Consider the following 139,168-nt stretch of genomic DNA (forward strand, 5'->3'; position numbering starts at 1 on the left):
AAAGTGGTTTCTGGAGCTGAACTTAATTCATATGTGTAACTAGGTTTGGTGTTTGGAAGGTGCCATACAATCATTACTTATTAATAGCAGGACCTGCAGAAGCAATGCATTATTTATATTATGTTATCTGTGGAAGACTTGCAACTGTTTTCTTGTGTTTGGACTAAAAATGTTCAAAAGTGTGGTCAGCTGACTTAATTATTTCTTTTTGTGCTATACCATCAAACACATTATTGGGGATTATTTTTAAAGTGGCATTTTGTCCTTAGTCACCTTCCTTAAATCAATGTGTAAAATAGTGGGAAAACAGGATGTGCCTATGGTTTCAGTGGGAAGGCTGGATACTATCTGTTGACCAGGACAAGACCTGGAGTAATGCGCTTAGCCAGGATAGAGATGAAAAACCAAGTTGTTCCCTAAGAGAGTATTTCCAGGTGTGGGGCTAGAAACTCTTCAAAGCTAGAGTATATAAAGTTTCTCCCTGATAATTCATTCAAGCATTGGGATTTCTTCCACTGCAGAACACTCTTAAGGCTTGGCCCACTAAACTCCTAGGAAAACTGTTAGGATGTCTATGGAAGCCAAGGTCACCCTCAGAGAGATTTAATGCTGCTCTGCTGTGTGCCAGTCCCCATGGCCCTTTCAGAGAGCTCTGTTCCCGTGGTGCCTTTTTGCTGCAGCCACCTCAACTCCCCTAAAGGGGGTTTCAAATGATGGAGGGGAAAAAAAACCCACACGGCACATTGTAAATTAATGCTGACAATGTCAACATTAATTTATGCCAGAAAGTCATGAGGAATAGATGGTGGAAAGAGTGGTAGTGAAGAACACAGTATTTCCTGTGTCCTGTTCTCCTAGAGCACCTGGGGAAGGGCTGCCACAGCTGTGGTGGATCACAGCACAGAGCCAGCACTCTCTCCCTCTCTGAAATGGCCACTTTGTGGCCTCCTGCACAGACAGGATTGCTGCTCACAAAGCTGGCTTAGTTCAGCACAGTTGCCATTAGAATGTATTGCAAAAATAAGTAAGGAGGTCTGGCATTGCAAGTCCTGCAGTGAAGAAAGTTCTGGTGCTAGTCCCAGGCATGTCAAAATTGAGGTTTGTGAGCAACAGTGGAGAATGCCTCTGATATTTTTGGTTATCACTACTAACATGGTGGAAATCACCAAAACCAGTATAAACTGGAGAACTGAGTGAAAAGACAGGACCTAAATCTTCTGAGGGAATCCTGTCTCTGGTACTCTTGGTCATGAGTAAGTGTAAGGCAGCTGTTTGGACTCATCTCTACCTCCAAAATCTCTAGTACTGACAGTTACCCACTTTGGTTTTACCTCTGGATTAAAAATAAATTAATCTCTCCATGAAAATGAAGTATTTTAGCTGTGTTGTGAAATTATAAACCACCTGAAGCCAGGAGGAATTTGTTTTGTTTCAATAGATGTGTACCCTCTGCATGTGGTTTCGAAACTCAGAATTGCACAGGCATGGTAGTGAACCTGAGATTGTCATGTGTGTAATCTTTTAAATACTATTTAGATTTCTTTTTCCTTCTGAAAGGCTCAGTGTGGCTGTAAAATGAGTGTAAGATTATGTGAAACCATTCTGAATTGAGGTGATTAGGAGTTTAACTTTACTGTTTAAAAATATTTAGGTTGCAGATTTGGTGTTTTGTGTTTTCCTAGGCAGCTGTTTATTTTTAAGAAATTGAAGTTAGGATGAAAAATAGTGTGATAAAATGATGAGTCAGGTTGTCAAAAGCCAAAAAATTCCAACAGGTATACATGCTATAATAATGCGTATTTTTATTTTTGCAACATCTGACTCACAATCTTGATTATGTATTCTGCTAAGTTCAAAGTTTTCTTACACAAAGAGAGAGCTATATGAAACAACTATGCTTCAAATAATTTTACTTCAATTGTTGTAACAGGTTTTGGAGTTTAAATCATTAACAACCTCTGTGTGAACTTTTATCCAAATGACTGCAAGTCACAAAGAGAGCACTTCTCTTTCACGGAGTACCTTTTGTGCTTTAGTGAGACCCAATCCCTCTTCTATTTTTTTTCTCCACCTTCATGTCTGTCTTTGAAGAAAGATGTGTGATTTGTGAAGTAATGAGAGTATGTATCAGTTAATGAAAGCTGCTATCCTGGCTTCATAATGCACACTGGAATTGCTTCAGGATCAAGCTTCATATACCTGCATTACAGCAGGGAAAAAAAAAAAGTAAATTTCAGAAGTCCAGATTGCTGTGTGCACTGTAGACGTATCATGTAGCAGTTAAATCAACCATTAGGGGTGACCTAATCTTGATTTCCTCCCCCCTCCACACACACACACACACCCCCCTCTCAAGGAGTTGTGATTTTCATGCTCCTTGTATTCTTTCCACTTTTTAAAACCTGCACTGAAGTTGTCAGGATACCAACCTGCCCACCTTTCTTTCTGGCTTATTTTGGATGCTTGTTTTGGCCTGGAGGGAGTTGTGTATAAAGCAGCCTCTCCCTCCCACACCGAAGTTTGGCTGCATAAACCCCTTCGGCCCCTGTGCTTTGTGAAGGGATAGCTGAGCCCATCCGAAAAATTCTATGGGGTTAGCTGTGCACCACAATTTTGCTTTTCTAACACAGGAAGACAAAACGCCGTAATTAAAAAAAAAAAAAAAAAGGTTGATGCTATTATTTTCCTTCTCACCACAAACGAGGGGATTACAGTGCCAATGGTCAAGACCCACAAATTCACACACACACCTTTTTTGGTTTTTAATTTTAATTTTTTAAAATTTTTTTAATTTTTTTTAAGAGCGGATTGGCAGCGGGTGCAGGACCGGGGCAGCGCATCCTCCGCCGCCGCGCAGCGCCGCGCCCGGAGCCCGCGGGGAGCGGGGGCACCGTCCCCTGTGCTCCAGCGGGGCGCGCGTGTGTCTGTGCGTGTGTCCGTGCGTGTGCCCGCCCGCCGGGGCTGTGCGGGGGTGTGTGCGGTGTCCCTGCCCGCCCGCGGGCGCGCCGGGAGCGCCGCCGCCGCCGCTGCCCTTTGATCCCGGCGTTAGTGTTAGTTAGGGGCCGGCAGGAGCGCGGGGCGCAGCCCTCGGCACCGCCGCGCCAGCCCTCGCCCCGGCACGGCGCCCGGCGCCCGCCCGCCCGCCGGGAACACATCCCCGGCCGCTGAGGGATACTGCGACCGGGGACAAGCCAGGTGCACGACCGGGTTGCGGGGGGGTGGGGGGGTGGGGGGTGGGGGGGAGAGGAAAAGAAAGAGAGAGGGGGAGAGGGAGCCCTTCGCGGTGGCTCCGAGAAAACCGGCTTCAAGCCCCCTTTCCCCCGGCGAAGAGGGAAAACCCGCCCCGGTTAGCGGCTCCCCCGGGGGCCCCGGCTTTGTGCCTGTCCGTGCCCCCCCCTCCCGGTCTTATTTGATCTCCCGTTAAACCAAGGAGGAGAATGTGAAAAAAGGGGGAAAATGCCCAGGAGGAAGCAGGAGCAGCCCAAGCGCCTCTCTTCACGTAAGTGCCCCCTCTTTTTGCCATTTTCTCCTTCCTCCTCTCCCCGTCTCCTTCCCCTCTGCAGCCGCCTCCGTCGTTTCGTGCATTAGTTTAGGGTTACAGAGGTGAAACTGACAAAGACACAGCCTGGGTTATTCCTCTTTTAGGTCTGAGCTAAGGCAGCCATGTTGGTGATGAACAGCCTTGTGCCCTTTTAATTTTTCCTCTCTCTCCTTTCCCCCCTTCTTTCTTCGCGTCTCTCGCCCTTTCCTCCCTCTCCCTCCCCTCGCCCGTGATTGTGCATTTGTGCTAAGGGGGGGGTGGAGGGGGGGGCGGTGTGGGTTTCTCTTTGGGGCCGGAGGGAGGGGGGTCTGTTTTATTGGGGTGGGGAGGGGGGCTAAGCACGGGAGGGGAGGGCGGCGAGAGGGGAAGCGGCTGCTGGCGTCTTGTGCGGAACCAGCCGAGAGGTCTGTCCCCGGCTAAAGGTTGCGGAGGGGCTGGGCGGCCCGGGAGCGGGGGGTAGGCGGGCAGCGGCAGCGGAGGGGGCCGGCGGGGCACCCCACGCCGACCCCGGGGCCACCCCGGAGGGGGCCGCGGCCGCCGCCGGCGGCGTGGGAGGGGGCGGCGGGGAGGCAGACCGTGGCAGGCGAGGTCCCTGCAGAGCAGGGAGAGGAGGCGGCGGCGGGCTCCGGGCTCCTCCTGGCCGCAGTGAAATGAAGGGTCAGGCGAGCCAGGCGAGACTCAGGCTTCGGCGGCGCTGCCCCAGACGAGAGCAGCAGAGCACAGGGCTAAAGTGCATCCGATCCTCCGCCCGCGGGCACCCACTGCGCTCGCACACACACACGCACACACACATCCCCTGACACTGCTCACCCTGCCCTGCTCCCGATCGCTCCCTCCCCCTCCCTGCCTGTTTCTCCCCTCTTTGCAAAACAGTTAACTTTTCTCCCGCTCCCTCTCCCCCCGTCTCCTTGTATTCAGCGCTCGGCAGCTATTGAGAGGGAGGCGGAGAGGAGGGGAAGGGACCTAAAAATACCCTGCCCCTGCACGGCCCCAGGGCTGCTTTAAGGAGAGCGTGGGGTGGATGGAGGGGTCATTTGTCTGTCCCCGGCACATCTGCTCGGAGCGTGCCTGCAGCCCCTCCGCGCCGAGCTCGGGGCAGGGCGAGAGCTGAGCCGCCGGTGCCGGAGCCGGGCTCGGTCACCGGGAGTTCACCGGGGCGGCTCCTGCCCCTGCCCGCGGGGCGCTGCTGCGGGCGGAGCGCGGCCCGGCCCCCGCTCCGCTCTGCGGGCAGAGGGGCTGGGGCAGCGCTCCCCGCGCCCTTCCCGCACCGGCACACGGGCCGGCATGGGAGATGTGGGCGCGGGGGGCGGCAGGCTGGGGGCGAGGGGGAAGCGCTTTCAGCCCCGCAAGATTTGTCTCCCCTTTTCCTTTCCTGCCGCCTCGAGGCAAGGGCATGAGTTGTGGTGGGCTTTGCTTCGGGGGGGGTTGATGTTCGAGGTTGGTTTTGGGGGTTCCCCCCCCCCCCCCCCTTCTCCCTTCCTCTTGCCGTTTGCCCCCGCACAGCCCTTTGGGGTCCGCTCGCCGGAGAGCTGAGCCAGCAGCCCCCGTTCCTCCCGCAGAGCATGGCCGGGCTCGGCTCGGCCGGGCTCGGCTCGTGGGGAGCGGCGGGAGCGCGGCGCCCGCCTCTGCAGCGCCCCGGCCCCGGCGCGGCGGGCGGGGGCAGGGGCCAAGCCCGGGCGCTCAGGGGCGTTCCGGGGGGCGGCCGCGGGTGGCCCGGCTCGGCAGGAGCGCCGCGGGGCTCCCGGGGCGGGCGGAGGCGGCGGGGCCGCGCCGGGCTGGCGGCTGACCTTGCCCTCGCCCCCGCCCCGGCGCTGCCCTCCGCCCGCCCCTGGGGCTGACATCAAACCTGGGCTCCATCTTAGCTCGGCCGGGCGCTGCCGAGCGCGGCGGCGGGGGCTCGGCTCGGCTCGGCTCCGCGGGCCCGGCCCTGCGCTGCCCCCGCCTCCGGGTTGCGGCTGAGGCCGCCCGCGGCCCCGACCTCCTGACCGCCGCGCCGGGGGAAGTCACGGCTTTTTCTGGGCCGAGGAACAATTGCCTTCATTGTGCACATAGAGTTCGGCGTGTGTTATTATTTTGATTATTTTTTTTTTTTTAATACGGCCTAATTTGTACTTCTTTCGGATTAATTTTTTAGTTCAGTTCATGGGAGGAGGGATTTTTTTTCCTGGTGTGTGAAAGGCGCACCCACCTTAGTCCCACTCAAATGCTACCTTTTAGTGGGATTTATTTATTTTAATTTCTTTTGCAACTAGATTGCACTGGATCAAGAGCTATTATCTGACAATAGTAGTAATACTTTGGATAACTCAGAATAATAGTGTTCTAGATTAAGAAAATATCTTGGAATTCAGTGTGCAGATGGTGTAAATAGTGATTTGGTTTGGATGGTTTTTTTGTTTGATATTTTTGTTGTTGTTTTGGGGGTTTTTTTAAGCAACATGTTGCTTTGATGGGTACTCAGTGTAAAATACGTTTTATTCTCTGATTCTCGCTGGTTTCAGCAATACATTTCTTAGCGGGACAGAGGGTGTATTTCATGTTGAAGTATCAATGGTGGCAGAAGAATGTAAAGTGCCCCATGCGCATCCCAGAAGGAGCTGTCAGCTGCTGTGCTCAACCTTGACTCTGCCCCACTGCGGGCACCGCGCTGTGATTCACTCCCAAGTCATGTTGCAGGTTGCTGCTGGTGCCCGAATGCTCTCCAGGACACCTAAGTGATGTAGCATCCTACCAAACCTCCCTGGGATAGTTGGGCTTCTGTTGCAGTTGTTTGGGAATAAATAGTCACATGTCGATACACAGAATCATTTGTGAGCGTTACAGTGTAACTGAGCAAATGTGACTTAGCCTGGCAAGTCCTTGTTGGCTCTAGTGCAGCTTGGGTAGCAAGAACCCTGTTCTCAGGGTTGCTGGGCCTTCATTAGTCCCTCATGCATTGTTACATACCCTGCAGAGCACCTGAGGATTGCTGTCACTGCTGACTAGCACCCTGATTTTGTACTTCTGCCCACTGACTCCACTGGACAGCCCTCACCTACATTTGCAGGTAGTTTCACTTGAGGAGACTGCCCTGCCAAAAAACATGTGATGGTGAAGAAGTGCTCTGGACAAGACTTTGCTGGAGATGTACCAGGCTGCTGCAAGAGTTTAATTCAGTTCCAAGGGAGCTGCTAGATACTGACATATCAGTGTTTGAGGGAAGAGAGGGGTTGATATTATTAGATACAATAATAATGTGTTTGGGTGGCATCTGCTTAAAATGGCAGAGTTAAGGTTGAGCTTTCAGTGACTGGAGTTGTTCACAACATAATTTAGTTTGGAAAGGTCCTTTGGAGGTTGTCTGGCCTAGCCCCCTGCTCAAAGCAGGATGAACCTCAGGGTTCACTCAGATGGATGGGCCCTTTGAGGCTCCAGTATATTTAGATGTATTGTAAAGTGGAGTTTTTGTGTCCAAAGAAGTCAAGTTTGGGGAACTGTTGAGTTGCAGATGCCAGCAGAATGTCTTCAATCATACTCTGTGAAACAAAGAGAAAGTGCATCCTTCTTAATTTAAGATACAAATGAATGAGGAAAGGATTTTAGATGTTCCTTGACAGACCATGGCTTGTTCATACCCAGCCAAAACACTGCAGCTGTGTGGACTTAGTTTACAATGGCAGAATTAAGTCTATAACTTAAATTTTTGCCCAGTTCATGTGTGTCTTATGATTACATTTGGATGTGGCTACCTTGGCAAGTCAATTTACTTCCACTGGAATGTTTTAAGGAATTTTGCTCATTTCTGTGTGTATGTGCATTAGGAGGGTTTTTTCCCAGCTACTTTAGCAGTTCGATATTTGTTTCTCACTTATTCAGCATAAGAATCTTTAAAAATGTATATATAAACACAACCCTGTCTTTCTTCTTGTTGCCTCGCTTCCCATTCTACCTCAGGCTGTTGTTTTCTTTACTGAGGATTCCTGAAAGTCTGCTACCTCTGAACTTCTCATGTGACTCGGAAGAGCTCAGCCTGAAAAGTAAAAGTTTTGGGAAGTCTTCAGGCACTCGAGTAAATGTTTAAGATCTAGAGCACCACGTTGCCTTAAGTGCAGCAATCGATACTCCTTGGGGTTTGGTTCTGTCTCGGAGGCTTGTCAGCAATGCAATTTGCGAATGAATGCCACAATTCCATTTATTCAAAGCTTGCATTTATTACTGTCTCAGGCAGAATTAAATGCTACATTGAGAAGTTTGAACTGCTGCTAGTTTCTGAGGAATGTTTTCAATGCAGGACAAACTGCAGTGGCAGTTTCTTCTGGAGTTGTTTTGTTAAAGGAGGAGATGCAGAATTGATACAGTACTAGTTTCCATATCAAAAGTTGGATATCTGACTATGAGCAGGTCTAACTCTTCTTCCTTTCATAGTCAGGTACAGTGTTGGATATTCCAGATACTGTGTTGAAGTGTTCAGCTGTTTCCATACAGTAAAAAACACTTGAGCTCTGTGAAGCTTTTTATTATATTGTGTCTTTATTGCTTGATTATATCATCACAGGAAAAAAAATGCTGTCAAACAAGTAAATTAACCATGATTTAGAGCTTCCTTCATTTTTTATTTCTGCAGCTTGCTTCATCTGATACTTTCTGATAGCAAGACAGGATGCATTGGATGGGTTTGTCAAAAGACTTCCCAATGTCAGGAGTGCTTTTGCTGTTATTTGGTAGTTAAGAGTTGCTGCCAAAACAAAACACTTTTGCTGGGAGCAGCAATCTTTCTCTTTCAGATGAATGTTTTACTTTACTAGCACACATGGCATGTATAAGGGGAACCTTTTATTTATTCTTCTAACATGTTTTATTTATTCTTCTAACATGCTTACTATTTTTGACCTCTTACCACTGCAGGGATCTTGATATGGCACATAGTTCACAAGAGAATCCACATAGGGAAAATTATTATTTTTGATGAGGTTAATAATTTCAATGCTCTCATTATGGTTGTGCTGGTGGTGCTGTAATGCACCTCTCAAATAAACAGCAGCCTTTTGGTGGATTGAGTAACAACCCCATTACTCCATCTGAAAACACTTCTCTCATTTTGTCCATCTTGTGCTAATGAAGTCCTCACAGATTTTTCAAAAATACCTTTTCCCTTTATGGGGACCCTTTCTGACATGTAAAATCTGTCTCTTTAAATTTGTATGCTTATTATTTTGTTTGTTTGTTTGTTACTAAGTCACATTTACATGATCATTCAGTGATAAACGTCTAAAGCACATCAATGGTAGGCTATGTCTTAGTGTTGTCTGATGGTACAAAATATGGATAAATCACACTGGAGTATAGGTTGGGCTACCAAAGAGTCAGTGTTGTGCTCATTAAGTTAATTAAGTCTTTAGGATCTTATGAGTGAGATTTTAGAGGGGGTAGGGGTGCCAAAGATTTAGAACAAAACCACAAACCTTAGAGTTGGCCAAACAGCAAACCAGCAGGGAGAGCAGTGGAATGGGAAATGTAAGAGCATGCAGAAAGAATGCATTTTTACTTTTAAAATGGATGAAGAATGAGTATGACTTAATCTTTCTAGCAGAGTGATTGTTGTCTTTCTCAAATGTAAGAAGGCAGGAGTAGGAGGAATTAAGTTTAGAAAAAAAAGAAGGAAGAAGAGGAGCCAGGAGGAGCTGGCTGTTCAAAGTGAAGTATTAGTAATTTCCTATAATTTAATCAGACCAGATCCCAGAGCAAGATAATGAGAGCATGACCTACAAAAGAGGACTTTTTGGAAGTTAAAAGGGTTTCTAACATGAAGCTTCACAAGGCATGTGATTTGTCATGAAGCACTGTATAGAGGACTTTTTTTTTCCCTTTCACATTGCAAAGAAATCATAATATAGACAAGAGTTCAGATGGTTAAGGAGAGCTGATATGTCTTGTGTCCAGAATCCTTTTACTATTGCAGCTTTTCAAGCATGACTCTGGAGCATATACTCTTTAAGAGTATATCTTCTAAATAAAAATTGGGGTTTTTTCCCTAGTTTTTTGTTGCCTAGTTTGCTGTTCATGGTACATGATTTGTATCATTTGGGTTTACGCATACAAATCCCTCCAGGATGTTTGGAAGCTAAAGTACCATATGCCTTTCAAAAATAATAATAATAATAATAATAATAATAATAATATACAAAATACCTGGACTACAAAGTAGCCACCAGTATATAATAGAATCCAGTTTTCATGGGGATGGGGGGAGTTTTCTTCCTCTCTCTTTTTGCCCCCCAAAGTAAAACTTTTTTTTTGTTCTACCTTATATGTTTTCTCTGAACAGTACATGTTATGTATTGATATGGGCATGAAGAATAATAAATTATATTTGGGTAAAGGAAAAAACCCCAAACTTTCAAAAAGGTGGATGATACCCCTTTCTCCAGGGATTTTCCTTTTTAAATGTAGTTGAATAAAAAACCTCAGACCAATACTTCATTTGAAGGGATACATGCTCTAGGGTACAGACAGCATCAATGCTGCACTTATACACTGCATTGTGGCTACTACAGTGGAGGATTCAGCAGCTTGTACCCATAAGCTCACTTGAAAGCTTGTCTTTTAGGTTTTCTTTTTTGCAGACTTACAGTCACCTTTATGGTACTGTTATTCTCCCAAAGACAGTTTCTCTTTTCCTTGCTTGGTATCCTTCTTGGTCTAGACACCAAATATTTTGAATGTCCAGTTTGAATGTCCTGTCTAAACCTGACAGTTTAGGAGTTAGCTCTATTCCTTGAAATTTCTTCTGCCTTTCAAGGGATTTCTTTGTTTGGGGCATAATTATACTGAGTATTGGAGTTCCAAGTTAAGCCTAACACTAAGATAAGGCTGTTCCATTTTGCAGGTTAAGAATTCACACAGAGTCTGAGTTAGGGTAATTTGGAATAACATGAAGTCATGTTTGGGGTTTTCTTCTGAGAAATTTAGTGAAGAGAGAAAAACTGGGCTGCATAAACAGTCCTTTTCCTCATTCTTTTCAGTACTTGGACGACAGGATTGGGAGCAGAGGGGAAAGAGTGACTAGTGCTGATAGCACAGCAGACCAGGAGAGGGAAGGTTGCATGCGAGACTGATGATTTAGTTGCTGTTTAGAATAAATCCCATTAAAAATTAAAGGGTTACCAAGTGGTAGCAGTCTTTTAATGAGTGGTATAATCAGCAGTTTCAGCAAATGAAATTAAGTTCCAAACATCTGCACTGTTTTTTTTTCTTTTATTTGGGGTGCTCTCGCTAGGGTAGAAATAACATTTTTGAAGAAATTCAAAGCTGAGCTACTGTCCTTATCTCTTTGAATTCTGCATGGCCCTACTCTAAGAACTCCCTCCCTCAAGAAGGGTTTGTAGCTCTGCTGACCCTCATCTGGGGTTTGCAGCTTGGATGTGGTTTTCCTCTGTTGCAGGGCCTTCTATGCAGGTGCAAATAATTCTTTCCAGCTTGGTCTCAAGTTTTATCTGAAAGTTTCTGAAAGGGAAAAGACTTGGCACAAGCTTGCTTTAAAGTTACAACTTCTCATTTTGGACATGTCCTGAATCTTGGTGCTTGTTACATTGTGTATCAGGGCAAGTAACTTTTAGAAAAACGCATTAAAAGAACTGCTGGTTTTACTGTGTGTCTTTAGCTTAATGAAAAATCCCCATGTGTGACTTTAATGAACACAAATTCTTTGCAAGCTTCTAGACTTCACTTTGATTTGTGTAGTAGGACAAATAATTACTCATCTCAAAAATTAAAATACGAACAGATCTTCCTCAACTAGATGATCATTATCTGGAGTGCAGAGTAAGAAACAGAGAGGGTGGCAGACAAGTGTATTTAGACAGCAGCTGGTGGTGTAGCTGTGTTTGTGTGCTTTCTTGAAGCACAGCCAGAGTCTCTCCCTTTATAAACCACTGTGCCAAATCTAGACCTGGCAACTAATGACTGAGGACCCATTTCTTTATGTGTTTGGAGCAGAACTTCCTCTTACCTACCTCTGTTTCCGGCACTTTGAGCTGATGAGGAGCCCTTCTCAGGCACCAGAGTAAGCATAACAGCCTAGAGCTGCTCCAATTTCTGCTGCCCCCAGGCTCTCACCCTGCTCCTCTTCTGGAAAGGAAAGGCTGACATAATCCTTTTGTCAATTCTGCATTGCCAAAGGGAGTTCTTTGCACAGTGAATAACTCTGAAGGGAGCTCTTCTGCCCACCTTGAGGTACTTGAACATTGCCCATAAGACCTAAATATGCTTCATCATAATTGTTTATATTGTCTTCCTGCACAGTGCTGTGCCACACTGAGATAACAAAGCAAGCTCTAAATAAGCTGCCTTGTGTACAGGAGGCTGTTATCACAGCAGTGTGCCCAGGTTAATTCAGCTCTACTACTTGTGGGTATATTCCAGTTGGCTCAGATATCACCACATAGCACTGTGTTATTTAGTATGGACACACTCTCAGGAGAATCAAAGTTGTTGTCTTTGAAGGCTTTTACTGGCCTTCATAAAAGTTCTTGGTAAAGCCCACAGAGTTCTCAGCCAAGAAACGCACTTTGGAAAAGTAAAATCAAATTCCACTACCACTGTCACACTTGTTTGCTCAGCAGAAAAAGCTGGGACTGGATTGGACATGAACATGAATCTTCCTCTTCACTTCTAGCTATTCCCCTTGATTGAAATTTTAGGTGGATTTTACACAGAATGTCAAAACACGTTGCTCTCATTTCTGCTGTGCCTGTGTCCTAAGTAGCCATAGTAGTGGCTTCTTGTCCTTGGAGCTTGGCACAGAACCCTAACTTTCTTTAAAATAAGATAAGGTTTGAGGAATGTCCACTTCTAATTGAGTGCTTGATTATGTGACCTCTGAGTTAAGGTTGAAGGCTGAGGTGTAGTGCATAAAACCATGTGTCTGGGAGTGGGCAGTGCCTGTTCCACGTGGTCTGCTGCTGTGTGCTCTCCTACCACTATGAGTAGCTTTCTAATCCTCTCCTCTTTGGCTTTGCTTGTTAACCCCAAGCAATCCTCTCAGGGACAGAGAAAGCAGCTGTCTTTGGTAGCAAACACAGCACGACAAAACAAACACTTCCTGAAACTTCTCTTAGATACCTTACCATAATGTCATCCTTGGGGGAGGAATTAGAAACTCAGGGAATATAATTTGCCATGTTTTAATCTGACTTTGGGAGAGAGGAAAAGATGAAATTATAGGCAACTAGATTCCTGTGACAGGCACAAGAGGGAATAATTTCAGTATATGAAATCTAAACTTTTTGTTTCTGAACCAGTTGGAAGGTTAATGAGAACAAAACACCTTGGGTGAGTAATGGGGCAGAGTAAAATGGTAAATGAGGAGCCCATTATTTACCAGAAATCGAGCAGGAGAAGTTGCTTATAGCAAAAATAAACAGAAACTAGTTAAAACAAAAAGGGATTTTTGTTAAAGCAGGTGCTGTGATTGTTGCCACCTGCTGTGGTTGAATATTGCCATCCACACAGTTTGTGAGCTCCTCCCTTTGCTTTGTGACCCCTTGATGGGGGTTGTGAGCACAGTAGGGATAATTACAGGCACTGTAGCACCTTGATCTGAGGCTTCCCATGTTCTGTTTATTGCCACCTGCATATTAAGATGACTGGGATTTCTAGTTGGCTTTGTTGTTTCTTTTACTTTGTTGATCCCTGGAACATCTTTAATAAATGTGTTCTAAAGCAACAATTTCATGTATTTTAAAAGTCCTTTTCCAAGAGTTAATGTTTTGAGTGCTTAATGTGGCCTTTTCTGTTTCTGTATGTTAGTAAAAGTGAAAGAAAGTTCTCAGTGTTTGTTGTTGCTGCCTTTCTGACTTCCATATTTAGAATAATTTAAGATGACTTCAGTGAATTCCCTTAACATTATTTTTTAAATTGTACTAAATGTCTATTACCAGGAACGGGCCATCTTTGCAGCCTTCTTCTGATCTTCCTTATAGTGCTAGGGTGATGCAAATGCTATGGAAGTTGCATTGGTCCCCAGATGGGGATTCTTATTGCATGGGGATGTTTCTAGGAGAGGAATAATCCTATTATTTCATACATCTTCATATCACTGCATCTTGGAATAGGCTGTGCATCAGAGATGGGAAGGGTTAGAAATGAAACCACAGCTGGAATGCATTCTGATCTACTTACTGCTTGTTAAGAGCCATTTCCAGCTGCTGCTGCTAAGCTGATCTCCAGGCTGAGGCTGGGTTAGAAAACAGAAGGGACAATCTGAGCTCCTGCTGCATTCCTCCTTTGCCACATACCCACGTATGTCACAGGAGAGAACCTGGCCCTGCCTGGAAATCAGGCAGAAGTGTTGGCATTATTGAATATGTAGTGGTAACTGTTCTTCTGAATTTAGTGGAATGAGCTGCTTTTGCCAGGATGCCACAGGGATTGCTGGGAAATTGAGATGTCTTATTCATGCTCAGAGAAGGAAATAATGAGCTAGCCAAAAAAGTCAAATAGGCATAGTCAGGATGTACAACAGCACATCATCTTATCAAGATAGGCAAACACAACCAGTTCTTTGACAGTTTTTCAAATTCCAGTATGTCCTTTCTGTGAAGAGCAGCCAGCCAGACACCTGCAGCAATACAGAGACAGAGAGAGTGTGTTCTTCTGCCTTCTCCAGAAGCTACCTGGGTTAACCTTGTGCCTGGGAGATGAAAACCTCCCTTCATAAGCAAGATTTTTTTCTCTTGCTATTTTTTCTGGTGCTGTAAGCTATAACTGTGTTCCTTAAACAGCTTTGGGTCCGAGAGTTCTAGATTGCAATGCCAGAGCTGTTGGGGTATGTGATCATTTTGGGCATGTTTGGAGGCTCAGCAGGATAGTATACAGACATCAGATCTCTCTTTTTGTCTGCTTGTTTGGTTGGGGTTTTTTAACTTGTGGCTCAACAGGAAGTTTTCTTTAGAGAATCTTCACACCTATGGGCAGAGCTTCACACATGGCTTTTTTCAGCTTTAATCCTTGTATAGCAATAGTGCACTCATGAGATTTTTTTCTTTTTCTCTTTCTTCAAAAACACTTGTGGTGTAATCACTGCTTTTATTGCTGATAATTCTTCTCCTTTTCACCCTTTGCCAGTCAGTATTTATGATAAGCTTTCTATGCCATCTGAAGTAGATTGGTCAGAAAAAGGTAGGAAAGTAGAGAAAGAAATAGCCATTTTTCATTTTGGCAATAGCAGTACTTTATCAGTGTCACACCCTGAGTGCTATTGGTGGTTTCAGAAGTTAATAGAAAGAGAAGTTATTTGGAACTGGTTCAAGAGAAGATACAACATGCCTTTAAGCATTGGAGAGGAGAAGTAAAGGTTGCCATTTGTATCATCCCTGACATTTTTGGCCTGCCTTAGGAAATTAGCAACAGTAGTTGTGGAGAAGGCAGATCAGAAGTACCATGTTCTTCTGTAGGACTTCTGATTACTCTTTCAGACAAATGTCTCCTGAATTTCTATTTCCTGTGGTAGCAGTAAGACATCAGAAAGTGCTCTCAAAGATTACCTTGTGCATGAGAGACAAGGAAATTCTGTTTCCTCCACCTTTGTTGGTTGTGTACAGTGCATAGGAGTACAAGCCAGGGAGTTAACCTGCTGTCCTAGGCACCTATGGCCAAACAAAAATAATTTCAGCCTAAATGACAGCCTGTTTTCTAGTTAGGTCCTGTAGGAAAGATACACTTAGTAGTTTCTTGGGCAAGCTGAGCTAAGCCATTGAGGTTGTGCATCTGTAGAGTAGCTATCCCTCAGAAGAGCAGTGGGGAAAAAGTTGGAAAACATGCTTCTTTAAATGACTAGATGTCTTCTGGATGCTGCTGTGTGTTTTGCAGCACTGCTGAAAATTTCTAACAGAGTTTTCCTCGAGTATCACAGCTGTGCTAGGCTACATCAGTCTGTCACTGTACAAACCCTGGTCACAGTTTGTCACCTCTCAATTTCCAAACTTGACTATGCCTTTGAAGAGATACAGCAAACCAGTTCTATTGCACAGTCTGTTGTGTTTAATAACTTCTGTGTGTAGAGGAAGAAGGATGATACATATAATTATTCTTTTGGTTTCAGCATCTGTGCATTAGCTATTTTCTGTTCTGGGAATCTCTTGCTATTGCCAGTGAGAGAGGAGGTATGAAAGGGAAATTTTTCCTGAAATCATGTGCATCTACCTTGCCATAAGTTTAACATTCAATTTTTAGCCCAAATTAGCTCACTGGCAAGGACCGTGGCCTGTAGATTTTCAACACTCTTCTGCCACTGGGGACTGTTCTTTAGATTCCCACTAGGGGCACTGAAGCAGCTCTGCCTTGAAGATGAAATCAATAATTGCAGTGTTTCAGTAGTGTTTGTTTGTCTTTACCTTCCTCTGTAGGTTCAAGATTTCTCCCTGTTTTATAGACATGAGGGGAGTGCATGGCCTGGGGAGGAAGGTGATTTAGACCTTATAGGAGGAGTTGAGGGATTGGGAACCTCCTGCCCTATGTTTGTGCTCAGCCAGGCAAGGAGTAGTGATGGAGAGACAGCAGCTGCTCCTGCTGTGGTGTTCAGGTGGGCTGAGGCAGCTCTGAGGGTCCTACACAGAGCCAGAGTTAATGTGGAACCTGCAGCCTCAAATAATGACAGCAAGGGAGCTTCATTTTCTGGAGCTATCACTTTGGTATTTAGAAACCTTTTTTTAAACAAGCCTGTTGTAATCTTGTTTATAGTAATTAAGGATTTGCTAGTAATTTAAATAGTTGGTTTTGGCAATGTGTGGGTCATCTTCTTATAGGTATTGCTAATGTCAGGTTGAAAACATTTACACAAGAGTAAAAGCCAAGGAAGCAGGTAATTGACTGATTTATCAACCTTAGCAGACAATTTTTTCTGATACATGGTGATGGCTATGGTAAATTTACTCTGGATTGCTTAAGGGCATGATCTATATGGTGTGTACAACACACGAGGGCAACTCCTTGGAATGAATGGGTGAAGGAGCAGGTAATCAGCCAGCCTGGTTTTGGTGCCTCAATTAGCCTTTTGGTCAATGGCTTGTCTCCTAAGAAAGTTGGGAATTGCTATGCACAGCTCAGAACATAGGTGATTTACAGTTGTTTTTTTTTTTTTTTTTTTGGTGGAGATTTTAGATCAATTTTAGTCTTTCAGGTAACTTGAGAACTTTTGTAAACTTATGGCCATTCCCAGACCATGATGCCAAGTTGCAGTTGTGATCAGGGAATTATTTATTTTCATTGCAAATTGTCTGTATGCAACAAAGTGATATGTTTGAACACTTTTTTGACTTCTTTTGCCAGCTGCATTGATGCTTGCAACTTCTCTGCTTCCTTTCTACCTGTAAGGGTGACAAAAATCATATTGCTGTGGTGACCCTGTCAGTTTTAGATGACAGGCCACACTAAAATGGGTCACAGCTATTGATGGTTAATCAGCAGTGCAATAATCTGTAGCACAAATGGATCACTTTGTTCTTGGCTGCTGTAAATTGCAAGGAATATTTGAGAATTCCCGTGCCTCCTTTTTTATCTGTTGGGGTTGTGAGTGCTGAAGTTTGCAGTGCATTTCAGGCAATGAAGATGCATTTTGTCACAGTAAAGAGTTGAGACAGCTGTCACTGCACCCAGGTCTGGGGAGGTGGCAGGTCAGGGGCAGGCTTTAATGAAGATGAATTGTTGGCTGATGAGTAAGAGCACTCAGTAAGAGCAGGCAGTTTGCAGATGTAGCTCAAGACCAGAGAACACAGCTATGCAAAATACAGCAGACCACCAATTTTCTTTGTTACCAGGTTAAATGAAGATTAGAAAGCAAAGCTTTCCTTTGTTTTTTTGTGGGGGTTTGGTTTTGTTTTGTTTTTTGGCACCTAGAGGATACAAAATGTGACCCAAGAAACTGTAGAATTCATAATTACTTCAGCTTTGATGTGGAGGCTCCTGTGACCCAGGACTGAACTACCAGAAAGCACGTAGCCATTTGGAAATGAGTAACTGAGCCTTTGCTTTGCAGCTAGACTATGTTTAAGATAAGGTAGTTTTGTGTTTCTGCTTAGAATTTCCTAATAGAGACACCAGTTCTGTGTTTCACAAGCAACTTAAAGAAGGTTTCATTAATGACCTGCCAAAGGATATAAACTCTTATTCATGGAGTTACATGCTGTTGAAGGATGACTTTAAAATATTATGGATTACTATATTGAATATTTGGCATTCATGTGATTCTCCCACAATAATTTGACCTAGAGTGGAAACTAAAATTCCTCCTTTAGGGACTTTTCTCGTTGTAGCCAGCTTTTGCAAATTGTTTGAGGTTTCATTTTCATTGAAGGCCCATGTTATGAAATTTTGGAATATTTCCCCTCCTTTATGAGGTAGGCTGACATGACAGGTCTTGTCTCTGCATGCTAAAGATAAGAGAAGTCTTGAGAATAATCTTTAGCTCTTCTTATTTTGGAGGTGCCAGCATCCCTATTATCATATGGTAGTTGATATTTTCTCACTGCAGCAGTCTATTGAGTTAGACATCTCTCTAGAGCAAAACAAACGAGCAATCAAAGTGAATTTTGGCAAAATAGAAACAATTTTAAGGAGATTTAAAGCTTCTTTATAACTAACAAAAGGTAGAATTTTTAATTGCTGTGCTGAACTTTATGTGTAGGTGGCAAGTGTTCACTGATGTCAAGAATACACTGCCATTCCAGGTGCAGGGAATCTCTCTGCATAGACTTGCACATGAACCATTTATACCACCACAGATTGTTAATACTGCTTCCCATTTCCAGCTGAGCTGTGGGAATAACAGTGGAACTCCTGTTCATACAGTTTTTTCTCTACTTTATAATAATATATCAGAGTCAAAAACTGATATCATAGCTGGTTTTAAAAGACACAGGGAAGCCTGAAATTCTGATAAGGAACTTTAATCTGGCTCAGAAGTTGCTGCCTAAAAATTGCTTGGTTTTATAGGAAATGGTTTATCATCTTCTCTGTTTACATCAGGAAGAAGAGGTGTATTCCTTGGATATGTTAATGTACTGACTCCAGGTTTTAGGTTGGCCATATTCCTGTAGTGTCTAAGTCAGTCTGATCAGTATCTTGTGCTCTATGAAATGTGTGCCCAGCCTCAACTACAGGTTATTACAGGATGCTTGTAAGGGCCTGTGGAAGAAACTTTCAGTAAGTCTGGTTGTGGTATTTTGCTCAGCCTCCATAAAACTGTTGCAAGCACATTGGTAACATAAAATAGGTTTTGCAAGGAACATGATTTTCTATTGTTTTACTGACACTTCATGTGTTTTATGAACCTGTCTTGGGGCTACTAGGCAGCCTTTGCAGCATAAGCTGACCTCAGAAATATTTGTTTCTTCTGAAAACCTCCATCACAAAAACCAACTGTCTTTGTATACCTTCTCTCCAGTTATTCTGTGTGTTGATCACAGAACCACAGAATGGGTCAAGTTGGAGGGGACCACGGTGGGTCATCTGTTCCAAGCTCCTGCCCAAGCAGGGTCATCCCAGAGCACAGGATGGCACTGGATTGTGTCCAGATGGTTCTTGAGTATCTCCAGCAGGGGAGACTCCACAGCTTCTCTGGGCTATAAGTTCCAGTGTGTGGTCACTGCACAGTACAGAAGTTCTTCCTCATATTCAGGTGGAACTTCCTGGGCATCAGTTTCTGCTGTGCCTCTTGTCCTATTGCCCAGCACCACTGAGCAGAGCCTGGTCCATCCTCTTGACCTCCCCTCCTTGGGATACTTTTATACACTGATGGTCCCTTCTCAGTTGTCTCTACTCAAGGCTGAATGGGCCTGAGTTTCTTAGCCAATTCCTGTAAGAAGGATGCTCCAGTCCCTTAAATGTCTTTGTAGCTGGGCCAGAGGCCCATGTCTGTCTTGTACTAAGGAGTTCAGAACTGGACACAACCTTCCAGATTTGCCTCACCAGGGCTGAGTAGAGAAGTCAGGACCACCTCCCTGGTGATGAAGCTGGGCCAAGTCAGCTGATGGCAGCTTTTTGTGCAGGCTGTTCTTTTGTAGTGCACCTCTTGAGAGATGGTCTTCAAAAACATTCCCCTCTCTAAGGCTGTGTCTATTTTGTTCTGTTTTGCATGCACACCTCAAGTTCTTCAGCTCACTGGGCCTGAAATACTGGCAAAATCCAGCTAGGATCAACTAATTCTAAATTATAGTAAGCAAATATCATACATATATAGTAAGCAAATATCAAATATCATCATGCATTATTATACATGTGTGCTATTTATATGTAACATGTAATGTACATATTGTACAATATATAATATGTTGTTATTGATTACTTTATAAGACATACTGCTCTGCCCTCCTACTTTCATGGTTGTTGGTTACTGTGCCTGACTGTTAAGATATTATTTCTGGGTCTTTAGAACTCTTCTTCTCTCATAAAGATGCTGCCTACCAGTTTTAGAGAAGGTTTTTTAATTAGGATCAGAGAGGTTTTTTAATTAGGATCAGAGTTTAGGGCCAAGCCAGATACAGATGTCCCAGATTAGGCTTCTGGAGAAGTCTACAAGATACTGACTGCTGTGGCCATTCTGACTGCACAGGTCAGCTCTTCCCTGAGAGGTGTGGTATGTTGTGGAGGTTTGGGATGGGACAGAGAATCCTCAGCTTGTTTTCCACTGACAAGTCATGATGTACTTTGTACCCCACAAGACTAGAGGAGATAGGTGCCTCAGATTGTTGATTCCACCTGTTTTCTCATTCCTGTCTCCTTTCATCAATTTTTTTTTTTTTTTGTTGATTTCTTGACAGAATGAGTGGTTTTCTGCCAAATTGGTGAGTTGAAATTGGCTCATGAAGCAGTCAAAGAACAGAGCAAGTCTAAGGGAGGGCACAGGACCACCACTTCTGTTGGCCTTGAGCTTTTATCACCTCACTGCACTGTAAGGTGATGCCCGTTTCTCTGTAGCTTTAAACATCCATGTCCCAGTGGAAGTAACCCTCCTCAAACACTAATCCCACAGCTACTCACTATAACCTCCTGCCTAGAACAGAAGAATAGCTAATCTTTCTTGGAGGCAAGATGTCAAACAGCCATCATTCAAGCAGTTCTCTTTTGAACTTGCTTTTGGGGGAGATCGGACTTGTCTTTGTAAGGTCCTATCTTGTGGTCTGTCAACCATCCCATAGAACCTTCCACACGTAGTGACAGCTCTTTTCAGGAGAAAATCCATGTGTTTCTGTTCTCTTCAATGGATGCTAGCTAGTAAAAGGTGGATCTTTTTGGCAGTTGGTGAACCACACTTGGCACAATCATTCTGGGGCTTGTGGCTGACAATAGAAGGCTACTGCCTCTGTTTTCCATCTACCACAACTTCTCTCTCCTCTGAGGGACAGGAAATAAAGGCAGTTTTATGTTGTCTGTGACAAGTTTTTTCAGTAATTTTTCCTGATTCCTTTTTTCCTTGGGAGAGTCCATCACACCTGGATTCTGCCTTTGAGAGAAAACTGAGATATTGTACATGCATTTTGATAATCTATGGCTGTCTAGCAGTTGGCAAACCCGAATGTGCTCAATATTACAATATTTGGGCACATTCAGTTGTTTGTGTGTATAGGCAAAGCATCTTGAAGAGTTCTAGTTCCTGCAAAATAACTAACATTCTCTAATCTTTTTTGGCTCCAAGTCCTTTTTCAGAAAAGCAGTACTAGAGAAATTGTTAGGTGAATATTCTGGGGTTTCCTTGCATGTTGATTTTTTTCAAAGTCACTTTAAGTTAGGGATAAAAGTAGGGAATGTATGCCCTGTCTTTAAAAGCTGTGCCTTCCTTTTTCCCCTTTCCTCCTTCCCTCCAGTTAGGAAAATCATTATCTTGGAAGATGTGGAGATGAAATAGAGAGTCCTACCTAGGGCTTCTTTCCCTGTCTAATTGTGTGAGTATTTTCACATAACCTAAACACAGGGGAGAAGGACAGAACAGAAGAGCTGTGGCTTTTTGGCAGATCCTTCTTGCAGCTGTGCTGCTCTCTTTAGGTCAGCCTGCAGTAGAGAAATTTGGTTCAAGCACCGGCAACGCTACTAAACCATTTTGTGACGAGGTCAAGAGTTGAATAATCATCCCGTTGATAAGGAGAGAGCCAGAAATTCCATTCAAAGAGGAGGTGACTTCCTGTGCTGCTTACCTATTATAGGTCACAGAAATCATGAAGGGGAAAATGGGGGACCTAGGCCACTCCAGCACATGACTATTTATGCAACTGTGACTTTTAAGTCTTAGTTGCTGCTGTAGATATATTAAAAGGAGTTAAGGCAGGCCTTTGTGTTTTTATTAAAATCATGATTTTCTAGCAAGCATCCCTATGGGAAAATCAACATACCTGCTGCTCTGGATATACAGCCTCATCAGATGTGGCTGTAATTGCTTTTTAGAGGTGGAAACTGTGGGGTGTGGGTGCACAGTGTGCCCCACTTCTTGGAGGTAGTTTTACAGCACACACATCTGTGTGGTTTGGTGAGTGTGGGAACCCATAAAAGTTGTTCAGCCCAAAGATATTACATTCACCTTTTTTTTTTTTTAATTTAATTTGAAATACTTAAAAATCAGCCTGAATGCCAAAAGAGTAGTTTGTAGGCAGGCAGCTAGACTGAGTAATTTATGTAGGATACCACAGAATAGACTTTCCAGATATGACTGTCATTTTTAGGTTTGTGCCTTCTGATTTCTGTACTACCTGACTGTGAAATAAGCAAGGGCTTATGTGAAGCTGACACTCAGAGAAAATGAGAACTAGAAAGTGATGTAATGTTAGCAAGTGGTCTCTTGCAATTATTCTTTACCCTTGCTAAAGTGATACACAGTTTACCTAGTTTGCTTAAAGGTATCCATTGTATTTGAACTTTAGCTCCTTCAATCTTTTCTCCTCCATATTATCTGTCTGCAGAGGTAAGATGGGGACAAGAAGAGCCTGCACTCATCTTGAATTAACAGCCACCACGTGATGGGAAAACATGTCTTGTTTGGATATGATGGTGATGACAAGTCATGATGGAACCTGGGTTACAGCAGGAGAGGGTATCCTGAACTGGACTGCCAGGACAGCAAATTCTGGCCTGTGGCCTGATTCCCTAGTCCTCCTTTGAGGGTTCTAAGAAAAAAATCAGGAAGGACTAGAATGAGAGACCCCTTCCTGGAGGCCAGATATGAGCATTCCAGTTCACTACTTGTCCATGACTGGTTAAATCCTTTACAGTTATCTTTGCCTTCTTAGTTGTCAGCTGTCTCTCCTCTTCGCTCATTCCACTTTTCTTGCTGTCACTGGTAAAAGTCACCCAAGGCTAAATCCTGGCTTGCTCAGGTATTGTCTCTGCCTTATTTTTGATGCATCTGCCTATTTACTTGGTCTTAAACTGATTGCTCAACCGAGCCAGTCAGTGTTTCTGCAGCACTCCTCTTGGATGGCTTCCTGCTTCATTTAAGTTTAATGCATTCTTTTAAATTCTTTAGGTATCTTTGCAGAGCTCCTCAGTTCCCTGGTGTAAAGCTATCACTTAATCCCAGCTCTTTCAGTAGGCCTACAGGGTTCAGTGTAAAATAATCTAAAGGATGGTTTATGGTAGGTGCTAGAGATGAAATGATAGAGTTGTTGGGGCAGCAAATTAGGAAGATGATCTGGGTGTCAAATGGACAGCAAATGTAATTGTAACTTTATTAGATTGATGCAAACTTGAATGATCATATCTGAAATCCTTATGCAAATCAGGGTAATTGATATCAAGATAATAAAGATGAGGTTTGGCTCTCCTATATCTTTAAATCTTGGTTCTGTAGGTTCCCGGTTCTTCCTTTAAATGAAAGTGCTGAAAAATGGGCAATTTTGATTAATTTATCTCATGAGCAATTTTCCTGTATGCATTTATTTGAAATTATTTTACTTCTACCTACTTTTGCATTTGCTTTTATTTTCATTCTGTAATCCCATCATTACAATTTCCGTATGTTTCCTATCACTGCAGCATATGGATTTCTATATTGAAGTTCTGTAATTTACTAATTTCAGTGAATGATTAAAGTAGAATTTTGTCCTGCTTAGCATGAAAAATCATTCTCTGGGGTGAGTTCCTTAGCTGTAGCCTCTTCTCAGATAATTTCTAGTGTTTCAAATGGTGTTCTTTCCATCGTGTTTTTGCTGCCCATGTCTGTTGCTCAGTAACACAACTTTGAGACTCTTCCCTTTCCTGGAGATCCAACTCACTACATTGATATATCTCCCCTCCAAGTCCTACAAAGCAAAGCTGTGGATCATCTCACACTTGCCACTTTCTGGAATGGCATGTGTACATTGCAGTGGGTACAGTTAAAGTTTCCAGCATTTGAACTGAGTGACTCAGTGTATAAATCAACAAACATGTTTGTCTTTTTCAGTTTTCAGATATAAGTAGTTTGAGCAAGTTAATATTTACATTTCTATTGGTACCAGGGTCAGATTCTAATCAGCACTCTAAATAAAAGGGCAGATGGTCACAAAGTGAAATAACACACTTTGGGATCAATAAGATTTGTCTGTCAAACTGATCTCTTGAAGAGGAAAATGAACTTCTCTGTATTTGAAAGCAAGCAGATGAGTTGGCGAGCAAGGGAAACTGGCACTTCTTCAAACAGTGCTTTCTGCACACATTTGTGGCTTTGCCAGAGATGGATACATGGGCTAAGCAGTGGCAGCAGTCACCCAGCAGTACTTTGGTGCCTTTTGTCATTGCTGACAAGAGTGGAAAATATTTTTTTGAGGCTCCTGGGTGGTGTGCAATGTGATAGTCCTGAAACATGCAGGCTGTCTGTAATTCCCAACTGGCCTCTGCCAGTGGCAAAGGGCTTGGGAAGCAGTTTCAGAATTGCTCTGGAAATCAGGAAGAAGCAGTAATGACAGGTCTTGACTCTTGAATCATGATGAGAACAGCTCCATAACTGTGTTGTGAGAGAAAGGAAAAACACGTCATGCAGATTTCTGCCACAGATGTGAAATACAGCTGAAATTTCTTGACAGACATGTGGAGGTTGGGTCCTGCTTCAGAAAAACCTGATCTGGGTGACCCATGAACCCCCTGGGTTCTGAGGGAAGCTTTTATATAATTTGAAATCATAAAGAAGTCATTGGGTTGATTTCTCCTGGAGTGCTCAAGCTTGTTCAAACTCACAGGCTCACAAGTTAATGTGAATTAAAATTCTGCCCTGAAGGCCTTGAAAGGCAACTTTGCTTAGCAATGAAATTGCCAGGCTTCACTGTTCTGTTCCTAAACCAATTCACTGGTGTTTAAAGGGAGGCTTGACTGAGCTCATGATAAGACACTGATGCTGGCTTTTTCAGCATTAACCTTACAGCCTTCAAATACAGTGAGCTTGATGCTGCAGCAACTGGGAATTACTGAGAAGAGGAAAATTAGAACAGTGTCAGCAGTTAGAGGTCTGATTTCTGGCTACAGAAAGAAACTGCACTGGTGGAAAAAAAAAGTGTCCTGCTGGCTTTTGGGATAGTGAGACTGGAGAGAAAATTTGCCCTTTATTATAGAAACTGCACGGAGCTTTGAGAGGCCTTGAGTGGTCACAGGTAGATTAGCAACAGGAGAGGGAGCTCTCAGTGTGTTACCTAAAGAGGAGGGAAATCCTGAGCTTGGGAGCAAGCCTTTAAATGAAGAATCCTGCTCTCCTGCTGCTCCCTGTCAATAACATGGTGGTGGCTGCCCTTTTGTGTAGGCAAGACCAATGGGGAATGTGCATGTCTGGAAAAAGAAATTGAGGTACACGGCAAGGAACAGAGAAGTTTGGGGGTTTAGTAAGCTGTAGATTTCTCTAAAACAAAAGCCCACTTCTTCTTAGATTCATTTACACTTAAATGTGCCTCAGACTGTAATGTTTGAGTGGCTTTCTGGGTGAAGGGAAATGCAATTCTCCTTTGCTATGAATGGATGGGAAGTACAGAGCCAGAGAGAGTGGGGTGAGGAGGGGTGAGGAGAGATTGTTTCACCAGACAGATGAGTGGTAGGGAGCAGGCTGGCTCTGGCTCCAGAGCTGTGTAGTGGGGTGAGCTCCAGGCTGTGTCCCAGAGGATGTGCCCTGCACTTGGTGTATGAGTTCAGACAAAGTGCCAGTAAGATGCTTTTTTGGCTTCCAAACTTGTTTGCATCTGGGATGAGTGAATGGATCTCTCATGTGAGTGCACCCAGCTGTACAGACATGCTCAAGTTACTTTTTTAATGTTCATGGGGTGAAGAGGGAATACATTCAGTTCTCCTTCAACCTACATAAGTGCTGGTTCAACTGATTAGCATCTCTCTCCTTTATTTGAATGTGCATGGTACTTGGCCTTTATGTGCATTATTGCTGAGCCTGTGTTGTTAACTTTGACAATACCAAAGTAATTCTAGCTAAGAGCTTGGATGTTTGTTTGGCTTTTGCTTGTTTTGAAAAGGGAATATGCTATAACCCTCTTCTGCTTGAAGTACAAACCTAAGGTAACTGAGTTTATTGCCAACTTCTAAAATATTGGTGACATTTTTCCAAAGGGTTTTGAATAAAACAAACTTTTTGTGAGAGACTGTGCCTCATATTCTATATAACATAAAAAACTCCAAAGACTTTGCTTTCACAGTGTGCATTTGTGTCCCTATACTCATGATACATTTGTCTGAGGTTTTCCTCCTTAAATTCTTTGGATCAAAGCAATAATAGAAATCTAAGTTTTATTCATTAACTTCTCTCCAAGTTTTGTAATTTGCTGGAATTAAATTGGGAATCTGGGAATAATACATGATCATAGACACAATGCATATCATGCAGGCTTATTTCCAGAATGTCAGTGGAGGGTTGTATTAAATACTTTTGTCTTGCTGTAGTGTGATTACAAAGATGCTTCTGCAGCTTGGGACATTTTGTCTAAAAGCAAGAAATGTGGGATATATCTGGCAAGAGGAGATAATATGAATTTAATTCTAGCATTGCTGTTGTTCTTTACTGTGTTCTGATTGGGCAGGAAGATCTGCCAAAAAAAAAAGTCTCAGTCACATCTGTATGACTTTGAATACCTGTCAGGAAGAGGAGCAATCCAGGGTCACAGTGCTTTAAACACTGCCAGGTCTCAGGAGAGACTCAGGTGTTTTGCAGTTACCAGAAAGGAGAAAATGTAACTTAACTGCAGTGGAACCAACACTTTTCCTTTTTTTTCCCTTTTCAGCTAAACTAAGTTCAGTTTAGGATGATCTTTAAAACTTTATTAAACAGTGACAAATAAATAAGAGTAGCTAGAGTCTGTATATGACAACACTGTGTGTATGATACTTCTTTCCCAAGTAGTTGGAGAGATGAGAGGTTTAGCCTGATTTGTGTATTAGTCATTGCAGCTATTCAGGAATGAATTGTGAATTATTAGTACTAATTTATTTTATTTTATTTTATTTTAGATAGGGGTCACTGCAGGATTGGTCTGAGATTCAAGTAGCTATACACCTGATCTGCCTTTGATGGCACACCTGTGCTGGCTGTACAAATACAGAAGTATCCAGTAATTTCTGATCTGTTGAATCCCTGCCTTATACCAGAGAGTTCATAGTATTTGGCAGGATGTACAGACTATGCCAATAAAGAATTGTTTGCAATATACTAATATATATTATGTTTATATGTATTGTTGCAGTTTTAGCCACTTTAGTTATGCAGACTGAAAGATGACAGGTTTGTCATCATTATGTCTTCTAAGAAAGATTTATTCATTTTGAAAAGGTCTTTTTTCTGGTCATTGAATCCAGGCTGATTCCAAGCCTGTGCATTTTAGGGGGCTGTGCTAGAGGACTATTCAGGAGGGTCATGCAGAGGTCAGGCATGCTTCATGCTAAGAAACTGCTTTACACAGATTTGGGAATAATGCTGTTGTTCATGGTTCCACACAGATGGTACCAGACAGGAAGAAGCGGAAGGTGAGCTCAGTGAAGAAGAACGCTGGTTTGGGAATTCTTCAGAAACTCCTTCGGAAGCATCATATGGAGAAGTCCAGGAGAACTTTAAGTTGTCTCTTGAGGACAGAATTCAAGAGCAGTCAACCTCCCCCGACACCTCTTTGGGAAGTGCAACGCCGAGCAGCAACACAGCGGAGCTGGGGTCCATTGAAAATGAGGCACTAAGAGACACACTGCAGAGCAAGGAGCACCTTTCTCCAGATGTGTCCTCTCTGGGTGAAGAGGAACCTCCTGGTCCAAACAAGCCACTGAGCAGTAACCTGAGGCGGCTTCTGGAGGCTGGCTCCCTCAAGCTGGATGCTGCTGTTACAGTCAATGGCAGAGTTGAGTCCCCCGCAAATCTTGGCTCAAACATCTCTTTCTCTCCACCTGCTCACCATGCCCAGCAGCTAAGTGTGCTTGCCAGAAAGCTTGCTGAGAAACAGGAACAAAGTGACCAATACAATGCAGGCGGTCACTTTATATGGAATCAAGGTAAGTGGTTGCCAAACTCAACCACCACCTGTGGTTTGTCCCCTGATTCAGCTATCCTGAAGCTGAAAGCCGCAGCCAATGCCGTTCTGCAGGACAAATCTTTTTCCAGGACTGAGGACACGATACGATTCGAATCCTTTTCCTCACCCTTTAGCTCTCAGTCAGCCAGCTCCACATTAGCAGCTTTATCTAAGAAAGTGAGCGAGAGAAGCATGACTCCTGGGCAGGAGCACCCGCCTCCAGCCAGCTCTTTCCTTTCCCTGGCTTCCATGACCTCTTCAGCTGCCCTTCTCAAGGAGGTTGCTGCAAGGGCTGCAGGCACCCTCCTGGCTGAGAAGAAGAAATCGCTGGTTCCTGAGGATCCTCTGCAGCTTTCAGAGATGAAACAAGAGAAAGCAACTCCACCGCAGTCTTTGGAATTACTGTTACTACCAGTCCCGAAGGGAAGAGCATCCAAACCCACCAGTACAGGTATGGATACAATTTGAACCACTAAATAGAATGTATTTGTTTTGCTATAGGCTTATATAACATCTCTTCGGTGGGTCTAGATTTGGTTTGATTCCATGTCTTATGAAAATAAGAAATAGATACTTTAGGTGAACAATAGAAAAGCTTTTTGAAGTGCCACTTTGAGACCAAGCTGTCACAAATGCTTCCCTATTTTAAAGGTGTGAGTGTACAGTTTGGTACATTTTTTTCCCCTTTTATTCCATACAATAGTATTTTCCTCTCTTACCAAGTTTAGAATGTGTCCACAAAAATATTTAATGGAGAAGATCAAAGAATCCCTGTGAGGGAGCTCACAGTATCAGTGAGCATGTACAAAACTAGTGCTTTTGAAATATTGGACAAGGGAGAATTCTCCCTCCTGCTGTCTTTGTCACAAATGGACTTTTGTGTAATCGCTTACTATCCTGTCCTAATTTACCAGAGTATATTATTGTGTTGCCACTTTTCATTAAAATTTTTTTACAATCCTTTGTTGTTAACAAAAAAAAAAAAAAAAAAAAAATCCAACTAAACTGCGTTTCTCTAATTTGCTCAACAAGAAGCATTTTACACATCTGACTTTCCTCCATCAGTTCCAGTTGACAGTCAAGGAATTAGGGTTATAGGGAAGAAGAAACTGTCTGGGTAACAAAAGCTTTAAAGAGCTGGCAAGCCATGCAGGGGAATTTAAATGATCCATCTTCAAAATAAGGAAAAATAATTTCTTTCATCTCTTTCTATAAAAAGTTCACATCACCGATTCAAATTTCTGGTGGAACATATGGCTTCAGGTGTGGTCAGTGTTCTGCTGCAGAGGAAAAGGAAGCATGGCAGATATCTTCATGAGATGCACAAAGATGTTTAGCATATTCCAGCTTTATCAGGCTGAGTTTTATCAGGAGTACTAGCTGCACAGCTGTAGCAAGCCAGTGTACAGACATGAAGCCTGACATGCATGCTGTGTAATTGCCCTGCTGGTTTTCTGCCCTAACCTCTTTGTTTAGGGGTATCCTGAGGCCCAGTCAGTCCCTGTGCAGCTCCTGGTCAACACTCTTAGCTTAGAAGCTATTGGATGGACAGCAGTGCTCATCCCTCCCTTGGGAGAGGAGGAAGAGGGATGCAATGAGTAACAGCCAGTACCAGTTTTTGCTCTGTGTTATACATGTGTTCTATAAATGCTTAAGTGCTGTGTTTTGCCAAGGCAATTAAAGTGGCAAACTATTCTTGGCATGGGCCTGGCCTAAGTTTTTCATTAGTTTAGATTAAGTCCTTCTTGGAGTAACATAAGCTAAAAGATGAATGTGTATATTTGCCATGAAAATAAATGTTACATATTCCTGATTCCTTTTGCTCAGAGAACTTTATGGCACTAAAATATTGGGGAAAAAAAGGTATATAATTATATAATGCTTTATCTTGTTGTGTCTGTCTGGTTGTTCCTTCAGACTTTTTTTGTCTCGTTCCCAGAGAGAAGTATCTTTTCCCAGTAGGTATAGCTTGAGAGGTCTTTTCCCCCACACTCACACATTGAACTTTTACACTGATGAGTTTGCTTTGCTGTTACGAATCTGATTCACTTCCCCACCAGCAATGTGTAGCTTTGGTTATGAGATCAATACTCAGTGAGATTAATTAGATGTAAGTAAGGAGCAGCAAGGATGGAGGCTATTTAAAGAGGAGTAAGTTAATAACAAGAGCGTGCCTGCTGCTCTTTTGTCCACCACGTTGAGCTATTTGCTCAGAATTATTTCAGGCAAGAAGCTGGAGCCATGGCTTGTCAGAGTGTAGTTGCCTCTGAAATGGCATGTCAGGTTTGGCCAACCTAATCATGACCTGCCTGTTTATTACAGTAAATTGGTACAGAGGAGATTAACTTTTCTATCAATCTGTTACTATTGCCAGTTTTATAAACTGCTTTCACATTTGGGATGAAGTTGGAAAGGAAGCCTGAAATATCTGTTAAGTTCTCATTGTTTTGAAAGAGTGTGGGTGACAGACCTTTCTTTTACTGTCTGAAAACTTATTTGGTGTAACTTAATGCCTGTGATGCTTGGAATTTTATTCCCAAAACTTCTTTGGGAAGCACTGGCTGATTCTCTCCTCACTGGAGCACTATTGTGATATAAGATAGATATCAGTATAAATGAAGGAAAGCTGAAACTCCTGATTTTCTTTTTAGTCTGAGCTTCATGTAGTACAGAGCTAATATGGTTCAGCTCTTGAGCATACTGGCACAATTCCTGAGTAACACTAATTGTCACTGTTATTGGTGAGGTCACATGCATTCATCCCACTTGTTTGCATATTTTTTAATGTGCTAGATCACCCTTGATTCATCTTGATTGCAGATTTATTTTTAAGGGGGTCAAAACCAGGGAATATCTTGTTACACATTTCTCTTCTGGCTGAAGAAAAGATGTGATAGAAGGAAAATACATGATAGGTAAAAAAGCCACCCATGTATTTTTTCTGTGGTTTTTCTCTCTCCTGCCTTTTGTGAAGAAAAAAGTAAAGATATTTTAAAACAAACATAAGCAGTAATGACATTGGTTTTGGCCTACTCTTTAGAGAGGCAGAGAGGGGAACAATTTGATATTTCAAGTGTGATAGAATATTTTACAAGGAGAATTTCTGAACTTGCAATAGAACATGCTTTGACATTGTGTCCCTTTCTGTACTTACATAATGACTGCCTAATCAGTTGAATTACAGTGGGTTTGTTTCCTACTTACTTTCAAGAATTGTATTTTGGGACAAGACAGATCTTTCTGGAGGCTTTTATCACTTAGTTCCTCATCAAGGGAATTTGATGTTTGCTAGATTCTTATCAGTGATAGCAATGAGATTAAATAGTCTGAAAGAATTTTTGAATAGCAAGATGCACATTGCTGAGCTCTGGATATTTGAAAGCAGTCTTGTCTTTTACAGTGAGGAAAAGGACATCCAGCTCCACTGTAACAGTAGGCCTTCCTTTATAGTAATGAGAGGAAATTGTAGTGAGAGGATGGATGGATGGAGGGTTAGTTGTGCAAAGTCAGCAGCAAGGAGTTTCTCCTCTCTCCTTCAACCTTGTGATGGCTCTGCACTTGGAAGTCTAACCATATTTTCCTGATCAAAGCCACCAAATCCTTTTTTTAGGTGAATTGAGCAGTAAAGCAAAGTGCAGACATTTAGGAAGGCAGTAGATTTAAAGCCCTGGCAATTAGAGGAGCAGAAGGAAACCTATGACCTGAAGACCTTTGATGGCTGGTACTGCAGCAGTATCTGCTTGAGCCATAACTGAACAATTTCAGCAGCAGGACTTCCAAAGTCTTTCAGTTCTGGTGTTAAATATATCAGCCATGCAATACCAGCATGCTTTTCAGTTAAGTTGTGGGTTCTTCCATGCTTTATATCCTGCTTCCCTGCTGGCTAACCATCACATGTAGAAATGGATCATTTTTTTAACAGTTATGCATATTGCCCATACTCTGCTACAACCAGCCTTTGATAGGAAATGAAGCTGAAAAGTGATGATTATGAGAGGCATTCATCTTGGTGCAGTTCAATTATAAGGAACATTAGGACCCAGGTGAGAGAGAGGAGCATCCTCTACTGATTAGTGAAAGGAAGTTTGGAACATTAACCTTTATAAATTATGGTGACCTTTCTCAGAGGGATAATAACTAGATCCAGGGGAAAAGGTATATGCAGGGGGGAATGGAAGCTTCTAGTACCTGTTGTTGTTTAACCAATGTCTCTACAGATGAAACTTGAGAAATCATTGAGAAATACATCTTGAGTATGTTTACAAGGGGAAAGTATTTGACAAGTGGCTGTAAAGGATCCTCTCTTTTTCTTCCTGCTAAGCCTCAGAAGAAGAAGGGGGAAAACCTTTCCAGTGTCCCATCTGTGGTTTGGTTATCAAGAGGAAGAGTTACTGGAAACGGCACATGGTGATTCACACAGGTTTGAAGAGCCACCAGTGCCCACTCTGTCCTTTCCGCTGTGCACGCAAGGACAATCTCAAATCACACATGAAGGTAAGGAAAACCTTTACTGACAATCAAAATACCCAAATCATTAGTCAAAAACTGATAGTACAACAAAGCTATTTCATTTGCATTTGCAAGAACAAAATTTCCCTATTTGTACTACAAATGATGCCTGTACTTAAGTAAAGAGGCCATAAAAAGAAAGAAATAACCTTCATTCCATTGCTTGCCTTTCCATTTTAAGCAATGTGGAAACTGCTTTGGCTTATGTCAATTTGGTACAGCACAAGCTGTGTGTGACTGATTCAGTTCCAGAGCTGGAAGCACCAGAAGCAGGGATGCTGGTTGGGATGTGACACCACACAATCCTATCAGTGCTACTGCCAGGATGCCAGTGCATGATAATAACCCTGCTTGCCCACTGTAAGCGGGCAAACCAACTTGGCTGGCTCTAGCAGGGATCTCTCCATCACTTGCTACAGGCAGGCCTGCAGTTTTAACTTTTTTCTTGCTGTAGCTTTTAACTGTGGGCATTTCAGGAGTGAATCATACAAATCAAAATGAATGACAGATCATACTGTAATATTTTGTTTTCAAGTTTAAAGTGTGTTTTTAACTCAGCCTGAGTTTTGGGCTTAAGCTGAAAATGACCTTCTGAAGGAAGCAACATCTGTGTTGATACAGAAAAATATGAAAAAAAGAAGAAACTGATTGTCTGCTTAGCTGAAGTACTACATGGGTGCAACACAAAGTGCTGAGTGTTGCAAGCTGTAGAATATTCTTGAGGAAGTTAAAATGGAACCTGTCCTCTTAGCCCTTTGATTGATAAGCTGAAGTGAAAACATTTCTCTTGTTAATGCAGTTGAGTTTTATAATAATAGTGAAATATTGTATTATAATTACAATTTTGTCTGTTCTAGATGAATGTGTGTAACAGGGGATCAGACTGGTGTGAGGGGGAACAGAAATGCCTGTTCAGGTTTCAAATATGCTATTGCAGAATCTGAGCTTACTGGACAAGAGTATGGCCTTGCTTACACTCAAGAAGCTGTTCCCTTCTGTGTAAATTATTCTGATTCCTCTTGTCACAACATCAGATCTCGCTATGGTTTAAGTTGTTGCTAGGTCTTAAATCACCCCCCTATAGTCTGAAGGCTCATTCCTTAACACTTCTACTGTAGATCATTGCACTATTCCCAGGCATCCTCAGTGTCCATGCTAATCCTTATCAAGTCAGCTCAGTGCTTATGGCTCTCTCTTTTAGGACTTGCTGTTCCATGTTGACTAAAGGGCACAGATGGCCAACCTAAGCAGAGCAGATGAATAGATAGGATGGGAACACAGCATGGAAAGAAAGTGTGGGGGTATTTGTTTGTTTGTTGTCAGCTGCTGACAACCTGCACAGAAGTGTGCATCACCTAGAAGCTCACTGCTCCCTGGCAAAGACCTGTTGTTGTCCCCTGCTTTGTAAAGGACATCCCTATTGTTCCCTGCAGAAAAAATTGTTCTCTGCGTTTTTCTGCCTTACTGGCAAAAAATGTTGTTTAAAGGTTGAGGATCTATCCCTTCCTTTTTGGCATGGTGATTTCTGCAGGTGGTCACAGGTAGGATGTTGGACAAAATCAGAGAATTTTTCACTATCTCTGTGTGTTCTCAAAGTGATGGCTTCCTGAGGCCCTTGTGCTTTTTTCTGCTCCCCTCCCAACATTAATGCTTTCATTAACTGAGCCTGCATCTGCTTAAAACATACTTCCTTGTACAATCAACTAGCATGGAGTGTTAATTATTTGGTGATACTGTGACCATGACTGGGTAATGCTCAGTTAGAAACCCCTGAGGTCAGAGTCAGGCCTGTTTGACTCAATGCAAGACATTACAGCCACCTGCAGCCTCACTGTGGAGCATGGTCTGAAGTCTCCTCCACCTGGAGACTGCAGTCCAGTCATAAAGGTCATGATGGACTTGGCCATCTTTGCTGCCAGAGCTGCCCTTATTTGAGGTGATAGCAATGGTCTTATAAAACCAGGTTTTTGCATTTGTTTTTTGGTCTTACAGACAGATGCAAAGAATCACAAGCACAACAATCTGAGAGATAATATCTTACCTTAGTTTCAAACAGTTTCATACACTTCTCTTAAGTGACTAAGTCATTAATAAAATTATTTTCTATCACATCAAAACTGAAGCAGGTGGATGAGGAAGGGGCATGTTAGTCTTGTGTCCAAAAGTGTCAGACATAATTGGAATTCCTTTTGGTGGAAGTATAAATTGATAACAAGATTAAAAATTTTTTAAAATGAGATTTCTTTTCTCATTATAAACAGTGCTGCCTTTAAATCTATATGTATATGATATTATAAAAACTGGAACATATATAAGCCAACAGCATTCAAAATGGACTGAATGCACACCAGAAATGGTACAGTACAGCTGGGAGCTACTTGGGGTGCAGTGTTCTGGTTATGCCAGCTGGGTGTGTTGGTTTCTTATTGTCTTAGTATCCCTTGGGAGCTACCTGGGCTTGTCTGCTTTCTGGCAGGCAGCCCATGAAGGTAGAGCTGCTTCTGCTTCTCCACCCATTTCTCCCCATGTGTCAGCTGTGCCTACAGGTGAAGACAGTTCTGAGTGGCCTTTTTGGGTTTGAAAAATCTAAGGTACTGGGCTGGTGTTTGTCATTCATGACAAGCCAACTTTTATTCCAAGATTGGCTGTAACAAACCAAGCTTTTTTCCAAGGGCAGGTAAATCACCTTAAAATCTTTGTTTATGCTGCTCTTTGGTTTTCATGGGGGGTTTTTTCTCTATTGATAAGGATAAGAGGCAAAATGTGTTTTGTTCAGCTGCAGTCCTCAAAATCTGATTATTTTGCTTTTGCATCCTTCTAGACAACATAGCCATGAGCTTGAACCACCTTATTTATTTTTTTCCTAGGTTTTGTAGACATTCTCCACTGAAACTGGTTATTTGGAGATTTCATTTTCATGAGTGGTCTGTGTGTATCCATATGGGCCTTCCTTACTGTGTCTTTAGGCTAATGACCCATAAGTATATATTTTATATATATTTTTTATATATATATTTTATATATTTACTATATACTGTATAATATATACACATATATTTTATACATATATACATATATATACACATATATGTGTGTATATATATATATATATATATATGTATATGTAATTTTATTATAGTTGTAACATGTCTAAGTGACTGACCCAGAACACAAAATTGCCAGCATTTTTGGTGTCCTGTCCCCTGCTATGGAGAAAAACTTAATAGAGGATCATTCCAGCCCTGACCCATATTCAGATCTGCATATGCTACCCACCACATGGATGAAACTTTCTTCCACTAAGGGCACTTTGCCAGGGCCAGCTCACAACTGGAGGCGAGGAAGTGAAAGGAGCAAGAAGGGAAACAGAAGGAAAGTTTCCACACAGACACACAACAAACAAGGGGGCTGAGTAGCCTGCCTTTTAAGGCACAGAGTGTTAACTATAATTGTTATATTGTGTTTAGACTCCACAGTGACAGGCACCTTATAAAAATCTAAAAATAGATGTAGTGCAGAATTTTATTAGGGTTTTTTTTGGAGGCAAATTGTAGTGCATGCATAACCACAAGTTTGGGATTTTGTTCCCAGTAATCTGGGGGGAGCTGATTCTGGTATCACAGCATGGTTTCCAGGGATGCTGAGAGCACTGAACTGAAAATGAAGCTGGACAAAATGAATGGGTAACTGAGAGAGGTCTTGTCCAAGGAGGCAGCAAGTATTATTCTTGAGTCCTTCTCTCTGTTTTTCAAAATATATGTTCAGTTGGAATATGTTTTCTTCCAGAGACAGTATCCTATGTACTTCTTCTGCAGAAAGCAATGGAAAGTTGTGGTGTAATTCAGCAAGATGTTGTCAGGCTTTTCTGCTTTTCCTGGTGGGGATTACATTTTCCTCAGAGCAATACCACAAGCATCAGTCAGACTTTGGCCAATTGGTGCCTTTGGATCATGCACATATCTTCCTCAGCAATTGGTGGACAGATAGGCTGTGAGATCATACAGCTATGTTCCAAGAAAGCAACAGGATATTAGCTGAGCACTTGGAAGGGGGAGTGAGGAAGAGGAGCATATGGCCAAAAACAATATCTATAAATGTTCTTTGTGCTGCTATATAGGCATAAGGCAGGAATGGGTGAGCTATCAGTCGTAGCAGTGGAAAAGAAGTTTGGCATTGTGAACATGTGGTGAAATATGAGGATTTGATAGAAAATGAGGGAAGGGAAGGTGAGGCTTAGCAGGAAGGTTCAGTGCAGTGGTAGGCAGGTCATGTGATGCTCAGCCACAGGATTTTCCTGCTTGTGAAGAGCAACCATCTCAGTGAGATCCAGATTGATGTTCTTGTCTGATACGAAGAGGGTCATAGTCAGCCTTGCAGTTAGGGAGCCTATTAATGATATCACAGCAGGAATCAGGAAAGGTCCTGAGGAATGGGGCCAGGTATTCAGTTCCCCTTGCTGATTTGCTTTTTCTTCTTTCTTCCTCAGCTAGTGCCAGATAACTGTATAAGCTTTCCTAATCCATTTTGGTGAAGTATAGGACTGGTTCTTTTCAAAGCATCTTCACCTCTTGGGAGAGGGAGGTTGAATGTGCCTTATAGGAGGGGGTTTTATTTATTTTTAAGTTAAACTTGAAGAGCCCTGGGAGGCACCTGTGATTCCATGACCTCCCCAGCAGCTGAGGGGAGCTAATGCAAACTTGCACAGCTTTTCAACACATAAAATCTGTGCCCAGAGTCTCAGACAGGCACCACAAATGACTTCAAGTATCTCCCTTTTAATCTTTCTTTTTGCATATGAGACAAGGATAAGACAGGACCTTAAATCTTTTAAAAAAATATTTTTTTAATACCTAATCCAGTCCAGCACTGCAGAGAGGCCTTTCCCCCACCCCCCCCGTCCCGTCCCTTGTTTTCAAGTAAAGCAAGGAAATACTTTAAAAAGGAAAATACTATATGAATAACATCTGTCTTGAGGGGAAGGATCAGATCAAAACTAGCAACACAGAACTAAACTTTTGAAAATGCAATATTTTAAAAATGAGGGAATTGTTGGAAAAGAGCATGAAATGAAAAAGCAGAGGGCACATGCTAGATGTTAAAATGAAAAGCATACTCAATTTTTAAAATAATCCCACAAAAGAAACGAGAATGCCTGTGTCTCATAACCAGAAAGCAGAGTCTGTGCAAAGCATTACCTGGCTTTAGGGAAGGGGAAGGGAAAAGATCAACCTCAGCAGCATCACGAAATTGCAGGATGTGCCTGTGTCACCCTTTTCCTCACCCCTACTCCTGTTTTACCCTGTTGGGTGGGATCAGATGTACTTGTAACTGTGGTACATCTCTATGGCAGGTAAATCAGCAGGGATGTTGCTTATAAGTATGAAAAGATGACTTAAGAAGTGGCTTATGATACCAGGAAAGTTACAATGTCCACAAAAAAAAAAAAACACCAAAAAAACCAAAAAACAAAAACCAAACAACAGAAGTAACAGAAAAAGCAGCACATTGATACAAGTGATGTGATGCAATAGGAACATGTGGTTTCTGTAAAAGAAAATAATGTGTTCCTCTACTAAGATGGTTTGAGCATGTCAGGAAAATCATGGACTTTAAAATCAGTTGAAATTTATTTGGTCTATAAAAAAAGCCTTTGGCAAAGCTTCTCACAGAGAAGCTGCCAAATAAATTAAGCAATGTGATGTACTATGGCAAATTAGAAATTCACCAAGAGACAGTAAAACAAAGGGTAGGAAGGAATTAGCAATTTTAAGCATGACAAAAGGCTAACAGAGGGGTGTTCCATTACTAAAAGTGAAATTGTGCATATTTTAGCAAATATGATCTACACAGAGTGATGACTGTGGGTAAGAGAATTATAGATGGTGCAACCTTATGTGCATGAATTGAGATTAAAAAAGGCAAAGCTTGAAAGGGAACAAAAGGAGGCTGGCTGCCTGATAAACAAGGGGGCAAATGAAGTTATTGTTGACAAATAGAAGGTACTGTACCTTGGAAACCAGAGTCTAATAATGCACCTGCCTGTTGGATATAATGAACTGTAACTGCTCAGGAAAAATATCTGGATATTGTTATAGACAGTTCAATGAAAACCTTTTCTTGGCATGCACAGCAGTGGTTAAAAAGCACATTAGATATTTTAGTGTCTGGAGAATAAAACAGAAATACCACTGAAAATGTAACAATGTTACTATTAGCATATGGTATGCTGCCACTTCTGGTCACTGCATTAGAAAAGACATGAGAAATAGAAGGGATTTTAAAAGCTGGTAGTGAAAATTATTAGTGGGATGGCAAGAAAGGACTGCCTTTGAAGAAAGGAGCTGAAAAGAATGGGACTGCCAGGAGGGTGAGAGAGGTGTGATCAGAACAATGCTTGATAGAGAAAATGAACTGAATGGCCTCTTTTTTTCTTTCTTGTAATCTGAGAATGAGGAGGCAGCAAAAGAAACTGAGAGAAACAAAAATTTAAAATTTTGACCGAGAGAACTTGTACCCAAGTCCTCAAACAAAGCCTAAAGTTTGTAAGGACGCTGTAATTCTGTTGAAAATTACTGCAAGTGTCATAGCAAGCACACACTGAAAAACTGCAGAACCACAAAATATCATTTGAGACTGGGCAGGCTGCAGGTTAGCATCAAGAGGATACAAGTCCTTTGCCCAGTCAAGGAGAACATCCCTGGTTAAAGGAAATAAACTCTGAAGCCAGAAGCCCTTAAGTGGTTCTGGCATAAGTCAAACAGCAGTTTTATGGGATTTTGAAAGAAGCATTGTGTATGAGCAGGTTGTGCACTGTGGTTTGTTGCAGTGTAATTCAGAGAGATCCAAATCTGGCAGCAGCTGGGCTCAGGCTGGCACTTTGGGGAAAACCTGCCAGCTGCACTCTTGTCTCCTCCTGCCTGTGGTTCTTGCAGGGAGAGCCTGTTGGAGTCTAAAGAAGACATCTGATGGTTTGGGTAGCATTTGCACAGTATAAGAGCCATTCTCTGCCTCATGGAGGGAGCAGGCAGCTTTTTGGACTGTAATATTGCGTGGCCTAAATCTCCCCTGTGGCTTTCTGTGTAGCTCTACGGGGTTTCTTGTATTTCATTCTGCAGCAAGTAGTTGCTGCCTTGACTCTTTCCCCCAAATGGCAAAGAATGGCAATTCTTGGCTCTTTTAACTGCTGCTGAATGAGAAAATAAGGGATAGATTTTCCTTTAGTGGGATTTTAGCTTAGCTTTAGGGTTCAAATTTTTAAATTAATTCTATTTATTTTTTAAAATAAAATTTAAAATCTTCTGGTGGGAATGGGCTCTGGATATTGGTGGGCTAAATCTTTGGCTTAATGGTTTTTTTCATTTTTTCTTGGTCTAAAATTTTTCCTTTCAATACTCAAATATTTTGGGTTTGAACCCTGTCATTCCTTGGCTGTGAGTTAGAAATGCTCTTTATTTTATGAGAAATCCATTGATGATGAAGTCACTGTTTTTGGACAGGAGAAAAAAAAATCTAATGAGTCAGGGGCTCTTATTTTCTTCTATGCTCAAAAGATATTGCAGAGGTGGCATGCCCTAGTCCTGGGGAGAGGAGGTGGGCTCCCACCCAGACTCTGTCACCTGCTGCTGCAGGGACAGCTTTCTGAAGGCATGGGATTGATAAGGAACTCTGGAAGATGTGGTTAAACACATAGGCAGGGAAATGCTGATTGAAGGGGGGACCCTGGAGAGAAGCCCTGGCACACAGAATCTGTGGGTGTAAGAGATAAAGTTGCCATGGTGAGGGTGCTTGCTGCCCTGAGTACATCTCGGTGTTCTCTGTGGAGAGTGCTCACACACTGCTGTGCTCACAGACCATCCTGTCTCCACTAGTGCACACAGGCAATCTGGTTGGCATTTTCATTGTAACCTGCTAATATTTAGAATTTATTGTGCAGCTATTCTTCTGCAAGGTTGCTTTAAATATGTGTTAGGTTAGCACTAGCTTCTTTGGTTTTTTTTTTCTTTTTGTCTTTGTCAGGTGCAATTATAGGATTGCAGAATTGCTTTGTCTGTAAATGTCATGCTTAGACAGTATTGAGAATGTCATTCTGGCCAAGAGAAATTCTCTCTTGCTATCTGTCTTGCACCTCCAGAGCCACCAAAGAACCACTGAATGAAAAGTTACACAGCACTGGTGAAATGTGTCTTCACTGAATGCAAAAAGTATGAAAAGCAGGACATCGCCCAGCTTCACATTTCAACTGACCTGAGTTGAGGGCTTGTGTAGAACTGGAAATCCTGGATCTGAGCTTGTGACTGAGTTCCTCTTACAATATAGGAAATTAATCAGGCCAAGTCTAGCACTATGTGTAACTCCAGCCTGAATTCTGACAGAGCCTTGCTTGGGAAATGCTGCTGTTACCCTGGAGCACTGTGGTGTCTGCACCAGGACCCTCAGGATCTGGATCTCAGCTCTGCAGGAGACTGGAAAGTGCTGAAAGCCTTAGCTAAAGCTAGGTTTTCCAAGCTCCCTTGTGTAGATCTGCAGCCCTCAGGGCTTTTGGACTCCCAGGCTGTAGCAGCAAACCCTAGATCCCTGGCACAGCTGGTTTCCTCTGAGCCAAGCCCAGGGAGCAGGGGGAAGGAAGAGTGTCTACTCAGTAGGGTAAGGGAATCACACCTTGTTTGCCAAGAGTTCATCAAACCTCTCCATGTTTCAGGTGAAATATTTTGCATTCAACAAATTGCCATTTTCCAACAAAAATCTGTCTCACTGAAATGTTTCCAACCAACTTGAGTCACAAGTGAAAGCGAATGTGTGGAGCTCAGCTGGTGCCAGTGTGTCCTGATCACATGTTCATCCATTAGTAAGGAACAAATGTATGTGTTTGCCAGCCTTTTTGCAGGGAGTAGCCTGCAGGAATGCTGCTGTCAGGATTTAAAATTTATTTGTGAAGCCATAGCGAAAAGATTTTTCAACAGCCTTGCTGCTATTATGCTGGGCTCAGTTGCTCCTTCTCTTTAATGAGTACTGTATGAAGCAAGAAATTGTATAATTATATGTCTGTAGCTTATATAGTTTAATGAGTGTGTCTGTTCATGTAATATGTGAGCCATTGTGCATGGATGGATGGAGTTCCCTCTAAAGGTAATCGGGATGGAGCCTGGGGATGGCAGGCATTGCATACACACTGGAGCATGCAGGCTCCATGACAAAGAGCCTGCAGTCCAAATATGAGGCCAGTAAGATTAACTGTGATCCTTAATTGACTGATAAACTAGAATAAATGGCAGACACCATCTCTCATGTTTCTATTGTATCATAAAAGAGCTGTTTATTTTCTGGTAGAATTAATTTGCAGCAAACTGTTTCAATAGCTCCTTGGTATTGTCAGGTGCTGTGTTTTTACTTTAATGATACATAAATCAATGATGGACATTGCTGTGTTGGTTGGGGTTTTTTTAGCTGCTCTGAACAATTTTTATTAGTTAGGTTGCACAGAGTGATGTTTGTTTTTTAATCAAGAAAGCTATTAGTTATAGCTTGGAAGTCTTTATGCACTGACAGGTCATCAGGATCTGATTGTAAGGACTGTTTGATCCAAAGCAGACAACATCATTTCCAAGCTGCAGAAACAGATGTTCCTGACTTTTTCCTTTTTTTTTGTTTTTTGTTTGTTGTTATTGTTGCTCTTTTCACTTGAGTCCGATGCTTAAGTTCTTTGACTTGTGTGAAAGAATCCTACTGTTCTTGGGGTCTGACCACTTTCCCAGTGCTCAGAATGAAGAGTTCACTCAGTTAATATTTCCTTTTTTTTTTTCAAACAGTGTGAGAAACAGAGTTGAGATTTCTGCAATTCTATTAATCTGCTTGGCTTAATACAAGCTTTTGTCTTTCCCCTCTTGAACCAGGTTCATCAGCACCAAGACAGGGGTGAGACCTTCCAATGCCAGCTGTGCCCTTTTACCTCCTCCCGCCACTTCAGCCTGAAACTCCACATGCGCTGCCACCAGCATTTCCTCAGGACAGAGTCTAAAGTGAAGGAGGAAATGCCAGAAACTGAGGTGAAGGGGTCACCACAGCTAAACAGTGACTCCTGCCCAGGAGCACAGAGGGAAGGAGCGGGGCCTGAGCTCCCGGGATCAGCATCTGTCTCCAAAACACCCGATGTGGCTGGGCAGCCTGCTGGGGGCGTTCCGCCTTTGCTGGTGAAAGAAGAGCCCAAAGACGACACTGGCGCCCCAGCTGCACCTTTTGCTCTTAGCACTGTTGACAGAGCCCCAAACAACACAAAGCTGAAAGACTCCTCTGACTTCGTGGCCAATACAGCATCAGCACTATTCAGCCAAGACATCTCCGTCAAGATGGCATCAGATTTTCTTATGAAGCTGTCAGGTAATTGAGCAGCAGCGCTGGCTGCTCTTTCATGGGCTAGGAGACACTTTCTCTTGGTTTTACTAAGTCAAGGAATTGCTAGGAGCAAAACATTGTAGCTTCTTAACTTATAATTTCTTGTTTCTGTTGGTAGCAGAGGTGTATGGTGAAGGGCAGAGGGGAAACAGTGAGAGGAGAGAGGGGTTTTGCTGTTTAATTGCTGGGATTAGGAGTGAGAAATGTTTATCCAGGCTTTCATGTTCATTAGCATTTACCTTGGCAAATCTATTGTGATGCATTTTCCAGGCATGCTGAAGTTCCAGTTTGAAATCACTGAGGGTCACCCAAGTGCCCAGCATGTTCAAAAATTCAGTTTTTAAGTTTTCTGCCTTTACCCCCGTGTTAAAAAGGACCAGTAAAGTATTGGTCACCTTCCTTTCCAAGTAGTATTTGAGGCCTATATAGTAAATGCATGGGAAGTGTGAATGTTACTGCTTTTGGGCTTTGTTGCTAACACTTTTAAAGGAACAGTAGTCCTAGAGATTAATGTACAACTTTTAAAAATAATAATAATAATAATAATAATTATTGTTACTGTAATTGAAATCCATATCTAATGCCAAACATGTGTGTAGTGCTTTTTCACTGTCAGAATATTGCTGTAAGAATGATATTCATGTGTTAGACTGAAGTGTAGGATGTGTTTAGGGTGGATCTGTTATATTTTATGTGCTCTTTTATTGATTTGACTGACTACTTCAGAACAGTTGATATGCTGGGGAGGTGTTCTATGCCAAATGTTTTTGAAATTGGCCTTGAATTTTTTGAAAAGAAAGAAGTCGGGAGAAATGTCACTCAAGGAGCTTCTGTTTCACAAGGAGATCTCAGTCCCCATGGGACATTTTAGGCTTTGGAGATAGAAGAAAACCTTTACAACAGAAAATAATTAGTCAGCTTTCTCCTTTAAATGGAAAGTAAGTTGTATCTGAACAAATTTTATTGACAGATAAACAAAGGAGTTAGTTCTGTCTTAATGCCCAGCCTTGGTAGAACCATAGCCATTTGTTTAGGAAAATCTTTCTTTCCTCATCTTCCCAGATCTTTATACCTCTGGGATCACAGTTCTGTGAGGAATTGAGTAGAATGGGTTAATACAAGAAATCAAGACTGAGGCTTCATGGAGCCAGCCAGGAAAAGAGAAAACAGCTGAGGGCAAGCAGGAGGGGAATTGGGCTGGCACAAATGGCGTGGTGTGTTGGTTGGAAGGAGCCACAGGACCTCCCCCTGAAAAAAATATTAAATAATCTGTCAATATAAATGATTATTCTGACTGATAAAAAGTGGACAGGGTGAGTCTGTTTGGATTTGCTTGTACATTTCTTTAGTTGAGTTTCAAATTTGGGCTCGATATGCAATCCATCTGACCCTGTCCAACAGCTGTCCCCCACATGTTGTTGTGCCGATGTCGATCTTAAATCCGGGCTGCTGAGCACGAAGAGGCTCTGCACATCAGCAGGGCTGGCCTGGGGAGGGTGCTGCTCCTGATGGCTGCATGGAGCAGGAATGAGAGCAGAGTGCAGGAGAAGGGGAGAAAGCCTGAAAGCTGAGAGAACATGCAACAATTTTGGTGTGTGGCTTTTCATGTAGCAGTTGATGGGAAGCTGTTCACAGTTTGGCAGACGGTCATGTTTTCAGTGTCTGCTCTATTGGCATCAGAGAAAGGATACAAATGTACATTATTCATGCAAAAGGCCTATGCAGTTATTTTATGGTGACTTACTAAAGGTCTTGAAACCTGACTTGTATGCACTGTTACCTAGCAACATGTTATAAAGTCGCTGGGGGAGCAAGATGTATCTGTAATTTTGTATGTGTGCATATTTGGATTAAAATGTACTGCCAGTCACCAAGTTTGCTGCGCAGGAAGAGCAATGTCAGAATGAAGGGAATTTCTTTTCTTCTGAGATTTATGTTGTGTTACATACATTTGGTTCATGCTTTCCTCTATATAGAGTGCATAAATTTAGAGTAGAAGTAATTCTCTTTTAGCAAGTTGGCTGAGTATTAGCTGCAGTTCTGATGGTTCAGCTCTGCTGAACGAAGTTCCTTTGAGTGATTTCTTTATTACAACAGTCTTGTTAGGCCCATCAGAGCTTCAATTATTTGCCCTACCTTTCCAATGATCTAAATCTTTTGACATCTCAAATTGTATATGCCAATTTTAACAGCCAACACAGATTTTCCGAGACCAAATTATGTCAAAACAATCTAATTTTCTTCTCTGACAGGCCTTGTGGCTAGGAAAGAAGCAGTAGATAGATATATCAACTTTTAGAATTTGGCATTTATTCTTATTGAATATTGATCTTCTAAATGAACATTTATTTTTGCTTGCCAATGTTTATTGTTCCTCTTCTTGCTTGGTGTCAATCTGTATACCTCCAGTTTCATGGGAAACCTGCTGAAGTCCATCCATCATATCCATGTCTCTCCCATTTAGAGACAAGGGTGTCACATGTGACAGTGTCAAATGCTTCACACAAGTCTGCTCTGCCCCTGTCCACCAGTGCTGTGGCTCCACCACAAAAAGCCACCAAATTTGTCAGGCATGATTTGGCCCTGATGAAGCCACGTTGGCTGTCTCCAACCACTTCTTTGTTTTCCATGTGCCTTAGCACAGTTTCCAGGAGAGTGGAGATTAGAGTAAATAATCATAAAATCATTGTCATTAGGACAAAAGGTAAAAGGATTGTTTCGCTGTAAGGTTTAAGTTCATATTAGGAAAATGTTTCCCAAGCTGAGGCATTTATACCTCTAAGATAGTTTGGCTGGAGAGATCGTGCCACTGGGGAAATGTACAAACAGCTGCCTGTCAGGTATGGCTGGTCACATAGGAAGCAGTAAGATGGACTAAATCTGTGTATCTCTATCAGTGGACCATAGGATGTCATAAGCAGTGGCAAGAAATGTTGTCTGAATAAAAACAAGCAGCAAGATGCAGAGATGCAAATTGAGGGGAAATTTACAGATGTTTGAAGTTTAGACCTGATTTGGAGTGGGCCAGAGATGAATTATGGTGACACTGCCCAAAACAGCCATTCAGGTTTTTTTTAGAAAGGCTCAGGGGAGCTTTAGATTTAAAGAGATTGAGAAATACTGGTGTGGGTGACCTTTTCAAGACCACTTCATGCCCAATTCTGTGCCATTGCTTGCCAGAAAGATCTTTAGTTATGTGTTTTATGAAATAAAGCATAACACAAATCTCCAAATGTAAATCTAAAACTTAGAACAAATCTTGATTTTTTTTTCCTAGATTCAATTCTCTAAGTCCTAGCTTAAGGTGGAAGAGGATTTTAAATTGACAAGAAATTTAAAAGCGTTCTCTGAAACTTTATTCAGAGTTTTTTGTAAAGACAATTAGCAGATACTCAACGCATGAAATATTTAAGCACGGGCATGTTTTTACCTTCAAATCTTGCCCCTCTGATTTCAGTAGGTCTGCTTGTACACTTTCAATGTTTCCAGTATTTTGCTGCAGCAGTGCTTTGTCAGAATGTTTTCTTCCCCCAGTCCATTAATTCCATGTTGAAACTGTATAACAGCATTCATATCTTAATTTAAAGAGTATTTGATTTTCCTGTTTCAAAGGCTTCAGTGGCAGACATTACACAACACATCTCTTTAAATACTGGTGTCCTTCCACCCACTTTTCAGGCTTGAGCTTTTTTTTTTTTCCCCAATAAAAATTTCTTTCACAATGATCCAAACTACAATGGCCAGTGTACCCTAGTGATGTTATTACTGTGCCTACGTTATGTGCTGCAGTAACTTTTAACATTTGGAAATAAATGAATCCCAACAAAATGAATGGGATTCTTGCACTATTGCTCTCCATGGGGTTCTGTGTGGAAACAGTAATTGGTACACATCCTTCATTGCTGGCCTCTCTCCCCCACCTCTCTGGGTTTAAACAAGTGCATTGCTCCAGCAAGCAGGTCTCTTCATCTTGTGGAATGGTATCAAGTGTGCCCTGCCTCTGCTGTTCTTTTTATGTTCCCCAAGTTACTTGCATGGAAAACCCTAAAAGAAGACAGGAGGAAGGAGCTAACATGCTGAGGGTTTGGGGTGGCCGTGTTAAACCAATTAGAAACTGCTTTCAGTTTGTCATTTCTGCTGTCACTGTCATGTGAGGAGTCAAGTCTTTATTTTGGGAAATAAAGCCACCATGGGACTTTGGTGACTGTCCAAAATATTTGGGCTTTTCATTCGTGTTTTATTAGCTGATTCCATTAATGGAATAATGAGAGAGTAAATCATCAGACACAGCTACATACAGCGTATTAGTAGAAAAGCTAACTAATAATTTAGATTATTTGTTCTGTTTGGCTCTTGAAAATTACCATGTTCCTTAAAGGTAATACAAGTAATTTGAAATGTTTTATCATTTGCCATTGACTGTGCTGAACTGGCTGGCTTGAACTCTTCAAACAGTTATTTTTAATAAAATAAATCCTATCCAATTTAATTGCCATAATTTATGTATTTGAGTAGCAAGTTCCAAAGAAAAGACCAGGCTGTCTATGTTTGGGAGTCGTAGTTTATGTCAGAATGTAAAATTTAAATTAGAATATGTAAGTGCACAGGACTGGCAATTATTGAGCCATGTCCTTAATTTAAAAATACTGTGAATTCCATAATGCTGCTCTCAATGTAAATACCCCTGATGTCATCAAGTTCTCTCTTTGAAGTCTCTCCAGATTCACATTTTCCTAGTTTCCGTATAGACCTTTAGTTTGAAGTAAAATTCTGATATGCAATAGCACATCTACTTAAAACTTGGGCAAATGAAATCTTGTTCTAATCTTTGCTACTGATGCATCATCACCCTTATAATCTCTTTTCAGCAATTTCTAGTCTTGCATCCACAATTTCCCAACATCCTTAAAATCACACCATTGTGTTTTACATCTTGAAGGAACACGTAGAATTTAGCAAGATAGAGCAGTGTAGTCTCTGTTCTAATCCAGCAATTTAAAATGCAGAATAACAAACACCTTTTCTCTGTGTGTACTCAGTCCAATACAACTTAAAAGAAGCCAGCAATATAATTCTGGACCAGATCTGTGCTTACAATTTCATTTTAATGCCTACCCAAACTCTTACATTAGGAGTATAGGACTGGACTAGGCTAATGGCTCTTTTGTTTCCCTGAATACACCATTACTCTGGGCAGAGGTCCGAGCTCATGAGCCTTTCTCTCTCATCTATCCAAAATGGGATTTGAAAACACTGTTAGTTCAATCATCTCTGATTGTTTGTTTTGTTTTTTGTTTTGTTAAACAAATATAAAGGCCAGTCTGGTGATATTTCTCTCCCCTGTTTTTGCTCCTTTGTAGAGAGAAGACATTCCAATATTGCAAGTAATTCTTTCTTATCAGCAATAAATTCCTTCTTGCTCTTTTCACTGCTTCTTCTCTTTTTTCCAGTGTCCTTGCAATCTTACCTGTTCTGCTGCTGTTTTGGTTTTCACCTGGAAAGGAGGAAATGTTCTTAGCAGATGCTACAGCCTTGTTTACCCTGTGGGACTTTGGCTGAGCAGCAGACATCTTGGGGTGTCAGGAGGGGTGTGTGGTTCTGCTCCTGCCTCAGCAATTTGCCTGATTCCTTCATTCCACTTGGACTAGAACTTGGGAGATTTTGAGGGAGCAGTAGCTGGACTGGTCATTCTCCTTTGCTATGTCTCATTGTGCTTTACTCCAGCTTTCTTTTACAGAGCAGCTTTAAAGAAGATCAGTTTACTTAGCTGGCCTTTCTTGACCTAGGCTTGCAGTTTTTAATGTACTTAACCAATATGGTTTGGAAGACCTCATATTTTGAGTGACCTCCTGAAGCTCAGGGGTGTCAAGTCATGGCATCATCATATTTGTGATTGTCTATTCTGCCATTGCCCTGTTTTGATAAAAAGAAATATTGTCATGCTGAGCACCCTTGAGCCACAAGTAGCTTTTTCATTGGTAATTCCCATTCTGTCCCTTAAAGCTCCATGGGTTAGTTAGGGCAGAGTAGAGAGCTTTAAAATTCAGGTGTAATTGACTGAGAATTCCTAGAAGGGTTAGGTAGCATGAAGTGCTCTGGGACATATTAGTACTCCAGGGCAAGAGGCACTGAAAGGAAATGCTAGACCAGCTAGAATGTCCTGCCAGAAGAACAGTATTTCACCTTTTGGGCCACTTACTGTGCATGCAGCCTCTGTGTTTAATCAGATGAACATAATTTATCAGCCCAATTGAATTTTAGTCTGGAGGTTCTCCAACAGGTTCCAAAACCATAGATTTTTCTTGCAAAGCAATTAGCTCACTGGAGGTTGCTTCTGCAGTGTTTGTGCCTCTTTCCCAGTTCTTGAATGTTATCAAATATAAGCCATGGTCTCCATGCAGAATGCCAATTCCTACCTGGACATTTCAACTGCTTGAGAATAAAATAGTATATGACTCAAGTCACACCCTTTATTGACCACAGCTGCCTTCAGGGTGATGTGATGCCCACTATCATGGGACTGTGTCCTCCAAATACAGCAGAACTGACCTGTCATAGGCTCTTGGTTCATTTTAACCACCACAGCTTAGAGCTTACTGTCTGGGATGGAAATTTCATCATAGTTCCTTTCAACCCAGACTCTATGGATGCTGTTTCTCATGGCCTTTTTTGGTGGCAGAATTTTTGTTGTGGATTTGGTTTTTTCTCTCAGACAGATGGAGAAGTGACCAGCTACTTGCTGATTGTGACTTGTAACACTGAGCTTGGCTTGGAAGTAATCAGCCCATTTTTCCTCTTTCAGTCACAAACATTTTGAGCATTTAGAAATCCTCTTAAGTGGACCGATGGAGTTAGCAGCTTCTACCAGAGTGTTTCAGATTAGTGGCAGATGCCCAAAGCTTTTCTTGTGGCATTTGGCAGTTTCAGGAAAGTGCTATAACTTTCATCATCTACTTTTGCCAAATGGCTCAAATGGTTCCAGTTGCCAGGAAGATAAAAATCAGCAGTCTGGAATATTCTTTGATCTGTGTTTTTTCTGGATATGGAATAGAACAAATGGAGCATTATCCACTGTGCTTGAGAGATTCCTGCCTGTTGGTTTCATTTGCTCTGTGGGTTTGTTTTGTTTCCTCGTTGCGTATTTCAAAATTAAATTGCTGGGGTTTTTTTATTCAGTGTGCAGACAACACATCCTTCATTCTGTTCTCACTGCTGTTCAGAATGAATGTAAATTAAATACAAATTAGGATATGTGTGTGTATCTATTTTTGTATGTAGATAGAAGATACTCTTCCTTCTGGAGAGTAATAATTTTGTCATTCAAATATACTTTAATAATATTCAACTTATTCTTTTTAATTCTTGTCTAGTTCTAATTTTTTTTAAGGATTCCCCAGTCATGGGATTTTTAAAAACTGGTCATAGTAAAATTTTATTTCCCTTACTTGCAATATTTTTTTCTTACATCTGTTTATTGTTTTCCCTAAAATGACTGGTGGATGCATCACGCCTGCTATTCCCATGTGTTAGGAATTTTGTCCATAGTTGTGGATTCAAGATGGGACAGAGACAAGAGTGGTGGGGACTTTTATTGTTTAGGGGGTCTTTTTTGTGTTGTGGATTTTTTCCCCCCCTCTAGCTTTTATGTATGGATCTGATGATAGAGACAACCTGCCCTTTTTCATTTGTCCTTCTGTTTTACGCTTCATTTACATTAGAATCTGCTTTAGTATATTTCAAGAAAGAGTAAAAACCCTATTAATTATCGCAATTGACTTGAAACTGACCCAGTAGTTTTCTGATTTTGTTTTTATTTTCTGGGGGAAGAAAAATGAGGCAAATAACTCTTCTATTTTTGTGATTTATCTACAATTTAAATATTTGGTTTTTAGAACACATCATCAGTTCAAGGAATGTGCTGCCAGTTAATTAAAGAAATAAGACTCTACTTCTTTCCTTATTTATTAATTCCCTCTTCTGTCCAAAACAAAGCAGGTAGAGTAGGCAGAATCAGTGGCATGGGTAAGAACAACAGTCTGGGATTCTTTTCCTTCATGTAATACTGCCAAAGGCACACCTTCAGGGCTTCCTCCAGGTTGGGGCACCCTGACTATGTTTTATTTTTCTCATTGGTGAAGTATTGTAAACACACAGAGTATTACTATCTCATGAAGAGCTCATTTAGATAATGTCTGATGCTGTGCTGGTAGATTTGTTATCAACACGGTTTTGTTTATCATCGTTACCCTGGATGATGGCTCAGAAGTGTGAGGAGGCAGTGGCTCCTAGCAGCACCTGCTGTCACTGCAGGAGGGATCCCATGTGGGGTAGGGACAGAAAGGGAAAGGTGTGCTGGGAAAAGGAGGGAGACTTGATTCATTCTGGATCTTTCACTTCATGGGATCAGTCAGGTTGGAAAAGACCTCTGAGATCATCGAGTCCAATGCATGACCAAACACCCCCTTGTCAGCCAGGCCACAGCACTGAATACCATGTCCAGTCTTCCCTTAAACATCTCCAGGGAAGTGACTCCACCACCTCCCTGGGCAGCCCATTCCAATGTCTCACCAACCTTTCTGGAAGAAATTCTTCCTGACATCCAACTTAAACTTCCCTTGGTGAAGCTTGGAGCTATTTCTTCTTATCCTGTCACTGGCTCTCTGGGACAAGAGTCTTACCTCCACGTGGCTACAGCCTCCTTTCAGGGAATTGTGATGTGATAGTAGCCCCCAAGCCTTCTTTTCTCCCCCAGTTTCCTCAGCCACTTCTCATAAAACTTGTGCTCCAGACCCTTCACCAGCTCTGTTGCCCTTCTCTAGACTAACTCCAGCACCTCAATGTTCTTCCCGAATTGAAGGGCCAAGAACTGGACTATCACTAAACTCTTCAAACTCTGGTATGATCTACCTTGAAATTTTGGTCCTCTGAGCTATTAGAACTTGTCTTCATCTTAGTAGGGTTTGAGGATACCCTGGGATGAAGAGCATTGAGGCACCACCTTACACCCACTGGGTCACATTGGCTGCTGACTTTTGACTTGGTGATAAGAGGGTTTAAAAAAATGCTAATTACTTCCAAAAGCATTCCTTTTGATCTTTTTTCTTGTGGTCAGGTAATGCAATAAGCATCTGTCACTGCATACTATAGTACTTAACTCTTGTAATCAGTACCTTGCTTAAGTCTGTGATATTATCTGAATTCTGTTCCATTCTATTTGTTTATGGATGTTTTTGCCATGGCATATGGTTGCAAACTTATGCTGACCTATGCAAGTTTAATATCACCTCTATTTTAAGTGGTGGAAGGGTAGGCTCACCCAGCCTGTAGTGCTTGCTCTGCCTGGCTCATTTTCTGCCCTGGTTGATGGCAGAGACAAGGCTGGGTCCACAGGTTAATGGTTGTTCTCAGTGGGTCATCTTTACCTCTTCACTCAGACTCATGCTTCCTTTATTTTCTGGGACAAATTTGAATTAGAACCTTTTTGAAATTAATAAATTCAAAAGACCTTTTCTTTCCCCAGTGTTCTCTGAAAGTTCAGGCAGACTGCTCACTCTCAGTTGCACTCAGATCCTGGTGGAGGTATTTTTCATATCAGCATAGCAGCTGGAGTGGCATGTTTTAAAAGCAAAGGACAGCAGAAGGTAATTCAGCAGAGAAGGTTTGGGTCTCTTTGTTTTTGTGACCATTCATCACCCCAGGTCAAACCCCAGAATAGACTGAGGCCAGGATAAAGAAGATAGATGGAATTTTTTGTTAGTACCTTAGTAAAGTTAAGATTGGCTTGAGAGTTCTAACTTGTATTTTTACGGTTTAAAGCATGTTTTAATGTTTCATATTTTTGCTTTTACTCTTCTTTAAAAAATAAAAAATGCAAAAGCAATTCCTAATGCTGGTAAAAGCTCCTATAGGGTATGTTAAAAATTCCAGATATAAGGTAATGTAATTCCTGAAGTGACTAGAACTAATGTGTATGAGCACATTGCTTATGTGTGCACTCTTTATACCAATTGCCTTAATCCTGTTCTTTGGTAATGGCTTGCCCGGCAACAAGGAGGAAAATCAAACAACTCTGAAATATAGATTGGAAAGATGTGGTGTGTTACAGGGTAATGCAGTAGCTTTAAAAATCATTAGCACACCCCCAAAGACAAACATAAAAGATTTGACCTGTGTGGAAATGAAAGGCTCAGAGTAGCAAATGTAAGTGTTTCATTCTGATAATGATGAAGTGCTCATCACATGGGGTACAATTGCCAAATTGTACCCCATATTTTAGAGTTCAGGTATCTGGGAGATGGTGAGCACTTCATGGTAGGATGCAGGAATTTGGGTTCTCTAGGAGTTTTGGGGGAGTTGCTGAGAAGGAGAGTGTCTGAGGAAATAAGCCAAAAAAGTGAGGAAACTGAGAGTAGGTAAGAAGCTGAATTGGAGGAGAAAGTAGACCAAGGGTTTAAGTAGGTAAATGTTGCCAGATTTTGTCTTTTGTGTTTGTGGAGACAGAAGTTTAGAGTGGTGGGAAAAATGTAAACTTGCTAAAGTTAAAGGCACTCAACAAATCATCTGCTGTGTGTTACTGGGAATTTAAAGTGACATTTTGGCCAAGAAAAGGTCACGAAGAGACAGGGAGAGAACTATCTCTTCATAGTTAAATTTAAAAAAAAATTAGAAGATTTACTTGAAGAATAGTGTAACTTCTTTTGCTTCTGTTTGTTATGCCTCTGCCCATGAATTTCTGTTGGCTGGGCATGGAAGTATTGTCTAAGAGCTGTTCTGGTTTTATCCTTTTGACTAAACACTGTGCAGAGGTTCTGCTGCTGTCAAGAGGTATCAGAAAGGCCCTCCAAGCATTGCTCAGTCTGTAGATCTTAAGGAGCTCCCCAAAGTCTCCTTACCCTCCTCTGAGGCTATACAGCTGCTTAGGAGGAGTATTCAAAAGGAATATTTTAAACTTACTTTTTCTTTTTATGGATTTAGAGCTTGGAAGAGTGCAGAGCTCTCTTCTGACAATCCCTTAGTTCTCTTCTTAATACAGCAACTTTTAGGACCTAAGAATTCGCTATCTTTTCCCTTTGACTCCCCTCTTATATTTTCTGTCTTCCTACCCTTCATATCTTGCCTCTCTTCCATGCATTAAAACCTTAGTATGTCATACCCATGGGCTTTGCCAAATTTTCCCTTGGGTGAAATGTTTTAAACTTCCACCAAGCCTGTAGAAAACCTACAAACCAATGACAAGGGAGGAGCTTTTAGGAGGAGTAGGGGGAAACAAGTGAGAGAATGTTCTTCTGAGCATGCAGTTGTTGTGTTTCAAAACTGCCCCTTTGTAGAAAAGGTGCAGAAGTTTGTTTGTCCCTTGAGGCATCTTTGAGCACAGTTGGATGTGTCTGCTGCCTGTACCTGCCTCTAGCATTTCTCAGGTTATGGTTTCTCCCTGTTACTAGCTGTTCCAGGATTATGTATTGCACTAAGTCTCACTTCTTTCCTTCTCTTAACAGCTGCAAATCAAAAAGAGCCCTTGACTCCTAATTTTAAAGTGAAAGAGGAGCCTAAGGATGAAGAAGCTGGAAGTTCAGCCGTGTCTCAGCCCAGCTACGTGTTCAGCCAAGAGTCTGAAGCCTCAGCTCCAAATGTCCCTGAAGAGAAACTCAAGCCACAAGAAGCACAGGCAAATGTGATGAGGCAGGACATGTCAGTCAAGGCAGCATCTGAGCTCCTCATGAAGCTCTCAGGTAGATATTTCATTTAATAATACTGAATTTTTTTTTTTCTTTTTTTTTTTTTTGGTGTGTGTATGCTAGCAAGGTTACCTTACAAGAAGCAAGGTAGCAGCTTTATAGCAAGCCAAGGAACAATTGAAAAGGCTTGTCTACAAAGTGTCATATATGTGAAATATCTCAGTTTGGTCTGTAGCCACACTATCTAATTATCTCTGCTCTGATTTTCAAATTAATGACTATGGAATAAGTCAAAAGAAATGATGCCTTAAAGCTTTTAGGTGCTATAATTTTTTAAATGTACAAAACCATGTTAATACCAATTTATTCACAGGTGTCTCTTCATTAACATCATAAGAACATTTCTGTACTTTACTGTACCTGACATGGCTTTATAGAATATGACTTTTAAAGCTTTTCTTTTTTTCTGGCAATATATTGTACTCAAAATTATAAGATGCACTGTTAAAAAAATTGTGTAAACTGAGCCAGCTTTTTGCATTTAGCAAGAACACTTGAACTGCCTCAGTGATAGGTTCTCCTGCCAGACAAGTAGGCAGTGTACACACATAGGCAGTGTTTAAGCTGGAGGGAGTCAAATAAAATGTGTGTTCTGCTAATTATGATTTGTCTACCTTTCAGAATCAAGGTTTAAGAGAAAGTAAAAGGGTTGAATTCTTCCACTGGGATCAGGTTAAGTGAATGATGAAAGGGCTTTGAACTTCTAACAGACCAATTTTTAGGACCAAGACATTAAAGTCGGTCTGGCAGGCTGGGTTTTGTGCTTCTGCGTCTGAACTGGATCTGATAGATTTTAAGTCTTCTCCAAAGCTGAATAAGACTTATTTTTTTAATTTTGCCAAAGTCATGCAACAAGGGCTGGTGGGAATGCTTACTAGTTTAGTAACTTCTGAGATCCCTGTCAAACCTACCTGAAATCGGTTGTCTTGATTGGACACTGTCAGCTGTGAATTTGAGCTCAAACTTCTATCTGAAAGACTTGAGCTGACTAGGATCTCCCCCATAAAACATGTAATTAATTCACTCCTGTTCATACCTTCACATTCTAATTTGCAGAAGAATTTGAATCAAGCCTTCCATGTTAATGGTGCAAAAATGTTTCCCAAGTACAAAAGACGACCAGAGCACCAATTTCCACATTTTTTTTCCTCAGACTCCCAAATACGAAACACTTGGTTATTGGTGTAATTCACAGTTGCTGCTGGTAACTGGTTTGAGTGAGGTGTTTTGGTAACAAAATTTTGCAGCCTAATGAATGCTAAACTGTGACTATTTTTCTTGGTGCATATAAATTCATGTAACTGTTTTTATAAAGAAAGAGCTCTGTAATTTAATGTTTTGTGAAGTACTTCAGAGACACGAGGGTTCTGGATTGTCAGTCTGGAGTTCAGCACTGGCAGACTGTGTTTAAATAGTTCTATTGCTGCCTGTTATGTTAGAATATTTGTCCCTTAAATACCTGTTTCTATGAGAGAAATCCAGTGTGTATTAAATCTTGGTCAAGTCTTCAGCTTGTGTTGGGATCTCCAAGGCTTTAAAGGGAGATCCCAACACAAGAAAGAAAGAAATACAGCAGTCTAACATTTCTCTTACAAGCTCTTAGGGACTGAGCAGTTTTTGCTGACAGCGGTCTTTTTGGCTAATGCATAGATTAGGATGTGAAGAGTGACTGGGATTTATGGAGTCGATGTTGCTGCTGTCGGTGTTCCTGCATCAGCCAGGGGGTGGTGGGGTTACACCCAGTTTGTCACAGACAGTTTTCAACCTGCACTTCCCTGAATTACCATCTAAGGCAGAAACTGGAGAAGAAAACACTGAGATACAGTTTAATGTGGGACAACAAGAGGAAAATCTTAAGATGATTAGCCTCTTTAGTGGTTTATTTTGGGTTTTTTTGAATCTTTACCTTATGTGGTAGAATACTCCCATATCACTGTTGACTTCACAGCCTACTGTAAGCAATTTTGAAGCCTGGTTTTGGTGACTTAGAACTTACTTAATTAAGCCACTTCATAGAATCATAGAAGGTGATGCCTTAAGTTTTAGCTTTCATATTATCCAGATTCTGTACTGCTTTAGTATATGACTCTGAACTTCATATAAGGTGTTAGTAAGTTCTCCTCACAGTTTAGTTTGACAAAACAATCCTTTCCCAGCCTGAGAACCAAGGGTACCATTGCACCTTCAGTGCAGCCAAAGTGCTGCTATCTTGCACTCAAAAAGTACAAACAGTAGCAAATTGAGGAGAGCAATCTGGGAGGATGGGACTTCATAACTGTGTTTGAACAGTTAAATTGACCAAAACTTACAAAAGCATGAAAAGATGTGACCTGTCGTCCATCTTGAGTGTAGCCTCAGCCAGGATCTTGTGCTGCCCAATGTGTATCCTTTGAAGGCCTTTCAATAAATACTTGCTTTATTCCTTTAACACTGTCTAGACTCTGCTCTCAAGGCATCAAGGGACCTTAAAGATGACAAAATCATTTAGGCTGGAAAAGACCACCCAGGTCATTCACTCCAACCGCTGACTGATCACCACCTTGTCCTGGGCCACAGCACTGAGTGCCACATCCAGTCATTTCCTGAACACCTCCAGGGGTGGCTTCACCATCTCCCTGGGCAGCTTGTTCCAATGCTTGGCAACCCCTTCTGTGAAACAATTATTCCTGATGTCCAGCCTAAACCTCCCCTGGTGCAGCTTGAGGCCATTTCCTCTTGTCCTGTTGCCAGCTGCCTGGGAGAAGAGACTTCCCAAGCTACAGCCTCCTTTCAGGGAGCTGTAGAGAACAATCATCTGGTTCCAACCCTCCTGCCATGGGCAGGAACATCTTCCACTAGAAGGTATTGCTCATCCAATGTGGCCTTGAACATTTCTAGGGATGAGGCATCCACGTTTCTTCCTGAGCCATGTCTTGAGATTAAAAGGAGAACAAGAACAAACTTCCTCCTTTTTCATGGTACTGGAAAGAAAAAAATGGAACAAGTCTGTCTTGATGTTTTACTCTCTGTGGGAAATCCTCAGTCAAGTGCCCTTGTTAGATTTGATATATTTTATAATTGGGTTTAAGTCAAGTCCCTTCAGATTCTCTCTATGCTTGGTAAGGACTGAATGGATTGTGTTCTTGCTTTGTTCTTTTCCCTTTCTTCTGTGTAACACTAATTACCACAACCTGCATCACATACAAATTCAGGAAGGAATTTCCAACATAACAGTGTTGTGCTTCCTGCATTCCTGAACATACATGCTGCTGTTATCCTCTGAACAAGAGTACTGCTGATTGTTTCAGCCTCATGGGTGGGAGCCAACTGGGATTTGGGCATAGACCTTGCTATTTCCTTCCATGCAAGGGATAAACTGGTTTATATTTTTCACTGGGAAATCTCTTTTCCCACACAGAGGTGCTGTGTTGGCAGCTCTTAGCTGTACAGGGTTGTGGAAGGCCCTGCCATCTCTGGAGCCTGGTTTGGTCTGGTGCATACTGTAGGGTAGGTTTACTCCAAATCACCAGGCCTTTGTCAGCCCCCGTTTCTCAGCTACTCAGAAATTACTCTAGAGCTAGGAAAAGTTAGAAGAATCAACATCTTTTCCTGTACTAGAACATTAACAGAACATTTGTTAGCTGTCATTGTAGAAGCAGGTGGAAAGAAAGAAGAGAAAATCGCACACAGCTATTTTAGTTCTACAAGACAACACTCTCTTTCAAGCTGAAGGGCTCTTTGGACACTTGCTTCTAGCAACATGACCAGAATTTGGGATCAAGCCCTTGCCCCACACATTACTGTGGTGGAATTTGACCTTTTATACCAGTTCTTTCTCTTCCATGTTCCCCTGGGATTCAGGTCTCCTACCCCACAGTTCACAGACTTGATTCCTACTCACACCTCTTCCAAAGGATTATCCAGGCTCAGAGGGCTCATGTCTCTTGGGCACGTCTGGGCAGAACCCGCTTCCACCCAAACAGCCAGGACAAAGCTTCCTAACAATCAAGCTGCTATTTCAGAATAAATCAAACACCCATTTGAAAGAAATGGTGTTTGGAAGTTAACAGGCAAAGTTTGAGCAGATTTTCAACCTCCATTCTACAGAAGAAAATAAAATGACCCTTGTGATATGTATGAGTGCACAAAGGTGAGCTGGGAATTCTCTCCATTGCTGAGTCTTGACTGAGACTAGGTCCAGTGGTAAGCAAACAGGTTTGAGGAGATAGTGGAGTGGGGTGCCATCCCTGCAAAGTTTTGAACTCCCATAAAATATTGTACAAAATCAGTTAGAAGAAATGGGAGTAACGTGTTTCAAATACACCTGTTTTTTACATTTTTTATCAGTTTTCTTTCATGGAAAAGCTAATTTAATTAAGTGGCACCCTCAATGATTCCTGGTCAATTTTATACACTCAGTCTTGTAAATTGAAAAGTACATTTCAGAGGAGACTGAAATTAAAAATAAATATTTGCGTTTACATGCCATTGTTAGAGCTGAAAAACTCATTTTCTGCTGAAATAGTCATGCTGCTGATATGTTTGGGGCATGTATTAGCTTTTAGAAGCATACAATGTTTTGTCTTCTTGTCCAGAAATGAGTGTATAGGTGGAAGAGTATAAAATCTATCCCAGGCTGTAGCACTTTTTAAGTAATGTTTTGCCCAGGGACATTAGTATGTCCTTGTCTTTCCCAGAAATGTTGTCTGAATCACATTTACCTTTATTTCAGATGTATCCTATTTTTGAACTGTGTTCATTTTGCATGTAACTCAGGTTGTTTTCCTCCCCTCTTTTTTCTGTGAGTCAGTTCCCCATGTATTGCACATCTCCTTGTTAGCCCAAGCAAGTGCATGACATTTGTACCCTTTGGTTCCTTTGGATTTTTTGTTCTTCAACCCTCAGGTCACACAGTGTTTTCTTGTAATAGTGTCTTAATTTTGGGTTATCAGCACATGCAATTAGTGCAGACTTACTTCATGACCTCAGCACCCAAAGTGAGGTGCTGCCTACAACTGAGTCCAAAAGCATTCCTGATCATCTCCATTTATTACAGCTAATTATATGATACTTCCTCTTTTGGAACAACTGGTTATTACAGGGGAGGGGTGTGATGGGGTTTTTGGGTGGTTTTTTTTATTAAGCCTATATCCACTTAAAAATGTGTATGGTAATTTTGTAATTCATGCCTTGTCATTAATTTTTTGACACTGTATCATACTTTTAATTGAAATCACATAGATTAGAGCAACTATTTAAAAAGAGTTAAACAAGGAGAAGAGAGCAATAGTACAATTCTAGCATAAGGTGAAGGCCAGATTAATCTTGCTGCATATTTCTTTTCCACAACATTGTGGATTGCTCTGGGAAGTGCCCATGTGGAGTTAGGCTGCTGTCTCTGGAGATCTCTGTTGCTGGTACCTCGTGAGAGTCCCTGCTCCTGGATTGATTCAGGAGAGCTGTCAAGGCTTTCGTCCTTGCTTGGAAAGCCTCAATAACAGAGGGCAGAGAAGGGAAAATACAGGGAAGTCTTTTGTTCCTTGGGGCTTCTGTAGGAGCCCAGAACGTAAATGGAGAAGTGTATGGTTCAAAATAAGACTTTTTCTTTGTGGGAGGTAGGGGAGTGGCAAACCATAGCAAGTCACATTCCCAGATTAAACCCTGCTACTAGCCAAGTGGGTTTTGTTGGGGCTTTTTCTCGTTTTGGTTTTTATTTTAACCAGATTGTTCAAGTAGGGTCTTGCAGGTACCACCATCATCCTAGCATTTAAATGGAAGGAGCAGCAGATGTCTATCAGGACTCTAATTAGTTTATGGCTTTAATTTGCTCCATTTTTTTCCTTGGATCGCATTTCTGTGAAGCAGCTTGTAGTTGCAAAATTCTGTAACATGGGAGTTCAGAGGTTCCACTTTAATAAATATGAGCCATTTCATGATTTTTTTTTTTTTAATGCAGGATCCTGTTACATTGATTCATTGACATTGTCTTATATAAAACAGCAGTTTGAAAAAAATACTAGCAAAATAAAGCATCAAGCACAGTGCCCTAGGGAACGTCAGATGTTCCTTGTTGTGTCTCTGTAGCAGAACCTTCAGGGCTTGCCAACTGTTCCCTACCTCTGAGGTTTTATTTAAGCTGTTTTAGGGCATGTTTATTTCTAGCAAATCAGAACAATTAGCATAACAAAATGCCTGATTCTCCGTGCTGAAAGCTTTTGAAGTTGGTACAAGTTGACCCACTATTTACCCCTGTCTGCTTCATTGTGGAGACTGGTACACAAGTCCAATTTATGAGACATATGGGGAAGGCTTTCTTCTCTAAGTTGATTCATAAAGTTGGTGATAAATGCCCATAAAGCTGATGGGCATTTCAGCAAATACGAACAACTTCGAATTTTAGTCACAGGGTGAAGTTTTAAGTAAATTGGTGGGAAGAAACAGGAGTGATTTAATAAGTATTCATTTGATTTTGGCAATGCAACGTTATTGGACAGCTGTTTTGTCAGCCAAAGCAATATTTACTGCATGACTTGTGTTCTTTATGAAATCTATCCCTTATTTTTGACTTCTATCTCAAATATTGGGAAAAGCAGTGTGCTGCATTAGGAAGGGTTCAGTGTCCCTTGCAGAGCATGTGAGTGCTGCATGGAATCACAGAATGGTCTGGGATGGAAGGGACCTTTAAAGGTCATCCAGTCCAACCCCTCAGCAACAAGCAGGGACATCTTCATCAAAATCAGGTTGCTCAGAGCCCGTCCTACCTGACCTTGAACGTTTCCAGGAATGGGCCATTTACCACCTCTCTGGGCAACCTGTTCCCATGTTTCAACACTCATATTGTAAAAAATCCTTCCTTTATATATAGTCTGTATCTACCTTCTTTTTGGTTAAAACCACTGTCTCTTATGTCACAATAGGCTAAACAGTCTGAACTCAGCCTGCTTTAAGTACTGAAGGGCTGCTGTAAGGTCTCCCTGAAGTTTTCCCTTCTCCCAGCTGACCAAGCCCAGCTCTCTCAGCCTGTCTCCACAGGGAAACTGTTCCAACCTTCTGATGAGGTCCATCAGGTCATGGCTTCCCTGTGCTGGGAGGTGTTGGGGGAGCTGAGCCTGTTCAGTCTGGCACAGGAGAACTAAAGACCAATCTAATTGCAGCCTGCACCTACTTGAAGGAAACTTGGAAAAGAGGTGGAATTAAACTTTTCTCCCTCCTGGCAGATGGTAAAAGAAGGGGTAACAGCTGCCAGCTGCAGTTTGGGAAGTTCAGAGTGGACATTAAGAAAAGTTTCTAGTGGTGCATTAGAACAATCTTCCTTTTGAAAGTTCTGCAGGATGAACCTGCAGCTGGCCTAGTGCTGAAGGTTCAGGAAATAATTTTGTTTGGAGGACACCTCCAGGGTCATCTATTTCAGACCTCTGCTCAGAGCAGGTCAAGCCAGGCAGGCTGCTGAGGGTCTTACCAAGTTTAGAATGTGTTCAGGGAGGGAGAACCCAATTTCTCTCAGCAATGTGTGTCAGCATTTCCCCATCCTGATGGGAATTCTTTTTCCTGTATCTATAAACAGAATTCCCCATGTTCTATCTTGTCTGTTGACTCATACAATCGCTGTGCATTTATGAGAGAAGCCTGACTTGAGCTTCTCTGCACCTTCCCTTTATTCCTTAGAGAGCTGTTGACAGCAATAAAGTGTCCCCTTAGTGTTGTTTTCTTGAGGCTGAACAAACCCAGTTCTCACAGCTGATCTCCTCTTCTGTCTTGCAGCAGCCCTCTGACAACCTTGGTTGCCTTCCACTGAACATGCCCTGGGGATGTCAGTGTCTGTTTTGTACTGGGGAGCCCCAGATAGGGCACAAAACCCTAAATGCAGCCTCTAAGTGCAGAACAGAGGGTGAGAATCCCCTCCCTCTCCCTGATGGCTGCACATCTGATAATGGGGCCCGAAATAGGGCTGGCCTTGGGTGCCACAAGGGCACTTTGCTGACCTGTGCTCAATTGGAGCTGGATTGTGATAGTCCCAACTTTCAGAGAGATTGAGTAAGGTCTTTGTAGAACTTGCCAGACTCTGTTCTAGGCTGTAGAGTGGTGTTGTCTGAGACTAAATTCCAGAACTGCTCTTACTGCTGCACCTTATAGAGGTGACACTGTCAGGCTTTCAGGTATAAATGTTTTACCCTGAGCTTTTAGGGTTTTTGGGCCTTACTCAGCACAAGTATTGTTCTACGTTTCTGCTGTTCTAGGTTTGGAGGAGTTTTTAGCAAGTATCACTACTTTGTGTTTCCTTACATCTGTGGAACCTGAAAACTGTGGAAGAAATTGCTTCCTCCTGGAACAAGCCTGTCCAGTGCTCTATTTTTCATATCTGATGTGGAAAATGGCTCACTCAATGTGAATAGGATGACGTTCATTAAAGCTTTCGTAGATAAGATGATTAAAAGTTGCACTGCTCTGTAAAGAAACAGCATCTCTGTGGCTTGATAAAGTACATCCATGTATAAAATAGTTTCCTCTCATTTTGTTAAGGTGTTTCTGTATCACACAGTTAATAGCAGAAAAAGACATATTGGGTGATTTAGTTCATCTTTTGCCCTATGAAGTGTCTCAGCACTGCTGTGCTGTTATTCTGAGCTTCACCCAGGTTAGTTTTGAATGAATAGCAGACTGTGTTTTGGAGATCATGGTCTGGATACTTCTGAGTTGTTTGAGTCTCTTTAGCCCACAGATTTTGCTGTACTATTATAGAAATCTGACCTGAAGAATAAAACCTGACTCACATATACTAACTTCATATTCTGATACATAGCAGGTTATTTAACCAGCTCACCTACTAGGTCTCCTATAAAAGTCAAAGATAAAATGATTTTGTTATTTAAAGCAAGAGACCTTTTTGTGTGCCTGTACTTGACTTGAAAAACTTTAGCTGTGCTATAACCATGTGAGATACCTATGTAAAGAAATAAGGGCTATCACCTTACTCCACAATGAACAGCACAGAAGGGAAAATAATCCTCAAGAAGCTGGAGTTGGACTGCCTATATGGTGAGACAGGTATGGGCATAACCTTAATTACAGTATTTTGCCAGCACAAGATCTAGCACAGCAGGGTTTTATGCCTATGATTGCTTCTTGTGGGACAGACTGACTGTGTTTCCCTTTCATTAGCTCTTGTAAAATTATCAGAAACCCTCCTTCAGTCTTCTCTTTGTGTGTTTGCTTTGGGGATTTAGAGTATGACAGAATTCACATTTGGCAGGGACATTCTGTCAGATCAAAAGGGTGCAGCTGGAAGGATAAAGGTCAAAGGAAATGATCAAATATGTAGATGTAGTTAAGGCAATTGCAGTGCTCGCCGATGGTGAGGGAGAGAAGGTCACTGGTATTGCTTGACTCTTGCCTTAGTTGGGGTCCTGTCAGTTTGTCTGATACAAAAGCACTTGCAGGACAGGGAATTAAACTGTGTGGAGCAGGAACAGAAATAGAAAGAATATTTTAAAAGCAGAGAGAGCAGCAAAGGTCAGCTTGACTCTGCACCTAAATTTGGCAGCTGGGTGCAGAGCTCAGTCTGTCAGACATCTGAAGAACTCATTTGTTTGTGGAGTTACCTGAGCTCTTGATTGACACTGTTACCTGATGCGTTCTTTTGCTGCTCTGTGCTCACTTTCAATGCACAGCATGCTATTTTTACACTTTTTATCACAGATGCAGGGTTCTGTGGTTTTATAATAAGAGAGTAATAGAAGCTTTAAACAAAATTTTAGAAAGAGAAAAATCTTCTTAACAGGGCAAAAAAAAGGCATTATGATATTTCTAACTGGTCTTCAGCTGAGAATTCACTATAAAAATTTCTGAAGTCTGAGATGTATCTGTGGATAGTAGAGGGTAAAGATTTTTATCAATATTTAGATGTGTCTTTTAAAGGTCAAGAAATGTTACAAGAAGAGATTGAAAGCACTTCATGTAAATTGTTCCTGGAACATATCCAAGTGGCGTTTATCTCCTGGTTTCGATTTTTTTTTTTTTTTTAAGAGCTGTAGGAAGTAAAGCCACTTTTTCTCTACTCTATGAATGTGGAGAGAGGCAAAACCTAGTAGTGTAAAAGGACTTGGTGATACATGTTCGTTTAATTTTAGGTAGAATGCTGATGCATTTATGATAAAGGGGTTCTGTCCATCTTTTGCTGGAGGTGACAACATGACACCAACCAGCTGAGGAAGCTCAAAACATTTTTGGCGATAACCCTGTTTTGGTGCCTCTGAGATCCATTGGAATATTGGGTAATTGAAAATGAAAGGCCTGAATCTTTCACACTTGGAATAAAATCTGTGAAGCTGACACAGTCACGTGTGAGTTAGAGAGGATAGGAAAACCAGAACAAATTTTGAATTTTGTTGGAATGATTCCTTATCGGGATGTTCCTTCTGGTATTTAACTCTGTTCATGCATTTCTTTATGTTCTTGGTTCTCCAGACATATTGCCTTTTTTATGCTGTCTCTGGAGTTTCTAGAAATTGGCTTCTAGACTATGGTTTTGTTTGCTAGACCTGGGACACTGGAGAGGAAGGCAAGGAGGGGATGATACGGACTTGAGAAAACTGTTCACTAAAGTTAATGGACCTTGTAAGGCATGAGGGAATATCTGTCAGCCTTGAGAAAAGCATGAGCCTCAGAATATTCCTGTTGTCTAGAAAGCTTGTGCAGGTGTAATGAACAGGTTCTTCACATGGTTTTCTGGAATTTTCCATAGAAGAGAAAGAGAGAGGAGAAGATGAGGTTCCCTCCTCTGCCCCTATCCCCATACTGGTACTTCTGACTGTTGGTGCTGGTACTTCTGTTGAAACAGAGTAATTTGGAGTTTGTAAGAGGCCTTCAGTGCCCACCTCAGGAGAGCTGGGGTGGAGCTGCAACTTCATTTAATAAATAGAAACAAAGCTTCACTAACTAGTGTGTCATCACACACACAGTATTCATAGAAAGTGATGTAACTCTCATATTTGCAAATATGCAACTGTTTTCTGCTTTCTAGTTTGAAAAATTATTTTCAAGAGCTTGTTTCTATTTATAACAGCCAGAAGAATACTGAGGCTGTCAGCTGCTTGCTTCCCTTCCCATTTGCGGGGATGCGGTGCACAAATTATAACTCGGTAATTGTGATTTCTGCTTTGAGCACTCTGAAAAATTACAGCCTAATTAAATAATTATGGCGGTCGTTTATTCTTTTTTCTTTCCTTTTTTTTTTTTTTTTTTGAATACATATTTGCAGCTGAGAGTTTCAAGGAAGCCCAGATGGTGAAGATAAAGGAAGAACCGATGGAAGTTGACATCCAGGACTCGCGGGCTTCGGTGTCACCCGGGCAGAGCGTTGGCTACAGCGCTTTGCTGGGGCGCGACCAGAAGGCACCCGAGGGCCGTGTGCTGCCAGAGAGAAACCTCTTCAGCCAGGACATATCAGTGAAGATGGCATCTGAGCTGCTCTTCCAGCTATCAGGTAAATCCAGTGCAAACTGCTCCATAGCCGGAGTTAAAGAGCAAAATCAGATTTTTTTTGTGTGACCCCAAAGTTCTATGAAACTGTGAGATCACCGGGGCTGAAAGCTAATAGGAACCTTCCAACCCTCACACTTGAAACACAGAGGCCTTGCCAAATGCCCCCCATAGTCTGCATATGCTTTAAAGCACTGTGGCAGCCAGGTCAGGCTCACAGTATTTCAGCTGAGTTGGAAAAGCCAGAGTTCAGCTCCTGTATTTTTGAAAGCTAATTAAATAATTTGTGATGACTGCTTTGATCCCTGTAGAGGGGAATCTGCAGATGGCAGTTCCTGGCCTAAGTGGCCATGGCTGCAGGATGCAGCACTCCTGGGGCTGCACTGCCCACTTCCCTTGGCAAAGAAGGTGAACCTCACCTGTCACACAAAGGCAGTGGGACCAGCACTGTGTTCAATGAACACTTGTATTGCACACTCTGCGTGGAGTTCTAACACTGACATGTGGAGCTGAAAAAACTTGTTGGGTGTTAATTCAAATAAAGTCATGCCCATTCTCTAATAATACTGGAACCATTTACCCTAAATTACCCTGGGTTATGCTGTTACCTGAAAGCATTAAAATAGTTCTGCTGAATAAAATTTGATAGAGAACATATGGCATACCCTAATCACAAAACTCATGTGTGTTCCTCTGCAGAAAAGGTGAGCAAAGAGCACAACCACAATAAAGATAACACCATCAGAACTACAGCCAGGTGAGTACAGCCCATGGTTACAGCTGCACTGTAAATAGCATTGCCTCCTTTTGCCTTGTGAACTCAAACCTGTCTCCTGCAAATGTGACCTGATAGTACAAATGTAAGATATTTCCATGAGTAATGGAGCCCATATCTGAAAAGCTACAATTATAAATCTGATTGCTTAGGGCTCATAAGTCAAAAAGGCCCAGGGGCTTTTGTCTGTTCTCCTCTGATCAACACATCATTTTAAGAATTATTTATTCTATTTTTTTCAACAAAAACTGAAACTTACAAGAAACTGCATGGTATATGCAGTGCTTGGAGGGAAGACCAGGCTAGCAACTGGATTTTAAGACATGGACCAATGTAAGAAGAGGTGATTGTGATTGTTTTATGTCTAGCTAGATTTCTTTAGAAAAATTTCAATTTAGTACTTCTGTAATCTCAATACATCCTAGAGATGAATTTTTAAAAGTTAGACTGTAAGACAGTGCTAACAAGATGTGTTAAAGATTACAGTTACATTATTACAATAATTTAAATTAACCAAGAGTTGAGTACATGATCCTATTGTGGCCTGTGCTGTTAAAGAAATGTGCAGTTTACAGCACTGTGGCTGGGAACAAGCCCACAAGGTGTTTATGTGTCCATGAGCAGCAAGGTGACTGTCCCTATGGGAAGATTTAAAAACCTTGTGCAGTAAGTGGTATCTGCAATTGGTACAGACTTAGGAGCCCTTGGTAGGGTAGAAGGACTAGGCAGGAATTGACAAGGATGTATTTCTTACCTGAAAGCTCCCTAATTGTTGTGGATGAGTTGGAGACTGAGCACACTGAAGTGATGAAGAGTTCATTCAAAGATAGAGTAAGAGCTTCTTGCCTTTGCAGCCCCTTTACAGAAGTTCTCAGTGCTAACTTATAACAACTTTGCCCAGACAGAATGGAAAAGCATTTCAGTTGCAAAGAAAAGGTCTCTGAAATACGCTGTACTTAAATTTCTAGGCCTAAACAATTCATTCATGGTAGCTGCAATAAATAACTTGTTTTTAATAAACTGACCAGCTCAGTAAATGTACATTAGGGACTTTTTGATGTTACAAGTTGAAAGAAAATTCAATTGAGCTTTTGGCTTCTGGTTACAGCAAATGCTTCCCATATTTGCTAGTGTGGGAATTTGTCAGATATGCAGCCTGCTCAGCCTTTCTGTGCTGCTTAAAAAGCAGAAGCCTGAGACACCAACAAAGAGAAATGCACATATTGTCCAACTACTCATTAACCATCTAGGGTGCACTGCAGGGACAGGCTGACAAATAGTTGAAAATAGATTTCAGTGTCTCATGATGTTACCAGCAGGACTGGTGTGAGAATCCAGAGCTACTTTTGGATCTATCAAAGATAATCCCAATTGGAAAGGTTGAGGACAGTTCAAAGATAACTTGCCCTTCTTTTGGCTGCCAACTTTTAAGAGGATAGCGCAGTTGGCTGTTGTCAAACTTGTGTTGAGCTTTACTGAGACGTCCTTACAGTGGCTGCTACCCATCAGGGCATGAAATGCTGAGTGCCTGGTTCAGTTTCTTTGGGTGCTTTTCTTATCTTGCCTATTTATCAGCAGAAGAAGACATGAATGAGGAGAGCTTCTTAAAGAGGGGAAGTGAGTCAGTCTACTAAATCCTGTGAGTTCAAACAGATTGACTTGAAAGACCTTGCCAAAAAAAAAAAAAAACAACCCACCCCAAACCAAATAAACAGCTGGAAGTCTTTACTGGTGAGGGTATGACGCCTTCTCAAAAATAGAATGTGATGGAGCAGCCAGTGGAGGCTAGAGGCACTTGGACTGCATTAAGAAAACATGTGGCGTTGCAGTTTGGCTCACCAGCCCACATCTGGAGTAATGACAGAAAGTCATTTGGATCACAATTGCTGTGTGAAATGTGCTGACAGCTGCAGAGAGCCAAGGTGGGGTCAGTGTTGTCCACCTGTGAGTAGCTGGGAAGCACAAAGATTTAGCTGTGTCACTGCTGAGGCTTAAATCAGCAAACCCCAGCAAGATGGGTACACAAGCACTTTTTGCTGCCTTATTCCTTATTAGCATTTCTAACTGTCCCCTATCTGTTGCTGTTCCTCCTGTGAGTATTCCTGGACTTTGCCAGCATATACTTCCATATGACTTTGCTTAAGCAGCCAGAACTGGCAAGGATTCCTCACAGTTCAGTGGCTGAATGAGATGGTAGAGCCTGCCATCTGTGATGAGAAGACAGAAAGTGGAGAAGCAAGTGATCTGGAAGTGAGTATGCCAGCATAAGATGCCAAGATAAGTTTCTTTCATCTAGAGAACTGTGTAGCCATGAAACTGGAAAAGTGCAGCCAGAGGAAAAATAAAAAATATCCTAAAGCTTATCCTTCATCAGAAAGGAATTGCACAGTGATTGAGGACAATGTGTCATTTCTTGCTAAGAAGCAGGAGCTCCTCCCTTCACACTTTGCACTGGGAATCAGAGGACAGATCTGCTGAAATAGAAATAATAATAGGGCCTCTTCTGAAGAGACTGCTGCCATTCCAGAGGAAGGCAGAGAAGAGGTATCCAAGGATGGTTCTGTAATTCACCAGAGGTCAGTGGAGGAGAGGGAAAGCCTTGGGATATGACATGATGTGGCCTTCAACAGCACCTGCTCATGATCTATGGCCTAACCTGAAATAGATAAACCCTGCACCATCTGTTTTGCTTAGAAGCAGCAGTGAGCAGTGTCCCAGTGACTGAATCTAAGACACAAGCAGGAAGGCCAACATGGAAACCTGAGTGGATTACAAGATTTTGAAGAGTTACAATAGTAATAAAACATTTTTTATTGCTGTTTTTCTTTCAGATCATTATTAAACCAGTGAGAGGAATGTTGCAATAAATCATGGCGTATTTTTATACAGTGTCAGTCTGTTTTGTATTATGTCACCCCTGAGTGGGAGTGTGAGTCTTGGAAGAAGTTAAGTTTTGCATATGTGTGTTGGAGCTGTTTTAGTTTATCCTGGTCACTTGTTTTCTGGAGTATCCTGCATTGTTCAGATATTGGCATTCACCAAACTGTTTGGGTTTGGGGCAACTTCACGCCTTCCCCTTCAGCACAGCCTAACACTGACTGCTTATGGATGTTCAGACTTCTGTAAAAATACCAAAATATCCCATTAACTGTCAAATATGGGACAGCACAAAATGAATAGTGTCCAAAAAACTTAATAGGAAAGTAAAACAACGTGGTTGCCAAAAGTGTTTCACAATCAAGTCAACTAATTACCAACAAGTTTCCCTGAAGCAGAAGAGATCTGACTAAGAATACAAGTGACTTGGTGGAGACACCTTGTTCACTCTCTGCAGAAAAACTGCATGAAGGAAAGCACAGGCAAGTGATGACTTTTGGACAGAAACTTTGGGTATCTGGACTGGTGAGGTCAGCTTGGTGCAGCTTGCACGTACTCTGAGTCTGGACTGCCTGCTGTGTAACACCTTGTAAGGCCTCATAGTAGGTCCTTTATCCTGAAAAGATTCTTGGATTTTATTCCTGAGTAAGAAAAGGCTGCAGCAATGGCCTGGCCTCCTGTTCTGCACCTTTAAAACACCCACTGTACAACAGCCTGTTAAGGATTCTCAGTCTGGGAGAGATCAGATTTAAAGTGATTCTTGCTTTGCTTGGAAGAAATTGATAGTTTGCATGCAGGTGGAATACATTCCCTTAGAAAGCATTTTTCCAAGAAAGACTGCAGTTTTCAGTTTTGACTGTTTTTATGTACCTCTTGCTGATGTCTATCTGTACTGCAGACAAGGAATTCTTATTTCTGTTATGACCTTTAATTGAGCAGAAATCAAATACTTTGACAGAGATCCCATTTCACTGTTGAAATTAACTTTTTAACTTTACCTGTTAATTAAAACTAAAGCAAAATATTCTTTTTGGAATCACGTAGCTGGTAATTTTTGTGCTTTGTGCTCTTGGGGATACACCTGTTCAATTTATGAATTGTTTCCTTCTTTAAAAATCAAATTCATGGAGGCAGTTTCATTCATGGAAGGCCATGTCAGAATAGAATTGTTCAGCATCTTAATCTAATATTTGAAAAGTTTTGTTTTAAAGATAACTATTGTATGCTTCAGATTATTAAATAATAATATTTTTACCTTTTCTGATTGCCATCTCCAGATATGACAATGGAATGCAAATTTTTGAAGTGTTAGTTTTAGTGATCCATGTTGTAGTGTGATATAGCAAATGTGAGATGTTGAAATGTAGCTAAAAGCCTTTTGTGAGGTCTTCACTTTTCACTCTGAAATGCAATTTTACCAAAGCACACTGCCTCATGGTCTGCCTATTTTTCAGCATGAATTCTGTAAAGGAAACTGTTTCTTTAACAAGATGGTATTTCTTACAATATTAAGATGTTGAGGTTAAAATTCATATTTACTTCTTCTGCTGTTAACTGCTGTTTTCTTTAAAAAAAGGCATCTTGGTTTTTTCCTATAGCCCTTTCTTTTCTGAAGACACATTTAGACAATCACCATTCACTTCCAACTCAAAAGATCTCCTGCCCAACGAGACTGCTCTTCATGGAAGGACGTCTGCACCAGGTCAGATACCCTTTCCTTTCATTACTTCCAGTTAACAGATACTTTTTACATTTTCTTACTGTAAACTCCACCACCTGACCAATGCTCTTAAAATATGATTTGCTTTGTCAAAAGGTAGCTATGTCTCCATTATAATAAGTGCTGATAATTTAGAAGAAAAAGAGAAAAGTTAAATATTGCTGGAGCATTTGTGTTAATAGTCTTTGGGCTGCTGTTTCTATGAATTGTGCAATAGTCTATAGCAGATTAAATTTAGCAATATCAAGAGAGTTGAGGGGGTTTTTGTGTGTATATATCTGCTGCTGTACTGATGCTGAATTACTGTATGCTATTCTCCCGTTCCTGGCCATTTCCACCTCCATCTCTGGAGTACAGATGAAACATTTGCAGGACATGTACCAGGGTGGCTGAGCTTGGCTATACAATTTTCCTGCCTTTAGCAGTAATTTAGAACCTTTCTGGAAGGATGTGGAGTTCTTCAAATGTCCTGAAAGGCCACAGTGTCTGTGGGTGCCTTCCCACTGATTTTCCGAACTAGTTGACAGGCATTTTATGTCCAGATATAGCTTGGGTTATATTCTGTATTAAAATGGAAAATACAGGCATGTAATAATACTATTCAAGGTCGCACTGAACACATGCAAAAACTTGATATGTGCCTTCACTGTTCTGCTGCAAAATAACTCGTTTGCTAGTTCACTGCTATCTGTTCTTAAATTAATAGCTCTGGGGTTCTAAAGGTCAGTAATTACACAGTCAGCTGTAGGGGGGGTTATTCACCTTTTCTTAGCAATCAATAAACTTTTGGGCACGTTACTGCTAATTTTCAGCTATAGACTGTCATTTAATTTACAACTTAACAGACCCTTCATTTTTTTTAATGCTTGAATAGTCATTTGACAGCTTGCAAAGTGGCAGATGAGGGTAAGAGCTAGATGCTGTCTAAGGGTAAATATGCATAGCAGGAAGAAAAAAAATTGTAGGATAAGGACAAGGGTCTCCAGGCTGTGCACAGACATGCTTCTGCTAGGAAGCAGTGGATTCTGTACCTCCAGATGAGGAGAACCAGATCAGGTGTGGTGCTTTTAAGTATTAAAATGTAAACCAGGTTAGCACTTTCAATCCTGGCTTTTGACCTTGGCATAACATGGAATATTCATATGCCCAGATGAAAGATGAGAATTCACAGACTCCTCAGGCAGGGCTCAATACCTCAGAGGACACGGCCTCCAGCAGCAAGAGTCTGACATCATACCGAGATAAATGCAGAAGAATTTCAATTCTGTCTAAGACTTCACTTTCAGTGAGGCCACAGAAGTATGAGTGGGTTTTGGTGACATGTTTGATCTCGTGCTTAAATGATGTAAAGTATCTTGTTGGTTAGGTCATCCTGGAGTGTTAGAAAGGCCTCTGAGGAACTGAGGGTTTTCATAAGTTTGTGCTGCTCCATAATCTGTTTTGTGGAACCTTGATTATAGTACATATTGCTCTGTGGTTATAAGAGTGATATATAATAGTAGCAAGTATGCTGAAATTTTTAAAATGCCAGTTTCTGCTACATTTTTATTTTTGGAACAACTCTTACAATTCCAAATATGTTGTTTTTTCTCAGCTTCACAACAAATTCTGGGGCCTGAAGTGCAACTTCACAGTAGCACCAATAATGTGATTTAAATAATTAACATAATCAATTACAAATATTATATTCATTTAAAAGAGCAGCAGAATACCCACAGGTAAATTTCCTATTATTTTCGGCCTTGCAAGAAGAAATAGCCTATGTACTGCTATGTATAGCTCTGAAAACATTTTTTTTTTATCCCTTCAAAGAGCAGCATTAAGGAACAGAAACAAACCATTGTGCAAGGCCTACAGAAAGCATTACAGAAAACGCTGTGGAACTGTGTATGTGGTCTCCCATATAAAAATGCTTTTGCTTGGGATTTGTTTTGTGTTACTCCATCCCTGAAATAGGACAGTGAGAAGTAGAAAAGGGCAGCACAAGAAAGTGATAGGAAACTCCCAGGCCAGTGGCCCTGGTGGGACCCCACGTACGCGGTTGCCACTGCTCAAGTGAGCACCAAAATGGGCGCTGTGTCCCCAGCCTCCTGCCAACTTTCTGTCTGCAGACTTTTTGGCACTCTAGCTGCAAAGGAATTGGGAAAAGTGACAGGAACACAGGACACTAAGATATTTCATGTGTCAAATTCAATTCCTTTCTGTACTAGGTAACATTATGCAGTCTTATTCATTACCAAGCTCCATCTTAAACCCCATCATCCTTATTATTTTTATGAGGATGCTGTTTCAGAAGCTCACCCCTTTGAAGAGCTGGGACCACTCTCTTTCCAGCCTGAATTTATTCACAGCAAGTTCTGCTTCTGTTATCTCACCAGGGCTGTCCTTCAACTTTGATAATTCTTCTTCCTTGAGATGTTCACCATCTGATGTGCCATTCCTTATATTCCTCTAATCCTGCCTTCATTTTGGGAAAGTGAGCCAGCCAGTCTTTTGGGTTTTTGAAACGACAGGGTTTCCATTTCCTAACCCTTTTCTGCCTCTGTTTAGGGGCATTAATTTCTGCAAATATGAGTAGTCAGAGCTATATGTGCTCTTTCATAGGAGGTTTTATCCCTGACTTTTTCAGCAGCCTGCAATCTTCTGAGTGCATATTGGAAGTGCCTCTCCTGATTAATCACAGCTTTGTAACTAGAACATGCTGGTGTCTCTCTTGCTGGTCAAATAGTAACATGTTTTTCTTTTCCTTTATAATTTCAGCTGATGATTTCAGCATGCAACAGAAATTCTCATTCCTACACTCTTAGGCACATGACCTTGTAATTTGAATTGTTTCCCTTGTTATTCTAGCTCTCAAGATGATTTCTTTAGTACTCTGAAATTTCTGCATATTCATATTGCTTCCATTAATGCAGTTCTGGTTTGTTTGGGGGTTTTGTGTAAGTGTGTGTGTTGAAGCTATTAAAGAGGATTTTTAAGTACAGTGGGTCCAAAGTTCAGTCCTTGAGACTTAAGCTTAGTGGCCCCCTCAGCAACAACCACTTCACTTTATTGCCAGTTTATAACAAAATTGCAAATTCGGGTCTTTAAGTGGCAGAGCACTCTTTGTAGGGCATTGAGTAGATAAGATCCCCCAAGGAGTAGGAAATAATTAGGAAAGAATATAAAAAGATGTGTGAATGCAATGCACTGATCAGGGCATTTAGTGGAGGGGAAAAAATCCTAAATAAATAATGATATTGTGATGGATTTGGCCTGAAAAAGGGTGGAGGATTCCTAATCAGCAGCAGTATCACAGGCAGGAGAGTTGATTTTAATTCAGGTATCCAAGGAACAAACAATGAAATCTCCACCAGCTGTCAGAAAGGGACTCATCAGACCCACAGAAGTCATGGTATCTCCCTGATAATCTGTGGTGAATTCCTAATGCTCTGAGAAGGGAAGACAGAGTTTTCTAGGGTATATAGTTCAAATTTACTGGTTAGATTTGGGGAATTGATTCTCTCACCTTTTAAGGTATTTTCTATGTTAATAACCTTATTATTACATTGCACTTTTCTGTATTAGTTTTACTGTCCAAATAACTTCATTTTTACTCCAAAATGGAAATAAAATAGTTTTGATATCTACTTCAACCAAACACACTTTGCTCAAAAGTTACCATGTATCAAAGTAATATCTATTACAAAGTCATATCCAAACCAATTCAATAATTTCAGCTGCTCCCTATAAGAATGTGGCCTCTTTTAATCTAGCAAAAGGTAGGGATAAGAAATTAACATTTTTATGTCAGTCACTTTAAAAAAGGACATTTTCATCTTCTGTTTTGTAAGATTCTTCTTTTGACAGAATAGCTTTATGTCAGACTATGGAGTTCAGTTCAGATCACTGGATAAATTAAAAACTTGATCTTATGCTGCTTTTCCTGACCCTTAGTCAGTCTTTAATGTACTTTAATAGTTTTCCACCATCTCATTGACTCATTCTGTAAATCAAACCAGCCTTCATGGAAGCCAGATGAGTGATATTCATTATTCCTTTTCTGGATGGTTCATTAATATTGGTGAAAACCTCAACCATGGCTTTTTGGGATTTTTTTCTCCATGTATATCTATCTGTGTGTAGTATAATCATATTTCATTATTTTCTCTGTTTATCAAGGACTGGTATTCTTCTTCAGTTCCACTGACAATGCCAAATATTGAAATAATCCCATCTGTAGTGGATTAATTTTTTTTTTAATCCATTTTTTTGGTGAGAATTTAGTACCACTTGCAGCATTGTAATTTCAATGGTGGTGAATGAATTCCACATGGCTAAAATAAACTTTTGGAACTGGAAGATGTAGGTCTTAGGGAGTTGCAGTCCAGGAATAGTCCTTTTTTTTTTAAATTTTGTCACAGCTTAATTTACTGATTGTTGGTTTGTTTCAGTGAGATAAAGCCAGTAAAGCTCCAGTCCCCTTTTGAAATGCATCAGAGCCTCCTCTGCCATGTGTGTCCACACTCTGCACTGACCTGTAGGATGACAGACAGGATGTGCTTTCTCTTCAGGATTGTCCAGAATCAGTAGCATGGTGCTTAGTTCAGTAGACATTTGGAAACATAGTGCAAAAATTTTGCGTTTTGGCACTGTCAGTTGTTCTTTTATTGATAATGCAATTAATGGGATCAGCCCATTTTTATGTTTATGGCTCTAAGGCAATATGTGGAAGAAAGATTCCAGTATGTTTGGAACTGCAGGGCTATTCTGCAAATGTGCAGGTTTCTCCTGTTCCTGTTCATACTCACTCTGGCCTTTTCTCTGGAGCAGTAATTCCACTGTAACTTCAGTAACACTGAAAGGTGAAAACCTGCCTGCTCCCAGGGCCTCACCAGGGCACACTCTGCTCACAGCAGCACTGACTAACCCCTGTGTGGCCACAGCAGGGCAAGCAGTGAGCTGATCTCCTTTTCTCACTGGTACTTTGTGGGAATGGTGGGATGTGAGCAGGGTGAAGGGAACTGTATCCAGCAACCACGTGAAATTTCAGCATTTGGGTGAGACTGGCATGCCCATGAGCACACTTCATCTTGTTTATTTTCTTCTGGTACTGTAGCTGGAAAATACCTCCTGAGGGTTTAGAATTTTAGCTTGAATATGATAAATAATCATGGTGGCGGTGTTGTACAGATACCACCTTCTTTAGTATGAGTTTGCATGTATCTTCCTGCCTAATTCCTTTTTAAAGATGCTTTAAGGCTGATATAGCTCTTGATGTTGTAATTTCCTGTGACTCCAAGCATCTAGAAAGTAGATAGTAAGACCTCTTTTGGTCCAACCAGCAGAGGTGCTCATATCCACTATTTTCTGGCAGTATTTATGCTCTGTTCTGATTTCCTCTGCTCTGCAGGAACCTAAACTTCTGCAACCTTCTACAGCTCTGAATTTTGGGTCATCACCAGCTCTGAATTTTGGGTCATCACCATGAGACCACTATAAGCACACTGAGAAATGAAGGGACACCTTGAGGGTTTCATTTCTGTGTGTGGGATCACTGCTGCTTCTGTCACCCTGGAAAATGGCCTTAGGGTTCTATGAAACACATAAACCCTGTGAATTTCCACTGAAGTGACCAGCAGTGAAATGTTGGCATTTAAATTGCCCTTGTGTAGCTTCCCTGCTATGTACCCATGGAGTTAATTAGAATGATTCACACCTTCTTACTGTTGTTTGCTTACATCTGCCAAAAGGCCTCTAACTCCACATTGTGGGTAATCCTATTTACTGAAGGAAGGCTTTCTTAAAATGTTCAAATGTTAGAATTTGTAAATGAAAGCCAGGGCTTAAGAGCATGATTACCAGCAATTGATTTTGAATTTATTCAGGACAGCAGAACCCATGGATTATTATTTTTGAGAGAATCACAGAATGGCTGAGGTAGGAAGTTCCAGTCCCTTCCTCAGAGCAGAGTCATCTTGTTGTCAAGGCTGTGTCCAATCAGGTTCTGAATATCTCCAGGAATGGAGACTCTAGACAATCTCTGAGCCAGCTGTGCCAATGTTTGACCTTGCTCACCATAAGAAAAATTGTTTTCTTATGTTTAAATGGATTTTCCTGTGTTTCAATTTGTGCCTTTGCCTCCTCTCCACTGGTATCACTAAGAAGAGCCTGACTTCATCTTATTTCACCCCATCAGGTATTTATCCAGGTTGGAAAGATCCCACCAAGTCACCTTTTCTCCACACTGAGCAGCCCTAGTTCTCTCAGGCTCTCCTTGTATGACAGCTGCTCCATTCCCCTAATCATGTTTGCTGGACTTCAGACTTTTTTGAAAGCCTAAAAGAATATTTCAAGCCCCTGGCAGCTGTATCTGTCCCCGTGACGGAACAGCAATTTTTATGGCCAGGGTAATTGCAGGGGGGGAGTGCATGTACATGTGAATTAACTTCCACAGTGCTTTTCCCCACCTTGCTTTATCCCATTATCAGTGCTTATGATCATTTTATCTGCTTTCAGTTCTGGTCTGAGTTATGAGCTCTGCCCATCCAAGACATTGGATACCTCCTTCAGTTTCCTGATGATGGGAGTCCCTTACCCCTCTTGGCTTCCTGTCAGGGTAGAAAAATGAGAGTGGCACTTAATTCACTACCAAGGCATGTTCCATCAGGCACTTGGTCCTGCTGTTCATTTCTGTCTTAGAATTTCTGTGAAATGTGCTTGGGGAAAGTGGTGGTGGAAGCAGATGCCACACAGTCATTGCTGCCTGCAGGGCACAATTGTAGGTACTCCCTAAGCCATGCAAAGGCTGCCTCTCTCAGTCCTCAAAAGCACCCTTTTAATTTTATTTTTCTTCTGGTACTTGTCTGGGAGTAAGATTCAACCAAATACTCTTCTTTTTGTGTGTGTGTGTATGTACACAGGGCTGTGCATGTGTATGGCTGTGTAAAAATCCATGCAGGTGCATGCAAAAGGATCCAGCAGAGATGTCCCTCTGATAAATCCAACCTGTGGGACAGCTTCATAGATGGTAGGAAATTTTTTTTAGGGACAGAGTGGCAGATTGGTTTTAGTAACTGATTTGAGTTCCTTATCACCAACATGCTAATTCCTCCCACAAAAAGAGTGTCTTGTGGGTACAAGTGCCTGGTGGGAGCTCTCTGGAAGGCCAGGGACTGTCAGCCACTGGGGTGGCTCTCTGCACTGGTAGCAGGAGACAGCTAGCTGGCAACTTGTGGAAGTCATTCTAGGAAGGTGAGATACTTGGACTGCTATAGAAGTGGGCTGTACTTGGCATAGTTTTCCAAAGCAAGACAGATTTTGCAGAATTTGTTCTCCATCATTCAGTGCTAAAGTGCCTGATAGCGGCTCTGGCACGTTTTCCATCCATCACATCCTGCCTTAGATCCCCCTGCCTGCCTGCAGCCTTCTCCCTGTGCTCTCAGCTGCCTTGACAACCACTTTGCACCACAGCCATCAGCAGAGCCTTCCACATTTCTGGTTCCTTCCATGGGATCATAGCCAGGGTGGCTTCAACTGATTGCAGTTTTCTGGATCTGCTCCCAGGCAGGTTTGCATCTCCTGCACGTGTGGTGCAGATCTGTGGTGCAGCAACAGAGAGAGACTGTCTCCTGAGCAGCCACATGGTTTTCATTAGTAGCAGAGTCCCTTTCAGAGCTGAAAATATCATTTGTTATGCAGAACAAACAATTTCAAATCAGCAAATTTGAAAAAAAAACATGCTCAAGCATGTATTTGGTGTGTTTTCTAGCTAAAGCAGGACAAGTGAAATGTGCAGCATGTGCATCGTTGTACATCTCTTAGTTTTTCTTAACCATCAGTATTTACTGGGCAGGGAATGTGATCATATCCTTATGAGCATCCCATGAAACTCCTGGTGAATTGGCCAGCCTCTCAGGCTAAACAGCAGGACTTTGCACAAATTGATGTGGCCACATAGACTCCACTTCTTTTCCCTGTGAAGTCACTGCACTGATTATTTTGCCAGTTGTTTACAGGACCTTCAAGATGAAAGGTGTTAATTAAAACAAGCAGAAGAGTTCATGTCTAATGGCTGTCTTGAAAGGCACTTGACATCTATCTGAAAAACTTGACATCTATCTGAAAACTTGTGTTTCTTGTTTTACTATAGGCTGCCTTTATACAGGGTAAATTTTCTTTTCTAATACCATGCAGTGTTCTCATACAGGCAAAAATACTCATTGACATCTCTTATTATTTTGGCAACTCTTATTATTTAACTTACCATAATAAGTTTGCTGAGTAATAGTTACTCAATAGCAAGTGATTTTTGAAAAAGTAAAATCATTGTTGCCATAAATATTTTTAACCAGGTAACACAAGTGGAGGTCAAATCTGAGAAGGGTTTTTTGAGCAGCTACAATAATTGGAAGTATTTAGTGAGAAATGTGGGACTTTGTCTACCATGTATTATTCTAGGAAGTGAATTTGAGACAGCACAGGGCTACCCAGCAAGTTCTTGGGAGCTGTCTTCTGATGCAGGTGATAGAAGACAGCTTGGGGGAGAATGACACAAAGTTGTAGAATTGGTTTTGGGAAAGGAAGAAGGGAAAACAGCAAAATAAAGCCTGTTGGCTTCAGGAAGGACAACTGGAACCAACTTGGAGATGCATATGGAAAAAAGCCTAACAATAGTTAATGACCTCTGGGCTTGAGTGAAGCTTCTGCTGTGCCCTCCCACAGAGTGCCCATGGTGAGCAGGGGAAGCCAGGGTAGGTGCAGCTCTGATCAAGGCTGAGGTGTGGCTGTCACAGCCCAGGGAGCACATGGGGTCTGCAGGAGGCTCTGCTTGCTCTGGCATTCATTCATTTCATTAATGCTGTGCATGACGGAGGACAAAGGATGTTTATTGAGTGTCTGCAGCACACCTTGCAAGGAGATGCTAAAAGCACTTCAGAGGACAGACCTAGAGTCCAGATTTGCCTTGAGGAACTGAAGAAACTGTGGAAAATAGCAGCCAGTGCAGTGAGATCAGAGTTCTGTGCCTGGGACAATGGTGAGTGCCATGAAGGAAGGGGAGGGATGAATGCCAGGCAGTGCGGCTCAAGGCAAGGATCTGGAGTAGTGTTGGTCAGACTCTGTGTTAAGAGGTGGCATTGCAGAAAGGACAAACATCTGGCTGAGGTGTTGGGAATGTTGTCTGTAAGGCACATGTGGTGATTCTGCTCTGCAGCTGGAGCCCAGAGTTCAATTTTGGGCTCTAATCCAAGAACAATGTGGAGGAGACAGCAGTGGTCAGAGGTTTAGAACACATGAGCTGTGCACGAAGGTTGAAGAATTTTACCAATTTATTTAGTCTGGAGAAGAAAAGAGGGGAGATGATATGTGATAATGATAATGGCATTCAGATATGTAAAATGACAGCTTTGAGAGGAAAATTATATACCTTGCCTATGTTCACGTGAGCAGAATAAGGAATAACCAGCTTAAATGACAGCAGAGGAGATTGCAACTAAACACCAAGTGAAACTTTCTAGCAGTGGGGTGTTTTTGCACTGGCACAACTGTCAGAGGAGCCTCTGGAGCCTCTGTCACAGGAGGGTTTTTTAAAAAATTAGTAAGAAAAGCATCTGTTGGGACTGATGGGTAAGTTTGGTGAGTGACTGATGTGCCTCTGGGTGTGGGAGAGACAAGCTGGCCTCTGGGAGTCCCTTCCTGCTCTAATTCTGGGATATAAATTCAGTAACAAAGCTGCAGCAGTGATTGAACAACCTCCTGAAAAAGATTTGATAGATGAGGCATTTGGCTTACTGATACTCAGCATGCTGTGCTTTAGAATTTGCATCTCATTCCAACCTATCTCTGGTTTCATATCCTCTTTTGTCTTTCCTAATATCAGGATCTTTTGTAAATGTGAGCACCAGCACTGAGTCAAATTGTTTCCCAAAGATGAAACTTTTCCAAATACGAGCTCAACTTGAAATAGAAAGAGATTTTAAAATTACTTTTTAGCTTTGCAAAAGGAATTGGAACACATCATTCCTGACATTTCTTTTTAGAGTTACCTTGAGACTTTCAGTCCTCACCTATCTTACCTTGTACAAGTTTGTCTTCTATAACATTTGTCTGCCTAAGAGTAAATTAAATGCAAAATTCATCAGCTGTTTGGACAGATGGATAGATAGACATTAAGAGTATTGTTTAAAAGTAATCTAAACCAAGCTGAAGACAGGTTTGGGGTTTTTTTCTTCTACAGGATGATTTCAATCTGAGTACAAATTTACCCTAATTTTTTATTGTGTGTTTTAGTTGAGTTTGGGGCAGTTGTGGCGTTCACTGGTGCCCTGCAAAAGCAGAAGGCAGATGGGAGAATTATGCAGAAGGAGGGGATGGTTTACAGGTATGGGCTGGTGATAGGAGAGAGAGCAAGGAGAGATGTTAGTATCTTAAAAAGAGTGACTTAAAGGCCTCAAGGAAATGGCAGTGTGATGGCAAAATGATTCAGTGTTTATCACTTGGGGATTCTGCAATAAAAGCAGCAAAAACATTTTCTTTCACAGCAGCAATCACAAGCACCTTGGGAAAGGTGGCTCTGGCCAAATGTTTGTAGTTTCTTGTTCATCCAGTGTTGATTATTTTGTGTTAATTCACTCAGCTCAGGAATTCAACCTGCATTTGGCACTTTATTTTATTTTTATCCCCCACTGAGGTTGCTGCTTATCAGCTTCTTCCAAATACAGAAGATTTTGCTTCACCCCAAAAGAGGCAGAAAGCTGAAAAGAAAAATACAATCTAAAGGCAAATTTGTCTTTATTTGTATCTGAATGCTGGATGGGGAACTACTAGTGTTAGGCTCTGCAAAATGCCCTACCTGTGTCTATTATCTTCTCTATAGAAAAGAAACACCCATATTTCCTGTGGACTTGCAAGCAGAAATTGTCACATTGACAAAAACAAAAGCAAAAAAGGAAAATTTGTACGCTCCTTAATGGTCCTAATGTGCACAAATGTTTGAGTGATTTTTAAAAGTGTTTCTTGGGAGCGGGTCTTAAGCAGAAGTCTAAGGAAAAAATTTAAAAGGTAGAAACCTGTTGGCATTATGGAAATGAATTAATTTTGGTTTAAAAATAGCAATAGGAGCAAATTATACTTTCATAAGTCCATAGGAGCTCAGTGTTGGAGCATCCAAAAGAAGTGTTGCAAGCAGTGTAAATGCTTGAGATAGATGTGAGGGCCCCCTGCTTGGGAGTGAGTTAGAGGAAACTGATGTAAGTTTATTATGTACATCTAACTGTTGTCATGAATATATTTTCAGGAGGAAATGAAATTAAATATATTATGCAAAGATAAGAGAGCACATTACCAGGTTTTTCTCTGACAATAGATGCAGGATTTAACTTTAGCTGTTATTTCTAAACAAGAAAAAAAATTAGTAATGGTGATAGAGCCTTTTGCTACTTGAAGGCTCTATTTTTCTTGGCCAACAATGATCAGATGAAGCTTTGAAAAACACTTTTTGGGGAGCAGATTTGTTGGTGCTTCCTTTGCCCTTCTTGGACTGTCTCAGCACCCTCAGTGAAAAAAAAAAAAAGCCATTTTTCATATTTCATCTGGGCCAAATTGCATTGCTTCATCTGCAGCCACATAACGCAGCTGATGTTCCTTGTGATAGAACCATGGAGGAGCCATGCAGTGAGATAAAGGGATTCTCCCAGGACTGCTGCTTCTCAGCCAGCAAATTCACAGCTTGGGAGAGCCTGACTTTGCATCTGTTGTGAATTTTACATTGTTCTATTCTGTCTTGTTGTCTAATGGATGCAGTTACCACAAGCCAGTGCTGGTTGTGCTTTATGCTCCAGCAAGGCAGTGGTGATACAAGCTGGGGACAGAGAGATTGTTGCCCAGCATTATCCTCAAATTGAGGCCATGATGTACACCTTGTAAAAGTGATTTTCAAGTAATGACTGCAACATTATTGTAGCTTTAGGGTTCCTTAAAAATCTGCAACTTCAGCCACCTTGCACAGAATTGACTGGATATTTTTCTCTCTTCTTGGTTGTTTCTTAAGTTTTGAGTTTAATGCAGAGAATAAAAGCAAATCCCAGAGCTTTGTAATGCAGATGAAGGTTATCACAAGGTATCTCATGGTTTGCTCAGAAGTAAAAGAGAAGTGAAAATAGGTGTGAGATTTGATGCAAAGGTAGAATGTGGGAGTGGCTTTGTGTTTTAAAGTCAGATGTTGTCATCCCAATCTTTTCTTTGCCATGATTTTCTCCTCTGCTTCTGATTGTCCATTTTTGAGCAATGGGCTAAGTCTTAGCAGTGAAGGGGGCTTAACTTTTTTTTCCATGTTTCTCTATGGAGTCAACTTTAAAGTTCATCTTTTACCTGTTTTTATTCTTTTCCCAAACCCTGGCATTTTTATTGTTTCTCAGCAACCTTTTCAAGTGCTGCTGTCTGTTGTGCACTTGGACTGCTTCTGTGCACAATATTAATATTTTGGTGGGCTGTGCAAGCACTTCACTGAAGTATTTCCAACTTTGATGGTTGCTGTTTCCAGAAAGAGCAGCTTAAGCACTGTGCTACTGATAGATAAAATCACTTGGGTTCTACTTTCTTCTATATCAAGGATTTTAAATTATCATAACATTCCTGCTTTTTATCAGCTCCATAGTAACATTACACATTTGCAAAGCTTTTGAGGGGAAAAAAATAAGAGCATTAATTGGTAAAGTTTTTGTATTGGGAAGTAGACTTTTTCTGCTTCCTCTGTGCGTTTGTTCTGTCATTAAGATTGATTACGTGCAGATTTTTGGGGCTTATGAAACAAAAAGGACATGACTCCCTCACATGTGGAACTAGAGTTTTCTGTGTTCTTTGTATTTTTATGAGGAATATAGGAGAATGTTATGCCTAGAAAGCAACTGCTTATCTCAGTTAATAGTGGATGAGTCAGCTCACAGTAAAAGATAACCCTGAACCAAGAGCAGACAGGATGCAATGATGCAGGGGGGGACAAATTAAGACTGCAGGGCCAATCAGGATCTCTGATAGCTTAGATAAATTGAGAGATATCTTACTCAGGAACTACAGTACCTGGAAGGATTCCACTGTTTATTTTAACTGACTTACTAGAAATAAGGATTCTGGCCCTACAAATAAAACCTTTGTGGAAGCAAGTTGGAAAGGGAGTAAGATATATAATATTTGGAGCACTGCAATTCTGTATAGTCAATATATTTTTAAGCTTGGGAACCTTTCACAGGCTTTTGGCAAACAAGCTTGCAACAGAGCCATAATTACATATTTCATAAAAGGAGTTCTCAATTTTTAAATACAGTGTGCTTGCCAGAGGTGATGGATGAACATGTAAGGGGAAGACTCCAAAGCAATAAAATGCATCTTTGATGATGGGAACACTGCAGAAATAGGAAGACTCTATAATAGGATAGATAAATGCAGATAGAAGAAGGAAAGAAAATTTCTTTGAGCAAATAAATGTTTTTAAAGCAATGTTTGCACGATTATCTGACCTTAATAACTTGTTTCTGAATAAATAATTTCTTGAAGTTTTTGTCTTTTAGACATAACCAAACAGAAATAACCTTACTAATGGAGCAAGCTTTTCTGACATTCCTGTAGAGCTGCATGCAGTGGATTTACCTCTTGGGTAAATGTGGGGTACTTGACAGATCCCAAAGGAAAAAGCAGCAATTCACCTCAGGCTGGGAGCAGCCAAAAGTCACCCAATGATTGTTAAGTGTCCCAAACCCTTCTGAGCAAAGTGAGATGCCTTGCTGTTGGACATCTGCACAGGAGTGTTCATCCTCTTGCCATGAGCTCACAGAACCCTGGTTACCTTGTCCACCTTTTCTTAGTCAGTTTATTAATTTTCTAGTTTGATGGCCTGCAAGCAGCATTTACTGAAAACACTCTAACAACCACTCTCTATTTTCACAGGATTTCTGTGCACCTAATTTTCAAAATTACTGGCCTAGCTTCTCCTTGAACATTTGTGTGGTGTCAAAGTGTCTGAATAACCCAAAATATAACCCTGACATACATTTCCAGAACAATGGAGAGAAAAGGAATTTTGACCTTCCATGTTAAGGCTTATCAGCACCTCTCAATCCCATCTCTACATGGAATCCTTATTGCAGAGAACAATCTGTTTCATTTGTACCCATGGGATTCCATCTGACCATAAGGATCTACCCTTGTGGATTTGGTTGCTCCCAAGGTCTATGGAGGTGTGAGGATAAAACAGAGAAGCAGCTGTTTTAAGTGAGTTACAGGATGTGAGAGCAGACAGTAAACCAACAAAGGTTATAAACATGAATTTATCTTCTTTGAATGAAACCTCAGTGTTATAAATGATCAAATCGGCAGCCAAATTTGTAATAAAAATGTAACAAAGATTTATTGGATCGATAACAAAAAATAGAATTTCGAAAAACCACCACAGCCAAGACAGCATCAGCCCCGGGTGCAGGCGCTGGGTGAACGGAGATCCAGCTGACAAAGTGCCAGCGTTTCCCCAGGGGTTCACCCAGAATGCCTCAAGCAGCCAGCTTATGTACAGTTTGTTCTGCCTGAGGCAGGGATGACCAACGTTCCTTTGTGTCTCTTCACATGTAGAGCTGGGGCCATGCATGTGCAAGAACAGACAAAGGTAGGTCCAGGGGTCCATACGATGTCTGAGCCCCTCGGCAGAGCCTGTATTCGTATGTAGCAGAGTGACCCCGGTTCTTGGGTACAGTAGATGTAATCTTCCCAGGTGCAGGTCCTGTGAGTGATTCAGACATTTCAAGGAAACTGGCACTCATGGCCCAGGAAGGTTTCTTTCATACCTTAACAGACTTGATATTATCTCAGCGTTGTCTGGGAACTAATTGAATGAACATAAGTCTCTGCTCCCAGCTGGGGTGGTCACAGACATACCTTAGATTCTACAATATTTTATACACATATATAGCATGAATTACCTCTACCATATACTACACTCAGCACACTTTTTGTTTCTCTTCTTAGGCTTGTCTTTTTCACTTAAATAGTGGTTTCATTCTTTCCATTGTTTGTATAAAGTGATGAAGTTGGGCAGGGCATTGGGCAGCATATTAAAACATAATGTAGCATAAACCACTGTGAAGAATTGACAAGTACATCAAAGTAAAAGAAAATAAATAATCAAAAAATGAGAGTCCAAAGGCAGTCCCTGGGGAGCCCTTGAGCCTGAGAGCCACCAGCAGTCACAAGGCTGATTGGGTGACTCCAGGCAGTCGCTTGTATTCAGGTCATGCCTTGTCCTCTTCTTCAGTTACAGCTTCCACCAGCTATGGTGTCCTCTCTCCAAGCATATCCTGACAAAAGTCAGGATAAAGACTTTTCAGAAGGGGTGATTAACACACTCTGTGTATTGATATCACCAGTTGGAGAGGAAGACGAAAAGGTTACTTACTAAATGTGAGAACTGAAAATACACATGTGTTCAGAGCTATGCCCAACACTTCAGGAAAGGGGTAAATGGTGACTCCTTTAAGCTGCAGTGCTTTGTTTGCCAGAAATTAAATCTATTTGGAAGGGGAAGAGGAGGCACAGAGCAATGTTTCTGCAGTTGATGTCCTCATCTCAGAGGAAATACAAATGGTGGCAGTTCCTAACCTTCTTGGATGATCAGCTCTACACAGCTACTCATCATGAAGTTGACTTGTGGCTAGAAGGGGAGTAATACCAGGTGATGCAGGAGGGCAGGAAAGGTGTCCATAAAGATGTATTTCACTATATTTATTAAGTCTTAACTTTACATAAGATTCTTATCTCTTAAGTGTTCTATGCAAAGTTATTTCAAAATAATTTTATCATTAGTTTTATAATATCCTGAGTCTTAATCCTTCTGTTTCCTTTTAATCTTGTCCTGGAGAAGTTGGAGGCCTTTCAATTTACTGAGCATATTTTGTTTTAAACTCCAAAACTCACACAGAAATGCAATCTATTGCTTAATCATTTCAATATAACTTTGTCTTGTATGACTTTCTAACATAGGAGTTTTGGAATTTGCTGTGGACATTTAAAGCAGAAATCTTGTAGCAAGTCCTTTTTTTTTTCCTCCTCTCTTTTTGTTCTCCTTTTCATTTCAGTATAGGGGATGTCATGGTGAATGATGGATTTCTGTGAGACATCATTCACAATGGTGATTTATTATTTAACATTAGCTGGTCTCAGTCCATCTTTCTCCTGGCCCCTGTGTAAGGTGTTCTTTAGGGCTAACAACACTGACTGCCTGGGAGCAGGGCTTAGGCATGCACAGGGAACACTGTGCACAGCCCAGTGTTGTGGTCCTGGAGTCACTGGGCTGTGCACAGTGACTCACTTCCCAGAAAACACCATTCCTTGGCATTAATTAATGAATTAATTAATGAATTAAAACTAGAGCCCAAGGAATGAATGTAGAAGTTGATTCACCTGACCTCCCTGGAGAGCTCAGGGGCCAGGCATGTTCTGGGAAGATTTCTGGACCACTGCATGGACACAGAGCTGCAGTTTCCAGCACGCAGTCAAAGCTTGCCCAGAGGGTAGGATGGGTGGAAATAGGTGGTTTTCATTGGTGCTGAGAAATGTTTCACAGAGTGCTGAGGCTCCTGTTGCAAGAGACCAGCTCTGGTTTGCCATGAACAAACTAAGAGGCTGCTGAATAGAAAAAGCACTTTGCTGCAGAGAGAAGATTCAGTCAGAAGGAAGAAGCACTGTAGTTATGACTCCACAAATGCATCTTTCAAGTAAACAGAAGGACTTTTCAAAACACCTCAGTGTCCTCTTTTGCATCCATGAAAAATATGCAGCTGCTTTGCAAGGGACTGGCTGTCACCAGTTTGACATAATCAGAAAGCTGCTATTTTTCCAGCTTCCCATGAGCTTACCAGAACAATCCCTCATAGGGAAGAAGATATATTTCTTTTTCTTCAGAGATAAAAGAGGGCTGATGACTAATACTGAAATGAATTGTTAAGAGACTTATTTACTTAATTGAGCCTGCTTGTTTGGTACATGTCCCAATTAATTCATTTTTTGTTGGGACCATATTGAAGCAACCCTCACCCTTGTGACCTTCTCTTATAATTATTACTATTTTCCTCATTTGAAGCACTGTTTTGATTATGTTCTCAAAAAGCTCTGCTGAAACATCTGTAGTGCTACCACAGAGTCAGATTTTTCCATTGTTTGGAACTCAAGGGTAGCAAGAAAAAAGAGTCCTTCTTTATTGAAGTTCTTAGAGGTTATGGGTCACTTACAGCCCTTAGGGGAGGGGGGGTGTCTTCTTTTTTAATTTCACAAAACGAGTATTTTGAATAGGCAGAACTTGTTTTCTAACTAGACATTTTTTTAAGAAAAATGTTTTGTTGGATGGCAGCACTCAGAGGTGGCTCAGAATTCCTCTGGTGTGAATATTGTACATAATACAGGGTCACATGAGAATGAAACAGCAGTGGAGAAGGGACTGGCAAGTATGGCCAGCCCTAAATTTGCTGTGATTGCTGTGTGGACTCTCTGCCCCAAATGAGGCATTGTTTTTATTATTGCTTAAATTAAATACAAGTATTTGACAGCTCTTTGCCTAAACCACAGTGGAGTTGTGTGAAAATCTCTCTCTGAAGGAGAGACTCTCTCAGCCATGGTAGTCACATCTGCAGTGGTAGCTGACTGTCAGGGAGGGGCTGCCAGTGCAGGGGGAGTGTTTATTCCTCAGTGCTTCATGGGATGAAGATTTTGCTGTTTGTGCCAAACTCCACCGTGTTGACTTATGCTCACTATAATGGTTTTGAAGTCCTGTCCCCAGCTCCTCTCCCCCCATTTAGCTGGAAATGCCAGCCAAGTGGTTTTCCTCCATCAGGGCGTGTTCACACGTGCTGGTGGAGCTTGTTCTGGGCAGTGATCCCAGAGCTGGTGTTGGTTTGGGGAAAGGTGCTCTGCCAGTGCCTTCCTTCCTTCCAGTGGAACTAGAACAATTACACCAAGCCCCTCACTACTGGCTGCTGTGTTTAAAAAGTACCCTTGGAGGTCTATGCATCTCTTACAACAGCAGTCCCTTCTCCTCAGGGAACAGGACCCTTGCACAGGGTATTTTTTCACTCAAGACTTGCTGATGCTCTTTCTCTTATTGTTTTAAGCAGTACACTGCTGTCCCCAGCCTCTACCTGCTTTTTGCTCCATTCTGTCCAAATCAAAACTGGCCATGCTTTCAACCTCTTGAAGCATTGTGTAACCTTTTTCCCTCTTCTTCATCCCCAGTCCCTTTCTCTCGACTTCCTTACAAAGTGCTTTCATATCTGTGCTCTATGCTCTGTGGGGTTTCTTTTTTTCTGTATTGCAGACTCTGTCTGCTCCTGAAACAATTAGAACCACTTATTAAAAGATAATAGATCACTCTGGGTCACAGTTTTTCCGTGGCCCTCTAAGCTGCTGGGGATCTTGATGCCAGAGGACAGCGGTGCAGGGTAGAGCTTACCCTGGATGTCAGCCATATACTGGGGTGCTGTGTCCTTTTGTTTTAATGTTTGTCTGAGCAGTCTTCTGGTCTTCAGAGTCACACTGCTCGTGTGTGTGTGATGTGGCACTTTAGAACATGGCCTTAGTGATGAACCTGGCAGTGTTAGGTTAATGGGTGGACTTGATCTTAGAGGTCCTTTCCAACCTAAATAATTCTGTCATTCTGTGTAGCAAGAATTCCTGCCTCAGGAGAAAAGAAATTATCTGAAAATCTTTATTCAGCTTTGAATAATAATCCAGTGTTAGATAGACCATCTCAGACCAGGCTTCTTCATGCACCAGGGAAAGGTGGTGACTGAAAAAGCCAAAGGAGTGGCTGTTCCACAAAACCATAATTAGAGGTTAATGCTTGCCCTGCTCACTCTTGACTTTTTCTCTGTACATAACCTGGTTCAACTCCTTGCCTGTGCCTATGTCCAGAACACTTTGGCTCAGCATTCTGCTTTGGGGTGTGTATGAAAGATGCTGTATGAAAGATTCATTTCCTTTCCAGCAATGGGAGTTTCCTTTCTAAATGAACTCATGTGCCAGATCACACAGCACGCCGCCAAAGTGCTGCATTTTATATGACGCCTACAGGGCTCTACTGAATGAAATCTGCAAGTCTTCAGAGTTCTGAAGATTGCTTTGTGTTTTTTGGCACAGAAACAGAAAAGCTGGGGCTGGAGGTGGGAAATGGATTGCCATCTTGGAAATTTAACGACCAGCTGTTTCCCTGTGACGTGTGTGGAAAAGTGTTTGGTCGCCAGCAGACTCTGTCCCGGCACCTCTCGTTGCACACAGGTAAGGCAGGCCTTGCCTGTGCTGGTCACAGCACTTGGGAATTCTGTGGGGTTTCTTTCAGGAGGAGAAAGATCGTAAGGAGAGGAGTGCGTGAGCCATCCTCGGCTCACCTGGGGCAGAGCCAAGCACAGGAGCAGCACACAATGGACACAATGGCAGAGCAGGCTGAGGGAGTGAACATTTTATTTCTTTGCAGCCTATGTGACATTTCTCCTGTTGATTCAAGTTTGTCCAGGTTCCAGCAGATCAGACTGCAGACATCAACTGATAACCAAGTTGGTAATGGAGCTCTGAAGAGAAGGCACAGCCTTTTTTTGTTTTTTGGACAGATTTGGGGTTTTTTTGGACAGAAATATCATTCACCTGATGAACTTTTCAAGTGTCACTGAACAACAAAAGATTTGGCTTTGGTGTTTTAGATCTGTGAAAGAATGGAATAACTCATTCATCTTTGCTGTCATCATACAGTTCTGAGAGGAACAGGGGCTGTTCTAACCCATATCAACTTTCTTGAAGTGAATCTGCTTCAAATCAGCTGAGACAAACAGAGTTTTTATATGGGAGATGGACTCTGTCAGCCTGCTGAGGTGCATAAAATAACATTTGGAAGCAAGAATTTCCAATGTAGTGCTGAGAAATCCTGTTGGTATAATGCCAGTGTATATTGGGCCACCCAGCAGATCCATCCTGAAAAGGCTCAGATGCTCCATGGTCTAGTGGGGTTTCCTTAGTCCTAAGCTGCTTTATGGAATGCCTTTCCCCTCACATTTATAGCATTATATTTCAGTTTTAGAGGAGCAGACCTTCAAAGGAACAGGTTGTAAAAGCAGACATAATGTTTGGTTATTTTAATCAACCCTTTACAAAATGCAGCCTGGCACATGCACAAAAACTGTGCTGCCAGGATCTAGAAATTATTAATTTAAAATAAAAATGAGGAATATTTAAAATGGTGAAGCATCAGAAACTCATGATGAATTAGTTTATTTTTTTCCACTGTTCTTTGAGTGAGCTTTTTCATTTGTTCATTTTTAGAGCTGGACTGCTGATATACAGTGTTCCCCTTCCTCCTACCATCGGATTTTAATAAAAAATCATCAACTCTCAGCTTTCTGCAAGCAATTTCATGGGCAACCTCAACAATAAGTCCAAAAATCAAATAAAAGATGCTGGGTAAAGGAAGGAGTTGTAGACTATTGACCTGTTTCTCCACTGGCTTTGCTGCAGCTCCCAGAACAGCAGTTGCCCCAGTTTTCCAGTTTATAAAGTTTTTATTATCCAACTACAAATGGAAGAGCAAATTAAAAAAGCTTGCCCTAAACTACTTTCAAATTAGTTGGGTTTTTTTTCTGAGTAATTGCTGTGGACTCCTATAAACTTCTAAAATATCGAGCTTCCAAAGTGCCTCATCCTGAAAGCCGCTTGGAGAAACCCAAAGGAATGCACGCTTGGTTACTGGCAGCTTTCAAAGCAGCTGGCTTCAGCCTGAGGTACACACTCACATCTCTCTGCTCCTTTTTTCAGAAGAGAGAAAATACAAATGCCACTTGTGCCCCTATGCTGCTAAGTGCCGCGCTAACCTGAACCAGCACCTGACCGTGCACTCGGTGAAGCTGGTGAGCACCGACACCGAGGACATCGTCAGCGCCGTCACGGCCGAGGGCAGCGATGGAAAGAAGCACCCTTACTACTACAGGTGAGCCCCCAGCCAGGGGCTGGGCACCAGGCACTGCCTCATGTGCCTGCTGAGGGTGTGGGACAGGGCCACCCTTCTGGTGCTGCCGGCTTGGAGCCATGGCTGCAGCATTGGTCCTGCTCAGGATGGATCTGGCTCAGGATGAGCAGCGAAGCCTGGCTGGCTGCTTCGTGCTGTTTGACTTGGCTGCCCATTGGGAAGGACTCAGGGGATTGCTGTGGAATTGGTTTTTTAGAGTGGCTTTGTGAGGCAGCTGGGCTCTTAGAAGCCCCTCTAACTTTTTAAGCAGTGTTCCTTTAAGTTTTGTGTTTGGAAACATCCTGTTGTGTACACGGATTCACAGCAAATCTGAAACCCAGTGCTTCCAGTTGCCTCTGATTGTTCCATTGTCTTCAGCCAAATCCATGAAATCAAGTAGTTTAAAAGTGTTATCAAGAATTGTTATATCAATCTACACATTTCCTCTGTTTGGTAGAGGTATATACATTCTGTGACCAACATGGTGAAAGTAAGAAAACCTTCAGGAGAATTTGCCTGAAAAATTGAAAGGAATTGCCCAGATAAAATGGATATTTAGACATTCTTCTTGTTGTATGCACTGTTGTGCACTCTGCAAACTGTGATGTGCACTCTAGTGGCCAAGCAGATTACCAAATCACTCTTACTTTTAGTCAAAGTGCCAAGAGCAGATTTAATTACAAAATCATAGAAGTAAGAAATAAATGAGACCTGCTGGATTAGATTATCTAGTGCTTCCCCTTGGGAAAGCAAAATAGTGCCCTGGAGTATATGCCTTTTCCAATCTTTCTGGCTTGTTTTAAATGTTAATGGCCTAATCAAAGCAAGAGGAGGACTCTACAAAGAAAGTTAAATTAAAGGGTCCTTTCCACTGCCTCTCAGTATCACTCTGTTTATGTGCTGGCTGCAAAATCTGTATCTCTGCTAATTATTTGCATAGCTGAAGACTGCTGTTTTCCAGTCAAGCATAAGAAATGTTTGAACCCATTTTTACTTGCTTACACTGAAACTGCCAGGCAGTTTTGCACAAGATCCCAGTTTGGCATGGGAACCATTCCAGGGCTTGAAAATCACTCCTGGAGTGTGCAGCAAGCTCTCTGTTTGTCAGTGTATCAGCTGTACTAAACATCTTGGCAAAGCTGCAGTGCCTCTTATTGCCCAAAGGAATCGGTTAGGTGATGCACAGCATCTGGAATCTGTAGTTTTTAATTAACTTTATGATTATTTAGCATCATTATAGCATGTACAGGATTGTTGCATTGTGCCTGCCCTTAATCACATTGGCATGGCCATCAGTTCAAAGGCAGTTCAGCACACAAAAGAGTTTTGCAGTGAACACTGAGCAGCAAGGAAGAGCAGAAAACTGTGGTGTGAGTTTCCTCTTACAAATTTGGGGAAAGGCAATAGGCTGCTGTTTGTGATTTGGTTTTGAATGTTTCTTTTACTCTTGAATTCTCTTCTGCCTGCAGCTGCCATGTGTGTGGGTTTGAGACAGAGATGAATGTCCAGTTTGTCAGTCATATGTCCCTCCACGTGGATAAGGAGCAGTGGATGTTCTCCATTTGCTGCACGGCGTGCGATTTTGTCACTATGGAAGAGGCAGATATGAAGGCTCATGTCAACAACAAGCACACAGGTGATGATCCCTCTCTCCCAGCTGCAGTGATCTCTCTCTTCCTTGCTTTTTAGGTGCAACCTTCACACTTCCCATTAGCACTCTGCTTTCACTGAAATGCTTGCTAATTAAGGCCTGATCTCTCAAAGTTGAAGTGAATTGGACTCCAGCCAGGCAAATAATCTGGTAGTGCAGATCAATTTTCAAGCTTAGTGAAATAAATGAAGGACTACTTAGCCCTTCTTCCTATTCCCCTTATCCCCCAAATCCCCTCTCCTGCTGGAGTCAGTCAAATATTTCATTTGTTTTTCTGGTTTACTATTTCATCAAAATCCTGCTTTGACTTCAGCAATGATAAGGTGACTTTGAGGGCTAATTGTGCATACCTGGCTCTAAGTCTGAAATAAACATTATGTTGAGCTTTTCTGCTCTCTGTGTTTGCCCCCCAGTCTATCAGTTTGGAATTTGATGCTGATGTTTAGTTGACACTGTGATTCAGCAATACCATAAATGTACTTTATATTAAATAGCAGAACAAGTCATGCTCGCTCCCTGGTCCTGCTCACTTAATAGCCAAGGATAAGAGCAATAGCAGTTTTCAAACAAGCTCCATATGCTTAGTCCAACTAATGAAGTCTGGCATAATTTAAGGAGAAGAAAATTGGAATCTTTTAATTAATTTCTTTTATAAGACCAGGCAGAAGCATTTTTGCTGCCACAAACTACTCACAGTTGTGTTTACAATACAGAACCTGATTGCATCCAGCACAACTTTTCCATCACTAAATTGCTTTTCTTGTCCTACCAGGAATAAAATTGGGAAAACAGGAGGGATGAAGAAGAGGGGAGAGAAGAATACAATTGGTTGTGTTCACAGATACATAAGTTAAATGAAACCACAGAAATATGAACTACTGGAAAGCTCTCAAGGGATTTTATGCCAGCATAGCTCTCAGCACTACTTCACTTCATAAAGAGGAGTTCAAGGCAAATGAGAAACACCACCCATAGCTATGTGAAATGCCTCAGAGCTCAAAAGTGAGCTGTGCTCTGCTGTATTTTCCTATTGTGGCTAAAAGATTGAAACTGCTACTTGTCTTTTGATGATAGGCAAAACCCCCTTGTTCTTCCTTCACCCTGCCCAAGTGAGCCCCTCAGCTGGGGATTCAGCCAAATGTTCACACATATGGCAAATACAGAGTGAAAAATAGAATGGATTTCTGGGTCACTTGCCTCCAGTTCCTTATCCTGTGATGTTGCCAGGTCATAAAGGGGCTATTTGTGAGGATATGGCATATGCCTTCAAAGAAGTATCATTGTTTTAAATGAACTATTTCAAGGGACAGGCAGCTGTAGACTTCTTGCATTAAAGATTAGGGACCTTTTTAAAATTTCTAGTGTGTGTTGTAGTGATAATCAGAGTACACAAACATTGTTCGTGTCCAGAACTGCCCTCTATCTGAAACAGCAGTCCTCCTTTTCCTCCTTCCACCTTTCATCCCTCCTTCCACAGTATTTATTCCTTAAGTGCATTTCTGGAGAACAACACTCTGCCCTCTAAATGTACACTGAGCCTTTTCCTAGATGGAACACAGTTTTCCTGCTGTACCAATCCCTCACTGCATGTGTTCTTGTTGGACCCCCTGCTCTGGACATATGCAATCACAGCTGTACAAGCTGAAATGAAATAAGCAGTGGTGGCAGTACAAACCAGCAGCAGCTACTGGGAATAGGTGACACAATAACATTCTGTGATCACATTTACCTTCCTTGAAGGCTCCCCAACACTGATTGCTCATATTCATCCCTTGTTCTGCTCCAATTCTGCTTTTGTTTTCCTTGACTGTTTCCAACCTAAGCACTTCTCATTTGTAGCAAAAATTCTTGTTACTGGCCCTTCAGGTCATAACCTTGTTCTCTGCGCTATTAAATTTCATTCCATTTGTATTACTCTTGTCCCCAAGGTCAGTGAATCTTTCTGTATGATATCCAGTCATCCTCCCTACTGGCAGCTCAGGTCATCAGATTTCATTAGTGCATTCCTACATTTTTATCTTAAAGGTGCCACTCTAAGTTTAAAGTTAAGTACACAGGTGCTGGTGTTCGCAGAGGCCTTGATCAGGGGATTGTATCACATGGAGAATTTGAAGTTTTAGTGAAGTCTCAGCTTTTAACACAGCTCTCATTGAACCAGGACATGGTGGGAGGGAATAATTTGCCCATCCTTGCTTTGTTTGCTCATGGCAGTTCTCATATGGGAACTTTCTCTTGTTCAGTTCTAGTGTGTGATAGGACTTGGGATTTGGACTTCATACATTTACTGCACACATAAGGAAGTTCTGATGCTTTCTTTCTTTCTTCCATAAAGAAGCTCTAAGTCCAGTTAAATAACATGCTTTTCAATTATCTTTGAAGGAGATCCTAATAAAAACATGTAAATCTTGAGACCACATAGTTACCTCTGCAATGATTACTGAGGACACTCTTCAGTAGAATGAGGAAGATTATTCTCCTTTACCCTTCATCTCAAATTTACTCACTGGACCCACATAAATGGAGAGGAGGGGGAAGTTTAGCTTGGACCAGTAGGTACTTTTGGTTTCTGCCTCTCAAACGTACAGAAATTCAGTTCCATTTCTGAGTGACAAGGTTTTGAACTCCGAGTAATCAAAGTGTTTTCTTGGGATTCTTTTCAGTCCAGTAATGAGGTAGAATTGTATGATCCCTTCCCTCTACCATCACAGAAGCACTCAGTTACAGGATAAACTGAGAGATGTACTCTGGTTAAACACTAATAAAAAGGAAGGAGGCCCAACAATGTTTTTTAATCAGCCCAATTAATTTCAGACTTGTTTTGAATTAACTCTGAATATAAGTACTTCCTGAAGTTTAAAACAGAATCATGGAGACTCCATCTGATCTGCTGAACTATTTTTCTTTGTTTTTCAGCTGAAGAGAGGAAGACACCCAGTGAGTCTAACAGTCCATCTTCATCTTCGCTGTCAGCACTGAGTGACTCTGCCAACAGCAAAGAAGATGCAGATATAGCCCCAAAATCCAAGGGGTCAAACAACCTACTGGTCATTTCTGTAGTGCCTGGTAGTCAGACCTCAGTGAACACTGAAGAGAAGTCAGAGAAAGGTAAAAAATTAGTTTAACAAATACAAACTCTCACTCTCTCTGCAGTAAGTCTGGCCACAGGGTAAGGACTAAGTTCTGCTGTTCTATTTTTCAGGCTTTGAATGTGTTTTCTGTAACTTTGTCTGCAAAACAAAAAATATGTTTGAGCGTCACCTGCAAATCCACCTGATCACACGGATGTTCGAGTGTGACGTGTGCCACAAGTTCATGAAGACACCTGAGCAATTACTGGAGCACAAGAAATGCCACACTGTCCCCACCGGTGGGCTCAAGTAAGGAAAGCAAGTACACAAACTTTTACTGTGTTAAGCACTTTAATACTGTGGGGATAGGACAAAAGAAGTCAGTCAGAAAGGGTTGGTTAACTAATAATCCAGATTTGGGGCTTCCTTGAGTTTAGATGACCCAAGGCCTGTCCTTCAGGCTTGCATCATTACAGCAGATTGGTAACCTAGCAGCAGAGGAGCTCTAACAAACTGTGGTCCTTTCCCCATTCAAGTCAAAGAGGTGACAGTATCTGATGGGTCCTGCAGAGAATGAGGCAGTACTGCAAAGAGCTTTTGGCAAAATAAGGGTTTTTTCCAAGGCATCCGAGCAAAAGAAGCTCCCAGCACAGGCTCTATTCTGCACCTGGCTCAAAGAAACTAAATCCTGTACAGCTTCTAGGTATGAAGTTACAACCTTAAAGGTTATAGCCTTTGTATACTCAAATCCAAAGTCATTTCTCTCCAAGAATGAATAACTTGGATGCTTCCTGCTTTGTTTGCATGCCCCACAACAATCACTATTGTATAAATTAACATGTAACAAGTAATACAGTCTTTTAAGATAAAAGCCCTTTGGTTTTGGCTGTGGTGGTATCTTTAGGGTCTTTTGGTGCAGAGCAGTGTTTCTAGAGAATGAGTGTGCCCTTATGTCAAAGTCTGACCCCTGAGAGAAGGAGGGGCTGCTGGGGCCAAACGCTTGTCTCTGGGCAGGCAGTGAGATGTTATGAAAGAGGCACAACCCTGGCCTCTGTCTGGTCCAGCTGCTGCAGGAATAAAGGCTGGAAGCACTGGGAGCCCAGCTAGGGTGCAGGACAGGGCTCCCAGCTCCTGCTGCTCAGGCTGATGTCGGTGTGCTGTGGCTGGGACACGAGGAGCGCACCGCGCCCAACGTTACCGCGTGCAGCTTTGGAAAACTGGTCCTGTTTGCCAGGCAGCCTCTGGTCTGCAGCTCAGTAGTTCCACAGACTGGGATCTGTGGTCACTTGAGATGAGATGACTGAATGTGGAAAGAAGACCAGATTGAGAAACAAGCACTGTGTCAGAACGACGGGATGTCTGCCTTGGAATACAGACCAGTTGTCTAATGCACATTTGGTTTAAGCTGCGTAAAATCTGTTCTATTTACCAAGGAAAAACCATGACCATAATATGACTCAAGTCTTCCCGACAGAATGGGTTTCTCAGTCTATATTCCTGCCCAGTTCAAGTAATAATTAGGTACCTTGAAAGCTGCATCTAAGAAAAAGCTCTGATTTATTTTTTTTTAAGGCATCCAGAAGAGCCTGAAGAGATCTAAGTAAATTGTATTTTTCTGTCTCCTGTTTGCTGTGGGGGAAGAGAAAAAAAACATGATTCTTCCAGCTCCAGGTCAAAATCTGAGATTCTGATCCAGAGAGCACCCAGCCCAGGAGAGGTATGTGTGCATTGACAGCCAAGTCCTCTGGTGAAAGAGATAATCACATTAGAAGCCTCAGTGACAGGTCCCTCTCTGGATCAGAGTACTTGATGTGTCCAGGAAATGTGTCCAGGTGTTTTTGTATCTCTTTGTCCTCCTGTTATTACTCACGTTCCTCAAAAATCTCTTGATTAACTTGTAGGTCATTATTATACCTGTAGGTGCAACCAGATGTAGCAAGGAAAACACACATAGGGAGAATCTCAGCTTAGAAATTATCCAAAATGCCAGAACACACTTAGCAGACCTGCTAAACAGTGAATACAGATGTGTGGCAGCTAGGGATGTTAGAAGACAGCAGCCACCTGCCTTAGCTGTAAGTGTTTACCCAGCCTGGCTCTCTGGGCTCACCAGCTCCATGTGGAAGGTACGTGCTTGGTTCAGTACAGCAGAGACCCTGGCAGGGAGCTGTCCCCACCAACTTCCTCTCAGCTGCACCAAGCAACTGGTTTGGGTTTGTTTGGGGTTTGGTGGGTGGCCAGGCTTGTTCAGCATGCAGCTCAGGCTTCTTTCCAAACTTCCACAATTCCCTCCTCTACCCTTCTTGGCCTCTCCTGGCTCAGGAACTGGGGTGAGGCCCTTTGCCATGTCCACCCCAGGCCGGACGCTTGCTGCTGTAAGAAGAAGCCACATCCTGTTCCTACACAGGAGCAATTTCCACCATGGCAGAGGCGGCTGTAGGCAAACACTGCCAAGCACACACCCCTTTCAGCATGGCTAGTTCATCTCCCAGAAATGGGAGTCCCTACAAATCATCCCAACAGCCTGGCTTTCAGCTGCTCCTAGCAGGATACCCAGCAAGCTTATTGTTCATGGTCACATAAAAGGGAATTCCTAAGCTTTTGCTGTACGTGTGGTATTACAAGTTTATTCCATCTTTACTTAAACAGCTGTTTTCATACTCATCTGTAAACACTCACTTTAAACCACTTCTTAATGGAAAAAAATGGCCCAAGTGACTTCGTGCAAACACTAGGAATCGTTACACAAAGTACCCGTGCATCAGTCACCCACCCTGCACTCCCCGGCCTGCTTTGGGGGAAGAACCCATCAAGGTAAGCCAGAAGGTTAAAGGGATGCTCCTTCAGAGTGAATCAATGTTTTCCTAGGAATGCCATTAAATGGGCAAACCTCCTTTAAGTAGAGACATGTCAAGGTGAACCAGATATCGGAAAGAGGCTTCACAGGGAGAACTGAGTGCCTTTTTCTTCTCCTTAGTAGGTCAGAAAGGGGCTGAGTGCCAGGGTTGAAGCAGGAAGGAAGGCAGGTCTGCCAGCTGAGTGACTCCTCTTTTCTTTGTCCCCGCCCTTCCTTGCTGTGTTGCCAGGTGCCCGTTCTGCATCTACTCCACGAACCGCCCCGCAGCCATGGAGTGCCACCTGAAGACTCACTACAAGATGGAGTACAAGTGCCGGATCTGCCAGACAGTGAAAGCCAACCAGCTGGAGCTGGAGATGCACATCCGAGAGCACCGCCTTGGCAACCATTACAAGTGTGACCAGTGTGGCTACCTGTCCAAGACGGCCAACAAGCTGATCGAGCACGTGCGTGTCCACACCGGCGAGCGCCCTTTTCACTGTGACCAGTGCAGCTACAGCTGCAAACGCAAAGACAATCTCAACTTGCACAAGAAACTGAAGCACGCTCCACGCCAGACCTTCAGCTGTGACGAGTGCCTGTTCAAGACTACCCACCCTTTTGTCTTCAGCCGCCACGTGAAGAAGCACCAGAACGGGGACTGCTCTGAAGAGGAGAAGAAGGGCCAGTATTCAACCTCCAAGGAAGCCAGTCCGCTCCTGCCAGCGATCAGCTCCAGGAACCTTCTGTCACCCCTCTCAGTCATGTCTGCCTCCCAGGCTCTGCAAACAGTAGCTATGTCGGCTGCACACGGCAGCGGGGCAGAGCCAAACCTGGCAGTGAAAGCCTTGGCCATCAACGGCACTTCCCTGTGCTTCGATAAATACTGGAACTCAGAGTTTGCCCACCTTATTCCTTTAACAATGTTTTTCCCCAAAAACCACTACGATCTCACATTCCATCCACCCAGACCTCAGACTGCGCCGGGAGGTGCCTCTTCACCTAAACACTCCTTCCTTGCCTACCTTGGACTAACAGAAAGGGCAGAAACTGTCTGAGGGCAGTTGCATTCTGTACCAAAAATCCCCCGAGGAACCCAGCAGGTTATACATTGCTGCAAAGGTAACAAACACTTGTACTATATCATTAGTAAGGTTTAGCAAATGGCTCTGTGTGTATACTTATTGCATTGACATGAAAGCTGCTTTATTAAATCTCCAAGAGGTGACCTACTGCATACTTCTACCTTCAGAGGCATGTTCCCAGCACTCTTTATCTAAGAAACTATTTTGTCTTGTTAAGCTGAAAAAAAAAAAAAAAGAGTGTCCTTATTGGCAATCAGCACTTGTTAGATGACATATTGATGCATTTTATTTTTGGGCTTTGTGTGTGTGCGGGTGCGTGGAAGAGAGGCTGCCTGTAGTGTGCCATGACATTGCTTTTGCACATCCCTTGGATTGGCTTCTTTAATCATCCTTCTTTTCCCCTTTCCACACACTCGCTCCCTGCCTTCCCCCGGCCTCCCCCTGAACCGTGGAGCTGTTCAGGAGCAATGTTTGGGGCGGGGCAGGGCGAGAACTGGTGTTTTATTTCAGTGCTGTTTGCAGCTTCCTTTACTTGTTTGATGCCTTGTATTCATTCGTCAAGGTTTGAGGATTTGGGGTAGAACTGGTGAGGAAAAAAAAGTTGCTTTCAGCACTGCAGGATGAGAGCATGACAATGAAAAGAGTGTGTATGTCCACACACATGCAGTGTGTGCAGCCTACACACCCACACAGCAGGCCCAACTCTCAGCTCTTACACAGGTGTGACAAACACCTGCTGCTGGGCCACAGCATACATCTTTTGTTTTAAAAGGGCATATAAATATTATATATATATACTGTATTATGCAGTGGTTACCTTTTACTTTGCAGGAACAACTTGTATAACTAGAATTCTATGGTGGAAAAAAAAAATCCAACAAGGGGATTTAAAAAAGGGTATGGATAAATTCTGGGTATAAATACTCAGACTAAAAAAAAAGGCAGTTTTGCACAGTGCTTTAGTCTTGCACTAGTTTGTTTCTCACTTGCAAAAAAAAAAGAACAAAAACAAATTGTGGGCTGAAGTTAATAAGACTGTTTATTTGAAAAGGTACCAGTAACTTCTTTGAAATATAAAGCTATAAAAAGATGCTTTTGGAACCATAAAGTTCTCTTTTATACCCTCAGTATTTCAATTGTACTTGCAAAATTTGACAGTCCTCTCACTCCCCTCCATGTCATCAGTAATACTTTATTCCTTTCTGTTGATGGCAGATAGAGTGTGTCCTGCTAGGAAGCTAACTTTGTACTTATTTAATGCTCCTACTTGTGGTCATTAAAATGACATGTTATATGTAGCACTTTATTGCAGGAAGAAGCAAATGCAGATTGGTTGTATAACCTTTCTTAATCTCAAAATGCCAAGAGTGATCTTAATGCAAGAGAAGCTAACTGATCGTTAATTGATTTCTGTTCCTTAGACAACTTAAGATGTGGGAAGAAAGACTGGGATTAAAAGCACTCTGTTTTACAATTGGAAGTATAAAATGTGAAGCCTTTCAAAATGATCATGTGATGTACAGGAATGCCTTCATACTGAATTACTGTTTCCCGTGGTGTCTCTTGGATTTGGATCTGGCTGTCTTTTACCAGCTATTAGAAGTGTCTGACCTAGCTTTTGCCACAGTCCCCTCCCTGTCCCTTGGCCAAGCCACTGTAGGAGGTGCCCTGAGTCACATCTTTCATGCTATCTGCCCACCCTGTGCTGTCCTGAAGGAACTTCCTCTGCAGGTTGTTGTGGGATGGGGGGGATCCAAGCACCCCAGCAGGAAAGCAATGACCCGGTGCAGGAAGGCATTTCTTGTCCACAAGGGCTTTTAGCCATATGGACAAGTAGAAATGTAACTCAGTCTTCATTAGTTCTTAAATGAAGCTTGTGTAGAAAGACTTTCTGGATGCAAAACTTGCATCACTTTAACCTATTTGCAAGATTCCTACATTTGTTTTGTACTGAGATAGCCAAACATTCTCCACTGTCATGACCAAATTCTTCCTGTATATGGAGGACATCCCATCCTAATCTGCACGCTCCTGTTACCATACTGGAAGCTAGTTACAAGGGGGAAATATCCAAAACCATAGCAGGTTATCCTTTGGCATTATTAATTACAGGACAGAGAAGTCTCACCATTTGTTTACATTCCAGCAGACAGTTTTGGTTCAGATGAGCACTTGGCAGGTCTGTCTATGCAGTGCAGAGAACCCAGCTGCTCCAAACTGCGTGTAAACCTCTGTAAGCAACTTACCTAACTCAGGGGCCTGCTCACCATGCTTTACTCCATCAGAGCTCCTGCTCACACCTCCCTGGGAGCACAGACTAAATAGAAAATACTGTGTTGGGAAGTACTCAGAGCATAAAATAGTTGCTATCTTGACAGCATGAAATCTGCAATCTGTATCCAGCAGCTCTACCAGTTCTGTAAAACACGCTCCACACGCGCATCTCTGACCACACCACTGAAAACCAAACACTCCCAAATCAAGAAGCTTGTTTTCCACACCAACTCCAGGTAAGGTACAGCTGTCCAGGAGGAAGAAGAAGGAGGAATGTTATACTTGTAGGCCACTGTACCTAAACCCAAATGGCAGATAAATGGGGCTGGAGCTTCCAAGAATGAGCTGCCCGCATGCGACCGCCACGTGTTTTGAGCATGTTCCACTGCACCAGTATCTGACCTGGCAATGTTTAGCGTACCTGGGAAATTTTTTTAGCACTTTGGAAAGGATAAATTCATCCTTTCTGGCAAGTTACAGAAGTTTTCTCTGTAAGGAAAAGTGTGTTAGGAGGTTTTTATTTTTTTAAGAAAAAAAAAATACCCTATTTATCAGAGCTCTTGCATATTAAAATAATTTGTTTGCAGTTCAAGACTAAAGACAGGAATGTTCTCCAGAGGTTCCCCCTACTGATTAATGACCAACAGTTCTGATAAATTCCCCCTGCCATAAAGGTAATTTCATACTGGTTTTCACTATGCATTCTTTAATGAAAGCTGGCGTGTTTTTCCATTCAGTAATTCAGTTAAAGTTCTCAGCACTTTTTTCTTTCTTCTTCTTTTTTTTTTTTTTTTTTTTTTACTTGTTGTATTATGTTCAAATATCATTCTGTCAAGGTTTGTGTACATTAATAAAAATTTGTATTGTATAAAGCTTTTTGCATTATAAGGCTGTACAGGGTCATTTTGACAGTAACTGGTATATTTCTTTGCATCTTATGTTGCATTGCCAATTTCTAGTGTATCCAGTTTGGAAGTACAATATACTCTAATTAAAAGGTTGGCTATATTCTGGTTTCTTTTGGTTTTCCTTTCTCTCTTTTTTTTCACCTTAAATATATTTAGAGTTGATTTGGAGGGAGGAGTATAGGATTCTCCTACAAGACAAGAAAATAATGTCTTCACGTTTTTTCTTCTTATCAATGATATTAATCTTTAATTTTGAAATTGAAAAGGAAAGCTCTGTCTCTCACTCCCAATGAGAAAATACAGCACAAAGTCCAAGGACAGCTCCAGGACTTTACTCTGTGGGCTCTGTGCTTGTAGCAACCTTCCAGGTCAGTTCTGCAAGGGGGGATAATTCCTCTTCTGCACACTCTGCTCAGTCAAGCATTTCAAACAAATTAGATCCTTAAGCAGTAGTTTGGTGGACTTGCTCTTGCTTGGAAGTAAACCAAGTGAAGTCAAGGAAATTTCCTTGAAGATAAACTAAGCAGGGAATGAAAGAACATGGTGCACTAAAACATTGTCACAAAAATAATTCCTTTTTAATTATAAAAATATTGTGTACTCATTTCATCAGCATTTTAGAAAAACCTGTTTTTTTTTACCAGAGATTATTGGAACAATTAAAATGCACAGAGCACACTAAAGAAGGAAACCCTAAGAACAGACAAATTTCCAGGAAGCAAAGGTACAATTGACTCCACTGAACAAGAAAAGATACCCAACATCCTAAAAGGAAGTTAGACTACTTAAACACTAACCAAGGAAAGAAAATAATCTGGTTGTTCATTAGATAAGAATTACCCTCACATATATTAATGTTAACATTAAATATATCTGGACTGCCCTTTTCCTGCAGTTAGGGCAGTGTTAATGTCTACTCAACTGAAAAAAAACTTCTTACAGTTATTTCTACTCTCCTGAGGTGTGAATACTAATTTTCAGGGCCTTTATCAGTACCTTGTACATGTTGCTGGGTGTTGGAATTCACTGCTCCTCTTCTGCTGCTGGCTCCTTAGCTGAAAGAAAACCTTTGACACAAAGTTGGTAAGTCATGGTGTCTCTCAAGAAGATGTGGTGTCTCCCTCTCTTCCTGCCCACACTGTAATAGAAAATATACAGTGAGACTCTCTGTGGAGTTTTTTGCACTAGACATAAATAGTTATCCTAGCAATTAAAAGGCAATCATGCAAATCATGCCCAGAGCAGCTGTGGATGCCCCATCCCTGTAAATGTTCCAGGCCAGCCTGGAGGGGACTCTGAGCAATCTGGGCCAGCAGAAGGTGTCCCTGTTCATGGCAGGAGGATTGGAACTGGATGGCTTTAAGGTCCCTTCCAGTGCAAACCATTCTGTGATTCTATGAAGAAGTGGCTTAATTGTTTAAATAAGTTCTAAACCACTAAAACCAGACTGAAGAATTACTTAAAATAAGCTGGGAGGGGCCTGAATTATCTCACTGAATTATCCTGGCTGCCAGTCTCAACCAAAACATAAACTGCCTGCAATCAGTCCCTGGAGCTTTAGTGTGACAGGAAAGCCCTGTGTTCACCCAAGCAGGGGTGTCAGTGTGACATGCTGAGATGTGATAAGGAGCCCCTGCCCTTTCCAGCAGGAGGCTAGAACAGCCTTGTCGACCTTTAATCAACTAGCTCAAATTTCCCTAGTCTGTATTTTCTGATAATATTCCAATATCCATGTGTGATTACAGAAAACAGCTCCAGTTGTGAACTGACTCTTTCAGGAAAACAAGAAGTGCCCTGTTTTCATTCTGAATCTACGTACATTTTTAATCTATGTTTAAAAAAAATAAGCTTAAAATTGCCATCATTTCATAGCTATTTCTTACAATCCTACACATGCCATAGTCATCATGAGCCCAGCAGAACAAGGCTTTAAGAGAGAATTTGTGGGAAGGGAAAAAAAAGCCAAACCAAACTAAAACAACAAACCTACAATTTTCTGTAACTCTTCACTGTCGAGAGGGCTTCTCTACAGTGGAGGGGATGGCATCATTTATGCAGAGCCAGGTTTTAAGATCCTTGTTGTGTTAAAAATACATTTGTTATGCTCCTACCAGACAGACATCTGCATTATATCATCCACCATCTTATCTGCTGCTAATTGGCCTCCTTGTTGACAAGTCTTAGCAGCAAGGTTAAGTGCTGGCTGTAAAAGCAATGTAGCCTCTTGCCCGAGGGGTCAGAGCTCAGGCAGACTGTGCTGGAGCCTGCATGGCCTCTTTCCCTGCTATATATTTTCTGGGAGCTAATAAAACACCAGGGCAATCACTCCTGCCTGGAGTCTGCCAGCCACCACGGGGTCTGTGGAGCTGCAGCAAATGGAACATCATCTCCCCAGTGCAGAGCACTCAAGGAGTCTGCAAAGGAAAAAGGCATCTTCTCCTGCACCAAACTTTGAAAAACTCCCTGAGATGCAATTAAAAAATCCCTGAACTAACAGCTAACCTTGAACATGGGGCAGCCAATGCCTCAGTGCCCAGCACAGCCCTTGGAAAAGGGATGGGGGCACACCTTGACTGAACCCACAGGTTCCATTTGAACCAAATACTGGGATTTTTCCTGGCTGCTGGGCTCCTTGCAGGGTTCTTGGGAACATATCCTAGAAAGCCATGCAGGTGGATGCCAGGCAGTACATCAGGAATGCAGCTGTTGGGCTTCCACAACACCTGCCTTTGAGCAGCCTGGCAGGGGCTTGATTTACATATCTGACAGGGAAAAAGGGAAAGGGAAAGGGAAAGGGAAAGGGAAAGGGAAAGGGAAAGGGAAAGGGAAAGGGAAAGGGAAAGGGAAAGGGAAAGGGAAAGGAAGGAAACTTATGGCTGGAACTAAGCAGTAGCAGGAGTAGGGGAACACACTGACTGGAAATGTTTCATTAAGTCAAAAAAAAAGAAAAAGAAAGCATCACCCCAAAAAATCCCAACAACTGTACAGGAGAAGAGAAGAGCATCAAGTGATAGCATGGCACTATTTTTGCAGCCTGTGGCAGCCTATTTCCCTATTTAAAATGGGAAGGGCTTTCCCTGCTTGGTTTTGCTTTGTTTTGGTTTTCTTTGTAATTGTTTCATTTCTTGACACCTTAATCATGATTAAAATCAACATATGGTACAACTCTAAAAAAAGTTAAACCCACCCCATTTTTTTCCAGTTTAGGCTATAGTTAATTTTAAAAAAACTTCAAGTTTCTGTAGTAGAAGTTCCTCTTCTGTTTACATTTAGCTCTGCTCTACTTTACTTTTCAGACCTCTACTTTCTATCACATACCTTTCTTTTTCCAGCACTTCTCAGACAGCATTTCACTGGAAGTGTAAACTTTGGATTGTTACTTTTCTGGGAATTTGCCTGTTTAAATAAAGAAGAGAAAAATGTTCTCTCACTGAGCCCCTAGACCTTCATGCCAATGCTTGCAGCACAGCCTAAAGTGACCAAACCCAAAAATAGGCCTTGCTTCCTGGCTGATCAAATACTTTCTTGATTCTTTCCCTGCTATTTAAGGCTGGAATGTTCATTCACACACCAGGCCGAAGAATTTGCTTTTTAAGATATTTACCAGGAAGCCAGGTGGGAGGGTCAAAGCCCTAACTAAGGTGCTCACACATGGGTGAGCAGGACTGTGGAGCCATAGGTGCTGGACTGCATCCATGAACGGGAGCAGGTTTCTCCCAGTTTGCTCTCACTGCTCACTGCCTCAAGTTGCCACAAATTAGCACATGAGCCTGGTCTAGGCCCTGCCTGGGGCAAGAACCAGCAAAACAAATGAAGACAAACTAAAGTATCCCTCGACTGCAGGGATTAACACTTCCCTGGCATCCAGACTTCCAGTACACAGTGTGCAGCTGCATTCCAGCAGAGTTAGAAGCAGTGCTTGTTTTAACAATAAAAATATCACTGGACCTCTCTTTCCTGAAACAGAGAAAAACATTTAAAATGGGATGGGAATGTAAGTGAAGATAAATGGTTGCAGGAAAGCTCCTTCCATCAGCAGGGCTCTGAAGTACTATGAATACATTGGTGGCTGTCACTCATGGCAGTGACACTTTTTAAATGTACCAGAATAGCTCTATTCACAGGTGTTACCAGAGCAATGCCCACTTGCACTTGAATATTTAGTAAGCAAGCATTAAGACTTCATGTTTTTATACTTAGCTCCCTATTTTTAATGGGACTGCATACCCAGAACTTAATGAAAATATCTAAATATAATGTCAGTGTGATTTAAAAATATGCACTGCATCTTTTAAGTTGACATTTCAATTAAAAATAAATAAGATCCATTTATATGGTGATACTGTGATAAGATTGCATCAGTCAAGTTTCATTCCTACTCAAAGTGACAGATTTCTCAAAGTCAGAGCCAGGAAATTCAGTCCTCCAGCAACTCCAACCAGGAAAATATAACTGAGGGTGAATTTAAGTACTTCACAAAAATTAGGGTATCATGTTTCAAGGATAAATGCATTTCACAGAGTCCTATAATCACTAAGGTGGGAAAAGACCTCCAAGGCCCTCCTTTTGTTATTAATGAATTTATTAAGACACTTCTTTATTATCGTTCACAGGGAAGGCCAGATTGAGTTGCAGCCGAGCTTTCACCTTTCTAATTTTCTCTCTACATGACCTAATGACATCCTTGTACTTTTCCTGAGTTGTCTGCCTCTTCTTCTAAAGGTCAGAAATTATTTTCCTTCCCTGAGTTCACCAAAAGATCCCTATTCAGCCAGGCCAGTCTTCTTCCCCATCTTCACACTATTACTCTCCTCTGACTAGTCTATTAAAACTAATAACTGCACTCAACTTTTGTATTTGCCATTCAGCCCAAGTCACATGAGTGTTGTCAATAGTTTTTTCTGTCACCTAATCAACAGTTTGTCAAGATCCAGGCTCTTATTTGGTGGTAGAGACTTCAAGAATCCTCCACATTTAGAGAGCCACAAGAAAACGCATGGGGTACGGTTTTGCACTGTTCAGAAAATCTGTTTCCCATTGAACTTTTTCAGTTTCTTGGGCTAGTCTAAGAGAGGAACTGAGACAACTCAATAGTAGCAACCATTTATAAACAAAAAGATCACCCAAAACTGTGACTGGCAGCCAAGAGGCCAGGAAATGTCTAGTGGCAATGTTTCCTAACCCGCCAGAAGCTTGCATGGTTCAAAGCTTGCTCTTGGCACTGCCAAATGACCAGGGACTTCCTCCTCCCATGTCATCTGCCAGTTCATGACAGACCAAAAATTCAGAAGAAATCCCTTAGCTCTGCAGCTCTTTCTAGAAACCTCAAAAAGCCAGGCTACTTACCTCTGACTCCTCTGAGATCTGCTGTCTGTGTGTATGTTGACACTGAATTCACTGTGCAAACACTGAAAGCCAGAGAATTTCACCCCAGCAGAAGTGCTCAGACCCGCTCTCCTGTTGCTCTGCTTTTGCAGAGGGCAGACTGCTTGTTGTAACCAGCTCAGTGTCAGAATAAACTCAAATCAATTATCTTGCTTCCAATGTAAGACTGCCATGTCCCTCACATCATCTCATCGCAAGCTTTCTGAGAGGGACTTTCTGAAGACTCTTTTCCTGTAAACAAAAAGGCAAAAAGCACTTACCCAAGAACACAATTAATATTGTCAGTCAAGCCAAGTGAAATCTGACATCTTACACCATCCCAAGGATGTGTTCAGCTTGAATTCTGACAGTATCCTTGTTTACCCTTTCCCTCCTGGCTATAAAGAGGACAGCCAGCAAAGAAAGCCACCCTCAAGGAAAGATACTTTCCCACCTCTTCCAAAGACCTTTGGAAGGTCTCCCAGCAAGGTGAGAGAGCACAGGGAACCTTCCAGCCACAGAGACTGCTGCTGGCTGCAGGGAAAGGTCTCACCCTCTTTGACCCCAGCAGGCAATTGGGAGCCTGGGCAGAGGCAAGAGGAGACAGCAGCCTGTCCCACACCATCCATCTGCTCAGCCCTATGGATCTTGGGGGGTTCTAGGCAATTAGCACAGGTTCTCTTGCTAATGGACAATCAGGCATATGCCAAAACCCATCCAGTTTCAGCTCATTACAGGGAGGACCTGGCAATAAAACTCTCCAGGAATGGAGAGGCAGGAGTTCCAGACTCTAATTAAAAACCTGTTGGAGGGTCCTGAAACCAACCCTTTCTCCAGCCAGCTCAAAATGGCTGTGCCCTGACAGGGCCTGCAGGTTGTTTTGGACATGAGAGGAGTCAGAAAACAGATTAATGCAGCTTAACTAGGAAATGGGTAATGCATTCTCCATGTCATAGGCTGGCCATGAAGACAAGCAATTGGTTTTTTTCTTAATTTATAAGGCATGGGAGTTAACCTTGAGGTACTTCAGTTCAACATGTGGTTCTTTTTTCCTGATAAAGATGAAAGAGAACACTGTAATTCAAACCTAGATCCCAAAAAGGTGAGCAGCAGCCAGTCATACCAAGTGCTCAGGGCACCTGCTGCCAATGATCTGCCCTCTCCCTTGAACAAATAATGTCAGAAGATGAAGAGGTTCTTTAAGTAATTCCCCTCCCTCATCTGCCTGCACATCTTGGTTTGTCTGTGCTCATATCACCACACACACCTTCAACTATTCAGGATCTCTTTAATTCATAACATGAATTAACATAATTACACTAAATACCATTGTGCAGTAACTTTTTTAACACATCAAAAACAATAGTTTCATTTTTTGCAGGAAAAAAACTGTAGACAACTCATGTCAGCAGCCAGATTAAAACAAACCAGTCTTTCTGAACAGAAGGTGCTCTTTCTAGAGAGTTGGGGTCATTCATTATCTCCAGATTTAATGAACTGCAGATTCCTCAGCTTTTGGGCAATACAATTTGACAGTTTGTAGAGGAAGATTGATTTTATTTATACACATCTATAAATAAAGGCTCCATACTGCGGCATCAGCCAGTCAGATGCATGATAAAACTTCAGCATCTCTTGAAGAGAAACAGCCTGGATTTTGAGCAAGAGACTATAGTGTGGATCATTTTCTAGCTCCAGATGAAAAATGCATTTTCCCTCATCTAACAGTGGTGAAGAGGGCTGCACCTGTGAGGTAGCCCTGCCAGCATTGCCCTGTCAGGCTACAAATGCCAAACAACTCACAAGACAGAGATGCAAAGATCCAGAGTGGAAAGAAATGAAGAGAGAAGTGCTTTGCAAAAGTGGGACTTTGCCCTTAGTAATTAAAGGTAGCATGGATTTCACCCCAGCTCTAGCAGCTTTCCATCTACAGGGAGAAATAAGGAAAAGGAGAACAATACACAATACAATTTATTGTGTGAATTATACAATACACCTTCCTAAGAATCTAGAAGTATGAGCAGAAGGAAGCTTTGACAAATGGATAGTTTTAGCAAGGCCATACCACATAAACAAAAGATATCCAGAAAAAAAAAAAAAAAAAAAAGGTGTTTGTGAGATGATCCAAGTGGATTTTATTCTGTTTGGGCTACAGAAAACAGGTTTCCTGACTAAGAGAATGCCTTGAACTACTTAACCACAAACAGGCGTCTTCTTTCAAAGAAGTTATGCCCTTAAAGCTATTTACACAACAGTTGTGACTCCTAACTTTCCCAGCCCTGCTTCTTCTCCAGCAACAAAACATTTTATATCTTCAGTAGCTCTTGCCCATTGCAAAGTAGTGAAAAACCCCTTGCCAAAAGAGCCAGAAATGCAGAACCCTGAAGAAAATGAGACCTGAGACAACTGATTTAGGACTCTGCTCACCATTTTTCCCCCTAGTTCTGGATATCCCAATAGGCTTCCAACGGACCATGGAGCAGTTTGACACATTGAGGAGGGGGGAAAAAGAAAAGATGGTAACAAGTGGTTGTTCTTTTTACCTCAGCTGTAAATCTGTGCACAACACCCAGGGCACAGCATCAATTCCAAACAAGTGCAGGCAGATATACAATGTGCTGCTTGCCCTGATCACGCCACAGAGCAGCATAAAAAAATAAGGCTCTCTAGCAAGACATAAAAATACTCAAATCCATTGTAAGCAGGAGTTCAGTTTTAAGGAGGTCTGAACTCTCCTAACTCCAGAAAAACTACACCACTTCCTAGACAGAGTAAGCCCACCCACAGTCCCAAACAGAATTCCTATAGCATATGGAAATTTCAGCTGGTAATGTGAGCATTTTTAAGGAGCAGTGTGGTGCAAGAAGGCTAAAGATTGGGAAAAATTCTGTCCCAAACAGAATTCCTATAGCAGATGCAAATTTCAGCTGGTAATGTGAGCATTTTTAAGGAGCAGTGTGGTTCAAGAAGGCTGAAGATTGGGAAAAAACATATTCAAATCAGCTGAAACAGAATCTTTGATAGGAGCAACATGATAGTTATAGCCTGGTGAGTTTTTAGGGAGAATTAAAGAGGCTCTGAGGAAGCACAACTGTCCCCATGTAAACCATCCAGGAATTTGATGGTGGGCAATCTAATCACCAGCACCATGATTGCTTTGCTCCAAGTCCAGCCAACCCAGATGGGCCACAAAATCTATGGGTTGTTCCATGCCATGCTTGGTACTTGAATCCTGGATGTTGTGACAGGTTTTTACAGGAAAGTTGAGGACTGACAGCTACTCCCCGAGCTCCTGGAAAGGATTCATACTGTGAAGAACCACAAAACCATTTGATGCCAGAAAATACAAACCACACAGACCTTGAAACCTCCCTTTCTGCTACAAGAGCTCAAGCATGCTCCAGACCAGGAGCATGAACTGAGACACTCTAGAGAGATCATTTGTCTCTTTTTGTACAGGATGTTTTACTGGGTCTCTCTCGAGTTCCCTAGTAGGGAAGGCAGATGTAGTAAAGGCTGAAATTATGCATCCTTTAGCATTTGCCATGAATCATTTGGCTCAATCACAAGAAGAGGTTTTTGTCTCTCCCAGAAAGTGTACTGGTTTTCCTGTGTGGCACCGCTTGACTACATCTGGCTGACTTCATCATCTGCAAGAATGAAAGCAGGATGCCCAATCAAGTATCAAACAAAACCACTAACATTTACAATTCAATTTCTGATCAACCAGTTTCAGTTGTGAAAACTCAACTGTAGTTCAAAAAAACCAAAACACACAGAGGGGAAAGAAAAAAAAAGTCAACCAAACTTCAAAAACTCTGAATCCACCAGAAAATAGTTTAAGAGATGAATTAGTAAAACAAGAACAAAACAAAAGACACCATAATTCAGCACAAACAGCAAACTAGATGAGGGCAGGGAACACTGACATTGCTTTTTCAAAGCAGTGACCATTATGGCTGGTACCTCTGAGGATGAAACAGAGCAAGCTCTCCAGTGCTTGGACCTCCAGCAGGTCATGTTCACAAGTCAGTGACCTTGGAGCCAAGCTGGCATTCCCAATGCCCACAACAATGGATCCAATTACTTCAACCAACAAGCATTAAAAGGCACCTGCAGCACATACAGCTGACATTGCTCTGGTAATTCCAATACAGGATCCAAAGACACAAAGAGGAGAGAACAGCACCCTTGCCATCTCTGGATGCTGCTGTGCTCTGCTTAACTTTCCTTACACATTTTGGTTTCCACATTCCTTTCCCTAGTGTTTCCCTGTTTGGAGACTCTTCACCCAAACTCAAACCATAATGAGACTGAATAAATTGATTCAATACCTATTTGCTTTGTCATTCTTCCCACCATTATTCACTGCAATTCCTCAGACCTGGCTAAGGCAAAATACCATTTTGTTCTTCTTTCAATTGCAGATACACAGATCCAGGTGCTTGGTGAAAAAATAAACTTGTTTCCTACATAGTACTTCTGAATTTGCTGAATAACCTAGCAGGTCAAATAATTCATTTTGAGAAGAAATAAAATCCTTCAGTAAGTAAACTGCTGAAGTAAAAGAGTTCAAAGGGGATCAACAGCATTTTATAAAAGGCAAAATGAAATAAAAATCTACAAGATCCAACAATAGCTACCAAATACCCCATCCCCAAGGTCTTTTGAGGAACAGCTGGGACCAAATCTCAATGAAAACCCCTTCACAAGTATCAGCACCCTCTACCCTGTCCCACTGGGAGGGGATGGGGTTTGCCTGCCTCCCTAAGGCATCACCCAACCTGGCAGCCCTGTGGGCTCCCATCCTTGCACCCTAGCTCCTGCACTGCCAAGTATGACTGCCACCAAAATCCTCTGTCACCTCTGCTCCCCTCAGGCAGACAGAGCTGTGCTCAGTGGCTTCCAAGGGGCAGAGGAGCTGTGCTGACCTGAAAGGTGAGCTGGGTATTGCAGTTTAATGTGGCTGCTAATCAGGAGGCTTTTCATGCCTACTAAGTAAATGTCCCTATTTACTTTAAATAAAACTGTGTTAGAAGAGCCAAAACAAAAATACCTGTCCAGAGTAAAGCAGACAAAGCTAACTGTGAAAGTGATACTGCTGCAGAAAAATATGATGTAGCCCATTTTGCAATGTTGCTAAATTATGTATTACTAAGAGTGGCACACAGTCATCTATTAATACATCTAGAGCCCTTTGTTGCCCTATTATCAATAACAAACCTCCTGCACTATTTTGGGAAATGACCTTTCTCCACAGCCCGGTGTAGCACGAGCCAGGAACCTCCTGAGCTGTAATTCCAGCTCTACCATTGACTTGCTGCATGGTGAGGGAAAGCTGCTTTATCCTCCCAGGTGCTGTTTCTTTTTCTCTAAAGCTGCAGTGACACTGGCCTCCCTCTTGGCTCAGTGGAGTGCCTTACTAAGTTCAAATATTTGAGCAGAGCTTTGGGGATGCAAAATGCCAGATCAGTGTGACACACTGCTGCAGCTGCTTAAGGACATTAACAGTGCAGAAATTCAGCTGCAGCTGGAAGAACATATTGTGCAGAGCCACAAAGTTCTCTTTTCGCAGGTGAGAATTTATAGCCACCAGCTTTAGGCTACAAATCACCACCCAGTAACCTGTCAGTGTTTTCAAGCCAGAGTTTCTTTCTCAACTCACAAGAAAGAAAATCTCAGTGCTTGGTCCCACCTACATGGCAGCAGGATTCAGGGTAATGTTAACAACCCACATGATGGTAAAGGATACACCTAAAATAACAGCACACAGGGACCACAGGATGAGAATTACTGGGACGAGAGGAACTCTCGTTTATGCAGATACTCAGTTTATGCAGCCTGGGACATTTCAAATGTCAAAAAAAAAAAAAAAAAAAGCTGGGTTATAGGAAGTTCCAGAGATTGAAAAAATAGAGCAGAGAGAGTGGAGAGAGTGGAGACTGTAACAACACCAGCTCTTTCTCTCTCGCTCTAAATAAATAAAAGTCATGACTAAATGAAGTCATTCTGAAAACATGAATTATTTCATATTTCATTTGCTTTGGCAGAATATTCCCAGGCTTAACCCCCTCAAGCTGCAGGAACAGGTGGAAAGCACTACCAGAATACAGGAACGTGCATAAGCACACAGAGAAACTATAGGAAGGCTACATTCCCAACTTAGGAAAAAAAACAGTCACATAACTCTTTTCCAAGGGCCAGAGATCAATTCGTTTTCCACACGTCACTTCTCTCCTGTGTTGTTACAAAAGATACCATCAGTATTTTAGAGTTGTCTAATAACTCTCTTTAATAATTTAACCAACAGTTTCCAAATAAAATTTACTTTGTGGCTTGAAACCCATCCTGCTAGAGGAAATTCCATTTCAATTCCATTGTAATTGACATCACAACTCAAATTCCTAAATCTGCATCCCTAGTTCTTCAGAAATGAAGAGACTTTCACAGCCTGGAAGATTTAACCCGAAAGCCACACCACCACACCCATATTTACATTAGGAAGTTCCCAGGGTGAGCACCACTCTTCCATCAGGATGATCCTCAAATGCCCTTTAAAAATTCCTTAACTATTATTTAAAAGCCCTTTGTTTTACGGACAGACAGCAATACATTTGGCATGGAAGTTTAAGCACGGCGTGATTCAAGTTTATAAGGATTAAATTACAGCAGCTATTGAAATCCATGTTTGAATTTAATATTTAATATGTCTCTACTGACAGATTTCATTTACTCATCCTAATTAACAGTGCCCAGAGACTGCTGTTTCACCTTCCTCAGACTGAACCGTGGCCAAATGTGAGCCCTGAGGTGGGGCACAGGCATCCCTAAGGCAGCAGCGGTGCCGGCGGGCCGAGCGCTGCCATACAGCACCATCTAAGGGCTCTCCATAAGTACTGCTGAGGGGATGTATGGAATGAGACCCATGGATTGGCTCCTGGATGCTCCCAGCCAGCTGCCAGGCTCCCAGCACACAGCAATGGCACCACAGCACAACTCTGAGCAACTGTTTCCCCTCTGAGTCGCTGCCTCTGATTCATCAGGAATCATCTGGAAAAGGAAGTTACCAAGAAGCTGCCCAAGAAATAATTTTCAGAATAACAAGATTTACCTCTGTCATCATCAGCAATTTGCTTCTCTCTGTGGCAATCTCTTGGCATGCAGACAAGGTGGTTTGCTACAAACACTCTAGATTAAGCACAGGATGAGAAAATATTATTGCTTCAAGATTTAGAAACTGAAAAACAAGAGTAGCTTTAATTCTATCCAGCTTGTGCAGTATTTAAATCCCTATTTCAGCTAATTTCTATTTCCAGGCAATCTTTTTTTCTTCATAATTTATATGAATCTTGCTCATAAAAATATCTTCTTCTGGAGTGGTTATGTGATGCAATCTACATAAGGAAATACCACACTAACCTGAAGATCCACTTGGTCCAGCCTTAATCTCAAGGAACACCCAATAAAGGAAAAAAAACCCTATGAAAGTAAAAGTATTCAAACTGTCCCACAGAACTGCCCTTGCATGTTAGGTGTTCACCAGGGTTCAATGTTCAAAAATGTTAGATGAGAGCTATTCAGACTGGACTAGTTTACAAGATCTGTGCCTGTCTCCACAGCTATGTTTTCTGAGATGAAAGAATTGGCAACGGGCCAAACAAGATTATTTTAATTATCCCAGTTTCCCTCTGAAATTTCCTGTCTCGTTGCATATGAAGTTTACCACCCCAAAAAAGGAAAACTGATCTGCCTAGCAGGACAGACCTCAGGCAGCCTTTATTCTAGGACCTTATTCCATCACGTGTAGGCACATGCTCCACTGCTGACCTCTCCTGACCTCAGGGTGTGGAGAAGCAGCAGCATTTCTAACATGGAAGGAATTGTGAGTGGTGAAAATGAGTGTCTGGAGCAGTGTCTCCAGCTAAACTGAAAGCCACATGCAATGTGCAAGACATAAAACTGGGACTTTCAACACATCATAATCCAAAATAACTCTTTAATGTCAGTACAGAAATAAAGCATTCAGTGGCTTTTATATAAATACAGCATTCAGTGCTGTACTGTAGCCATGCTCTGCTCCATTGCTGCAGGTGTGGAAATGACAGCACTAAAGAGGCCCACATTAAAGACTCCTTCATTTCTAAGAATGTCACATTCTAATGGATAGTGAAAAGGAAAAGTGAAGGACAACAATATTTGAAGGCTTGAAACATTAATTTTCAAATCTAATCAGTTTCTATTGCCACTGCACGCAGAAAGAACCAATCAGGTTATAAATGCTGCATCGTACCACTCATAAACAACAAAAAAGGGTTTTTTTACTTTTTCTGAAACTGTTTCTAAAAGCTTATTGATCTTAACCAGAGTTCCCCACTTCTGTAAATCAGAAGTTAAGAACATTACTTCACCCTCTTGTTTTGAGTCCTGCAGATATCAGATATTAGCAGCTGTTGTTCAGTGAAGACAGACAAATCATACTCACAGCTCAAAATAAAGAAATCCTGTTTGGGTGAACACAATTTGCTCTGTTCATCAAGCAAGGGCATGAAAAGTCATTCCTCTCAGCCTCAGATAGCAGTCAGGATTTCCAGGTAGATAACTTTGTTAAGATTCATGCAATATAAATAAAATAAAAGGAACGCTATTTGCAATGTAATTCCCATTCCCATTTGCTGATTATTTTACTAGATTAAGCTCTGCCAGATACCATGCACTTGCCATGCTTTTGATATGGCATGTAGGGCAGAAACCAGTTTCTTATGTAGCTGCCTGTTCTGGAATGAACACCTGATCTATCTGATCTGTTTTGCAGTTACAGCAATATTTGTCCCCTCCATGAATTTTACAAGATCAGGATAGATCAGCAGAGCTTCTCTTTAAACTTCAGAAGAGGAGGGACACCAGAGCATAAAAGGCTTGTGCAACACATGCTGACCTTTAATACATTGACCTGTAGTGCTCTGAAAAGCCACCAATGAATAGAGGAGAGAAGCCAGTGCTGGAGGTGACAAGCTGGAAAGGAGAAAGCCACCACACTGACAAGGTACAGTGACCTAGTGTCCATGAGCATAAACGTGGCTCAGGATAACAACATTTCTGGCAGAAAAAGTATACAAATACTCAGCTGTTTCTTACTCAGATCTGGGTGTAAAAGACAAGCATCTGAGCAACAGTAAAAGCTCCTGGTCTAAGCTTCTGATGTGGTAAGGCACATTAAATGTTGCAGCTTCTGGTGTCACTAAAGAGCCTTTGTCCAGTCAAACTAACAATTTACAGTTTAGACTTAAGGTGAAACAAGCAACCTACTCCTTGCTCTTATTTTACAGGCTTTGCCAGATGTGATCAGATAAAGGCACACATTCAGTGCAAACCCTCAATCATTTCCAACCACGTTCAATACCACTTCTGGTTCAGTTTGTGAAATCTTTTCTAAAAGACGTAAACCAAGAAATTCTTAGCACCCTAATTTCCCTTTCCTCTATGGATTATTTTGCCTACTTTGAAACACTAGGAAAGCTTCTCTAAATAAGAATAGACCTTACTGTGATGGCTGAAGTACTTCTCCTTCCATGAGAGGAGGGTCTGACATCACAGTCTGGGAACCAGCTTAGCTCCTTTTCCTGAAAAGAGGCAGGATACATCTTAGTATAGTTGACTTGTCCCTGTATTTCCCATCCTCCAAATCTTCCTAGGACGGTGCCTGCTTTCTTCTAAGATGTGATGAGAGAGAGAAAGAGGAGTAAAGGGCAAAGGCAACAAAGAGGTCAAGAAGAGATGCTTTCCCTCAGACACTACTAACAAGGCACAGCACAGGAGTTTCACACAGCTTCAGAAACCCTTGTTCCCCGCTGGTGAGCTCCGTCCAAGCCCGGGTTCACCAAGGTCACAGCAAAAGAAAAGGTTGTACAACGCTGCTAAGCAACAAGTCATAAAAACCAACATCACCCTTGTCTTCTGCTGGTTGCAATTAGAGAACTACAAACAGGATCACAGATTCAGGGCCGGGAGAAAACCTTTAGCAGTGTGAGTGTGCACTGCTCCCAGCCACACAGCCCGTGCAGCAACTTCTCATTAGACACACGCCAGCATCCCCAGCCATTGCAGCCTGCACAGGGCAGGTCAGCCCAGGCCTCTGAAGCTGTAATAGCCTTTGGCTTCTCACAGGTTGTAATCTTTAGGTTGTAGTGGTCCCTTTCAGTTGAAGAAACAAAGCAGAAGTGTTGTCAGCCCCTGATTAACTTCAGGAATATTTGAGTCACGGTAAAAGGTGCATAACTAAAGCTTTTACAGGCTACTCTAACAGTGGAAGAGATGTAAGAGGAAATGAAGACATAGTGACACAGAGAAGGAACTCACTTTGCCACAGTATTTTAAGGAAGAATACAGCAATCTTATAATGCATTCTGAAAGGTGAAGCTTTTAAGTTGTTACAAGTAAACAATCTTTTACTCAAACTACAAGAACTTCTAACTATTCCCCACTTCAAGCACAATTACAAACAAACCCACCTAGTGCCAAAGGACAAGCAACCCATGGTCCCATGCAACACACAAATCCAAAAGATAGGAACAGGCATTGAATTTATAATTTTTGTAAGCCTCACACAGCAAACACTGTCAGTCACATCAGTTTCTGTGGCTTCACAGTGAATTATCCAAGATAATTCTTATGCTCCCACGGGAGGAAAAATAGAGAAAAATACACATTCCTCTTGCTGCTCCCTAATGTACCTTCTCCATACAATGTCATCAATGTCAGCCCTCTTCTCCTTCCTTGTTCATAAGCTGAACCATACCTTAGTATGACAGGAGGGAACAGAGTATGTCTGTCATACTTCCATTCTAAGGATGGACTCTAATTGCTTCTGAGTTTTTAATTTTGAAATTTTTATTCTCTATTTACAAACGTTCCATTATGAGGGGGTTGGGCTACTTTTAAATAAACTGTAAGAATATGACTGTGGAGTAGATGAACTGGTTTTTGGAAGAGGAATCCCGTTGCTAGTCAGTCTGTGCACTGATGACTGTCCAACTTCTCAGGAGAACACACTAATGTTTCCTTAAATACATTCTTTACCAACTTTTGTTCAATCTTTCATCAAATTATAAATGTTTTAGAACAATCTATCAGGAATAGTTACAGAAGCACCAAAATCTGTAAAAACGTTTTTCTGATTTTAAGTCACGGAGTATGTTACTTATTGACTGTGCATCCAAGGGGGAGCAACAGAGCACTCTGAAAAAGGAAAATAAAAAGGAAATAAGGATGTTTGTACCAGTACAGAGCAAGTCAGTAATTGACTCTTGCCACGTTACGAAAGAAAACTTTAGGAAGGGAACTGCGTACAGTTAAAAAAAAAAAAAGTTTCTTTGTATTCTTTAGCTTTACTCAACTCCCATGCCCCAAAATCTCAAACAGCCAACACATTGCAGATTTCATAAATAAGCAATATATGTGAGGAGAACATAAAGGCTGAAGCAGCATGCACAACAGGATGTAATGCATTTGCAGAAGGCGAGGGCAGATTAGATATCAAAGGAAAGTTTTTTATTACTTAAAGCAGGACATTACAACAGAACAGTAGTCAAGAAGGGGTCACTGGGTCCTGTCACTGAAAACAGAGAGATTAGATATGAAAGGAATAAGTCACACTAAGAGCATGAACTTGCTAAGAGCATTTTTCCAACCTTAAGTAACGTGGCTGTAAATATACGTGGGGCTCAGAGTAAAGATTATTGAACTGTAACCCTTACCCTCTCTGACCCATTTCAGAGTCCTGGGTAAATCACTTGATCTCACCACACTTGTTTTTGCCAGCTGTGAAACACCAGCAACATCTATTACACAGGGACCTGGGGAAAAGTTTCACACTTACAGACAACTGCAAGACTTTGTAGAAAACGACTTTGTGTATCTAAACAGTTTATTCCTTACCTCCCTAACTCATTTGTCTATTCATTTGTCTCTCAGTTGTCTCAGTTTGTCATGCCTCCAGCTACAAACTCCCTCTTGCTATTGGCTTCTCAAGAAGTTATATTATTTTCCCATACTATTCCGCAATAGCTGTGGGTTTAAGTGTTAACATGAGAGCAGTTTGACAACTCCAGAAACTAAGAATATGTCAACATCCTACTCAACAGATTTGTTTACTATCTTTTTTCAGAAGCCTGTTTACTTGAATAACAATATTTTAATGCATTTTAGCCAAGTTAATCCCACAAAGCTAAAAATTATGAGCTGGAAACATTCCTCCCTATCTTGGGACATAGTGGATTGTTTATGGAGTTGTAGCCGACCAGCTGAAGCTCTGCAGCCCTTCTGAAGACAATGCATCTGCCCAGCCCACAAGAACATGAACAAAACTGCACAATAAACTGAGCAGCAGCTGACTCCAAAACACATCACAGCAAAATTTTACAGGCTGTAAAACAAACTATTTCATTACCACATGGAAGGCTCAGTTCATAGTTTGCACAGGACAGCTTTTCAGTTTGGTAGGGAAATAACTGAAAAACAAAACAGGGACCCTCATTTACTCTTTCATTTCCAAAGACTCCTTTCAATATAAGGATATTTCTCCATCTACTGAAGCATGTGGCATAATTGAACACATAAAGAAGGCAAATCAGATTTTCATTTAATGTTCTGCTTTAAAAGGAAAATGCAGTTTGAAGAACCTGCTTAAGCCATTCTACTTCTGCTAAGAGTTCATTTGTAAATTAACAATATTATAAAATAAGCAACAAAATGAGAAAATAATGATAGCCCATGGCTTGAGTGGATCAGTAGATCTGCATCCAGAAAATAAATACTGAAGAAGCTATAAAACATATTCTGCTTGAGCAGGTGTCATTTAAACAAAGCTGCAGGTTCTGTTTTACTTGCTTGGCAGCTCATGTATGACAGACAAAGAAAACAGCAGTCCTGACAGAAGAAGCAATGACCATAATAAGGGTTCGATCTAACAGATAAACACAAATGAGGTCACCTCAAAAACTGCCACCTGAAACAAAGGAACTATCAAAAAATTGAGAACTCACTGGTTAAAACGCTGCTGCTCTCATTAATTCGTTCCCCATCTGACTGTCATTTCTTCTATACAGTATTATAAAATACAGTCAGTATTTAAAGCTGAAAGGACTCAAAGGACCCAAGAAGTTGCTTTTGGTTCAGGGCACTCTGTCATATTCAATAGAGGCTGTTTAAATAAAAAAAGAAACTGTAAGTACTGCATTTCTCTCACAATTCAGCATGGTCATTACAAAGTCATTGTGCTTCTGCCACTCCATACATTCCTTCAGCTGCCTCTTTGTAACTCATTGCAACAATCCCAAAGCAGTGATTAAGAAACAGGAGAAAGTGGTCAGGAGTTCTGACAATTTAGGTGATGGAAACCACTACCACCAGCTACCCCTGTGCAAACTTTCTTACCAAAGAAATGCCACAGCTGTATGGCCCCCAAAACACCACAATGCCCTTCCTTAGTGTTTCACTGCAAACAGTGCCTAGCAGGCAAAAGTTGGGATCACCGCGTAACAACTGGGACAAGGGGAATGAAGAGCAAAAAATATTTAGAGGGGGAAAAAACCCTGAACAAAACCAAACACCATGAAGGTAAAAAGAGGATTTAAGTAACCCAATTCACTGCTTTACTGGAATTGGGTTGCCAGAAGCCAAACAGGTGAAATTGAGCTGAAGTCACCATACCTTTTACACACATGTCTAGAAAATCACAACTGTGAAAATTATCACTTCCAATGTATTTCTTTAAAAATTAATTTACCTAAGTACCAACAGGCTCACAAATTCTCCTGTTTTAATGGTTTTACTGTCAGATCTCCAAAAATCAGCACTTTTCCACTTTATCCTTCACATTTAGTGGGTACCAGATGAGCTCTGCCTTCTAGATCATAGATCAGGAAAATGTTTCCTCCAGATTTTTCTCAAGGGAAAATAGAAAATAAAAGTGCTTTTGGTTGGAAGCAGTCCTGTCTTCTGCAAGAGATAAAGAAAAAAATACCAAACACAACTGGCCATTTTGTTTGAATCCAAAAAATGTAAGTCAGATCATAAAGCCACAAAGCATTATTTTTAGAGACAAATTATTCTAGTATAAAGGCATTTGCTATTAAAACATTATGGGTAACATTTGTCTAATGTGACGTCTGCATGAAAAAAAAGTCTAACTACATTTTGCTTTTTAATAAAACATCTATTTTGAAACCAGATGGCTAAAATTCCCTTCTCCTACTGTACAGTGTGTAATAACTAACTACAGCTTCCAAAGAGGGACCAAACACCACTATGTTCTATTTATATGCACACAATTTATTTAAAACTAAAGCTGTGGTCTGGTGCTGTCAGGCAGTGCAATGTTCTTGCTGTCACTCAAGGTGAGGAAAGAAAATGCAATCCATTCTGGCAACAGCTGCTGCTATATTAGAATGGAAAGCTGCAGTGTCAACTGCTCTGAGATGACCCCACAACCAGAGTCCAACCCTGCACCACCACAAACCTCGCTCTCCCGCCCTCCCCAAACCCAATCATTTTACACGGGCATCCAGTTTTTATCAACAGATCTAAGGCATGTAGAAATAGAAGATTTGGAAGTTTATTTTTTTTCCAATAGCGTGTAGGAGTCTCTTAGTGAGTGTTTAGATTTATCATGATCACTGCATATACAGAATCCAACAGAATTCTTCTGCAGAGTACTGGATAGGTTTTCCATTCATTTCTGCTGCAGCAAAACATCAGAATCCACACATAGGAAAAGTGCATTTAATGTTCATGTTTACATAAAGCACTCATCAAGAACAGACTACAAACAACGCTTAGAGACCATCTTTGAATGCCTTCAGCAGCAGGTCAGCTGCCAGCCCAGGAGACAAGACCCCTGCAAGAACTTTTTCCTCCAGAAGCGGGATCTTATCCTTGACGGCCAGGTGAGTGCGGAAGTGCTGCAGCATGTTCTCCTGGATGAGGTTCCACATCCACACCTTCTGCTGCCGGCGCCGCTTGGCCAGCAGCTCGCCGCTGCTGAGCATGAGGTCGCGGAACTCGGCCATTTTATCCCACATCTCCGAGATGCCCTCGCCCGTTTTGGCGGAGATGCGCATGACCTGGGGGGTTCAGGGAACGGCCAAAGCTAGGTTACCTGCTGGCCTCGAGGCTGCCAGGACTGCAGCAGGCAGATTGCATGGAAATCAAGACATGTGTGAGGGAAGCTTCCTTCAATACCTGCTTCATGAGGCTCTAAGCATTTCTGTGCCTTTCCCTCCAACCCCCAAAAATCTGGGATTCTACTGACTAGAAGTAGACCCTGAGATCCATACTATTTGGGATATTTGTCCAACTGCTTGTTATGAGAATCATTTTTAGTAAATCCTTCAGCTAAGAAGCACATTAGTGCTCCTTTACTTAAATGTAGAGTTAAGTGCATATTCTGGTAGCTATTCTTTCACTTAAAATATGCCAGAAACAAGGTATCTTAAATTTTATTTTTTTTAATCTTTGCTTTCCAGACCAGGAATTAATGTTGCCAATAATATTCCAGAAATCCAGCACAATCTTTCAAATAGAACAGCCTGGTGGGTTTGTTTTTGTTTTTTTTTAAAAAAGCTTCTCTCCTTTTCCACACTTAGAAAAGAAAGGCTAATCCTCAGGCAGCCCAGCTGATTTAAACTCAGCTTAATGGGTCAACTTCAACACCAGGGTAGAACAAACCTCCTTTACAGATAGTTTATTTTTAAAGGAAGTGAGAGTGTGTGCTTATTGTATATACAGATATTAAAAACTAGTACTGAATCTTCTCCTTAAAAATCCACCAAAACCTTTTAATAGATAAAATACAGAAAAATAGCTTTAAAACTGAAGACCTACAGGATAAAAATTCCCATTTTCTAGCCATTTTTATTATGTGAGAAACTAAAAAAAAAAATTAAAGCCATAAAGGAAACACACGAACTAGTGAAAGAGCAAAGATAATCACAGGCTTCAGAGTTATAAGAGAGGGAGAAGCAGATTAAGGGACATTTTTAGATAGGCACAGTTTACAAAAAGCAAGTGAAGTTTGCACCACTTCTGATGTCAGTAATAGCTCTGCTAGTGCAGAGATTGCAGCTCGGGGCAGAAATCCTGGGGAGGAGAACTGGCTTTGCAGTGTTTCATGTGGCACACCCTGAGATCAGAGGTGAGGCATAGACAGCAGCAATCACCTCTCCAGCACACTGAGACTGAACAACCAACTGCAGTTTTTAAAAAGAGCCCAAGGACACTAGGACAGCTAGGTGAGAAGATACCAATCTTAACTCATTCAGCATGTTTTCTGGGGGGAAAAAATACAAAAAAACCCCCAAACACATCTCCAATACCCAAACAAAACCAAACCAGACCCAAAAAGCCCCACAAAACACAGGGAAGTCCACAAACCTTTGGCCTCCAAACCTTGGAACGCTTGCGGAGCAGCTTCATGGCACTGACGTACTCAGCCTGGATCCTCCGGGCAGGCACAACCAAATCACCATCAGCCTTGTTGATAGCAACCAGGTCTGCCATCTCAATGATGCCCCGTTTGATGCCCTAAATGCAGCAGGGACAGCAATCAGGAGTACCCAGAGGGGCTGCGGCACGCTGATTCAGCACAAAAAGCAGGTCAAAATGATTTGGTAGTTTCTAGTTTTCTCCCCAAAAATATATATAAGTAGTAAACATGTCAAAGTTAAGCTACAGAGTATCAAAAGTTTACATCCTAATACTTTTAAAATTAAAAAGGGAGCTTAGCTGTGCAGTAAGTGGATGACACTGAAAATACTTAATAATAACAGTGTAATGGACAAAACACTATTGATATGAACTTTCTGCACAGCTACTACATGCTGAATTTAAGTTTCTCTTTCTAGTCCCAGGCAGTAACCAATAAGAGAAACTGAAAAATACCTGTAATTCATCTCCACCCGCAGGTGGTAGCAGTAATATAAACATATCAACCATATCAGCCACAGCAAATTCTGACTGGCCCACACCTAAAAAATTAAATTCAGAATTTACCATTTACTACAAACTTTCAGTCCCATTAATAACAGTAATTGTGACATATCCCAGCACTGCCCCACAAACAAATTCCACTATAACAAAACAAAGAGAACAGAAAACACAACAGTTTAGTAAAAGACATACAGAACTAGAAAACAAGACAGAATGAGCATTTGTGTCCAAGCAGTGACCATGTACAAAAACACGGGCAAAATCAAGGCAGGGATATGCAATTATTAGCACAGCTTATTTCCATATCACAACAGGGCAATCAAAGCAATCCCTAAGCACATACCTACTGTTTCCACAAGAACAACATCGTAGCCTCCTCCCTCGCAGAGCAGAATGGCTTCATTTGTGGTCCTTGTGACACCTCCCAGCGTCCCACTGGTTGGAGATGGTCTGATGTATGCATTCATGTCTCTTGACAACTCAGTCATCCGTGTTTTATCACCCAGCAGGGAACCTTAATGTTAAATTGTTTCAGAAGTGCAACACAGCCAAAGTCCCCCTTCTCCCCCCTCCCCACCAAAAAATGAGTGAGAAAAGACAAGACAGATCTCTCGTAAAAAGTCAGTCAAATAAGAATATCCTAGTTATAGTTGCTCAAGACTTAACTGAGGACTAGGAAGCTACTGTCTGGTTCTTCTACTTCCCAGAAGCTGGAAAGGCCTGACAGGCAGACCTTACTGTTACCAAATATGAAGAATTTGTGCTAGGTCAGAATGAATTCTACAACTCCTGAATGGCTTTTTGAAGCCTACACACATCAGGCCACACAGCTGATTCGTGTCTGCTCCTGCCCAAAGGGACAAATCTCTGCATCATAATTCTGACACACCTTGATGCTGGATGTTTTGTTTTAGGAGAGCTGACACGTGTCCCTGCCTTCCTTCTACTCAAACAAACTGCAAATCAGATTCAGCGAGATCTACGCACTCAATGCACGCTCCAAAAGATGAGAGATGATCGATTCTTCCAACACATTTTCTTCCACATTTTGCTACTCTACTCATGCATCCTGAAGGCATGCATCAAAGAACACAGTCCATCTTAGCTCCATCTCATTGCAATGCTCTAGTTATTTCTTTATAAATAGTTACACACCTCTAACAGCACAGAAGCTGGAAAAATTAATGATGCTGCTTGGCAGCTGCCCCTTATGGAAAGATCAAAATCAAGACTGTATTATTTGTATCAGAGATATCAAGAATCAGGCATGTTCAACTTGTAATTTCCCTACAATTTTTTATTGGAGAGTTAGAGATCACAGCCTGTCATCAGTAATCCTGCACAACTTCAAAAAATTCAAATTTAGAAAAATAAATTGTAAAAGACTAGAAAAGAGGAAGTCTGAAAGAATTACAACACTGATACAAATTTTCCAATTTTGTATCACATAGGAAAAAAATATGAAAACTTAATTTCTTTTACATTTTACTGTTATAGGCACCAAATCTTCTTCCACTTGGCCCAAAGGGATACTTCAGTAGTTGACAAGGTATTAGAAGAAACTTGACTCAAACTTTAATTCACACTCACCACCACTTGTACTAGAGGAAGGGTCTACAGCCAACACAGACACTTTGTGGCTTCTTTCCGTAAGCATCTTCCCAAAGCATTCTATGAAGGTCGACTTTCCAGCACCAGGAGGACCAGACAACCCTAAATAATCACATTAGGAAGATAAAAACATTTTGTTAGTCAAATAAATAATACATCTCATGAATACTATCAACATCTAGTTGATAACAATTCATACTCTAACACAGCATCACAAAATAAAAGCAAATAAAAGCTATGCCAAAGCAAAATAGGAACTTGGCAGCAGCATTTCACCATCCCTCCTCCTATTGACACCAATATAACATTGGGTTTATCCACATCTATTTCTTCCCTTCCAAATAAGATTACTTGTACTGTATGACTTATCCTTAAAAACTTTCAAAATGTTATCTATTACAACTGGATTTTTCAGAATTACTACAAAAGAAACATTCCAAAAGGAAAAGCAAGGCTGTACCTTGAAGAGCTGTTCTTTCCAAAAAATGAGGCCATTTATTTGCATGTCAAAGCTCACAAACTAAGATTAGCACCAAACTTTTCTCACTCCCATGCCCCAGTTCTTGTTCTTACTACCTTTGTACAGACAGGAGAGATGACAGCTGGGCATGACACATGTTAGCAGTCCTTCTCTTTGTTAAGGGAAAAACATTTTACAGCTTCCAGGAGAAGCAGGTTCAAGTCTCCTTCAGCTGAAAATCAGGCTGCTTAACAGAGGGCCATAAAACAGGAAGGTGCATGTTTTTCCTTCTGTAGACTAAAAAAGGGATTCAGGAAATGTCCAAAAAACACCTTTAGGAAAAGACCAGGTGTGCTTGAACACATCTTTCCCTAAGTGTAGATAACATCTGCATCAATCTGCAAAGTAACTAATGTTTCACCTTATAATGGTTACACAACCGACCCTGAATAACACACTCCCAAGAAGCAATGATAATTTCTAAAGCATTTTCAAAAGCATTTTTCATCTCAAGCCATAATTCCACTGGACAACAGAAGTAATCTAGATTGGTTATAAACCACAAAAATATAACAATGCAAGACCACAGACCACAAACAACAGTGATAATAAAAGGTGAGGACAGTAATTATGTGTAAGCAACTACTAGACAAGACATAAAAGGACTAACCCACTCTAAAGGCAAGTGGCTTTCCTTGATTTAACTTTTCTTGTTCCCTGTGGTAGGATAATACCTTCTGAAGGAGCACCTGGGCTACTTTCTTCTTCCTACTCTGAGTTGATTCTATGAGTGTAATGGATTCGGCTAAGCAGGCTCTGTGGCCCTGGATTAGCCCCTGGTAAAGTCTGTCTACAAGTCTCTGCTCCCGATCAGAAAGCTCCTCTGCTTGCTGCTCAGGGGCTGCTTGCTGGCACAGCTCTCTCCTCAAAGCGTTTGATGAGCAAATCCATTTGGTGTGACAGCCGTGCGCCGGCCCAGGAGACTCAAGGCCCAGGAAATCTGCTCGGGAAGTGAAGCGAAAGGTCACGAAGTAAGTTCTTCTGGAGAAATAACAACGAGGGAATCTCAGCAGCAAACAGGAGATCTTCATCTTGGCTGGGACCAAAAAGTACCAGAGTTGTCAGTTCACTTCTGTTTGCAGACACTCTAAAGAGAAGGAAAAACATTTTTACTTTCCTCAAAGCACTTGTGAAGACTCAAGTTTATATACACCCCGATCCTCAGCTTTGATTTTATCTGTATCCTCTGCCTTAAATAAAAAAATGACCACCCCCTTTTCCCGTCAAACAGACCCAATAAAAACACGCTACAGAATCAAAAGCACAGCATCTCTTTATTATCATACTTCATAAATGAAAATATCAAAAAAGTACTTTTAAATACGCCTCTGGGAGCACACGCAGCACACTACAAATCCAGGAGCAATCAATCCTTATGCTTACGGAAATGGTGGCACATTCTAGTTTGACGGGCTATTTTTAGGGTTGTTTTTAACAATTATTCGGAACGAGGGCACATTGGCACTTATTTCCACCAGAAAGAGGAATAAAGGGGAGTGGGAGAGAGTTCAGACACAAGAGCATTTAGAAATAAACAGGAGGAGCTGAGGCCTCCCCGAGGCGCCCGGGCGGCCCCAGCCCCGCCGCCTCAGCCCAGGGCGGCCGCTGAGGGGAGGAGGGCAGGGAAAAGCCGCCATTCCCGGCCGATGCCCGACATTCCCGGCCGCTACCCGCCATTCCCGGCACCTACCGGAGCCGCCCCGCTCCGCCCCGGGAAGTGACGCCCTCAGGCTGAGCCGGAACCCGCTGCCCCGCAGGGAAAGGGCTGGGAAAGGGCCGAACAGGGCCGGGAAGGGAGGGTGCCGAAGGGCAAGGAGCTACCCCGCCATTGCCCGGGCCTCCCAGAGCGAGGGGTCAAGGCCTCAGGCCTCGGGTCTGGCCATTCCATGTGTACACAAACTTCCATGGCCGGGGAGTCACAGTCTCCCTGCTCTGGCCTTATTAAACTTCCTCTTCAAATTTAGTTTCCTGTCGTGGAATGTTGGTTTATCGTGAGGCGGGGTTTGTTTTGCTTATTTTTTTTAAACTATTATTATTTCTCCAGTCATCTCACAACCCTTTTTCTGCCCGTCTTCTTGTTAAGGTACACAGATCTATTTCCAGTGAATGTGAACACACAGAATCCAGTGGCTGAGCTGTTCCCAGTGCCTTGCACTGTCCCGCAAAGACTTTTTCACAGTTCCATCACATGGGCAGTGAAAGTGAGAGACTATTAAATAGCAGGAGTTTTGTTCTGAACTGCTGAATGCACAATTTATCTCGCTGCTGTTATTCCGGTCCAGAAGATGATGATACACAGAGAACTGAACACTTCAGGGCTAAGAAAATATGCAATTTTGTGTGCCTATCAGCATGGGATGAAACCACAGCAGAAAGAGACAAGAGGTTCCATTTTGAAATAGCCTCATGAGGTCTTTCTGTTTAACCAGGTCTTCATTCACCAGAGTTAGCCTGGGTCACTATAATCTCTTCATTAACAAGCTTTCTAAGGCTCTCTGTTTCAAGTGCTGTACTTACACCTAGGTAGCACATCCCCACTACTATTTTAATGGCAGCAGAAACAACAAAAAAAAACATTCTACTACTTCTTAATTTATCCTTCAGTTTATGCCCCTTTGTGTTCTCTGAAATTGAATACTTTTGTCAGTGACCTTGGTGAACAGGCATGGAAAAGTGCACATTTCATCAATGCTGAAGAGGAGAGGGGATTGTTCAGTTCTCTATGATAACCTTGTGGACCGGAATAATAGGAGTGAGATTAAAGTGTGCACTCAGCAGTTCAGAACAAAACTGCTGCTCTTTTATACAGCCCACCAGCTGTACTGCCAATCTGATATGGCCACAAACAGGCATGAATGTGCTCTAGAGTCATCTCCCTGCGAGAACTGTTTTCAAGACTTTGCACACTGATGAGGTCTGGAACTCCAACTTGCTCAAGTCATCCTCTTTTTTTGTTCCCCTTTCCCCCCAGCTCTGTTATTCAACAAGTTTGCTTTTCACCAGTCAGAGGCTACAGTCTCCAAATGCCAGATATGAGGAAGACTTCCTATTGCCTTGTCAATGATATACACCCTTTCTTTCCATAGTCTCTCATATATCAGGGATTATATAGGTCTGCTAGAACTATATGCACTTCTACCACCTCTGATTTCTTTTTACTATAACCTCATCCAAAATATGCAAAATACTCTCTTAGAGGCTGGATCATATCTAGAGTCTTCTTAATCTACATCCTGCCTTCTTAATCTACATCATGCCATCCAACACAGTATTCTTGTGTTTCTCCTATAGTCTTGTAATGCATGCAACCAAAGAGGGGGGGGTTTGGTTGTTATTACACACAGCCCAATAAATTTTGGGCAGACTCACTGCATTTGTGCTTTATACTCTCCAACAGAGAGATTTCTCTTGGCTTCTGTATTCTTTATCTGTTCATCATTAATTTACATAACATTGTTGCTGAGCTATTCAGGAGAGTAATTCAGTAGCTTTCTGCATCAGGCTCTGTTTCTCCTTTTTCTTAAAAATTATCTTTCAAATTTGGGGTGGGGGGGGGGAGTGTGTTTGTGGATTTGGGCTTTTTTTAATTTCAAAATTAAGTCATATTCTGTGTCCTCTTTGCTTCTTTTCCCCAAGGGTGTCAGAAGAATAAAAATGCACCCTGCATAGTTATTCCATCACAGTCTGCAAACTTCTCCAAGATTTAAGAAAATTATTTGGTTTAACCTCCTTGCTGCAAATTTATCCCAGTGTTAAAGAAAAGGGTACTGCTGGTAACTCATGAAATAGCAGTCTTCCTTCTGAGCCAATACTAAATCAAACATCCTGTAAAGTGTTATAAATATTGTGCCATGAGCTAAAGGTGCAGGGAGGCACAGACATTCAGGCAAAATGTGCAACCGAATCCAGATCATTACAAAAGAATAGAAAAGGACCCTTCTGTAACTTCTCACAGCAGGAATAGTATTAACACTAGAATCTGCCAAATTCAACCACGCAAATTTACATTCCGTCTAACTGGCTTCCCCTTGCAGTTTTAGTTGGATTAGTTCATTCTTTCTTTCTCTGGCAACGCTGATTTCCTTGCTCTGTTCACCTCCTCTTTAAGAAAACCCAATGTAATCTTTGTGCACATAATTAATACAATGATACTTAATATCATCACAGACATTTCTCTACAGCAATGTGCTGTAAAGGCCAATACAAAACCACAGTCCTTGCCATGGTACAAACTGAAAAGACAGTGGGACCAAATGAGACCATTTGACCTTTATTTCAGAAGGCAGCCTTCAATTCATTTCAGTTTTCACAGAAGCAGAGAAGTTTGATCCAACCACCTCTTTACAGAAAACAGAAAGCAAGGTAACTACTGATTACAGCCTTCCTTTCAAGAATAAAGGCTAAGCTTTTCAAGGACAGTCTTAGCACTCTAGACAAAATATACCTTCTACCTTATCTTAGAAGATAATTGGACACCTGAAATGAAATCACTAGAAAGCATATTCACAGCTGAAAGTTTGCCTGTTGAAATGCAACTTGAGCCCAGGCCTCAGATCTGCAGTTACAAGATTTCCTCAGGCAAGGAAACACCAGAAAAAAAGGCCAAAAGCTCTGCAACTGTTACACCAATAGGTGTTTGCTGACTGTGAGCATCCCAAGGTGTTTTTACAAAGACCAGGACAGAGCAGCAGGACAGCTGCCTGGCTAGGTGTGGAGAAAACAGCCTTTCCACAGCTTCCCAGGGCCAGCCACCTACACAGGAGGACAACTCCATGGCTGAGCAGATTCTCTGTACCTGTGCTGGTGGGGAACCAGAAGGTTGTCAGGGCTGCTGGAGCCTGAAAGCCTGGAGAAGGAAATTTGCTCTTTGAGCTTTGGCTGAGACCTACAAGAGAGCATCTGAAGAAAGCAGAAGGAAAAAGGATCTTAAATAATTATGGTTTGTATTTGTGTAACAATTTTATAAACAAGGAAGCTGAAGCTTCTTGACAAAATCTTAGAGCAGTGACTTCAGTGTTTCCTTGTTGGTATGAACTGAGCAGTGATTGCACATTAGTGAGAAATTACATCAGCCATTACAGGAAAGTTTTCTACTGCTTATGCACAAGTTTTTTAATTGTTAATGATGCACTGCCTGATGTGAAATGATTTTTAAAGGGGACAGATAAAACCATCTTTTCTTACAAAAGCCACTGTCTTTTCTGTAAAAAAAGGAAAGACATTTACTATATAGGCAAAACCCCCAAACATTATTCCTATACTACTGCTGGTTGTAAAAGCTGTTTAAATAATGTTCTCCAAGATCAGTTCATTGTTAAAATTATAAACCTGGAAGAGCAAGACACTTGCCAGTAAAATAATATTTCTTTTTCTTTCAATTAAAAAAGTATTTAAAAGCTTGGCTTAAAGAGTATGTTTTTCTCCATGGCCACCAATGACTCATGATATCAAAATATTTCTCATGTAGTTCATTATTACACAGCTGAAAAGGAAATAATGAATTGCCTCTTCCTGTTTTTTTTTTTTTAATACAGCAATTAAACCGTACTAAGCATATTTGTAAACATAAAAAATATAATATAATCTGACACCTGACTTTGCTGAGACACCCTTATTCCCAGCTACTTTTTGCTTAAGGAAAGGCCTAATTGGTTGCAGTTTTTAAGTTCTGTAGTTGCCAAAAACTCATGCTGGAAGTCTGTTGGGTGGACATTTGCTTGCTTACTCTCCAACATGCCCACAAAAGCAAGACTTTGGTCTTGCAATCCAAAATTGTGTGCAAGCTAAATGTCCCATTTTTCCAGGCAGCTGTAGCAGATGGGTGTGAAAAGGACAAAAAGGGTAGATTCTGCTAAGATTTAATGCTGTATGATCAACCCATCCAGAAACAGAGCACAACAGCATTCTGAAAGGCTGTCTGACTCAGAAAGGGCTTGCTAAAAAGCCTGTTGGATCATACTGTGTGTCACTGCTTTGCCACAAAGTAAACAAACACCTTCATGTAAGTACACCCTACATTTACAAAGCTTAGCCTAATGATACAAAATATTGTACCACAGAACTAAGATTAAAGAAGAATCCTTAAATAAGACAAAAAGGGAGGCAAAAAACTCCAATGTCCAAACAACAAACACCACTGCAGTCATAACTGATGCAGTTGCATGGGGAAAATTAGCATAGAGCATATGGAAAAAAGTCAAATATTTGTTTTGAGGACCAGCTAATAGAGGTCCCGTAGGGAAATTTGGAATCTTTTTGTTCAGAAGTTGGTATTGTCATCTAATTGCTTTCCCAACTAGGTCCAGGTTTAGAAAAGAATTCTACATTCAAGCAGCAACTCCATCTCAATATATCATTATATTATGCTGCACGAATCAAAGATGTTCCACCTGCACTTCCCCCCACTGGAAATTAGCCATTATTTTGTTGTCTGAAAATTTGAGTGCAGAGGAATAAAATTGAGAAACAATTCCCGAGACTGTCGCCATGAGGCTTCCTTTACCTCTTCTGGCCAGAAGGGGAAGCTAGCGCTATGTGGCTGATTCACACAGCCCGGATGGACTGAACACACGGGAATTCAGTTCACCACCAGCATCGAAAATCTGCCCTGTTTGGCCACGGCAGAGTGTAACCACCTGAGGAACTTAAACATACTGAACATTTATTGAGAGTGCATCCAGGAGCCTTCAGAGTGTAAAATACAAAAGCCTCTCTGCAAGCATGGGTTCCATCTCGGTTTGGAAAATTGCTCACAGAACACCAGCAGCAAGTGGCTGTAACCCTGTTCAGGAGTCCCTTACAGTGAGTTTCTGACTTCCCAGCAGGATTTTGCTGCTGCCCTATCTCTAGTCACTGCAGCAAGTCAGGGATCTCTGGGTAACATAAGGCTTACATAGAAATGTTGTCTTACTTCCCCACCTAAACCAGAAACAAAATACAAGGCATACATTTTAACCAAAATTCTGCTACTGTGTTAAGACACCTGCTCAGAGTATCAGTGTGGGAAACAAACAGAAAACTTTATCGGACACATATGAATAGTTGCCTTGTTGCATTAATATTAAAGGTTTTTTATTGTTTAGAATGAAGACAAGAAATCTGCAGTACTCACAGCTCAGATGGTTTGTGATTATCAGCATCCTTCATCCTTTTCAGAGCAGATTCAACTGAATTTTAGTATGGAAGGGGATAGACTGAGGGTTTATTTTTTTCTGATCAGCTATTCCATTTCAGTTTCTCAGCATTGAAAACTCAGCTGTTTATTTGACTTAAGCCAATCTATCAGACTTGCTAGATGGCTCTTTCCACAGGGCTGTGGAAAGAAACAGCAGCAGTCAGATGCCAAAAACTGTAACTAGGTCTGTCCAAAATTTCTAGTTTTGTATCTATCTGCATGTCTCTAGTCTGGCCTAGACTCAGGCTTTCTGCCATTTCTGGAAAGAAACTTCCAGGAACACTTCACTTCTAGGAACTTCCAGGAATGCTCTCTCTTGCTCAGCCAGAGGCAGACTATTCAAATCGTCAGTGGATGAAACATTTAGAAAATGGACATAGGAAGTCTTGAATACAAGTCTGGGTTACACACAGACACACAAACACCATCCCTTCCCCCTGTTTGCCATTTATTCCAGGAGAACATATCCCTGGTGCTACCTTCTTCTCATGAAGTAAGACAGATACTAAAACAGATGCTGAGTGTGTCAACGAGTGTGCAGTCACCAACAGTGGAGGTCTGACAGTAGGCCTAACAAACCTATTAGTTTTTTTAAAATAATATAAAAGGATGGATTAAGCAAAAAATTGATAGTGTTGCATTAGAAGTATTCTAGGAGGCCTTCTGTGCTGCAGTCTCTCCTCATCACCATCCCTTTCTGCTGCTAACTTCTTGTATGGACTTATTCTAAAAAAGACAGAATGAGTGGAAACTGAAAGGATTAAAACAGCAGTTACTTGCAAAATGAGATGTTTCTTGAAGGGAAGAGAGATGGATTTTGTCTTCTTATATTTTATACTGAACACTGAGCTATAAAAAATTTTCTGCTAGCATCAAAAAATGCAAGAAAATTACAGCTCAAGTCAGAGCTCTCAGCTCTTACTCCATGTTTCAGAATCACATGTCAATGACATTTCACCTTCCCAGTGCTCCTGTTCCAATGAAGGAAAAGTATGTAGTCATTCAAATCCATACTTCCTTTAGCTGGTGCTCTGGAAAAACATTTCATATTTTAAAGTGTCATGATCTACCCATCTAGTTGTGGGAAGCATAAAAATTCTGATATCATCTCCTTAGAGTGCATCCATTCTTGTAACTAAGTCTATGAAAAGAATAAAGGTGGCATCAACAATCTGTTATAATGACAGTGTTTGTATCATTTCCAATTACACAAGTAACACTTCTCCAAAGTCATTAGTGCCCTGCCATTATAGCTGTCACTGCTTCTTCAGTCTTGCTGCTCTGAGAGCAAAGACTCTGTGGGTTCCTGTTAGGAATATTCATAAGCTTCAGGAAAAGCTCTTTCCCAGATGGTCTTGTATGAGGCATTCATACTCCAGCATTCCCCATGATGGCTAAATGCTCATAGAGAACACACTCCTGAGCAGAAGTGAGGTTTGTTACTGGGATAGCTGTGCAAATCAATGCATTTTTTAGCTGCAGCTCATCCTTAACTACACAGGCATATGGAACAAGGAGAAGAGGGGGAAAATAGTTTTGCCAGCTTTACATTAAATCACTATGTCTCAGTAGGTATGAAAATATATTCAGGCATCCGAAGGCATCCTCAATATCTCTGGCAGAATTTAGCTCTTCAAAGTTCAGACCAAGCCCTAAACACAGCACACAGCAGGAAAGCATCGAGAAGGCCTTTCCTATTCCTAATATGCATTTTTCTAACCTGCCATTGACAATCTCCAATGACCAACTCTCCAAAACCTATCCAGATAACTTCTTAGTGTTTAATATCTTAACTGACACAAATCTCTTCTCCCTGCCCCTAGTATTAGACTCAATTTTATTCTGTGCAGTTTAAGACTGCAAAGCAGAGAAAAGGAATTGAACTCTTCTTCCCCAGAGTGGCTACCTACACATGCTTCAAAACTCCAGGTTTGACCCTTTCAGTTAATTTTAAAGCACATTTATTATTTACCATGATGTTTTAGAACAAAACTTAGTGAGCAGGCAGCTTCCTCGCTTGATTCTGCCACCATGCACACAAACACTCCTGCATTAGTTACTGATGACTGCAGTGTCTCAGAGGCTCAGACAGCAGGGCAGCAAGTAATTCAGCAAAGGTTACTTCTGAAAACCCTTTGGTCAGCTTTTCTGGAAGAAGACTACAAATACCTAATGCTAGTTATCTAACCACATACTTTCTTAATGAATGCATTCTAAATAACAAAGACCACATTTTAAAGTCTGACCTGTAAAAGAAAACTCTTTTTGTTCCTTGTGATCTAAGAAAAAGATGACAGCACATCCATTTTTTTTCCATTGAAATAAGACAAAATTAAAAAAAAACCCACCCAACTTTTGCCTCCTCACTTTAAGGCAATTTTTTAAAACAGTAACTCTCAGATGCTTCTTGGATAAATATTTTAACTCTTATTTAAAAAAGAACTGTGAATACTTAGCAAACAACAGTTTAAAGAGTTTTAGTGTTAAAAGGTATCAGAGTAACAGTCAAAAAAAGAAGGGGCAAGAACAAAAATAATAGCTTAGTCTAAGGGGGTAATCTTTGTCAATTAGTTTAACTAATCTTTTCTGAGCACCAATCTGGACATTCCACATGATCAATTTCCAGGAGATATAAAACTTAGTTTTAAAATTATTAAAACTTATAATTTTAATAAAAATTAAAAACATAATTTTTAGCTCAATTATGTAAGAGTCCTGAGATTAGGCCAACTTTTTCATAGAATCATTGCTCATTCTCACAAGAGCCTTATGAAAGCATCATGAAATGAAGAATGCCTCAGGATTCACAGGAAAACATGATGGAAACCCACTGTATTTCTGATGGAGTGACAATCACTAAAGGGAAGTGCAAAAGACAATAAAAAACACACAGACATAATATATAACTATAAAGCAAACCCATTTTGTAGAAAGGCAAACTTTAACCAAATAGTAGAAGAAACATTCTAACTACAAAAGTGATTAATAAGTGGAAGAAGGTATATAGAGAAGCTGCAAAATGCCTTCTAAATTTTACTTTAATCCTACAGAAAGCCCTTCTGACTATCCCATACACCACTGAATGGATGCACTATGCAGCCAGCCCCTCACCTGGCCAGCATTTACTGCACTTCTGCATGTGCAGAACATGTACAAGGCTCAAATACACTTCTAATGCAGCATTCCTGAAAGAATTTCTCACATATCTTTA

General features: G+C 41.6%; 2 protein-coding genes across 6 annotated transcripts; one reads left to right on the plus strand and one right to left on the minus strand.

Moving 5' to 3' along the window:
* Positions 1 to 2,971: 2,971 nt before the first annotated feature.
* Positions 2,972 to 104,405, plus strand: ZNF827 (zinc finger protein 827). 4 transcript variants are annotated; one of them, XM_077176975.1, is made up of 15 exons: positions 2,972 to 3,195; positions 3,431 to 3,499; positions 27,461 to 28,471; positions 32,342 to 32,514; positions 42,420 to 42,903; positions 54,414 to 54,647; positions 65,890 to 66,114; positions 66,810 to 66,867; positions 71,361 to 71,464; positions 90,632 to 90,769; positions 92,294 to 92,465; positions 93,953 to 94,119; positions 97,048 to 97,239; positions 97,334 to 97,511; positions 100,289 to 104,405. In XM_077176975.1, the coding sequence occupies exons 2-15, from the start codon at positions 3,457 to 3,459 to the stop codon at positions 101,094 to 101,096; spliced, it is 3,987 nt and encodes a 1,328-aa protein (XP_077033090.1). In that variant the 5' UTR covers positions 2,972 to 3,195; positions 3,431 to 3,456; the 3' UTR covers positions 101,097 to 104,405. The 4 variants fall into 4 exon arrangements, 3 of the variants coding, with proteins under 3 accessions (XP_077033090.1, XP_077033089.1, XP_077033091.1); XR_013181999.1 differs by lacking the exon at positions 2,972 to 3,195 and adding an exon at positions 98,775 to 98,919 and having other exon boundaries at positions 3,245 to 3,499; positions 100,289 to 100,425; XM_077176974.1 differs by lacking the exon at positions 2,972 to 3,195 and having other exon boundaries at positions 3,245 to 3,499.
* A 19,855-nt stretch (positions 104,406 to 124,260) lies between these two features.
* MMAA (metabolism of cobalamin associated A) lies at positions 124,261 to 130,565 on the minus strand. Of its 2 annotated transcripts, none has more exons than XM_054633377.2 (7): positions 130,474 to 130,565; positions 129,394 to 129,870; positions 128,243 to 128,365; positions 126,996 to 127,166; positions 126,605 to 126,690; positions 126,098 to 126,247; positions 124,261 to 124,788 (listed from the first exon to the last, which is right to left on the minus strand). In XM_054633377.2, exons 2-7 carry the CDS (start codon positions 129,812 to 129,814, stop codon positions 124,501 to 124,503), a joined length of 1,239 nt encoding a protein of 412 aa, XP_054489352.2. In that variant the 5' UTR covers positions 129,815 to 129,870; positions 130,474 to 130,565; the 3' UTR covers positions 124,261 to 124,500. The 2 variants fall into 2 exon arrangements, with proteins under 2 accessions (XP_054489352.2, XP_077033092.1); XM_077176977.1 differs by having other exon boundaries at positions 130,098 to 130,485.
* Between the last annotated feature and the right edge of the window lie 8,603 nt (positions 130,566 to 139,168).

This window comes from Agelaius phoeniceus, chromosome 4, assembly GCF_051311805.1.
Source record: "Agelaius phoeniceus isolate bAgePho1 chromosome 4, bAgePho1.hap1, whole genome shotgun sequence".
Lineage (NCBI taxonomy): Eukaryota > Metazoa > Chordata > Aves > Passeriformes > Icteridae > Agelaius > Agelaius phoeniceus.

Coding starts and splice junctions, on each gene's coding strand:
- MMAA (XM_054633377.2), bottom strand. CDS start 129,814: ATGAAGATCTCCTGTTTGCTGCTGAGATTCCCTCGTTGTTATTTCTCC. Junction 128,366..129,393: donor GCCACTTGCCTTTAGAGTGG/GTTAGTCCTTTT, acceptor GTGATTATTTAG/GGTTGTCTGGTCCTCCTGGT. Junction 126,691..126,995: donor TGTTCTTGTGGAAACAGTAG/GTATGTGCTTAG, acceptor TTAATTTTTTAG/GTGTGGGCCAGTCAGAATTT.
- ZNF827 (XM_077176975.1), top strand. CDS start 3,457: ATGCCCAGGAGGAAGCAGGAGCAGCCCAAGCGCCTCTCTTCAC. Junction 66,868..71,360: donor ACCATCAGAACTACAGCCAG/GTGAGTACAGCC, acceptor TTTTTCCTATAG/CCCTTTCTTTTCTGAAGACA. Junction 71,465..90,631: donor TGGAAGGACGTCTGCACCAG/GTCAGATACCCT, acceptor TTTTTGGCACAG/AAACAGAAAAGCTGGGGCTG.